This window comes from Athene noctua, chromosome 1 (assembly GCF_965140245.1).
Source record: "Athene noctua chromosome 1, bAthNoc1.hap1.1, whole genome shotgun sequence".
In the NCBI taxonomy this organism is placed as follows: domain Eukaryota; kingdom Metazoa; phylum Chordata; class Aves; order Strigiformes; family Strigidae; genus Athene; species Athene noctua.
In genome coordinates this window covers 232,737,301-232,881,479 of record NC_134037.1, presented here as the reverse complement: position 1 = coordinate 232,881,479, position 144,179 = coordinate 232,737,301, and the positions used below count along the sequence as shown (strand labels likewise).

Sequence of the window (144,179 nt, the reverse complement as noted above, 5' to 3'; positions counted from 1 at the left end):
TGTGGTAGACACATCCTTAGATTAACAGGTTGTATACAGCTAAAATAGCTGTCATGATGCCTATCCCTCAGTCTCAGTAGTCCAGTGCAAATGTGAGGTCTGAGACAAAACCAAAATTGATCTCATTTACACTTCTAAAATTTCAAAAATGCATAGGTTTTCACCTCACATTTTCAAAGGAAATAAAGGGAAAGTTTATTTCACAAGAGGTCATGTATACTATTTCTATCTTTAATCTTAGAGGTAACTAAAATATTCGGTATTTTGCTTTGAGGCAGATAACCAGCATGAACAAACTCTGCATTATAACAACTGTTACAATTTTATTTAATGAGAAGTCTTGGGCAGATGGATCTTTGAGCCTAATGTAATGTAATAGACTATAAATGGCCAGTAAGCATATATTTAAATATCTCCTCTTGGGTGTATTTTAAATCGGCTATTTACATTAATTATAAGTTTAATTGCTAGTGAATTTAATGGGGAATTTAATCTAGTTTGCCATATATGAGAAAAAAGGACAACAGTTATGCAGGTGCAGTGCCCTGCCTGGTGGTTTGAGTGGCCCTCCTTGCCAGTGGAAGGATACCTCTGAGAAGATGCCTGTGCAGAGGATCATCAGAAGGCAATGCTGGGACAACCTGCTTCTTGCCCAGCTCTGGGACGAAATCATCGACAGCATCCTGTGGAGGAGCACTAACATTTCAGTGACCTGATTTACTGCTTGCCTTCACAAAATGCTTGCGCTGGCACAGGTGCAGGACAGTGAATTGCAGTGTGGAAGTGGGAAGGAGCAGTCAGGACAGAAATCATTTAAATCAGCTTTGCTGCATGAGGAAATGAGTGAGATAAGGAGTGATGAGGTGGGAATGTCTCTTGCTGAGGCTGGAGCTTGAAGAGCCCCAGTAGTCCTTCAGCAACTAATTTAACAGTTGTCTTGCATATCAAAAGGACCCACTGACTTTTGGAGTGCACAGAATAAATAATTGATACCTCACAAAGGGAACTATCAGGTCTCAGCCGTGAAGCTGGTGAGAATTAGCCTCGTTCATTGCAGGGGATGTTTGCAAGGCCAGCCCACATACAATAGTGATGCTAAGTGAATTGGCTATGACATAATGCAGAAGTTGTTGACATGTCAATATTTTGTTGTACTATTTTACTCTCTGCTCTTCTTTAAACCCTTTCAGTGTCTGAAAATTGTCATTTCTTCCCAGTCGCCACTGCACCCATTAGAGCCCTCTGTCCCTGGCAGCCTGGTGACAAGGCTCGTTCGCTGAGAGGGTCTCCCTGTTTTCCTGCTGGAACAAATCAGCTCTCTGGAAAGTGTGCATCAAGTAGGACCCAGCAAAGGCCATTTCCACTGTGAAGCTTCTTGGATGTTACAGTGTTTGGGAGAGAAAAGACTGAGATTCTTTTCTTAAAATAAAGGCTAAGGCTTTTAAGGGGTAGGATCCTGCAAATGGCACCTCAGAAACAGGATGGGTTCAGTGGCACCGACTGGTTTGTAAGTAAGGTCACATCTTTGGAGGGGCTGTACAGTCTTGGCTGTAGAGCCGTTGTGGACGAAAGCCTGTATCATAGAGGCTTGATTTGTGTTTGTCTGGGGACAAACGCTTCACCAAAAGAATATCCCACTGTGGACTGTTTGGGCAGAGTCAGTGCCTCGCCGCCTGATTTAGAGACTAGATGAGGTATGTGAAAATAATCCGTGAGTCTAACACAAACTGCAGACAACAGCTGTGAAACAGCGAGGTGTGAGTGAGGCTGGTGTACAAAATGGCTGCATATCTTGCTCTGAGTCTTCACTCCTGTGCTCTGGATCTATCTGCACACACCTAAAATTTAGATGGGAGGTTTTGCAGGACACTTGAGCCAGCAGGAAAATAGAGTCCAGTGGAAGTAAATCCACAGCCCCCTATCTTTATCAGCTAATTCTGTATCAGAAAAAGGAGACAAAACAAAGTTTTAATTGCTTGGGGACAGACTATTAGACCTGGGAGCTCCTGGGTATCACAGGATTACTGCTGAGACCAAAACTTTTAGGGATACAGGGCCAAATTTCCCTCCATTACCAGGTCAGGGGGCTGAAAGCTCATAGCACCTCTTGCTCACATCCCAGCAGTGCAAGTCCAGCTATGGCCCCAGCCTGCAGCTGTTCCCCAAAAAAACCAGCCCAGGTCATGGGCTCCAGGTCACCAGCTCCACCTGGGACTGGCTGGAAACATGCCCCAAAGCCTGTCCCTGCATGCCATGCATGCCTCAAGCCCCCTGCAATCAACGGGGGAGGCAGCTGCAGGGGGAAATGAGGGTCAAGCCTGTCCCATTAACTGCTAATGAACAAGCTGGCAAGGGAGAGGGTTGTTTTTTGGCTTCCTCCCGAGAGGGAGCCTAACGTAACTAGATACAAAGACAAAGGTGACAAGGTCATTCCTGCTTTTGGCGGCCCCGGATCGCAGCTCTTCTGCACTTGCCCAGTGTCAATCAGGGATGGGGCAGGGAAAGGCCAGGCGCACTTGTTCGTGCCATGCCCCGAAGACAGGCCATGCTGCACATCACCTTCATTAACACTTGGGTAGTGTCTGAAGCTTCAGGAAGAGTTTGAAGAAGCTGATGTTTTGGAAATAGGGAGGGCTACTTAAAAATGGTACCATGGCTGGAACCTGGATGTGCTCCACAAGAGTTAAATCTGTGGAAATTGCCACTTTGCCGTTTGAACTGCTTTCAAAATCCTGGAGCTAAGGTCATAGGTGGTGTTAGCGGTGATGTAGATTACCTGATGTTTCGCTGAGATAAACAAATGATTGGGAAATTGCCACTTTATTAATGAGCAAGGCCATTTTACCCACGTTTCTGGGAACCTAAATATGGTCAGTGAATATATCCTCCCAAAACATGTCTGTATTGTTCCCTGTACAGGTGAAGAACTAAAAGAAAGGACACTGGGAGATAAAGTGATTTACCAAAAGTCATAAAAAAGACCCACTGCCTTGCTTTTGGCGTTCAAGCCAGGCAGGCATGTTGGGAGCAGTCTCACCCCACGTTCTTTCTGTCTTCTGAGATGAACATCCTCAGAGGCTAAGCTCTCTGGAGGTGCTTGTCTCTCCCCTTTTACTGCAGAGGGATCTTTATCTCCTGGGAGGAACTGGAGACAACTGAGCCTCTCCTGAGACACTGTCCAATACCCTTATAATGACATTAATCACCATTCCCAACTGTGCTATTCTGTCTGGGATCAGGATTTAGCTTGTGATGGAGGATGTTTGCATTTCGTAATCTGCCTCTGAATTCTAACAATAATCCACCATAACCACTGTAATAGACTCTTCAAATTAAAATGCTGTTTAACAGGAAAATGAAGTTCTAGAAATGTATTGCAAAATTAGAATTACCCACAAAATAAAATAATTTTGACATGACATATCTGGCTGTAAATTTGCCTTGCAACAGAAATATTCATAATTACAGTAATTTGCAGTTCAGCCTCTTACTGCAGTTATATGATCCCGTAATTGCTGAGTTGACTGCAAAGTGCTGGTTGTGCTAGCTAAACCAGTTTGCTGCTTTAAAGGAACAGACTGTGAGCCAGCTCCAGTGCATCCTGAAGCCATGGAAAACTTCCCAGAGACTGCAGTGAGCAGCAGGCTGGACCTTGAGCTGGAAGAAGGCCTCCTGCAGAACAGTGTTTCTGTAACATTTGTTCAGAAGTGTGGAATACTGTGAGGGAGACAGATATTGGTTAAAACTCTGTAAATCAGACTCTACTGTGAATCACTGCATCTTAACTGAGTAGTTCTGAATTTATACCAATGCAAATGGAAAATACTCTGGTCAACATCATGGATGAAACTCTGGCTTGTAGTCAGGATACAGATGTGTTGATTTCCTCAAATTCAGAATTGAATGTTCACTTCCTTGGAGCCAGAATTAGAAGAGGTATAATTCAATAAATACTACTTCTAGCTTAAATGAACATACCCCCCCAAAAACATTGAATATTTGGGCTCTACTGCAACTAATGACCTTGAGAAGATAGACTGTTTCTGCTGATCACATACCAAATGGCACAACCCATGGAGGCATGTTCTTAGTAACACCACCGAGCAAAGAACTTGCATAGGAAAGGAGAACCTGAGGTTCAGATCCTTGATCCTGGGACAGCATCTGCATTTAATTTTGGGTAAATCACAAAAAGAGCCCTAAGATCCTCTGTTTCTAAATCCCGAGCCTTCAAAGCTGAGCCTCTACCTGTCCTATCATTTTTCTTGCTTCCATGAACCTGTATTGCAGAGCGATTTATATTCAGCAAGAACAGACGCTGCACCATCTATGGAGCTATGTTTGTCTCTGGTATGTGGACACTGTGGGTTTGAACTCCTCTAGGTTGAGGTGCAAAGAAGGTCCTCTTACAACCAAGCTGTCAGAGACAAGCTGTGCTGCATGGCCGGACAGTACATAATGCTGGTAGGACCATAAGTAACAGATAGTTTGAGGTGTTTTTATAAAGAATGAAAACCGGGGGGGGGGGTGTGTTTTAATAATGAATAATACTATTATTTAAGCTATTTTTTCTTTCTGGTATGTACAATAAATGTTACACACAATCTCATATTTTATGACATTAGATAGAAAAAGAGAAACTTGGAGCAGATAGGTTTTTATATTTACGCCAATGTTACCCATGCTTGTTCAGTTATCTTTATTGAGAATAGTATTTGAACGATAACTTCCTCTATTATCTAATGCATGTTGGTAATGATCACCCACTTATGAAGTACTTATTGCAGCCAACAGCACGAGATTTCTTCAATAAAATTCTGTGACCAAGGTTGGCGAAGTACCAGCCTAATTCAGCTAAGAGACTTACACAGTAAGAACTTTTTGCTGTGCCTGGGGAAAAAGCAATAACAAGCTATTTTATCTAAGAGCTTAGGAGAGCAAAAAGGCCCAGTGTCATAACGCCTATTAGCAGCCTGAATCCTGCTGCTGATGGGATGTCTACTTGGAAACGCCCCATCTGTCCAGGCTCATAAGTTACAGCATTTCATTATGTTCACTGTAACTTAATACCTCCTACAGCAAGCAGGCTCCTAGCACATAAAAACGTAACCAGCTTGCATGGACTCATCACTATGATGAATCCTGAGTAGTGTGCCACAGTACTTTATACTACAGGTTTTATGGCAGTTGGTTACAAGTACTAGTATTATTAGAGAAATAAAATATGGCTATTCAGTCTGTGTAAATCCTTCCAAAATACTATTTCAGTATGCAACCTCTGGAAAAAGAGTTCAGGTGCACGTACTGCAAATTTTCTCTTGCAGTGGGCCAAGCAGGGAAGCTGCCAGTCAGGCTTTGCCCAACATGTTTTAGAAGTTTGTTCTTCCTTCTAACCTCATCCCACCAGGCTTTTCTCATCATTTGTTGTGTTTAACTAGGTTTACTGTCACTGTAGTTTGAACAACGTTGTACATCGCTGACCTTCCCATCCAGGAAAGAATACAACTTCAGAAGCCAACACAGCTGGACCTGGGGTTTGCGGTTGTACATCCCCACTCTGCAATGAACCCTCTTCCTCCCTGCACCCTCTGCACCCGGAGCTGTGTGCCCTTCTCTTCCCTCATCCCTAGCAAGCCCCCACCTCATCCTCGCCAGCCCCAGGGTTCAGGTCTAGGATGCTACAGGTGGGGAGGAGAAAGATGAGGTGAGATTGTGGTTGCTGCCATGCAAGCAGAAATGGGAGCTACAGGGACTGCTGCTGCTGGGAGGGCCAGCTCCATCCCAGCCAGTCTGTCCTCTGCAACCCAGAGGCAGCTGCATCAGTCCAGCACATGCAGTTGGTCTATGGCAGGCACGGTGCCACTTTCCTTTTAAGAAACAGACCAGGGGAAGGGATCTGCAAGTCTCTTCAACCTGCAAGCCCAGGGGTAAATGCCTGTGAATAAGCCCAATGTTTCTTCTGGAAGTAATGGATTGCAGCACAGGAATATAGGGACCTCAAGTGTTCCTGCAAGCTGCACCAAGCAAAATCGACCCTCCCTCCACCCTGCATACACACCATCCCAAACTAGATGTTCGGGACAACTAAGTGATCAGAGCAGCATGAAAGCTGGACCATGCAAGCATGGACCAGCATCAAGAGATGCATCGCTACCACCTCAAAAGAGAGACCTTTTGGAGTTGGACTTGATTCAGCTCTGTCTTTATTCTCTTTTTTGTTTGTTTGGTTCAGGTAGGTCTTTGGGGTGGCAGGAATCCTAGTGCTTCTTGCATCATAGTTCCTCCATCCTCTCCCTCATCTCTTTTTTATTTGGTAACACCCACCATGCTTGCAGTTTTTAATTGCAAGTACCTTTCTCCCACCTGAAGAGCTGTCCGTACTGATACCTGGTGTCTAACACTGTGTTTCCTATACAGGGAGACATGGGTGCCTGCAGAGATGGAGCCAGAGCCCACAGACAGGCTCTGCAATGGGTCCCACGGTGACCTGCAGCATGTGATACCAAGGATCCGTCTTCTCAGCAGTTTTCTTGGCTATATTCCAAATCCTGGGTCAAGTTTATGCTTCTCCATGGACAACCAACAATCACTGCATTAAGTTATCATCTTGTATCATCTATTTTTTCTCCCTCTCTTTAAAAAAAAAAAGAGAAGAAAAGAAAATCTACATGACAAGAGGGCTGTTACATCAATAAGAAAAGCAATAACAACATTGACTTTATGGAGTCTCCTGCCCTGGGCTGTATGTTTTGTAAAGCACTTTTTTAGTCAGTGCCAGGCTGGGATTACTAAATGTGATAACCAGATGCAGATAATCTGCATGTACAACAAGCTGAATAGCTGGACAGTGCAAATGGCATTGATTTTTTCATACTTACTTAACGAAAGTTATTATTCTGACCTTAACGCTTCCTTAACTTTCAAAGCAGAGCGTAGTGTTTTAGCTTGGTGGCTTCCTGGCCCCACACCTCTCCTGTTCAGGACTTTTATTGTTGATTTCAAAGGGAACAAGCTGAGACCAATGGTGTCAATAGCAGTTGTATCATAAGGCTATTCTATTGAAAAAACGAGTTACCTTATCAGGTTACTTCTCACCACGAAGTACCACGGTACATGTGATGGCACCAAATATTTGCCGTGTGACATCATATGGCTTTGCATGTTTTCTCAGAGTTTTCGCAGCTACTGTGGCAGTGAGAAGATGCACAACTGGGCTCATTTTCAGGTGTCCGTTTCCTCTAGATTGAAGCCAAAGTCCAGATCTGTTGGCAGTGACTCTGCAAAATGTCAGTGGCCAAAGGTAAATCGAGTCATTCTTTTTAATGAAATATTCCTTAATTGCCTTTATTCCTTTGAATAGCACAGTAAATAGAACATACATTTCATAAAGAGATTATAGAAAAGGAGAGTTGCCAATAGATTCATATAATATTGCAAACCCTAAATCTGAAATCGCCTTCTGTTTGCTGTTTTACAGTGCATCTTTTCTTTGTGCCCTCTATAGCTGACAGAATAGTGTTTGTTTAAAAAAATATGTGACAGAAAATACCATGGGAAAAAATGTATTGTTAAATCTCAGCCAACCCGCAGGAAGGCTCAAGCTGGGACTGTCAACACATACAATCCCAATTCAATGTCTGCTCTTTGCAGCAAAAGAAGGCATTGTGGAACTAAGCAAAAATTAATTAGAGGACTGAAAGAAAAGAAGAGAGCAAATTTTATTTCTTTCTAATCCCAACCCAAACCCAGTTGGAAAATACCTGTCTACTGTAAAGGGATATAGTTTCACTTTGTTGTCCCTACCTAGTGAAAGCTATAAACTAGTTTACAGTGAAATTATCTTTTTTTTTTTTTTTTTAAATCCCAAACAAAACTCTTACTGATTTCAGCAGAGCCAGGCTTGCACTCAATAAGCTTATCTTGTGCTATTTCAGCATTTCAAGAAACCAATATTAGTATTTTTTTTCAAATCATGCATTTCTTGGTCTGTGTATTTCAAGTAACTCAACATAAACACTGTGAACATATACTGTGATGATATATATTTTTCAGAGCTGTGGGATGTTATTTTACTGCTTGCCCCTCACCAGAGACACATTACATAAATCAGGCAAAAGACTTCTGTGCACCTCTCCCAGCATAAAGCAAGACCAGCTCTCAAACTGACCTTTCTGCTAGATGTGCCTTGGGATTGCCAAACTGCTCAGGGCTTGAAGGCACCCACAGGCCCTGCCTGCAAATGCTTCTTTGTTTGGCTCAGTTCCGCCAGAGAAAAAAAAATGGTGGCACACCCCATCAGATCCACTCAAATCTATTTTGGATGCTTTGGACACTCTCCAAATGAAATCAGCTAGTTTTGCTATTGCTAAGCAAAGGTTTGCACCTTTGATTATGAGTTGGAAACATTGCTATGGAAGCAAGTATTGAAAAAAAGCACCCAGGAACTTAAACCACGTTTGACAGCTGCCTATGCCCAAGCTGTCACTTAAACTTTCTTTGAAGCATGACGTTAACCACAGGAGTCTAAGCCAGAACTGGTGAGCAGCTGGTTTCTGCTGTGCTGTTCTGCTTGGTACCCCAGACTTCCCAGATTGCCATTGCACCCAACAGTATCAGGGTTTCACTGTGTGCCAACGAACCTTAGAGTTCATAGGATTCTTTCTTCTACTAAGCTACTAAGGAACCCTTCACTAATTTTTCAAGTCTTTACGTATGCTTTAAAAGTGGTCTGGACATGGGATGTACATGGTAAGTATGTAGAATGTAAGTGCCAGCCTTACCCTCCTGCTGCAGAATGAGCCTGCCCTTCCCAGATGGCATGACTTGCACAGAGAACTTCTGATAGTGTCGTAGCAATGTACACACTGCTTATCACACAGAGAATTACATACAGAGCCTTCTGACAGCCTCTGCATTCGTGGGAAGCTAGCACTGGCTTTCCATAGAGACGTTACGATGTTACGGTAGGTGTGGGGCTTGGCGTGTCACCTCCCCACCTATCTTACGTCAGTATTATAAAGTCATCATCACATACTCCATTGTATTAGTAATGGCTGTACAAGCACCCTCCACAGCTGCTGCGGCACACGGTTGCAAGCTGGTCTGCAGCAGGACTAGGACAGCCTGGTTCCCTGTGGCTGTGTGTCTGTGAAATCTGGGAGAGCTACGACTACAGGGGTTTTATGCAATATCTTTAGTTTCTCTATCTTTCTCCTACACTCTTCTCTCCAGCCTCATGTCATATCAGGAGTCAAAGTTGCATTGTAACCTTTCTCCTCTACTTGCACTATGGTTGTACTAAAGGTGTTTGGAACCTCTATCTTTTTGTCAAATATGCTAAAAAGCACTTATTGTTCAGAAATATATATAATTTCTGGGGTTTGGAGAAAGAGATGGGAAAAATATGCACTCACAGGAGTTTCAAATCTTCTGGAAACTAGGTTAAAAAAGTAATACATTAGATGCAGGGCTTTCACTTTCAACCATGCTGCTGAACAAAAGGAGTAAAATGGTCACAGCCCTTTATTTATAGACACAGCACTAGGACAATGCTGCTGGGCACCTTGCTGGCAGGGGCACTTCTGCTCTGTAGAAAAAGCCTTTCATCAGTGGGAAGCTGATCTTCATTGCTTCCCTACAGTAACATTTCCAGCTACTGGGCACACTGGAAACAAGAGGCATAGGATTAAATGCTGTCTGTAGTATATTGCCACCAAAATTTGGGTAGAGTTATAGCCACCTTACTAACTCCCCGAAGGTATTCAAGTGCCTTTCCGAACGATGGGGTTTTGCACAAGACAGAACGGAGTACTGCTGGGACATGATTTCTTTAGATCAGCTGAGGCAGAGGCTCTAAGATGTCTAGTAGTCACACAAAAGTGAATACCCTGGGATTTGTTGCCCACACCCTTTGTTTATTCTGTCTTTTCTACTAACTTCTCAGGTGAGCAGGTAGTCTGCATATCGTCTGGTGTCTTTAAATAGGCAAAATTCCTTTCACAGCAGAGAATAGGGACTGGTGTTGGTTGGGATTTTTTTGCTAAATATGCACTTTTTTTGTCCACCAGCAATTTAACAACTGATTATGTGGCTTTCTAACAAATCACTGGCTTAAAGAATATAGAAAGAAGTAACAACAGAGCAGAGAGACTGTAAGTCCTGTAACTTTTGTGGAGATCTCCGCCAAAGTAGGTCAATGCACTGGCACATCAGTTTTAGCAGAACTGCTGGAAGATTCTGGAGAGGTAAAAATCTGAAATTGCTTTATTTGTTGCTGCCTTCGCAATCTGCTTGGACTTATTTTAAAAAGTGGTTAAAAATATACTGAAACAATTATTATGGCAACTGAGACAACAGCAGTCATGTTGAGAAGAAAAGCAACATGTTCATATAGTTATGCAAGGCTCTAAATGATTCCTTCAGCAGGCTGCAAACATTTCTGATTTAATCCCAGACGTTTCTCATACTTATTATAATTTTTAGCATTAATAATTAACAAATTATGAGAACTTTCAGAAGCCAACAGCAACATTAATAATCTTAGAAAAAAATTAATTTACCTGGGATTTCCTCAAACAGGAGGAGAACAAATAGAAAATTTCTGGGAAATTTAGTGAAAGATGTGCCAGTCCAAATCCTGGTCTGTAGCTAGGAGCCATAGCATTTTCTGCATCCTAAATACACATATGACTGGATGTACAGGTTTGGATAAAATATTATTATACTTATGCTAATATACCATGCATCTTTGGTGTCCTTCTCTCAAACCAGTATGTTTTCTACAAAGATTCCCAGATTTAATTCTCCTTTCCCAGTCTCCTGTAGCTAAATTTAATTCCTGTTTTTTCAGCTTTGCTAAACAGCTACAACTGACAGCCAATTATAATTTTTGATCTGTGTTTTCAGCCAAAGAGCTGGATTTAGGACTTTGGAATGTAAAAACTCAACCAGGGCATTTGCATCACATGCAATTGCAAGCCTTTCCTATAAATAGCTGGGGCAGGAGAGCACCTGTGCTTTTTCCTCCCAGCATTTTGATGGATAGCTTTGTTGGCATCTCTGCAATAGACACTACACTAAATTCAAAAAAGAGGCTGAGTCAGTCCTAAGTAATGGAAAGCATCCAAATTCTCCTTGGCTTTGATTCTAACAGAGAAAGACATCATTTTCTTGTCTCCTTCCAGATTAAACTCCATTCCATTTTCTGCTGCCCTCAATGCGCACTCCTGAAAATCCCACAGATGCATTAACATTCAGTCAATGAGATATTTCTAGCAGCTAGACTACTATAATGTTTAGGTTCTTCTGTAGTTGCAAGGCCTTGATTTTAGCCTACCCTTACAATGCATAAATTGTCTTTAATTTTGACAGCCCTGAACAATACCATCTTGACAGTCTGTAATGTCTTCTACCCTTGCTAGCTGCACTGTCCTGTCTTTAAGGCTGCCACTTTCATCTTCTGTTGTTTCCTGATAGAGAGAAAAAAATTCATAATTACCATGCAAATCATGAAGAACCTGGATTTTCATGAGTCCTCGTGGAAATTCATGAGGAATATTTTCCTTTTCAGCACATATTGTTTGGAAATTGCTCAGAATGTGGGTGAAAAACCAATGTTCACATGTTCTTTCTTCCCCTTGTGCAGGATAAATAAACCACCTCCAGCTGGTAGTGTATCAACAATTCCATGTTCAGGCATTGGGGGAGCAGGATGAAGGGAGGGATAGTATATCAAGGGAAGCATGAGAAACAGGTTCAGACTGTGAACATAAACTATATCTACTGAAGAGACCAGATGTGAACCAGCTAACGTTGTTGACCTCTTAAACCCTCCTCTTGAAGATTTCATGCTACAGACAGGACAAGCTATTTTCTTGCCACTAGCAACCTTTGGTTCAGTTGCTGCAGACTCTGGAAGATTCGCTGCTTAAGTTTATAGTGGATCGTATTTTCAAGGGTTTTTTTGCAACTTCAAAAGGCAGGAGGGTACTTCAGACTGGAAATGGACAGCAACAATAGTAGCACAAGCTTTAGGCTGTGCAGAGTGCTGGGACTGTTTGGGTGCAGGCATTCTTACATACCGTGATATCCTTGACCTAACCCTGTATGAGCCACCCTGCATATGCTAACACATGCATTAGCTCAGAACAAGATCACCAACCCAACAATTTACCCCATCACTCAAGTGATCACTGCAGTCTGTGTCAAGCTTCAGATTACTACACTGCTCAGAGTCCCCAGGCTGGTTTAATGGTAGCTCATGCTCATGTACATCTGTGCACACCCACAGCCATAGATTGCTTGCCACACAATGTAGTCAAATGTGTTCAAAAAGCATGTGTTAGTTCTCAGTGGCCTTTCTTCTCCTTAAAATTCAATTCAATTGAAGTAATTCAAGGGGCCTGAGCAAACATAAAGCTCCAATGGGCTCAGGTTCCCTGAGAAATTACAGCTCATCTTATTTAAACCTCATCAAAACAGCCATGATGATTGGTTACAGAGCATGCTCCACCAAATTTGACTAGTCTGTGTTTGTCCACCATATTTCTAGCCTGATTTCCTTTGGAAAGGTTTGTGATTGCAGCTATTATGCAAGCACATGCACATATGTGTGTATACATTTGCATGTGTTTGAATTCTCTTTCCCATCACTGTGTATCACCTACTAATAACTTTGAACTTCTCTCTGACTTTCAGGCAAATCTAACAGCAGAGCAGAGATTTCTAACATGCCTATTTCCTATGGGTCTGTATAAATAGGCAGTTAGTTAATGGATAAAATTAAATCTATAATACTGATACACTAATAAAATAATCTATTAGTGTATCAGTAGCCCTGAAGAAAGGTTTAACTTCTATTAGATACCAGAGACTATGTCTACGCTCCTACGTTAAATTTTCCAGGACCATTTTCTGCCATTAAGGGCAGCAGGCTGTGAACAGCCCAAGCCATGTACTACTAAATGTTCTTGCCCTCCAAAACAGGGTGGCCAAAAGAAAACTACCTGCTGAAAACAGCCTTGGTCAAAGTTCACTCCCAAACTGTGTTCAGGAGCCTTTTGGGAGACCGCTATGGGCACAGGCCAGCACCGTGCCAAGAACCAAGAAATGTTCCTTGGGACTGTGATTTAGTACAGCCACTGGCAGAGAAACTCCACAGGAGAGGGATTAGGAGTGCCCCATCCACAAAAAAAGCTTGGATCAAGATCCCTACCATATTAGACGATGGAGAATCCACATATGAAGTGCAAACCCCCAGGAAATAGGCCTCATCAAATCTGTTGTTGACAGAACAACTTGTTTGGCTGATGGCACCTTATTCAGAATTCACTCTCACCAGCAACCCATTTCAGATATGATATAGCAACTCTCAGCTCTGGGTACCAGATGCATGAGTTGTTTTTTTTAGCATTCATTTAGCCGTTCATATTTTGTTCTGTCGTTTGTATTAGCTGCAACCGTGATTGTTTTTTTGAGGCACTGTAATTACGTGCACCGTTATCACTTATCATGTGAATCAGATTACCTACCTTATTTGCTATTAGTCGTCATGACTGAGAATTCAGACCATGATCTTCAGAGCTAAAGCACAAAGACGTTAAAATCTTAGAGTACGAAGTAAGTTAACCAGCAGCTGCAAAGTCCCACCTTCCACGGCACAAAGAGAGATAGAAGACAAATATTAAGTATCTGGATACTGGATATCTGGAGACCAGCCTCTTGCAAGAATAAACAGCTGAAAATTGTAGCAATGCTGAGAAGATTAAGACTGAGGAGCTGGAAACTTGAATGCCCAGGAGGACCCTGAAAACTGCAAGCTGTAGGCTCCATTTCTTGGGTACCAAAGAACGAAGTCTAACATTCCTGCTGCAATATTATTAACATCTCCTGTTTATATTTCTGTGGCTCCTATTGACCCAAACCTAAGACTGAGCCACCCAACTGAAAAATGAATACACATGCACTGTGAGTCTATGATGTGCATACACTCTTTCTGAGAAAGACTCCTGTGAAGCACACTCTTTTTGCATGCTTTCTTCTTTGTCATACACTTGTTCGATGAACAACAGCAATAATGAAACTCAGTTGCCTACAGAATTTTGTCCCCCATACAGAGCAGGCCTCCTTCCTTCCCACTTTATTGACGCTCTTCTCCTCACAGAGCATCCCCCCTCGTCAAGCTCTTTGCCCCGGGGAGGGATGCGCAGTGGCTGGCCAGAGCCCGCAGGCTGGACTGTGATGCCGAGGCTCCTGCCATTCCAAATGGCCATGGGGATGGCCTGCTATCCCATGAGTGGTGCATTAGGACTTTGCCCTCTCCCATGCTGCAGAAATGCATGAACTTCAGGGCCAGCATACCTTTGTGATCTCTATCCCAGCCTGAAATCAACCAACAGGTTCAAAGTTATTAAAGAGGCTGACAGACAAGCAGAGGGACAGCCAGGCAGAACACTTGCGTAAGCTTTGTTTCCTTAGGAAAACAGGCTAAAAAAAGAAACAAAATGCAGTATTCGCTCATCATTGTCTACAAAAACACTGAAATCAGCTATTTAACACTTTGTAACAAGCGTAATGGCTCAGCAGAGTTATTTATTCTGCTTGAAAAACCTGTTTCTAGGCCTCAGAGGATTAACTAAGAAGCAGAATAACCTCTCTGTGACCCTATCCGAGGAGAAGCTGGTCTAACTGGAAGTCTGAAAGCAGTCTTTTGAAAGTGGTGGCAGCTATGCATAGATGTGCTAGAGCTGATCTAAGCTAAGGAGAAGTTTTATGAGAAAGAAAATAATCTTAAGCATCAGAAAGGAGAAAGAGTTAAAGGAGAAGTGAAAAGTAGGATGGAAGAAAAATGAAGAAAACCCCCCAGAATCAGCACAGCAACGAATGCATTTCAGTGTGCTGAGGAACATGGTGTATATAATTTAAATGACGGGTTAAAGGTATGTTAGGATGGTCAACAGAAGCTGAACAATAAAGAAATTTGTAGAATACAGATTGGTCGTCTTCTACACTTTTTAAATCAAGATGAAGTACCACTGCCTCCAAATGCAGCAGACACAAGAGCCAAGAAGAGGAAGCAATGTCTGCAACATGAAGCCAGGGCTGAACTCAAATCTGTTTTCATCTACCTGCCAGTTTGGTTTGGGAGGTCATGTTTATGTGGACCGTAGTGAGATGTCCAGTTTTGTGAGAATGAAGACAAGAAACATGGGAAAGAGCTCTTGACTGCCCAGACTAGGCCAAACCTGGCTAAGAGCACCCTCAGCTAATGGTATCTGACAGGGGGATGCAGAAGTGTCAATTAGCAGACACTGAAAGCACCACCAAGCTTCAGTTAGGAAAAAAAAAAAATTACATATATAAGTAATACAATATATATATTCACGTGTAAAACCACTCATAAATATTATATATATGTATATGTTTATATATGTACATATATTTAGCTATATGAAGAATGTGATTTTATTTCCCAGCATAATGTTGAGGAATAAAATCACGTGCTTTCCTGCACTAGATAATCACCTGTCACTTTAATCCTGGTATCAGGTAAGAGCCTTGAATTATAGATTATTGTCCTTTGCCAGATTGATAAAGGTATTGTATATATTAATGGTAGGAATAATTTTACACATTATATGAGCCCTCTCTTGATCAGCATAGGATTACTCTCTACAGGCAATTCTTCAGTATTTTATCCTGGCTAAATTTGAGTGTCCCTGTAACTGATTTTCTATCACTTTCTCATGGACTGTATTTCTGTTAGTGTTCAATGTATCTTTAAAACTGTTTGTTCTGATGTTCAGTCTAAATCTTTTTCTTATGACATTGGCTCACATACTTCCCACCTTACTCTAGGTCCCTACTGAGAGACACGCACGAGACATCTAATTACCCTGGGCTCTCCTAGTAGCCAATGGAGAGAAATGAGCAGCTCCAGAGGATGCAGATGTTGTAGATAAAGGTTCCTGATCTCTATGAGAAATTTTACAGCAATACTTCTAATTCAGGTACTCACTGAAGGTGAGCTGAATCTGGGTCTGAAATATCACTCCTTTAAATAGTCAGAGATTATTATGTTGTGATTTAATGCCTCAACCTGCAGATACTTGCAAAACAAACACACATTATGACTGAAACTCCAGCTTTTTCCAACAACATTTTTGCTGCATTTCTCTGGACTATTTCCAGTTCTCCAATACACTTCTAGTACCCCAGTGTCCTTAAATTATTATAATTCCCAGGGTATACTAGCAACATTTACAAATGTCACCAAACATTAAAAATGTTGTTTTGCATCCATTTTATATTCCAAAATAATATCTAATTTTGTCTCTACTAAGTGTGTGAACTAAGCAAATGTACTTTTTCTGGAAATATTAAGTCCACATGTTATTTCCTGGACCTGTCTGGTTTCCACACCATCTTTGTGTCTGTGAATTTAATTTGTATCTTATTAACTTCTTCCTTTGTGCATGAAGTAAAAAAGTACCATCTCCTGCAGCCCACACTAACAGGGAGTTGTTAGAAGTCCTCTCATCAAGGATTCCCCTTTGCCCATCCTTGCTAGCTGATGAGAAGACACCTATCAATTAAAGAGCAAGTGCTCTGGATGTTTCTGAGCTAGATTTTGCATGCGTGTTGACCATGATTTGTCTCTTGCTTCCTACAGATGGTTTAAAAGAGACAACTGAGTCACTAGGGAGACACAGGACAGGGGGTGTTAGCTGCAGGAAGCAGTTCCTTCACTTAGGGTGTCACTGAATTTTGTCTCACGGGACAGGCACACTGACATACTGCCCCTTATACAAGAAGGAGGGGCTACTTGATCAGCACAGTCTGAGGAATGTTTTGACATAATTTCTGCCCTTCCTCATTTATTATCTAAGAGTTCACTCAGCAGTGAGACATGGCAAGTAACTCCAATGGGTATTCAACTCTCATCAGTGCTTCCATGCCGAATTACTAAGAAAGATATTAAGACTGAACAGAAATAAAGCACCTTCTAATTGATAGAAACATGCTTTTTTATTTGGTGATCTATTTAAAAAAGGCAACAGTCTCTTACTAACAACAGTTAGAATGCCTTAATGAGTGGTAAAACTGGAAATGAGGTAATGATGTGGCTTATCATAAAGCAGTGAAATACTGCAGGGTTTGCTTTTAAACTAAGACACAAAGCTCCTGTCAGACAAAAAGTTATCATATTTCAAAAAATATTGGAGAATACCTGGTCTGGCAGCACATGGAGCAACTTTCTTCTTGATAAGGACTCAACATTGTTACTAACTAAAGGTCAACATAATCCTAAAGCTCCCTAAGACCACACCTTAGCACATACCTCATCTTTTTGCCTTTTGAGCCTACAAATATTTACACATTTAATGTTAAGTTTTTAGAGGTTTAGTGACCAAAAGTTAATAGTCAAAAGGACTATTCACACGACTGAAGTTAAGCCTCTGACTATGCGTTTGAGCCATCAGGACTTTGCTCATCTTTTGTTCTACTGAAATTGATAAAAGTCATTTTTTTCTGGTGCTTGAGTTGCAAATCCTAAACCTGTTTCCCACTGAATTTTGTCACAAGGACATTTATTTGACTTTTCAGGGCTTGCCAGTGTATGTGTGCAGAAACAAAAGTGTCACATACAGTAATTTAAAATGCAGAGATTATCAAAGAGAAGATGCCTGAAAAATAATAAAGTAGGGAAACAAACCAAAAACCTAACAGAAGTGGAGAAATTACATTTACTGTTACTGTGAATAAATTTGTATGTCCTTTAGCAGAGAAATAATATACTATAGATGATTTTTATTATTTGAATTATGGAAAAACATACCAAGTGACTACTCATAAAATTGTGTTTACTTCTGCTGTATTCATGACCGGTCTGTGCTTGCTTCAGTAAGCAGTTCAGTTATACTATGACTAATGCATATAAAAAACAAAGTTTAAGTTTGCTCAAGTACTGTCGAAGAGAAAATTCTGGATTTGTGCAAACAAATATTTGCTTCCATAGAATGTTTTAGATGGGAAGAAATACTGTTGACAAAGCCGAAAGGGAGATGAAAATTAGATACACAAGGTTCAGACAATTAAATGAGTTCAAGAAGGGTTTCTCTGTACTCTTCACAACTAGGACAGCCTATGTGCTTCCAGTTACTACGTGTTAATATAATGACAGAAATTGTGTGCCTGTGCTAAACACTAACTAGCTACACATTCTGCATCAACAAGCCTGGTGCTTCAGGGGAAAAAAAAAAGTATCCAAAAATCTATTTATTTATTCCTAGCCTGAGATTTTAAAGATTTGTGCCTCATCACAACAGACAGATGCACCCCTGATCATTCAAGAAAATCACACATACATTGCAGAACTTTTAGACATCATAGAAATCCCAGGGTAGTCAGGGGACACAAAGTGCGTTCTTAAACAGAGCGTTTTCCAAAGTGCTTTCCTCTATCAGTGTTAGGATCAGTCAAAAGAAAACAATTCCACACAATCTTTTTGACTGAGAACTACAAACTAAGAGCCCACATTTCCAATGCGATTAAATAGTCAATGTGCAAATGTTTATGATCATTCCTAGAAACCAAAACCAATCTAAAAACCTGGTTGACTGGCTACTTTGCTCATAGATTTTCCAGAGGTAAAAAAGGGAGGGTCTATTTAACAACTGGACCAATTTTCAATTATTTGATCATCTATTTTATTTTATCTTCAGCTTAATTATATATACCACTTGGCTGACTAATCAAAGATCAAACATTTAAGAATCTAAGACCTGTACTCTACAATTAAATAAATGATCTCAGACTAGAATGGAACTACATCCATTACAGTTGTAGGTTGAGAGATCCAAGAAATACTTTCCAGAACTTGGCGCTTCTATAAGATGCAGTTTCATCAGTGGGAACACAAGTGGAAATGGAGAAGGAGAGCAAGATGGTAACAGTGACAAAATCATGGTGGTCTTTTGGCTGGTAATGCATCAGTCACCGCCTGGTGGAGGATTTAGTTTTAACCCTTGCTCCTACAATACAGTGCACACAGTCTATACACCTATAGTCTATACACTTTAAAGGGATGATAAAGCTTCTAGAAGTCTTTAATAAAATCTGAATTTGAATGCAATCCCCATAAAAAAAAAAAAAAAGAAAGACTACCTACTTGGCCACATTCCCCGAGTGCAGCTATAATGAATATTTTAAAACAACTTTTCCAGATGATCTAGAAAGATATGATTTTGAGTATATTGGCATTGGAATAGAGCTGACTAGTCTAAAGTAAGCTCATTTTTTTAAAGATTGCTGGAATTGTCGATTTCTGCAAGTATTTATTTAATTAAAACGTGTGAGAAAACTTCCTTCTCCACAAAGTTCAACATTATTTCATAAGAATTAAAATAAGGACTGAAAAATGTCTCAGTAGGCGTTTTGGAATCAGTCAGTAAACCCAATCAACCAACTAATCAGCCAACTAAAAACAAAACAAGAAAGGAAGATCAAGACTTGACTTGAACTTTCTAAGAAAAGGCAGATGCAGAACTACAACTTTTTCAGAGCTGAAAGGTGAGAATTTTCTTATGAGTACTTCTCTAAGGAAGAAAAAAAATGCAAACACCTTTGCAAATTAACTTAGAGACTACAGTCAGCAATATTAATGAACCCAGAAAAGCCTTCTGTCTAAACAATAAATGCAGCTTCATACCATAAAAAATTCTTTTCATTAAAGTTTTAAAGAAATTATTTATGAAGCAGTCACATGGGATTTAAAACACACATCAGACTGATTTGCCATGATTCTGACTGTTTTGAGTAAAAAACCTATAATATTCCCATTTGTTGGCTTTATAATTACTCTGTACAAAGACATAAACTACTGCATATACTATGATGAATGCATACAGCTGTGTCACATAGTTAAGGAGCCAAAGAAAGAAAATATTAAAATACTGCTTCTGGAGAAGATCAATCCTTGGAGAATCTGTGGTGGCAACAAGGCTTGTTGTTTCCTGTCTGAAGAAATATTACATATATGGAAGACAATTCTCTAAATATTTACACTGTGAAGATCTTGCTCTCTTGCACTAACCTGAATGATAAGATTTTAAGGTTGAAATAAGAGTTCTTGCAGACATTCACTCTCCCTACCTGGCAGCAAGGCCTGCATCAAGTCCATCTGTACGTGCTCATTTGGGAAGTATGTATGTAGGAGGTGCAATCCAAGGGGATTCCTCTATACTGGCAACCCTCCAGCAGCCTTCAGTCTCCAGCTGAGCTAATGATGGGATTGTAGGATCATCTGCCCTGTAGTCATGAGCAGTGACCACGGTGAACAAGGTGCTGGATCCATCCAGTGATGACTCAAGCACCTCTGGTTCCAGCTAGTTGATTGAAACAGTTCATTAAAAAACAGCAGGTGAACTTGTTTGAAGTAACTATTGAGTAACTCCAGTTACTGTCCATACGTTAAGGTGGCCAATTGTGTTGCTGAATTTTGAAATACTTGGTGTCTTGTAAATGAGGTATATGATGAAATTTCTCCTCTCACTTTGAACGACAACTAAATAGCACAATTCATAACAATTATCAATTGAAATGGTTTAATTTTAATTTCATAAAACTTAATGGATATGAAAAGTAATTAAAATCTTTCAAAATCCCATTTTCATGCTTAGACTGCGGCTTACAAAAAATGAAAGAAAGGGATGTGTAGGCATATTCCTGATGAAAAGGGATAAAATAAGAAAAAAAAGGTGTAACATGCAAAAGCCCGTATTTACAAACAGCATTCAAAAATGAATTTCAACCATGCCATTTCAGATGTGCTTTGTCTAGTCTAAGTCATCATTTGGATTGTTAATTGACCGGTGACAACATTGTAATTTAACACTTACCTAAATTCCAATTTTTATTCAGTTTCTCTTGTATAAGAGAACTATATGGACCAAATTTAACATGCTGTACTAAGTTTATAGCTCAAAAGACTACCAACTCTTCAAAATGAATAAAAGTTAGTGTGGACAAAAGCAAACATTTAACCAATGACAAAACTACTGCTTTAATTCTCTTTTCAGGCTTGTTGATATCCATTAAGTGCATATAAACTTTAGAGCTCAATCCGTTTTGAGTTACTTTTGGACATATTTTTAATGTTAGAAACAGATTAATTTGTATTCATAGCCTATGTACTTTAAAAGTAGTTGGACTTTATTCAAACATTCAAAAAATCATCTTTGAGCTACGACTAATCATAGACTTAATTCCTCAAGGAAATTGTTCTGGGAAAGTTATAAGCAGACAGAACAGGAATTTATATTGGAGTTGGCTTGCAACCTCGGGCTCTCATCTCAAAAATGTTTACACATTTGAGTATCTCATTAAAGACAAATAGAAGGCCTCAGTGTTGCATCAAGCATCAAGAAGTAGCCAGATTGTGGGCACCTTTGTGATGCTTTCCTGAAATCTGTGAAGGTTACACAAAGGCTTCTTCCTGGCAGGAGCTCATGTTCAGGTAGTATGGTCTTCAAGACCTTCTATGTGATTATCAGTTTTAAAAACTGTTGTCTTGCTCTCAGAAAAAAACCATAACGTTATTTAATTATGTGTCAACCGTTTCACAGTGTCTGTATACAGGCGGTGCCCTAGAGTCACAGAAGGAGCAAGGGTTGCAAGTCTACCTTTCAGGTATCTGGAGACCTGAGCTGAATGGCTGCATTCCAGACATAAAAGGAATTACGTTGCAAAAGGCAGATTTTCTCAAAGCCACCCCTGTCCCCACACTGAGTGAGAGCTAGATAAGCTAGGTTAACAGGGAGACACAAGATGGAAGGGCAAAATTCAGGCACAGGCAGCAAGAGCTCTCACTGTGTGTGTGACCTTGAATCCTCGCCCTTTTCACAAAATGGAGCTTTTTTAGTACCTTGGTGATTAAACGCCACACACTGAACATGGGAGACTCAAATCTCCTCTCTGCCTGAAGGAACTAACATTTACATCTCCCACAAGAACTCTCTAATGACTCAGCTATATGATATAATACCTTGGACTCTCACAACTTTTCTCCCATTAAAGCTCTGCTACTCTTCACAATGTGCTTTAAACATTCACTGCAGCAAACACCAAGCCCTGTTTTTTCCCCTATGCTCTGTTGACTGTCCTAGCCTACGGACTCCACAGTCAGGTTGCAGAATTAACCTGAGCCAGTCAAGTCCTATGAACATTTTGTTATTCCATGCAAACTGGACCAATTTCAAAGCAGTGATTTGAGACACCTCTACCAGCTCACGGATGCCTGTGTCTGGAGACAACGATGTGGTGCCAAGGAGGTGGGAACACGAGCAGCTTTCCAGGCATACCCTACCACCACATTGCTGGAGAAATGGGGGAGAAGGTGCAAACCTGTCCTCCTCTCCGTAGGAAAGGAGGACACCCGATTTATTGCACTCTGAAAGCGCTCCTGGAGAGGGTCCTGCTGAGGGAGGTGGAGCAATGGCAACGGCACAAATCTGTTGGGCTTGTGTGGCCACAAGAAGTACCTGCCTACCTGCTGGGCAGCTCTGTACATGCTAACAGCTGCAAGGACACGACGGAAAATGTCCTGGTGGACACACACCCATTGAGAATCTTCAGAGAATAGATGGTTGTTGCTCCATGACGAGGAGAAGCTCTGTTTGGGACAGGGGAGAGCTGGATCAGCCCCGCCATGACAGGTGCATCAAGCTTTGCCGCCTGGCTCCGAGGAGAGCCACGCAGCCCTTCTTCCCCGGTGGAATGCCGGCACTGAAACAGCGGGAGGAGGTTGGCAGGTTTCACCTCAGTTCCGTTCAATAACTTAAAAACACCTCTGATGGGCATCAATTTTGGAGCAGTGCTTCGGTGCGTTTCTCCTCGAGCTCTCACCAGAAGCTCCTACACGCACACGCGCACACACACACGTCGTTTGTGAATGCAGATGAGCGATTTCACCTGACCCGGCCGCCGTTCCCCCTCGGCACCGGCGCGTCCCCCGGCCCACCGCAGCCGCGACACCGTCTCGCCGGGCTCGCACCTCCCGCCCTGCCAGCGGCGGGTGCCGCGGGGGCAGCACCCGGGGCCTCCGGTCACCGCCCGGTGACACCGTCCGCTCGCCCCGGGGCCTTCCCGCCCGGGCGGCTGAGCGGCGAGAGCGCCTGGGAGGGCGGGCGGCCATTTCGGGGCGTGAGGGGAGTCACCCGCCGCGACCCCCGCCCCGGGGTGAGGGGGGCCTGGGGGGCGAGCCGAGGGCGGCACAAAGGGGAGAGGCGGCCCCGAGCGAGGCGCCTCCGCTTGCCCCGTGCGCGGGGGTAAGGAAGGGTCAGGAATATTCTGGACCGAGGGAGGGGGAAGGAAAAGGTGATGAATAACTTGAATAAATCTGCAACGGAGCTGAGGAGCGGGGGAGGGAGGCGGCGGCGGGTCATGTGAGGCACAGTCATGCTGCGGGCCCGAAGAAGAGGCAGAGAGGGGGCACCCGGGGGGACGAGGCGGCCGCGCAGGGGGGCGGCTGCTGCTGCTCCTGCTCCCCCTCCCGCCACGGCCGCGGCCGCGGCCCTGCCCCCGCCCGGCGCCCCCTCCCCAGCCCGGAGCGCCGCCACGCGGGGACACCCCCCGCCCTTCCCCCTCTGCGGGCTCGGCGCCGCTCGGCAATTTCCGCCACGCGAGCCGAGCCTATTTCCGTCGGCCTCGGCCGCGGCCAGACGGGCTTTATGTCTGCCGGCGGGGCGCGCATGCGCGGCGGCCGCCATCTTACGTTGTCTCTCGCCTGCCCTCCCCTTTGGCGAGCTTTCCCCTCCCCCCTGCAGCCCCGCGCAGCGCCCTCCTCCAGCGCTCCGAGAGGAGACGGGGCCGGGAGGGGGAGAGACCTGCGGCGGCGGCGGGGAAGCCGGGAGAGACCCGGAGGGAAGAAAGGACGGGGTAGACGCGCACGCGGGAGGAGGACTGGTCCCAGGCGCGGTTCTGCGGAGGAAGAGCGGGTGCCGCCTGTTATAAAGGGGGAGGAGGCGGCGGAGGGGGAAGGAAGAGCGTGCGGAGCGGAGCCTCCTCCAGAGACAGCCAGACACAGAGGGAGGAGAGAGAGGCTGCCTGGCTGGCTCCCCCTTTCTCCCTCCCTCCTTTTCATGGACTCTCTTGTCGGGCTGCTGCTGCTTTTTTTCCCTCCTTATTCCGTCTTTTTAATACCCAAAATGATTCAGCTCCATGGCTGCCACTGACGGGGATGTCCCTGCCCGGCTCAGCCTGCCGCTGCCGCCCTGCTGTGCGCCAGTCCTGTACGTATCTGCGCTCTCCTACTACTACTACTACAGCGGCGATGGCGAGGGGCGCCGTCCGCCTCGCCGGGCTGCCCTGAGGGCCCGCCGGCTGCCCTCGCCCCGCCGAGGAGGCGGCGGCCCGGCGGCGGCGCTCGCCGTGGGGAGGGCGGTTCTGCCGGCTGCCGGCGAGCCGCGGCGCCCGGGCGAGCCGCGGGGAGGAAGGGGCTCGCCCCTGGGGCCGGCCGGCTACCGCGGGCATTTCCTCCGCCCGCTGCCCACCCCCCCGGGAGAGGCGCAGTCGGGGGGCGGGGAGGGGGAGGGAGGGCGGCCGAGGAGGAGGGTGGTGGTGGAAATCAAGAAGGGGGGGGGGGGGAGGGAGAAAGAAAGTGAATGGCGGAGGATTGAAAGTGTCACATTCAGAGGCGCTAATCTAGAGGCGACGGAGGACCGGTGCTCGCCCCCTCCCTGTCTCGGCGGGGAGGGGGAGGAGGAGGGGAGGGGAGGGGGGTGGTTAGCGGCGGTGCCGAGGCGCTCAGCCCGTGCTCTGCGGGAGCCGGGGGGGGTTGTGCGTGGTGTCTCTGCCCTGCCGTGAGCGCAAAGCTAACTGTGTGTGTGTGTCTGTCTCTCTCCATACCGGGGGATTGCACTCTTAAAATACACCCGATACAATGCACCAGCCTGACTCAGCCGCAGACATTAGTGCTAGGAAGATGGCGCACCCGGCAATGTTTCCTAGAAGGGGCAGCAGCAGTAGCAGCGGCAGCAGCTGCGTTACTGCTCCCACTGCACCAGGTACCGGCGTTGGGAGCGCTGCCCTCTCCGCCGAGGATTATCAGCCGCCTTTGCTGGTCCAGCCGCCGCCTCCATCTCCTGCAGCATCTTCATCAGCGGGTCCACAGCCGACACCCCCTCCTCCACAAAGCCTGAACCTTCTCTCGCAGTCTCAGCTCCAGCCACAGCCTCTTGCACAGACTGGAGCTCAAATGAAAAAGAAAAGTGGCTTCCAAATTACCAGTGTGACCCCTGCTCAGATATCAGCTAGTATGAGCTCTAACAACAGCATAGCTGAGGATACAGAAAGCTACGATGACCTGGATGAGTCCCACACTGAAGACCTGTCGTCTTCAGAAATCTTGGATGTTTCTCTATCCAGGGCCACTGACTTGGGAGAACCTGAGAGGAGCTCCTCTGAAGAGACTTTGAATAACTTCCAAGAGGCAGAGACTCCTGGGGCTGTTTCTCCAAACCAGCCTCATCTTCCTCAGCAGCATGCTCCTCTGCCTCATCACCCACAGCAGAGTGTTGTGATCAACGGAAGTGTTCACCCCCATCATGTTCATCACCACCACCATCTTCACCACCATCATCACGGACACCATCATCCATCGCATCCTGGGGTGGGCAGTGCCCCAATTTCTGGAGGACCACCACCCAGTCCATCATTTAGAAAACTATCAACAACTGGAAGCTCTGACAATGTTATATCAACTGCACCAGTTTCTGCTGCATCATCCACTGGTTCCCCGGCATCTGTTGTGTCTAATATCCGCACTACAAGTACTCCTGGCAATTTAGGTGTAAGTCCTGCTACTGGAACTAGTACCTTAAATAATATGGGCGGTGGTAGTTCTAATGTGGCAAGCAACGTGCTTGGTACTATAAATCTAAGCAACATCACGAGTACTGGTAATGTAAATGCTTTGTCTGGAACTAGCAGCAATGTTAATGTGAATATCTTGAGTGGTGCTGGCAATGGTACGAGTGCTTCCTCTAGTGTCATTAACAATGTTACTAATCCAACTGCAGGAATGGCAGTGGGATCAAGCCAGCAGCAGCCTGCATCTGGCACGTCAAGGTTTAGGGTTGTAAAATTAGATTCTAGTTCTGAACCTTTCAAAAAAGGTAGATGGACATGCACTGAATTCTATGATAAAGAAAACACTGTTGCAGTTTCAGAAGGAGTAGCAGTAAACAAAGCAGTAGAGACGATAAAACAAAACCCGCTTGAAGTGACTTCTGAAAGGGAGAGCACCAGTGGGAGTTCTGTTAGCAGCAATGTAAGCACACTGAGTCACTATACAGAAAGTGTGGGAAGTGGAGAAATGGGAGCACCTACTGTGGTACAGCAGCAAGCGTTTCAAGGTGTGGGTCCGCAGCAGATGGATTTTAGCAGTGCTGCTCCTCCGGCAATTCCAGCATCTAGTATACCACAGAGTGTTTCTCAATCACAGCTTGCACAAGTCCAGCTGCATTCTCAAGAAGTAAACTATCCACAGCAGAAGCCAGGGGTCCAACCTCCTGCACAGGCCAGTCTAACCACTGTTACTGGGGTTCAGCCAGCCCCAGTTAATATACTAGGTGTATCCCCATCTCTGGGCCACCAGCAACCTGCCATTCAAAGTATGGCTCAACAGCAGCTGCCGTATTCTCAGCCCGCGCAGCCTGTGCAGACTTTACCAGTTGTACAGCAGCAGCAGTTGCAGTATGGACAACAGCAACAACAGCAGCAACAGACAGTTCCTACGCAGATGGCCACAGGTCACGTTAAGCCGGTGAACCAAAACTCGGTTACGGGGGCTATGCCAGACTACATTCAACATCAGCAGATCCTTCAGACTCCAGCCCCTGCCATGCAGCCTAGTTCTACAGGAGTAGGAGCAGGGCAACCGGTTCCCGTTGCCCAGGCACAGGGCATGCAGCCTTCAGTACAAGCACACCCAGCTGCTGCCCCAGCTCCGCCTGTTGCACATGCTCCAGCAGCGATACCAGGTGTAGGTACCAGTGGTCAAATGCTGAACGTTGGGCAGCAGGGAAGCGTAGCCACTGTGGTGCAACCACCATCTGCTGCAAACCAAATTCCACCTCCAGTTATGCCGTCAACGGCTGCTCCTCCATCTTCACAAGTAGTGCAGCCTGTGCAGACAGGAATAATGCAGCAGGGATTACAGGCTAGTGCTTCAGGCCTTCCTCAGCAAATGGTCATTGCTCAGCAAAACACCTTGTTACCTGTACAGCCACAGGCACAAGGAGTGGAATCTGTAGTCCAAGGGATGACTGGCCAGCAGCTGCCTGCAGTTAGCCCTATACCTTCTGCTAGTGCTGTTCCTCCACCAGGTCAAGCTGGTTCAGCTGTGCCTCCTGGCATACCTTCTGCTTCTATAGGTTTGGGACAGCCACAGAATATAGCACAAGCTTCGGCTGTGCAGAACGGGAATCTGGCTCAAAGTGTTAGTCAGCCTCCCTTGATATCAACAAGTATAGGTATGCCAGTGGCACAGAGTGTGCCACAGCAGATACCGCTAAGCTCTACCCAGTTCCCCGCACAATCACTAGCTCAGTCAATTGTAAGCCAAACTGAAGATGGCAGACGCCCTACAGAACCTTCCTTAGTGGGTTTACCTCAAGCTGCCAGTGGCGAGAGTGGTGTTGGAGCATCAGCTGTTTCAGATGGCGGTAGCAGCAACATGCCATCCTCTGCTTCCCTCTTTCCGCTGAAGGTGCTGCCGTTGACAACGCCTCTTGTAGATGGTGAGGATGAGAGGTAAGACTGCCTGTACTTCATCGACAGATACTGTCTGATAGTTTGATTTGCACTAACCTTTAAGTTGTCTTACAGCCATTCTGTGAAATTAAGTGGTGTAGTGTTTTTGTCTAATTAGAAATACCGTTTCTTAGGTCCCAGTGCATGTAGATATTATATTAAAATACTTGTTTCTTTTTCTTGAGGGGGTGGGTTGTATTGATTATGCTCTGAAACTGCTGCGTGGGTAAATTGTGTTTAACAATCTGTGACAGTGTGTATATTCCCATTGTATAGAGGAAGACAAAAGAATACTGTGGAATGTGGGTATGGTAGTGGTGATTGTAGTTTAGATTATTTATTATACTGAAATAATTAATATTTATTCTTAGGTAGATTTTTTTTTTCCACAAGCCTAGACTTCATCCTGCCTCAGCTTCTCTTTTTCAAGTATTGACTTTACTCAGGTTGAACCAGTTGTGAGTCTGTGGTGTATGTAGAAGCCTTCTCTTTGACAGCCAAGAGACGCTTTAAGCAAATAAGTATGGTGGGAAAAAGGAGGTTCAGCAACACCATTGTGGCTCTTTAAACTGAACTTGGGGCGCTTTTGGTCTTGGTGGTTTTGCTTCAAAGCATTAATCCATTGTGAGAGCTGCTCAGGCCTGCGGAGGAGTGATGAGCCTTTGATTCTGGTGCACTGATTCTGTGCAGTCAGAGTAAGAAACTGCACACATTCTCCCACCTTTACCTTTTCAAATAAATTACCACCGACTAATAGCGTGTGCGTGTGAATATTCTAATTTCTTTGACAGTGTGTGCAGAGAAGCTGTGTCAGTTGTGGAAGGCCCTTGCATGGGCAGGCTGAAGCGATCTGAACAGCAGTTTTAAAGTGCAATTATTTGATATTAATTATGGGTGGAAATTCCTCACTGTATTGAGGACCTTTTGTGATGTGCATTTACGAATGGACAGGAAGACTGATGGTTCTCCCAAAGATGAACTTGTCTAAGAAGCTACATTAATGGGAGAAGTAACTTTAAGATAAATAACCTGCCTTGAAAATGTGGCAGCGGACAGAAAAGGACACTAGAAAAGAAAAAGACTCAAGTGAAGAGACAAAACTAAGTGCTAAACACTTACGGGGTGGGAAAAATGTCATGGCAATGGGAGGTGAAGTACTTCTTAAATATCTTTTTGGTGCCATAACTTAAATCAGGAGTAGTATCAGTGCCATACTTTAATTAAAAATAAAAGGGTTGCTGGGAGAGGCTAGATTCTTAATATTGAAAATACTGACTCTATCAGCAGTTTCTGATTATGTTGATCGTGAGGTGTTGACTGCCTTAGTGGCTTTCATCATGTCTTTCTAAGATGCCAGAGAGCTATAATGAGTAGCAGCTTGTCTTCCAGGAGTGCTGGAAGACAAGTTCCAACATCGTTTCATTCTGATTATGTTTTTTAGTCAATAAGTATGTGAAGGTGGTAGAAGACAGACTGAGGTGTTAAAGCCCACAGTGTCACCGTTTATGCTACTAGCAGTCAATTTTCTCAAATGTTCTTTGGTTTTCATTCCTTCGATCTTTCTAAACCAGAATACCAATATACTAATCTTTCTCTTCATGGGTTCTGTTTGTGTTTGGTGGTGTGGTGGTTTTGGTTCTTTACCCAACCGAAAAAGCCCCTTAAGCTTTCAGGGGATCCTACCTGAGTAAGACAATTATAAATTAAGTGATCCTCAGTGTTTTGGAAAATAACATCTAGCATGTGACTGTACCCTGATTTTAAGAGCATATGTTAGCTGTTTGTCATGATCAGTAGTCTTTCCAGAATGTTTAAATCCCTCAGGGTAACAATAGCCAGAAATACCTTCTTCCTCTCTTATTCGGCTAGCCAAAGATCATATCCTTTCTTCTCCCATGCACGTTGCGTCTTTGTTCAATCTGCCATCTCCAGGTAGACTACACTTTTGTTTAGCTGCAGTTGGAAAATCATTTAGATTATTTATGCAGAGCAGGATATGACTCTATTAAATGGAGACCAAAAATAATTGTGTTTTTTTGCATGACAGTAGTGGTCAGGTCACTTTTGTGTATAATTAGATAATTTAGAGCAGCACTGCTCCCTGTATATCTGTAAGAATTTAGTGAGATTGCTCATTTCCACGTTCAGAGGATCTCAGGGCAAGGTACCATTTGTCATCTTGACTGGAATTTGGTCTGGAGCTTAGACTTCATCACATGTAGTGCAAGATAGGCTATTACTCTACTCCGCTCCTCACTTCTCTGGCCATCGGATGTCTCCAGCTAGCACTCTCTTGAGAGCTTTTTGCATGTATGTTGGATTATTCCTTCTACACAAGGTCAAGGGTAAACATTTAAGAAGCAGGTATGCTGTAAATATATATGTAGAAAGTCCCCATTTCTCTCTTTCATGTGCACACATGCTTATATCACTGAAGATTTGTATCAATACATTTCAAGCGATTCTAAATCTGGCAAGGGAAAAGGTAGGAGAAAGAAGTAAGTGATGACATAATTGGGCCAGTGAAGAAGCTGTAAAATTCCATTTGTGTGCCTTTGAAAAAACATCTGACCCATGTAATACCTCGTTTAGATTAACTCCCAGCTTTCCTTAAACCTGTATATAATTGCATTTAAAGATGTGCCAGTATCTTTAAGTCTTTAGCCCTGTTCAGTTTTTAGAGCACCATTTGCAGCTCTTTCTATACCTGTTATCAGGGCACTGTCTTTTAAATACAGACTGTGGAGTGCATCTAGTTTGAAAACTGTAATCTTTGTTTCCCCAGTACGAATGATTGTAAAAAAAAAAAAAATCTTCACTGTGACTGGAAATAAGAGATCTTAAAAATGAACTGCTTGACAGAATGCTGTATGGAAAATTATTTGCAAACTTTAATAAAGAGAGGATACAAATAATACTGTTACAGCAACACACCAACAAACCCCCCCAAAATCCCACCACCCCTATTTCTTGGACTCGTCTCTCTTCAGCCTGTTGGATATGCCATAGATGTTTGTATGTCACCTCTTTTAATATTTCAGTCTACATAAATGCAGGTCAGTTTTTTTGGATGTTAAGTATCTTTTTGTCTTAGCTTGAATCATGATATGGACTTATTTTAGTGCATGATTCTCATAGTTCCTGGATTTGGAGCAGTTACCTTGATTTATTCAGTTCAGTTATTAAATCCTGTCAATTTCAAACACAGTTTTTTGGCTTAGTGTTTCATCTCTAGAACTGTAGAAGAGGGATTTCTTTTATGTTTTTGAAACTTAAGAATGGAAAAGTACATATTTATATTGCAGTGAATTCTTTTATATATTTATACTTAGTGTTGCAAAATCGGTTTTACATCTTCCTAGACAGTGCTTTATTATGCTATATATGCTTGCAATAAGATTTTGTGTAGTCTTGTGTAATTCTTAAATTATCTATAAAGTGAAAACTTTAAAAAAATCAGTGCATTTTACAGCATTTCTAAAGGCTGCTGTAAGTGAATTTAAAAACAACTTAATCTGAAACATTGTTTACCATTACTCAAAAGCAGATTTTGTGAATGAAGGATAAGAGAACTAACAACTGTCTCCCTGTCCTTGACAGCATTTCCTGTAGAGTTGCTTTCATTCTTTAGTCTGATGCAAGTTGTTTTCACCTGTTTGCATTTCATCCAACAGTGAAGCAAAAGAGAAAGGAAGAAAATGTGATAAACACATAAAATTGACGTAGAGATTTGAGGTATTCTTTAATATCTGACAATCTATCATAATTTTCTTTTTGAAGATAAATTTTTATTTAAAGATCCCTTTACAGCTGGACAGAGGGAGGAAAAAAAGTGGAGGAAATGTTTTCTGTATAGGATTTATGTTTTGGCTAGTCATAAGTTGGTGGTGAAACTGGAAGATTAAAGCCGAATGTGAGAATTGAAAGATTATCAACAACCTCTGAGAATCTCCAGTAGTAGTAACTAATACTAGCTTGTAATGTAAGAGTACAGTGAGGAAATTGGATGAATTTTCATCATGTATGCAAGTATGTAGTAGGAAGGTTGATCAGGTATAAATGAGATTTTTAGAGATGTAGTTGAATACTTGTTAAAGATGTTGGTAAGCAGTAGTGAATGAACATACTAAAGTAGAACTGGAAGTTTCAGTTAAACATTATTTTTGATGTGGTAACTATTTTGCATACTTATTTTTTTGTAAGCTGTTTTAGAGTTTATATGGGCTTTTTTATTTGATATAAATTACTTCTCTGAATTTGAAAAAGGGAGAGGGTACTTTTAGAAGATACTTCACAACAAAAGATTTATTGTGGTTTAGCATAGATTTATGGTGGTATTTTTTTTTTTAGTTGCATCCTAGGGGCAGTGTTATTTTCTGTTTTTCAGTTTTTAAACTTGCTTCAGAATCTTGTTACCAACTTGAAAATAACTTGCATTGAGTTCTAGGAGATTGACTTTTAAAAAAGTATCTTCATATTTTCAATTTGGCTATTTATGGAACTTGAAAAAATAGTTACCCTTAGTAATGGCAGGTCACATGAGGAAAAAGAGCACTTTGGCAAAGAAAATGTGGCTGCTGTTGTGTCATGCTGACCAGTCCAGCTTCTTATTTCATCTGATGAAATAAAATACCTACTGTTGGCTGAATTGACTTTATAGCTCAATGCTCTAAGAACAGTGAAAAATTTAGGGTCTGCACTTTGTATGTCTGTTGGCCAGCTGTAGGTGGCAATACCTGTTTGGATGGATCTTTTTTTGGTGTTTTATAGATGCATTTTCTGCATGCCATGATATGCTTTGAACTAAGGATCACTACAGTGCTTGGTATTGCATTGTCTTTCAAGACAGGAAGAACCAACAGATTGCAGGGGGTTGTAAAAGCAGTAATTTAGCACTTAAGATAAGGTGGATTGTTGGAGATGCTGAGAAATATATCTCCAACTGATAACGAACATGTCTTAGCACTACAGTTTTGGCTGATCTTTGGAAATTGCCAGTGTTTAAGCAGACTAAATTGTCTGTGTATGTGTATATAAAACAAAACAAACAGAAGGTTTTAAGATATTTAATGCTGAAAAGCAATCTTTGATACTGTCTCAGGATTTGTGTTGTTTGTTACAGGCTAATCTGGACACTAGAATTACCCATTTGTCAGTCTGTGTATTGGTAGTGAAGTCTTTCAGCCTTTACAAGTTACTGGGATCTAGATAATGCCACAATAGAGTAATGACTCTAACAGTCAGTGGTAAACTAGCAAAGTTAGGAGGCTGGTAGGGGAAAATAATTAACACCCGCCTACCCCAACCACTCCACAACACGCCGCCCCCCCCCCCCCCCCCCCCCCCCCCCCCCAAAAAAAAAAGCCACCAAAACCCAAAACAAGCCACAAAAAAAGTGTGAATGTATCTTGCTTAAGCATAAGTAAAAAGACAATGGATAGCACACCTGTGCTACAAAAAAAACCCTGTAATGATGCTCATTTTACAGAAGGTAATAAAGTAAATAAGCCTTTTCAGACGTGTTTAACAGCTTAGGAGGTAGATCAAGTTGTAAATGGTAGTGTTGCTAGTACAGGTGGTTTTTTAGAAGAAGAAACTATGTACACTTGAATATCAGTGTAATAATAACGAATGTAGTCTTGGTATGGCCTTCTGGGGGATAATTTGTGATCTGGGTTTGCAGGTTGGTGTAAGTGAAATAAAGAATAGAAAAGAATAGTGTGTCTTTTCTCATTGATTTAATGCAGTGGTTCTTTTCTTGATTAATTAATGAGACTAAAATGTGCTGTGTTACTTGTTTTCAGGTATTTGTTAAAGTATAAAACTTTTTTTAAAAGTGGACCTATGCCTTTCATTTACTGCATTTAGGCCACCAAAGGCAATGCTATTAAGCAAAAGCATGCTTTAACAACATACTAAGCAGGGACTAAGGGTAAGATTATTCAGTAAATTATTTCATGGTAATGATCACTGTAAATAAAGAACTAGTTTATTCTCAGTGTGATTGTACAAGAAACCATAGCCTAAAGCTAAGATGGAAGGAGCTCTTGAGTGACTGGAGATACCACTTTATTTTAACCTGTTCTAAAGCATTCACAGAGTTATGAGTTGCATGATGGAAGTGTAGCATAATTATGGTATCAAACTGGAGTACCTGATCATCCTTCTGGTTTTAATCTCTTGCAACACTTTAACTCTTTGTCTGCCTTTGGAATTTTCATACAAAGATGGTAATTGTGCTACAGTCAGTAGTGTTGTGTAAACCCTTACCAGCTCATTTTGTACAAGCCTCCAAACACTTACTGCACATTATCAGTGTTTGAAGCAGGATTTGGTTTGTGGTTACAGTTATATGCAAGAGTCTCCATCTTCCACTGAAGCTGGATAGACTTTCCTGAGAGACATTTAGAGGTTATGAATGTTTGGCAGGCGGGGATTGTAATGCTCGCATATATGCAAATGCTAGGGTATTATTGCCTGTGATAGTGTAGATATTTTATCACTGTTGGTTACCTTACGGGCTAAATGACTTTCTAGTACCTACTAAACGAGGACTTCTGTCTTTAGCGTTGTGCAGAGAATGAGTTGAGACTCATCATAGTTCAAATAGAACATTATGCTTTAATAGCTGTACATGTTCAATTTAATGAAATTTTCTTGCAGTTGCAAAGTAAGATCTTGGACACTTGTTTTGGTAGAGTTGAAAAGACACAGTAAACTTGTTCACCATTTTTCTTTGAGCAAGCAGTTAATTTGAGATTACATTTTCTTTAGCATTGTTTTTTGTATATCAGAAATGACTCAGTTTTTTTCTAGTCCACAGTCTTAACTTAAAGTTGTGGGTCTTGACTTCATCTAAGTTGCTTTAACTGTTTTTAATTCAGTTAGTAATTTTCCAGAAATTTGCTAATCTTTTTATCATAATATTTAAAATCAGAGAAAGTTTACATTGAGCCTAACATTACTACTGTAAGCTTAAAATAATGTTACATGAATTATTCAAAAACATTTAAACTGGGGTATATAAACACAGGAATATGTTTCTGTCTAAGCATTGCTCCGTATGTGCTTCATGTTTGAATTCAAGCTTTCACCACTGTGCTAAGTGAGAAAAATTCATCTCTGTATTTGCACACTTATGCCAGTGTGTGTTGTCATGTATTTTTTATGTTTCTTGTTCATATTCAGGTGTTTATTATACTGCCTGTGAGGTGCTTAGTGTTGGTGGAGCTTCATATATTGAGTACCTTTTGACAATTAGGATATGTATTTAAGTATTGTAGGCATTTAGACTTGAAGTTCTTGTCCCCGTTTACATTTCTGCTTGTAGTGAAGGGTTAATGATGGTCCCGAACAGGAGAATGGCTACCTAAACAGACTACTCTTTATAATTAGCCTTCCTTGCTGAGGTTGTAGGTATAGTACCTTCAAAATTCTGTACATTAGAAGAACAGAGTAGGGGTAGGTAAAGGGTTTGAGGTTTTGTTTATCATTAAGGATTAGAAATTTAACATTTTTTGAAGCTGACTGTAATCCTTGAAGAGCAGTAAATGCAGGTACCGCTGATGTTTGTTTTTTCTCAAGGAAACTTTCAGAAAATGGTGCTTCATATTTATTTTAATAAAACTTAAGGGGTACCTTGATCGTCTGTTTATATACTTTTGAATACCCATTCTTTTGGGTATAAGGGAGGAATACAGTTTTATAAATTGCTAGAACAGGCAGCAGAAGATCTTAAGTTTAGACTTAACAGAAAGATATGAATGGACCTGCATTAACCCCTGTTAAAAAACGTAGACGGTATCTCTAGTAAGGTACAGTTTGATAGCAACTGGAAGGTGGTTGTAGAGCGTTTTATAACATGCTGCTTAAGTGTGCTAAACCGCTTGGCCAGACAAATTGAGCTTGTGTGTGACTTAAGTACTTGTTCAGCCTTCTGTTTGTATGTCTGGTGTTTGGGGTTTTTTTTGGTTTTGTTTTAATTAGCATGGATATCCAGCAGAAACTTTTCAGGGCTCTGATTTCTTCATGTGTAATCAAGATTTGAACTTCTCCAGCAGTTGTTTAAACAACAGTATCAAAGTACTGTGCTAAGTATTAGGGACAGTACTGAAAGCTGCTGAAAATGTGGATACGTATTCCAACAATAGTCTTAGTGTCTTAAGGCATTTAATAATAGTGGGGTTTTATTACTACTATATTGCAGTGTAGCTTTTTAAAGATGAGTTATTCAGATAAGGTGATCTCAGTACCCAGTGCTATTAGTGTACGCTTATTTCTGTATCCTCAGTGTTACACTTGGTTCATTCCTGTAAGATTGGAAGGTGCAAATCAAATGTAAGTTATACCATTTTTTTTCCCAGACATTGTTGATCTTTTATTTGTAATCCATTGTCTCATGGGTCAGTAAGAGTCCTAGTTATTGGTAACCAAGTGTTAATCTTCTTCAGAGCTTACATATATAGTTAACAGTCCTCTTTATTGCATGAAGTGTTAAGTTTTTGAAATTGGCTGTTGTGAATTGTTTGTGCTTGGTTTAGAAGTGGTATTTTCCTTTAAATCGTTGTAAACAAATGTATGGTATAGAAATAACTTTATATGTTTTTCCCGGAACTTTGAACTCTTTGTGCAATGTATAGGGATAAAATCCTTGTCAACATGAGAGTAAATTTAAATGCCTTTTAAGCTTCCTCTGACCTTCACTTCACCCAACTCTGACACAGTTGTGTGTTGAAAGAGAGAAATGATGAGTGGCAGTCATAACTTACATATAAGAAACTGTAGAAGTCAAAGAATTCAAAACGTAACCATACTAAAAATGTGTTTCTATATATTTAGTGCTGTTATTGCTAATAAGGAAGACTATGATTAAAAATAAACCCAATAACTCATGTATGATTACTTTGACTTCTGTTGTGACTGCAGTTTTGAATTGTTTCCCTTTTTAAAGAAGAGCAAGCAAAAACATCTCAGGCGGAATCTGAATAGTGACTGACTTGTTTGGCATATATTGCTACTGAGTTGGGATAAGTATAGTCAAAAAAATGTATGTAGATTTCCTGGAAGATTATTTTCAGTTTGGTAATTTTACTGGATGTACGTATATGTCTTAAGGTATCATAATGTGTTTTTGTACCACGTGAAAAGATTCTGTACCATGTGAAAAGGAAATCTGTAGACTATAAACAGAATTTTAATTTTTTCAGGTTGAGCCTGACAGAAGAGGAATGCTTTTGTTTCCTCTAGGATTTTGTGAGGGTTCATGCAGCAATGCTTGCCCTGTAGAAGAGCATGTAAGGGGAAGCCGAACAACTCAGGATTGTCCTTTGATGTCACTTGCAGTACAGGATTCTCAAACTCTTGAGTGTCTTTTGAAAGCTGTCAAGGAAGGATTTTGTTGTAATAATTAGTTTATATTCATCATTACGGTTTGTTTATGTTTTAAGATGGTAAGTGAAAATTGACCTGGCTTCAACTTGAAATGCCTACTGAATGTGTTGATTAATTTTTTTTTTAAATTCTTTGGTCTAAAATTCTGAATACTGTGTATCTGTATACATGTATATGAGAAAATACAAAGCTTAATTCTTTTTTAAAAGGAAAAAACACCCCTAAACAAACCTGCAAGTGAGAAAGGAGCAATTGCTGCTCTTACAGTTTCGTTTCTTGCATTCTTACAAAATAAGACCAAGTGAAAATAAAATAAAAAGAACCATGAGTTAATGACTGCCTATTTTAAGTACTTGTTAAATAATTTACTGTAGCACTGAAATGAATTCAAAGTATAATATACCTCTTTTAATCTGTTGAATGAGGTTATGTTAAGAATGGATCAGCATATTTCACTGCCAATTGTTTCTTTAGTCGGCCTAATATCCTAAACTGGGTGAAATGGCAAGTTATGCATAAATGGTTAGGGATTGGTGCAGGATGTGCATCTGCTTCCATGTTCTTCTTTTTCTTTCCAAGTTTGAGAGACTCTTTCCAATTCTGTAATTGCTTGTGAGAGGCGTTTCCAAGCACGTATTTGATTGGAGAGAGAGGAGGGAGGAAAAACGGTGTGAAATGTTTGGTGGTTTTAGTTTTCTTCTTTCTTTTTTATGGTGGGAAAAGGGATTTTAATTTTTGAAATGGTATTGGGCATGCATGTGTTAGAGCCAAGTATGTGCAGTTGTGAGTTGGGGCGCTGCTTTGCTGGCTGGTTTATCAGAAAGAGCAAAGATGATGATCCTAAAAAACTTGCTGTCTGAAGTCCGTATTATTTCTGAATTGATTTTAAGACAGGATGCTTTAAAGTAGGCAACTCTTAACTGTTTTTAGTGGTTTATGAAAAAAAAAAGAGCAGCAAAACAGGACAGTAATCTCTGTATTCCTGTACAGATGTACCCCGTTAATAACGAAGTACAGCGTCACTGGAATACTGCTGCATTGAAAATTGTCACCATTTTGTCATGAAAGCATAGTTTAGCCTGTTTTGTATGATTTCACTGACTCTGCTGTTAGGATTCTTAGTGCTGCTTGCTTATGTGAGAGCATGGTGAAGTAATTATGCAGTCTTTTTCTTTCATTGGACATTAACATGTAAGTGGAAGATAATTATTTGCATGAAGATATTTTCAGCTTCTAGAGAGTACTGTGATCTGTGGAAGGGGAAAAACAACTATTAACACATTATAGCAGACAGTTGTGGCTAGCAGTAGTTATCTTCACTTTTTGCATTTGCTAGACAATCTTAATCCAGTCTTTAGGAATCTTTAATGTGTGTATGTAGTGTCCAAACACTTAAAATATTTAGAATTTGCTTTTTTGGTGCCTGTGAAGTTACTGGATAAAAGTGTTTTCTCCTGGAAGTATCACAAAGAGTCCTCCAAAAAATTCTGTAAAGGATGTTGAAATTGTGTGAAGTGTTTATACAAATTTACAAATAGAGGATTGTCTTGATATTAACTGGCCTAAAAAGTGTTCAAACAAGCCATGCAACCCTCCCTCTTTTTTTTTTTTTTTTAATTGGAGAGATGTTTAAGGAAGCCTGCTTTTTAAAAAAGTTTTTCAAAGAGTTCCTTCTACTCCAACCTCCAAACATGATAGACTAAACCATTCTTAATGTACAGGAACATGAACATTTTATAAATATCTAAAATGTTCTATTAATTTCTGTGTTGCAAGAACAAACCAAACAAATCCAATATATTGGGATCTCTTTTTTTTGTTAAATGATGGAGTTTTCATGTTACGTTAGATGGAATATCAAGTCAGATCAATATAAGATCCATGCAGTTATCCAAAAACCCAAACACCCTTCTTTTCTTTTTCTTTCTTTCTTTCTTTGGTTTTAAAAATCCTGTAATTCAGTGAATTTACTGGTAGTCTTTGGAATTTATCAGAGTTGCAGTCAGATAGCTCTGGAACAGGAGTACTTTATAATGGGCGCTAGACCTGCTGTTTGTGATTTTTAAGAGGAAAGTTGGTATTGTCTGGCTTAAATCTATAGCCTTTGTGTAGGCAGACAAACCTTCTCATGCTTTTGTTACTGTGATCACTAGAACAGTAACACAGATTGCATTAATTGAATAATATTCCCATGTACCTTTGCACAATTTGGCATAGGCAGCTTGGCACTGTGAGGTCTGTGTTCAGAAATGTTCAAGTGTAAATTTTAGTTTTCTATCGTAAAGTGTAGTATGTGTATGTAGAGCTTCCCTAAATTGTATGCTAGAATTGTTAAACAATGCCTCTTCTAAAAAATTCAACTTTCTTGGACACCATTCTTAAAAATGTAACTATAATTTAAAAGATCATATAGTATAAAACTATTATCTTCTGCAGCATTTTGTATACTGAATATATGCTCTACCTTAAGGTATACATTTCTAATGAAGTTATTAAAATAATTTGTCCCTGTGCAGAATGCTTTGAGCATGATGGGTGAATGCTAGCCATTTAAATTTTTGCTTGTCATTTGCATGTTTTCAGTCACTGATTTATGTTGTCTTCTTCTAAGGAAAAGGTAAAATTTAGAAACAAAGACCCTTCAGAAAGCATGAGGTTGCTGGAAAGGTCAGCATTTTGCTTTGGAAATGAGTTAAAAGAAGTGACTATCAGTAGTAGTCTCATCTGCCTTGAGTGACCACAGAAGAAATGTACCAAACATAATTGCTGGGAAAAGTAGTAATTTTTTCTTTATGAAAGAAGATCCATCCATGTTTGAATACTATTTAATTATAGTGTCTGTCAGTGAATGTGACTAGTTTCTGTGAGATTATCCTTAAGTGATAAACAAAAGTGGTTTGTAATTTCAAACTGGTAAGAAATGGTTTCAAATGCAGTATCTGAAAAGAGATTTGCATTTTTTTTCTGGTGAAGTTAGCAGTTCTTCTCTAAGTATATGGATGTTAGTGGGTTAAGATTACACAGACATAAACCATGAAAAATTAAGACTCTCCTCAGTTCTGACTTTTCTGAAAATTAAAACTAAATAAAAAATGTTTCAAATGTGCCAGTGAACACCTAAAATGCCAGGATGGCTGCTGTTGACTTGGCAGCTTAATCTTCTTGAAGGAAATACTTGTGTTAATTCATCTATTCAATTAATTGATACCAGTAATAGAAGAAAGAGCTGCTGAAGAAGGAATCTGAATAGAACCCAAATCCTGAGTTGAGGTTTGCCTTTTGGAACAGTTTGTAATGGAGATTCTGAACCTTTAGCCTTCTACAAGGAAGGTACCTAGAAATATATGTTCTTCTCTTACCTTCAGTATAACTCCTTGGGAAGGGAAGGAAGAATTCCTCTCCCTCTTGATGGCTCATGGCCACATGCCCACTGCCATAGGAGGAATTGACTATTTGAGAAGTTTTTTGGCCAGCTGGAGTGGGTTTTGTAGAGCCTGGCTAATATGACCAAGAGTGGGAGTGCCATATATCCTTCGAAGTGAATGTTTTAATTGATGCTTAACTGTAGAGAAGCAATTAGTTGATGTTAGTTGTAGATTTACCAGGTTAGCACATCTTATGTGCATGTGAGTTGCATTTTAAGATTTGCTAGTGTATTTGCTTTTCTTGATGCGAACTGTTTGTACTGTAGCTTCACTGTATTGCTCTGTTTACATACCTAAGTACAGACTTCAAGACTTTGTTCTGCTCCTTTCCTGATAATGTTGGCAAAATGCAACACTTGCAGAGCTAGCTTATGCCGCTTGAACTAAGGCATCCTGTTTCTAAGCCTGGAATGGTGTCTTACAGTTCTGCTTCAACAGTGTGTTCTGTGCTTCTTCCATTTGTCCAGTTTGGTTCAGCATCTGCTGTTCTTTGCTTGACAACTCTTGATGAATGGTAAATTGGTTCAGGAAAATGAAGCTGTCTGGTGAGTCTTGACAGAAGAAGCAATGAAAGGGGGTAAGGAAAATGATGGTATGAGTGATTTAATTAGTTTGCACACTGCTATTTCCTTTTGTCAGACTATGGGAAGACCTCAGTTTGTGGTGTTCTCCCTTCTTTGTTTTCCTAGAGTCACGCTTACTTAACCAGAAGCCCTTTGTGGTGGTGTTCTAGGGTAGGTTTGCTTGCTCCTAATGTTTGGTCCTAGCAGGAAATGGAGCCGGTGTTAAGGGCAGTAGCTTTCCTTTTCATGCATTCTCCAGATACAATAGACTGTCTTATCTGGTCACTTTTGCCTTCCTAAGGATTTTCCACTCTTACCCACTATTACTGTGGTGAATTAATAATTTAAGAGTTCTGAATCTGTTGCCAAGTATGCCAAATTGGTAATTTGATTTTGGTGTGGACAGTTATGAAGCCCAGAATGCCCATATAAATTGAGTACTTTAACCTCAGCCTTTGAAAACAAAAAGCTAATTAATGAGTTAAGGCTTGCTGTGTTGCTGGATCCTGTCCTACAACATCTCAATTCAGTTGTGGTGTGTATTTTTTAAAATGACTAAATATGATCTATGGAAATTAGAAGGAATTCAAAATGAACTGACAAATATAAACTAAGAAATAAATCTCTAAAGCTGAATGGTAAACGTACATCAGACTTCTGATTCTGACAATGACTCATAAGGAGCCTAAAGCTGTGATAACATACCTACTTTTTTTGTACTTCAAATTACGAGAACTAGTTTAGAACAAGATCTGGAACTTACGTGCCCTCAAATAATTTGGGAACAAGAGGACATGGGTAAACTTGCTTTGGCTAATTTTAAGAAAGGTTTCTGTCTGTGGGGGTCATTGCCACAAGATTCTCTGGAGGACTAGAAATTATCAGCACTTAAAGGAAAAAATATATGTACGTGTGTATGTATGCTTACATAGGAAACAATACAGAATTATAATAGTACATGGAAATTTAAATGACGTTTGGCTTCAGCTTCTAGGACTACTTCTAGATAATGCAGGGGAAGCAAAAGTATGTCTGAGATAGATCTGCTGTAGCTGCTGCTTTCACATTCTTCAGTGACTTCTGGCGTACTTGGCTGGCAACTGTTAAAGACAGGATACTGCTCCATACCTTCTTATTCCAAACTAGAAATAAACTAAAACGAAATTCTTTTTACTTCAACTTTATTGAAAACAGTAGGGAGGTATAAAGGCAAGAGAGAACTGAGTCAGCTGGAGAACAGAGGTACAGAAGGTGGCCATACATAGCCTTGATTGTTGTTCATAGAAATGTGAATGATTACATTTGATCCCATGGCTGTTGAAAACTAGCTGGGATGCAGTGACTTCATGGAATAGCAGAAGTTCAGAGGTTGTTGCACCTTTAAAGTAGGGAAAGTTGTAACAACTGCCCTGCTTGTATCAAAGCATAGGTCAGAAATTGTCATACAAAAAGCAAGATATTTATGGTTTCATTAACAACAAAAACACTTAGAATCGTTATTTTTCAGGAAGCTGTTCTCGTGCTTGAAAAATGTGATGGTCAGCAAAGCAATGGCTTAAAATAGCATTTTAGATGCTATAGCACTGGCATTAGAGCCCCACTGGCAAACATCCAGGAAGCCTGTAAAAGAAGAAAAATGCTTTAAATGTTAAAACAGCTTCAGAAGGCAGATTCTGCTGTTTAAATTTTCTGAAATTTTAAAATGATGTGCCTATTTAACAAAATATTTTAAAAGCAACCTTAAAATCCTGTGAAGACACACTAGATAGCAACAATTCTTATTGGCAACAAAATAACTAAATGTATTATAGGAATGCACATAGAGTAGCTAGCTATGAAGAATTGCTGAAGTTGTACAGAGTAAAGTGGTAGCTGCACCAGTGAGGTAAAAAGAAATAAATTTCAGCAGTTGGATTTTTCTGTTCTCCCTGCTTGCATACTTCTCAAATGACTGGTTGTATGTGAGGATACACTGGTAGGCCTTTCTAGGCTAGTAGTTCTTTATAAACATATAAATATATTTAGTGGTTATGTGATGGAATTGAAATATGTTTGTCCTTTTGCAGGACACTGCAAGTACCAAGGGGAGGGATGGCCTTTAGCAGCCTCCTTCCCTGCTTCTCCCAGAGTCATCTTTGGTAGTTACATCCTGCCTCAGAGGAGGAAAGATGCCTTCTGTTGTGATAACCCCTCTTAGAGTGTGGGTAACTCCTTTAGCTGTTGCTGATGAATAAATAGACAAGTAGTAAGCATTTAAAACTATCAGATTATCAATTCTACTGTTGCCTGCAAAGCACTCTGAATAAAAGGTGTGAAATGCTTCCTGTGCTTCCCTGTCCAATTCTGTCAGGTGAATGATGTTACCGAAGTTAATCTGAACTGTCCTCAAAGTAAAAATGTAGAACAGGACAGTTAAACTTGATTTATGCCTTTGGGGTCACATTTGCAACCAGGGCACTGATAGTCATTTTAAAGAGTGTTACAAGGACACATCTGGCATAACTTTTTCAAAACACTCCCTCTTCACAATGCTGTTTTTTCAAATGCTTTAAGTAACTTTGAGGAGTAATTTGTCTTCACGCTACTAATAAGTTGTGGAGCACCTTTTTCAGGACTTCAGGATTTTTAGTGTTGCTGGTGTATTGGATGCTCTGCAGATCAGCAAGCGTGTCAGAGGTCACTAAACCCTAAAGGAGACAAGTAATCTGCTTAGGTTTGTTTTCTGACTTTATTTAGCACTTTAATTTTTAATGTCTTGAATAGCTTTCTTTTCATTGTGTTGTATTGCTGTTTTAATTCAGCAGTAGAATACTTACACAGAATAAAGTGTGTAGATCTTGTCTGCTCTGTAGAAATGAATGTTTTGCTTAATGAGTTTGTGCTTGGACAGGACATGAATATGATCCTCAGAAGAATACTATTGTGGGTAAGACTTAGTTAAAACCTGGGCTAAGACAAGCCCCAGATGCCGTATCTGCCTGTTTCTTTCCTTATCATGCAGCTATTGGCTAAATAAAAGTATTGTATTTGATCTATGGCACCTTCTTTCAGGAATCCTACTTCAGAAGCTGGAGGAGTGTGCAGACTTTTCATGGGTTGTACTTGGTGTTTGGAGAGGATGTTTCAGTTTTAAAGGGGAATGTGATGTGGCTTATACACAGATAATGCAATTACATTGCAAGTTAGCAGTAAAATGAGTAATAAATTTAGAAATGCAGGAAGCCTGTTGATCTTGTTTTAAATATAAACAGTTTGGGAAAACTTACTTTTAAAAAAATAATTGCAGTTACTACAGCCAATAAATTAGCTTATATCTGATATCTAGAAAATGTTATCTCGGATGCTCCTTGTTTGCTTCAACATCATGTAGTACTGGAGGGAATTACTATGTTTGGTTTAAAATACAAAATGCAAAACCCAAGGTAATACATTCCAAGTCATTGCATGGCATATAACTAATGTATGAGACCAGTTACCAAATGTGGTTTTGCTTAGTGTCTTGGTATGAATTTCTATACTTAATGCATTTTTTGTCTATAACCTGTTTTATTATAGAATCATTGTAGAATGTTTTGGGTCGGAAGGGGCCTTAAAGATCATATAGTTCCAACCCCCCTGTCATGGGCAGGGATACCTTCCACTAGATCTGTTATCTTGCTCAAAGCCCCATCCAGTGTAATAAGTTCATCTAGACTATCTTTCTATTGCTGTAACAAAGCATCTTGAATATGAGATTAGAAATTGCTGTATAACACTAAAATAGGATTAGCCAAGTGTTCTATTTACACTTTAACTACTGTTCAGAAAACTCCTCATGCTGGATAGTTTGTGTTTGAAATTTACATCATATTATTGTTTAGATGATACTGTAAAATGCTGTGTTTATGGGAATGCTAAGGTGATGAATTAATTGTTCAGTTAGTTTTGAGTATTTTAAACTTCTCAGGAAGTGGATACAGACTTGTTGGAAGTGGAAGAAAATACCCATAAAGAAATAACAACCATAGTATTTACTCTGTTAGTGCCTGCCATGTGCCATATCTTGCTCATGTCTATTGGAAGAGGGACAGACATGAGCGTCTTACATTCGTGGAAGATGTGTGCTGAAGATTGGAGAGGGGGATGCAACCACATGTGTAAGCTACTTGTGTAGCTTTACTCTTAATAAAATGTACCTCAACCTCTCCAGTATAACTTTGCTGGTATTTCTGTAAAGCATTCTAGGAGAAAGGGGTCTTAAGTTGGTGACTTTATTGATCTGTGTTTTTTGGACTTGATCTGTATCTTGAAAAAGACATCAATGCACAACAGAGGGGCCTTTGAAGATGAGAAATAGAAGCTTGACTGCAGGGGGGGGAAACTATTCTCATGAAGGTGGTTAAGTAGCCAAAATACAGGATAAAGAAGGGTTGCTGATAATCAACACTAAAAAGAGTATGTTCTCACGGAAGGAATCTGATGGAGAATGTTTATAAACATTTGTGGGTAAGGAGGGGCAGGTAGGAAGATAAAGCCAAGTCCATTGACTGTAAATTTATCCTCTTCCTCCAGATAGTACTCTGTAATAGTGTGTTGTTTTAACCCTTTATTTTAAGCTGCCATACTTAGTATGTTTAGATATATCTAATTAGACTGGCTAGCTCCTTTTTCAAAAGCTTTTGCCACATGTAATTCACTAGGGCATTTTTGCTGATCTTAAAAGCATTAATCTTTATCTTCCATATTAATGGTACTGTGGAAACAGTTTTTAAGATGTGCATGTACGAATTGTATATGTATGTGTTGCTTCCCACATACAACAGGATATGCCTGTGATGAACAGTTCAACAGTATAAAGGGCTAAACTGTTCTGAACTAGCCAAATAATTCTGTAGGACACTGACTGCTGGGTTGAATAAGTTTATAAATCTAATTAGTCTTAATAACTTGGTGCCAGTAATTTTAATAGGTGCCTTTTGCAAAATCTTCTATTATGCAATCAGCTACAATTCCAGCAGAAGTGTTTGAAGTGTGCAGTATTGGTTAATAGGCTGTGGGGGATGGATGGAATGTTATTTCTGCTGGATGGTGATTTAAGGTAAGGTGCTCCTGGTACACTTCTTCATTCTAAGTAATTAAAAAGAAGGGTAAGCGTTGACTGTTTTGCCTTTGAAAAGAATTGTCACTGCTGTTTGCATTTTGGAAACAATTATGCTTTTGTAATTAGAGGTTTGAGACTAATGGAAGAAAATGATGAAGGTGATTGCTGAGTTTCTAATATTGCTGAGTATTTAAATACTTTGGTTTGGTTAATTGATGTGGCTTAAATACTCTTTTTAAACTGTATACCAAAATGGTACTGAAATTTTTTTTAAGTAAAAAAAGAAATCATATAAGTAGAGTGAGGATGAAGACAAAGCTCAGAGGAAAAAATAAGGCAGACCATCTCAGTGCATAATTCGTACTGTGTAAATTGCTTTGAAATCAGTGACTCCTGTTGTCAGTGCCCTTAAAAAATGCAAAAGGAAATAAACACTTGCCTGTTATGTAGATCTCTACTGAAGAACTTGTTACTCTTGTTAGTATGTGATTTACTTTAAAATATAAACTGCTAAAATCCAGAAGCTTTAGGAGAGAGCAGATGGAAAAGAATTTCAGTGGTTGTATTTACTAATAAATGCATTATTAATTGGAACGAGACTGAAATGCAAATATTTTTGCATTATTTGAAATTATATGGAAAATATGAACTCTTCTAAGGACTGTGGAACCTGATTCAGACATATCTGTAATGCTGTTTTTCTGGTTTGGTTTGGGTGATCTGATCCACACTATTTAAGCTTTTCATTTGCCACACAAAAGAACCTTACATGTGTTCCAGCACCAAAACAAGCTGTTAAGTTCTCTAGTTTATACTAATACTTTTTATCCTCTAAAGGTTAATATAATCAGTTCAAATAACTAACTGTGTAATAGAAAGCCAATTTAATAATAAAAAAACCCCTCATACCTGAGGTTTAATGCATGGAAGTCCTAGCTGTGAAGGAGATGGACAAACAAATCTTTTTCTTAACTTTAACTGATACTTGATCATTCTTGCAATCCTGCATAGATTTAGGAAAAGGATTCTTAAGGTATTTTAACTTTTATGATGCAGTAGTTGTTTCTGTGCTGTATCTAGGCAGGATTAATTTCAAAGCCTTTGACAAATGCTTATTATTTCTAGATATTTGGAACCCATTTTTCCTGGAGGAAAGAGGGTGATGTAGCCAGGGAAGAATTTTCTATTGGAATTTACTCATAGCTGTCTAAAACTTCATTGATATTTTGTGCTGTAAATTCTGATTTATGTTTTGAGGGTTTTTTTTGCCTGAATGGCTCTCTAAGGGAACATTATCAAGAGCGAGGAAGTGTGAATTGCCATGATCTGAGACACAGTTGATTATATTAGTTCTTTGAACTTCTCATCTATCTTTTGCACCAATAATCCCCGAAAATAGGAATCTGGATACCTTCCACTTGAGGATTTTGATTTTTCACAGTTTTGACATTTGAGTAGTTTCTGAAACTTTTACATCTCTGAGGTTTTTAATAATATAGCTTTAGCTGAAAACATACATGTACTTAGAGATTGAAGCCAGTGGGATTATTCATGAGTTCTTACATCTACTGTGTTTGCAACATAGTGTTTTTTATCGTTAATGTGGGTGATTGTTTATAAAAACTAGAACAGACACCATAGCTTTAAAAATCGCCACAGCTTTGATGTTTAAAACCATGTTTTATAATATATAATATAGAAATGTAATAACAAATGCCTATAATAATTTCAAAGTCAATTGCCCAGTTTAAATAAATCACTGTCTTTAAAGGGTCCCAAGTGGCTATAACTATTTACTTGATAACTAGGGAGAAGCAATTTAGTCTCCTTAAATCTGATTATGGATTTGAGTTAATACAACTCAACACTTAACAAACCCCAACCAAACAAAACCCCCTCCCCAAACAAATAAAACCCAACCAAAAAACTCCATGCTAATATTCGTGCTTCAAGAGGGGTTATGTTATTTGCTTTCTTGCTCTTTTGGTTTATTTAGTAGTCTTGGCATGTTCTCTTTTCAAATGCAGTGGGTCCCAAAGCATCCTGATAAAAATCCCTCGGAAGTCAATAAGATATAGTGTCCCTGAATATTACTTATCTTTGCTCTTTTTGGAACTGGCTCTTTGAAGCTTCTGTTTCTGTTCACACTTTCTTTTTTCATGTCTTTTGGTGTTTCCTGGGTTAAGTCATACAGGCAGATAAAATGAAATTCACACATTTTCTGTAGCTGTCTCTTGGCTCTTCAAAACAAGTAGTTATAAATTAAAAAATGCAGTTACTGAACAGATTCAGGACTCTATCAGTTGGAGAAGAATCTACCATCTTTGCTAAACGTTTTACACTTGAAACGAAAACTTTTGAGATGCAAGCTTTTTATGTGATGTCCTAGTTTTGCTGTATATAGATTTAGTTACGTATCAATAATTGACTGTTCTGTCAGTGAAGGTGTGGTATATTGCCTGGAAGAGGTTCTTGTCAAATAGAGAGGTTTTCCCTAAATTGGGAAATACCAAATTGTGACATGTGTAAACAAGAAAGCTTACTGATTTGATAACATATGTATCATTCTGACACCTCATTAAATATAGTTACTTAATGGCTTTGTGGCAAATTATGCTTCACTGAATGCATGATAGTTCCTGTAAATAAAAAGCCTGCTTTTGCAAAAATTAATATCCAGGTCTCTTAAATGCTGTTTCTGTTTCCCATAACAAAGTATGAGTACAATTGCTACCCACTTGTTAAAAAATGGGCAGGAAGAGGGGAAGGTGGTCTGTTAGTTGTTAGCCCTGCTTACTTCTAGTCTTTGAAGTTGGTAGACTGCAATATCTCACAGCTAACTATTGCTTTTATAGTTTGTTACTCCTTTCTGCTAGTTGACCCTGCTTTGAGCAGTGGGGTTGGACTAGGTGTTCTCCAGAGATCCCTTCCAACCTCAACTAGTCAGTGATCCTGTGAGAAATTCAGTACACTTCTATAAATTGTCCTTTTAAACTATGTTACATATGCAATGAGGAAGCATGATTACTTGCTTGGTGACCCTATTTTTTTTAAAAAAAAGAAAGGAACATAAGAATTGGGACCTATGATGGTAAAACAGGAACTGAAGGTGGTGCTTCACTGTAACAGAGGTAACGTTCTTCCTCCATCACAGAACTGAAACCGAAAACATTAAGTATCTTAGGCTGATGTGTAGACTGCAAGCATGACTTGTATTAGTCCTCCTAAGCATACAGCTAATTCTTGCTTCTCGAACACCTTTAACTTACTCCTACCACATACCTGAATTTTATATATATTTTTTCCCCCTAGAAAAATTTTTCAAGAAACTTGATATAGATACACTGTAAATTCCAATGACTGGCTTGTTTCAAACAGCCTGCTTGCTTCCTAAGGTCTCTTTACCTTTCTCAGTTTACTATCTATCCTTGCCTTCCTTCCTGACCTTTTAGTTTGCTTTATTTGAAGGCTACAGGTGGGATGTTGTGGAAAGTGGAAAGGAGGTGTGGTGAATTCACTGTAGTGTATTATCTTTAACCCTACAGTTCTGGTACTGTTTATTGTCCATATTTAGTTTATTCTAATACATTATATGGTCAGTTTGACTTAAAAGTAGCAAGTTTTAGCAACCTGTAGAATTTGTATACAGTTTTATATCTTAAGTGTTACTATGGTGAATATTTATTTTTAATAAATTGAATTTAATACACTGTAGTTGGAGAGAGAGAGAACATCTAGCTCTCTGTAAAGTAAAATTTCTGGAAGGAGCATAAGGAAATTTACTGTTTCTTCTGCAATCTATAACTAATGCTTGCCTGTTTCGCTCTGTTGGCTTATAGCCATATCATGTCCCCTTTCCTGGCTCCTTCAGTCTTGGAACTCACAGTGCAGTCAGTAAAGCTGCCTTGAGCCTCAACCCTTTGGGACTGAGGGATTTTTGATTTTATTACATGTTTTTTGGGACACCCCTAAGGAAAGAAAAAGTCTTGGTTTTGTTTATGTGTTCCAAATTCCTTTTCACTGATGCTTGTAGAAGCTTGAAGTAAAGGACTGTGAAGTTCTCAGGAGAACCTGCTGACCTGCCATGGTCTGTTTGCCAGCTCTTCAACTTTTCATGGCACACTGTTACCCTGTTGCTTTGGGCAGCAGCCTATAAGCTTCTGGACAGCTGTCAACCTGTGCAGGCTCTGAAACTCCTTCCAGAAGAAGCAGCTGCTAGGTATGTGTAGATCATCACACAAATGGAGAGGCATATCCATCGGACTTGCTGTATGCATCTTAGGTAAGTCTCAAGGGATCACTAGGCCTAACGAGATACTTTAGACCTACTGTTTCCAGATATTCTAGCATTGGAAAGCTTCTGTTCATCACTTTCCTCATTTTGGTCTTGTGAACTAGTAGAGTATGTGGCATAAGTGCATGATGGAGTGAAAATAAAATGCTCAGACTTTCGTTATACTAGTAATTCGGAACTTGTTAGGGTTTTTTGTGGTTTTACTTTGGCTAGTGAGCAGACCAGAGTGGGTGTATTGGAGCCAAGAAAATGGAATATGCTTTTGTATCCTTGTTTGGATTTGTTCAAACTATTTTTTTTCCTGTTGGTTTAATTGCTAAATGGCTTTGGTGGATAACTCAAGGCAAAACAAAGGTGGAGGAATTGGCAACTGTTTGTCCCTTTTCATGAACTTCTGTGAAACTTTCTGAAAAGGCTAGGATGTTAGCTATTAAAAGAGGAGAGAGTAGCTCTCTACATTTGTCTTTATCTTGCCAGGTCCTGTATTTTGGGATCTGATCATATCAGCATGGCGACAGGGGTTTCACAAATGATAAACCCAGTTTCTGGTGATGTTTTATTTAAGATACGTTAGGTGTGGCTGAGAAATTGCCAGTATTTCAATTGTCATCCTGAATGTACCTTCATGACAATGAAAGTAAATTTAGGATAAAGTCAGCGTAAGAAACAAGCCAGTGATTGTAGCCTCCTAATTTATTAAATCACATGACAAATCAGAGTCTACATTTTTTTCTGAGGTTGTAAACTCTCTGAAAGCTGTAGAAAGGTGCTTTTTTAGATGCATAGTGTAGGAACTGGGCAAAGCTCAGCAAGACTGTGTAAAGAATTCTGTTGCGTTTCTGCTGCAGTCTTAAGTTGAGAACTCCCAAATTATTCTTTTCAGCTAGCCTTTCAGCAAAGCTTTTTTTATGTTGAACTAAGAGAGTATGTATTACCTTTCGAAATGTTTTATAAATGTGTTTTTGGTGTCTATGGAAATATTTTGAACTTTGTTTTGTGTTAGGTAAACCAAAAATAAGGTAATATGTAGTGAAGGGCATTTGTTCTTCCCCAACCCCAGAGACTTAGGAAGAAACATTTTTTTCCAGTATAGTTCTTGTGTACTTTTGACTCATCAGTTGCATTCCATTTCATTGCGTTACATTTTATTGTAGCTTCATGTTCTAATAAAACCTTTTTGGTTTTAGTTGATTATTTATTTCATGCTGTCTCTTGGGTGGTATTTATTCTAGCACAGGCTAGTCTCACTTCATATTCTAAAATGTGCTTGTATTGGTGGTCTCAAAGGAAGAATGCTTCTCAAACTGAGCCAAGGATACTTCAAACTGGGCACTCAAAACCAGTTGCAGTTGGAGAACACTTTCAAAACATTCATCGCAGCTTTGATTGGTTAAAGGGAAAGGGATTTCTAAAATTTTGGGTACTTAAAACCTGGGAACTTGATGTTCTTTTCCCCAATACAGGCAATTAAAAGATGTGTGGGGAAGAACAATTATATCTGTTGCAAAATACTCTTGACAGGGCCTAATTTCTTCTAAATACTGGATTGCCACCTCTGGTGAGTGCTAATGTGTGCATTGATCATCCAAGAAAAGTGTGTGTTCAAATCTCAAGTTAAAATTGCATTAGAATTTTGAGCTGTAAATTCAAATGACAAAACTCTTTGAAATATAGCACAAATAAGAATGCGTGCTGGTTGTAAGTTTTGAAGACTGAAAGTTGTCTTTTTGAGAATCTGACCACTTGGATTGTTTAAACCTTGATAACCTGATTTTTTCAAAATTTCCATGGTAAATGGTCATGCTTTTTGTTTAGTGTGTGTGTGTCTGTTACCCTGAAAGCAAAGCTTTTTCTATAGTACCTGTGATGCATTTTAACTTTTTTGCAGTGATGCCGAACATTTTGATACTGTTCTTCATGTAGACTAAAGTAGTAAAATTGGAGTAATAACAAAAAAGTTTTGCTAGCTCTGCATATTATGTAGAAGGATAAATTTTAATATTAGTAGCTCTCTTGTCAAGCGTAGCAATCACTGCTTCTAATAGATGTTCCCACTGGTAGATGTTGTTAGATGATATTAGAAAGGCTCTCAAATATTTTGGCAAATAAGGTGGTGTTGAACAAACTGCATTTGAACAGTGTTTAAAAACAAAATAAAAACCATACAGGCTTGCATCAGATCATGAAAGAGAATCTGAATTATACTTAAAAATAGCATGACTGATGCAATAGTCAGGCTAATGTTGAAGCCCAAGTATTATACCCATAACATTGGCTCCAGTCCTGTCACTGGCTTTGTATATGAGGCATGTTAATGCTGCAGGTGTGTTCAGGTCAGTGGAGATCACTCAAGTCAGTGGTTCTGCTACAGGAGGAGTGTAGGATGTAGGAACCAGCCCTAAAAGGTTTGACTCTCAAGGCTGTCCTGTCATCACCACACACACCACACCACACCCCACACCCCCTCCCCCGTGTTTTTGTTTATTATTTGAGTACCAAACAAAAAGTTCCACAAGTACAGGAGTTTAAAATAAATAAATAAATAAATGGGGGGCTTTGTGTAGGGCTTCTAGGGGTTTCTGTAAGTCTCCTTGACTGTGGCACTGCAGTTATCCTTTTCCTCCCTGTAACTTGGTTTTTTAATCTCTTCTGCCATCTCTGCTGTAGCTTCCCTTTTGCTTTGTGTCTCTTGGCTTGCTGGCTGCCTGCAAAAACAGGCTGGGCTGCTGCTCTCAGTTTGGGATGTTCTGCCGGGATAGCTTGTCGTTGTCCATCTGAATGAGAAGTGTTGGAGGTGCCTCTTGGCATCCCTTGCCTTGGGCTTATGGAGTTAGAAATATGGCTGTGCTTATCTACTCCATTGCTTTCATGACGCTCTCCTATTCTGAGGTGTCAGACTGGATTTTGATTGAACTGTGGCTTCAAAAATGGTTTTGTAGGGAACATGCAGCAGAAATACTTGGTTTGTCATGTTCTCTTGTGTTTTTTTTTTTTTTGTTTTGAATACCCAATCAAAATTGAGATAGAACTAGGGGTATTGGGCTCTAATTTTGTCAAGTCTCGTTTGTCATTGGAAACCATTTAAGTTTAATAACTAGAAATGTGTTAAGTTTATCGAGTTTTAAACTGTGTATGTAAACTACAGAAATTTCTAGTAACTTTCAGTCATTTACTAAACTGAGTAATTCTAATAAAATACAGAGACAAGTTAATTGTGATGATAGCTATGAGCCCTCTTTTCCTATAACTTGTAGGTTTTTGTGTTTAATGTTAGCTGCAGTTCTGAAATAGATTGTTAAGCTTGTGTGAATTTGGCTTCCTTGTAGTAACTGGTTCCTCCCATTGAATTGTGTACTTTATGACTAGGCCATGTGGAAATGGATTACTGATGTCTTTGTCCATAGTGTCATGTTTTTACCTCAGATTAACTTTGTTTACACTATATATTCATGCTCTAAAAAAACATGTATTAGTAGTTTAGATTTGCTGTATGATAGATGGAAAACAGGATAGTCAGATGATACTGACTTCTCTGATTGCTAGCTGCTAAATAGATCTAATTTTTACATTAATTAGAACACTGCTCAGAATAACCATTTGCTCTGGTTTAAGGGATGAGGAAGAGGGAAGAAGTATGTGTTGTGTTAATGCATAATGGGGAATGAGTGGGGAAAGAAGACATGAAGTGGTTGTCTGTAGTGAGAAGAATGTTAAGATTTACATTTTGTCTCTTCACTTTTCTTTTAAAATACTTAGACTTTCTCAATAATATCTTTTACCACTGTTTGTTGAGCTGCAAAGACACATCATATGTTTGCATACTTTTTTAGTCTATACTCAGTGTTATTTTGCTACAGTTGGAGCTCTAGATACTGTAGAACTCAAAAATCTGTGTAGTCCAGTTAATGATTCAGTTCCTTAAAGGCCACTGTTATCATGGTTAAATTACTGGCTCTCTGAGAATGGCCTGCTATTGTACATGCTGCTAACAGGTGTTCAAGTGATTCCGCTGGAGTTGTGGACTATACCCTTCCCCATGTCCTTCTGCCCCACTAGAATGTAGAATATATATTTCATTGCATTTTTTTGTAATGAACTGCAGTAAGTATGAAAACAAACTATTACTTGATTGTAGTAATGAGACTATTGATATTTTTAGAGCCTTTGGTTTTTCTACTGCACCCCTTTTTTCTGTCTACGTATTTTAAATGTGCAAGAGAAAAAAAATTAATGAAAACACTGAATCATAGTATCACAGTACATTGCTGGGAAATCAAACTTTTGATTAGCATTGGCTTGAATATGCCATATTTCTGAAACCTGTGTTCAGTTAGCGTGGAAAAAAAAAGTTTTAATGCTGTATTGCAGTGTGCATTTAGTGCTCACCCAAGTACTTCCTATAGCTTCTCTCTGACAAAATTGTGAAGTTTGTCTATACAGGTAATATTATAAAGCATTTTATTAGGTACTGTATGTGATTCTTCTGTTATGCAGGCTACTTAAATACATATGCATGCTTTATTTTATAAAATAGAATGAAAGAACTTGACTGATAAATGGCAATTCTGTGATGACTTGAAAAAAGGACATTAAAAGATTGTCTGGGTATAGCAGACTGTTTTAGTAAGTTACATCTTGAAGTATGAAGTTGGCAGTTCTGTTTGAAGACTTTTTCTTTTGTATTGAAGCCTACAATAAAAATAGTTAAGAAATAATAGAATAGGAGATTACTTGATGTTCACTTGTAAAATTATATCTGAAGCAATTTTGTCCAGAAAAAAAAAAAAAAAAAGAGGAGAAGCAGTTACACAATATTAAACTCTGGTCTAGCTTGCAAAATGCTTATGGGGATTTCAGTTATGTAGATATTAAACTATAAATTAAGAATAATTTAAAATTTGGGGAAATAGCTATCTGAAAGAGTAATTAAAAAAATACAGACTCATTCTCAGTTGAATTCTACATAATGTAATGCTTAATTCTGCAGCCTCTAGAGAATGGATTTTGAACACATGTCAACAGTGAAGGACTTCTAGGCATCTGTGTTGCAGTTACCTTTGTTGGCTATGTCAAGCTTTGTTACATGAACTATGCTTCCTTTTTGTATGTTTTGGTAAACTAGAAGATGGAAGTTTGACTTAATTTAAGAGCATCTAATACAGTTTTCTGATACAAACTTTTCTGCATGTAGAAATAATGGCAGCATGGAATGCTTGTGAGATTTTCTTTTTTTGATAGCTAAAAAGCCATTAAGTAGAAAATACAATAGTTTGCATATCATAAACAGCTAAAACATGAGAACTTTAATACTGCTATCTCAGTCCTGCTGCAAACTAATTTTAGAATCTTGCCTTAAAAAGGAAATGTGATGGAAAGAAAGGAGCCTTACTGTTTTTTTTATAGGAGAGATGATCTTAGAAACTTACAGGCAGAAGCATTTTATTAAACATAACTGTTTTGAGGAAACACTGCCCTTTACGTTTTTGCACGGAATTGGAGATCAGGCAACTAATCTCATGCTAAGAGTCATGGCAAGAATATCCCTGGTGTATGTTGTTGTCAAACTTGCTTCAAAATAAGCTGTGTCTTGTAGATATTAATCGTATATGGAAGTGCTCAGTAATGATTCAAATTATGTTTTTTTTTTTCAAGAGGGTTCATAGTTTCTTGTGTGTTTGCCTGCGTGCGTGGGAAGCTCTGTTTTATCTGCCCTGGATTGTGTTTATTTTTGTCAATGAAGTCTTGACTCGAAGGAAAGAGGGTCCTGTGAGATTCAGTGTATGGTTAAACAGTCTCCAACCCAGATCAGTCAGTGGGGTAAGTTTCTGTTTCGGTACGGATGTTTGATGTCTGTCTTTTTCCTGTTATGAATAATTTGTGAAAGTGGTAAGTCCAGGCTAGAAATCTTTGCTTTCATATGTTTTTTTTTTTTTTTTAATTTGTGACTTGTTACTGTTTTTTTCTTCTTGCACACAACCTAAACCAAGTGCTAATATTTCAACAGATACAGAATGACAGTCAAACACTGCACACTGGTATGCCTGTGAAGAGGCACTGCCAAAGTTAATTGTGTCTAGTGCAAAAGCTGGGAGTTCTGGCTGATCAAAGCAGGTAGGTGTGAAGGTGCTTGCATGGAGAGAAGATACAGGGACAACTCGATGCAAACAGTTTTACATAAGCAGAGCCAAATGATACATTTCAAATGGCCTTTACCTTAGCTGGCTTATGAACACTTTCATTATAAAACTTGTGGTGGTCTTATTCCAAGTCGTATATGAGAGAATGACACAATTCTAATTTGATATTAAAAGATGAGTGAATTTGAGGCACTAGTTCAATAAGGAAAGTTGTCAGCAAATATTCAGAAAACATTTAATTAGCTAATTAACGACAGCATGTTTTGTGTGGTGGTGGCAGTACAAGATAATTTAGAATGCATTTTTCATGTACTGCTAACATCTACTAGGTAAAAATAAAAATTGTAATTCTAATTCTAATCTAAACCATAACTTACTGCACATGAGGCTTCTTGAATCTTGAACTTAACAGACCATATGTTGCAAAGGTATCATGGTGTGCTTGCACATCGTTTGCAAGTCATGACTACGTTGGTTTCTGTCTCCACTGTCACCAGCTCATGTTAGACAAAAATAAGCCTTAGTTACATCACACACTATTTAGTGCTGGAGAACTAACAGAGTTCACAGTAGCATTTGACATCAGTTTGTGTCTCAGCAGAAACAGTTACTAGAAAACTCAGTCCACTTTTAGCTGTAGAGGTCTTATTGCTACTGAAAAGAAGGACAGGATCAAGCTTGTTGGTCAGGTTGCACGCTAAATTTCTAAGCTCTAGAGTCAGGAAGTTCTTCTAACACAAGATGGAGAAATTGCTATTTGATATGAAAACTAGCATAGTAAGTGCTCAATTCTGAAATGCATGTTTTGAGTAGTTTCCAAAGTAGAACTTCTTAAAACTGATGACTTTGAAAAAGCAACTTGTTTAGCTTGTATTTCCCAGTGCATCCATGTTGCCCTTTAGTAACAGTAATCGAATATATGTATTTGAGTAAATACTGCATGAAAGGGGCATTTTTATTGTATTTGAGTTCTCTACAGATCCCAAACACCAGAGGAAAGTCATGAAGAAGATGATCAAGGGTCAAAACCTACAGAGAAAAGCCTTGAGCTATTCTCACATGAAAATTCAGTTTGGACAATGTCCTGTGTCCCCCCTCCCCCCCCACCAACCAAAAAACCCAAAACCTCAACAAAACCAAACCAAAACACATCGCAAATTACAGGCATCCAGGCCAATGTGTCTGTTGAATGGTACTGGAATCACTCTTAACATTGCTTATGTGTAGTATTTTAGCTTCCAGGTTCTGCAGATAGACTGGCTGAAAGACCCTGACCAGAGAACTGTAGGAATTACATGAAGATTGAGAACTCAGTAAGACATATGCTGTAAAAAAAAAAAAAAAAAAAAATTGTGTAAGAAATTTATATAAGGTAATTGCATGTATATGGAATCGAATTATAAATCAAGCCATGTATTAAACAGCTAAAAAGGAAAGTACAAAGACACTGTTAATATTAAGAAACTACAGATTTTATGTAATTTCTTCAAGTTCAAGATATGTTTACTGTAAACTTTGTTGCTAGAGTTGGCTTTCTTAAGGAGGAAAAAACATGAACATCCTGGCATCATATGATGTCTTAAAAAGACTGGGTTTTTTTTTTAATGTTGGCTTATGCACTGTGCCCAGAAGCATAGAATTTCCCTAAAGCTGAATGAAGGTCTGTCTTTATGACAGAAATGTATATTAGTGCCAGTAAAGTCTGTTAATCTCATTTGAAACATGGTTTATTTAGGGCAGAAAAAGGTTTGCTCTCAACTGTACTTGGCATACAAAGTGGACAAGAAACAAAAACCCATGTTACTAAAGATATTTAGAACCAATGTAAACAGTTTTTAAAATGAAAAATAATTATAACATTGTTTTAAGATACCTGTTTATTTAATTTTATAGAATTGATGCATCTATTAATTGGAATTACTTTTACAAGGTAGTGTTTTCTGTAATCAGCCAATCATTCAATTTTATACCTCTAGCGTTTTCCTGCTGTTACGAATGTGCCAATAAATACTAGCTGTGTTTCCCAGATGTGTGTTGCTGTGACAGCTATATACAATTCTAGAATTCTCTGTCATGCTGAGTTCAGAAAAGCCATAGCTTTTTACCACTCCTAAACTGGCAGTAAGAAAGGTCTTTCAGGGACTGGTACCTGTGCCAGTATCAAGTAGGTATTGTCTGATGCCTTGTCTGATAACCTAGACAATGCTGTGACTCTCTGTTTTTCAGTAGGTCTTTAAAGAAGTTGAGCACAAAACATATTTGGAGAGAGTCCAAATGCTTTAGAATAAATTCTGAAATTCAGAAACTCAATCCCTACCATTCTATTTGCGTGCAAGTTTGGTTTTTAATGATCACAGAGTCACAGATTGGTTTGGGTTGGGAGGGACCTTATATAGATCATCTAGTTCCAACCCCCCTGCCATGGGCAGGGACACCTTCCACTAGACCAGGTTGCTCAAAGCCCCGTCCAACCTGGCCTTGAACATTTCAAGGGAGGGGATATCCACAGCCTCTCCAGGCAACCTGTTTAAGTGCCTTGCCACCCTCACAGTAAAGAATTCCTTCCTTATATCTATTCTAAATCTATGCTCTTTCAGTTTAAAACGATTGGTACTCATGCTATCACTACACTCCCTGATAGAGTCCCTCCTCATCTTCCCTGTAGTACTTCCCTTTAAGTACTGAAAGGCCACTATAAGGTCTGCCTGGGGCATTCTCTTCTCCAGGCTGAACACCCCTAACTCCCTCTGCCAGGCTTCATAGGAGAGGTGCTCCAGCCCTCTCATCATCTTCATGGCCCTCCTCTGGACTTGATAACATTAGCTGATAACATTATCTTGATAAGGTATCATAACATAATGATCGGTTGCATGACACTTATTCTTTTAAAATCAACACTTTAATCAACGGATTTGCTGCCTTTTTCTCCATCTTGGGACTTGGTAACGTTATCTGGTATAGTTGTTGTAATGCTCAATGACTTATTCCCTTCTGTCAAGTCTCCTCCTTCCCCCGAAAATAACCAAATCCAGAAAGTTTTGGGAAACTAGTATTTTTTTCATAGTGTCAGTAGCTTGGAATTTAAACAGTCAGCCTTACATCACTCCTGTTGGTACTTTAATATGCATGTCATGTTGGTGCTAGTTTCCAGGAGAAAGATGCTTTACTAAAATTTGTTGTTCTTGTAATGTTTATTTTGAATAACAGTTCAACTGGATGCTGGTGCATAGATCCTGCAGTGGGTTTGCAGCCTGCACGTATTTCTAGAGGTATGGCTAATGGCAGCAGGGCAGAAACTACTTAACCTAGAACAAGTTTAATTTTTAGAACTGCAAATACTCCATGTGGCTAGTTGCACTTTAAATCTAAAATGATTGCATGATGCTTTAAAATTTCAGTTTGAGAGTTGAGAAATAGTTGTTATAGCTTCAGGTAACTTCAATCAGGTGTGGCAGTCTGCATTTTGTTTCCATGTTCTTTCACTTGGATCCTGCAATTGTTGGAGCTGAGTATTAGAAATTAAAAAAAAGTATTGTTGCATATATTCTATACTACTTACCAAATACATAGATTTATTTTTTTGCATATTTTGCAGATGGTATTCTGTAGAATTTACTCACAGTTGTTTAAACTTTTCTTTACTGGCTATCGAGCTTTTCATCACTGATGCAGAAAAATGGGGATCACTCTCTTCACTGGCTATTGAATTAGTGAGTGGTAGTGAAACCTGCTATGTAGAGAATGAAGATGGAAGAAAATGCTAAAGGATTTTTTCCTCCCAGAATATCTATCAACAGTCAGGTCCCTATGGAAAGATGGTGCAGAGATTCCTTTCTTTTCCCAAAGATGAGAACATGATTATAGGATTCTGTACAGTCTTCTGTGTGCTCACAAATGGAACTACCAGTGCCTTTCCTGACTTCATCTGTATCTGAAGATCATCATATGTTGTTCTTGTGTCATCACAGCCATAATTTCTTTCTGCTCCAACTAGAAGGATCCCATCACAACCTGCACTTGAGGTAAATCAGCAAACTACAGTACAGTGACTGAGAAGAGCTGTTGCATATTCAGCTCCTTAAGCTGTTTTAACATCCCATCTTAGTAGTTCTGAATCTCTTCTGATGATTGGCATGAGGCAACAAAAAGACCTCTTCCAAAATTCCCATAAGAGGGATTCAGGTACTTTGGATGGTCTGTTGTAGGCCTCTTTTCCATTCTTTTAAATCTTTAGAAGAGCAACGATTAGCATTTCTCATCTCAAAATGCAGAAACATGCAGTTGTTTCAGCCTGAAATATATATCTGTATATAGGAATCAATCAGGCTTGTATTTTTGGTAGCTAGAATACAAAAATTACCAATCTCATTTAGTCTAGAGTTCAAGACTAGTTTGTTCAAGGGAAGAAAGATGTCTGAAAGGATAAAAATGAGAAGTAAAGGGCTCTCCCTTTCTTGGAAAAGATGTACTGTGACCTTGATGTAAGGAAACAAATTTAAAACCAAGTTATACCTAACAGCATGTTTCAGATTGATCTTCCAGAAACTGTTTTGTTGTTCACCTGTTTACATGAGGAAAACGCCAATGGACAAAGTTCTCATAAATGCTTTTTTTCCTTAAATTTTACATTGGATCTTTGTTTCTTCTACTAAACTACTTCATGGAGTAAGACCAAGTAATCTACCCCTGAAACTTCAATAGGTGATTTCATACTATGCAGTGTACTGATAGGTGCTCTGGAGTGTGTTTCCAGTGAATAGGATCTTTCCCTGTTGATGAGAGAGGATTTCTCAGAGTTAGCCTTACCTTGATATTACGGAGGCCCTAGGCAGATTCCTGTTTGAAAGGAGCCTGCGATAAGCTGGGTCATGTGGCTTCATCTGGGTTGATTTGCTCTGTAGGCTTCAACTCATCACCTGAAATTAAGCCTATAACACTGTATGTGGTGGTGTAGTTATGAATTGTAAGCATCAAGTATTAGCAATGTGGACAGTTTCTGAGATTGAAAGTGTTGCAAGTTATCTGGTAAAAAAGAACCTTTATTCAGAAAGGAGTCATAAGAAGAAATGTACTTTTAATTACACTGTCCTTCTGTGATAGTTTCTTAGCCAGCAAGTACAGAACACTAAAAAATTACATTGAACATGTTCTGTTCATTACATTCTCTTCTTTTACTTTTGTCTTGTATACTCTACCTTACAGGAAGAGGAGAGTATAAATGTCATCATTCTGGAGACATCTGTTGGACAAGTACATTTATGTGTGTGGTGGTCAGTTACTCTTTTCCAAACAGAATGACCTTTCACAAAAACGTGCATGTGGGATGAAAAGACAACCTGACTCTCTAATCTTTGAATGTTGATCTGAAATAATCAAAAAGGCAGTGTTTTGTCAAATTGAAAGGTATAGGAACACATCTTGGTCTCAGGTTGTTGAGAATTCATGAAATTCCACTGAAAGACAATTAATGTTGTTTCTGTGAAGTAGTCCTGTTATTCAGAGCAAAATGTCTTACCTTGGATTGAGATACCACCACCGTATTCAGTGTCCTCAGAGGAACTAAGAAGCAGAGTATCTTTTTGCATGCCCAAGCAGTTTCTCTGGAAGAAAGTTGCTAATTTTTCTGTTTTAATTACTGTCGGATATCAGATTCTGTCCTTGATGGCTTTATCGGTCACCTGTTTAAAAAAAGGACATTTTTGTGTCTGCTACTCTTAAGTGTAAAAATTAATAGATGCATTTTAAAAACTATATTATTTTTGTGGTTTTAATGACAAAACCTAGCTTTTTTCTCAGTTTCTCCTTGCAGTATTTGGAGCACAATGAAAGAAAATTTCTCTAAGGAAGGGGAAGCATATAATTGGAGGACATGTGAGATACCTAGCCATATAAAGCTATTTTGTTTAAGTGTGTGCTCTAAATGGGAGTATGAAGGAACACCACCAAAATTGCTCCGAAGTGAATTAAGTGAAATTGCATCAAACCTAATGAGTAATATACTTTTTTATTAACTATTGGATCATACTCTGCCTGGCATCTTGAGAGCAATGAAGAGCACCGTGGGTAAAATGATAGTGCCTCATCTGAGGCACACAGCTTAACTACTACCCTATGTGCAAATACCAGACACTGTTGCTGTTGTGCGAAAGGTTTTGCAATGGATAATAACCAGTAAACGCATACATGAGCGGCTATGCATATAACTATGTTTTAAGTCCAGTGACTTCTAGTTCTGTTTTTTTGCATGTTGGCTCCATGCTACTGTTAAAACTTCACAGGAGTCTTAATAGCTTTCAGGACTTGTGACGAAGAAAATTTCAGCGCTCTTGTGCTTTACATTTTATTGTTCAAGTAATGACAGCTCCTAGGACATCTAGGTTTTCAGGAAAAAAGAGGAATGTTCTAGAAATCCAGAAACCTGATCCAGGAGCTTGGGTAGGTTCTTAGCTTTCACAGCAATCATAACGTGCCTAGGTTAAGACAGAGGTTGTCACAAGAGCATTAAACTGCTGTTGGTGCTTGATCGATCTCATTTTGCATAGAGTAAAAGACTTGCGATTGGAGTAAGGCCTTTACCAGAGGAGTTGGGGCTGGGGTTAGGAAGTCATTGGTGAGGGAAGTATTCAGGTAAGTATGTTTGTTGTTTCTTAAAGAGATTATGGGGAGACGTTCACTGCATTGCAACAAACAGATGCCATTTTTAATTGACTTGAGAGAAAGTGAACAGAGGAGAGATTTGGATTTTTTTCCAAGAAATGAGCACTTAAATTCCTTCCCCTCCCATCTACTTTTGAGCAAACTGAGAGAACTTTCTGGACAAAACATCTTATAATTGATCTCATCTATTGGTAGATGTCTTAAAAGTCTTGAAAGTTCACAGCTCAACACTTCAGTGTTTTGGGGATTTTTTTTTTTTGGGCATCAGAGCATGAAAAAACTGCATGTCTAGTACTCATCTCTTGTCATCCTCCCCTACTGCAGTGACTATGTGTATGTCTCTGTGTGGCAGAAAATGAGGGAATGCAGATCATTATTCAAGAAGTTACCAACTAGCACTTTTCCTTCCCCTCCAGTCTTTCTGCCTCCCTATCCTGGAAGTATGGAGTCCCTGCCTCAGCCTACGGCTTCATTCTTTTTCCAGCTGCCCACAAAAGTAAAGAACCAGTGTGAGAGTTTGAAGAAAGAATCCGCTCAGAGGACTGAGTCTCAAGCAAAAGCTCCAGGTTGCAGACTCAGAAAGAAACTTCCTTTGGGGAAGGATCTGCTTTTTCCTTGGGCAGAGTTCTTGAAGCAAACAACAGGGTTGCAGGTAGGTAGGGCCCCTTTGAACTGCCATCCACTCAGCTGTGAAGGATGGACTTTATGCTGTTTCTTTATGCTTTTTTTGTTGATGTTGTCTTCCACTTCTTTAGGTTGAGAGAGAGAAAGAGTGTGAGCAGTTTAAAGAAAAAAATGTGGGGGAGAGAGAGAGGAGAAAAAAAATATCCTGGGCACTTAGAAAGAATGTCTTTTATGCTTCTGTGTAAGCTTCCTGTCCATGGGTCCTATTTGTACTTCAGTTCTTTGAAGCACTAATGACATTCTTTGTCTGACCCTTTTCTAGACAGGAAACCAATTCCAGAGCAGAAACTGGTGGCTGGGGCCAAGATAAGGCCAGTGATTGTATATGGCCCATAGCCACAGAATTTTCATCTCCTCTCTGTCTCTTTACACTAGTGATAGGTTTGAATGCACAGTAAGGTGGAGGCCACCAAATGGGTTTGAAATACAACTTGATTCCCAGCACTGATAAAGTTCCCTGTTCTAAACGTGTGAATACATTCTTCCTTCAGAGGAGCCTGTGGCTGCTGGGTTTAAGTTCTGTTTCTTTGTCCATATGAAGGAAATAAGAGTGGAACATCCTGATTAAGGGGATGTGCTGCTAACCCACATGATCGGCAGTCCCTCAGGCCCACAGAAGGGGAATCGGTAGAATCAAGTTCAGGTAAATTCTGCCTTTCTTGCTTCATGCTGTGCAGAGCAACAGCCTCTTCCTTGCAAACATCAGTAGCCCACAGTCAGACCTTTCTTTCTCCAGCTATGTCATTGCTGGCACAGGAATTTTATTCTAAATTTCCTTTTGATTTTTAGCGAAAGGAATCACTTGAAAACTGGCAATGAAATTCTAAGGAGATTTTACCAGTTCCTCTTTCATGCTGAGTTGAAGTCATTTGGAACTATGTTACGTGGGTTTTTGCTTTGGTGCATCTTGTGACTCTTCTCTCCCTCTTCATTCCCTCCAAATTGCTTCAGGACACCTTCTAACCTTTATACTGCATCACAAGCCTTCAGCAGAAGATCTTGAGAGCCATTTATGTTGCTGGAAGATGACTGGGTTTGGATCTTGGCCTTCCTTAAGCAGGATCTCCTGACAAAAATGGGATTGGGAAAGAAATGACTCCTTTTTCCATCACACAGAGCCACTCTAGAAATGGAGGCCTAGGCAGAAAATTACTTCTAATGCATCATTCTTTAGGAAAATTGTTTGGCCTCCCATGGTCCTTTTGTTACAATGTCATAAAGATGTCATTTTGATAAAACCTAAACCTGGCATCTTCCTATCTGAAGATCAAGTCAATAAACCCAAGTTTAAGAGTTTACAGCTCTAATAATGTGATCGGATCTTGCTGTCCCCTGCATAGGAGATGCCATGTGAATCTGTGAAATAGGGTTCTGTAGTGGTTCAGACTGTTACATTTGTAAAGCCTTTTCTACTTACAGTCCATTTAAATGATTAGAAATAATAAAGCTTCTTGTGAAAATGGTATTTAATTAGGCTCCTACCTCTCCAAGTTTACTTAAAAATAAATTTGAGCCAAAAATGTCACAATGGCAATATGGGAAGTACTGCATTTTTTGAGGTTTCCTGTGGTTTTGTGTCAAGAAAAGATACGTTGGAAGTGTTGAGCTATGAAAGTGGGAAAACATAGATGTTTCTCTAAGAGTGAAAAGTTATTTGGTAGAAAGCTTTTAATTGTTTTTTCCCTAAGGGATTCTATAGTCTAATTAAATGTCTTGCAAGATCTCGAATAAAAACCTTATGTTTGGCAGTACTGAACAACACACACACATGCCCTTGTACTTTTATTCTTTTTCACTATAGGAAATTAGATTTGAAGAACAGGACTTACTTTTAATGTTCAGATTAGGAAAGGGAAAAGCTTTGTTCTGAAGCTGAGTGTATGAGAAGGGGTGGCAGGAGGGTGAACCGGACCCTCTGGCAGTATGTAAAGAGCACTTTTATTTTCCTGTTCTCTGCTTCTGGCAGTTGGAGTAAACTAGTCAGATGCTTGTGTTTGAATCCAATTAATTTCTTAAATCAGTTACCACAAAGCATTGTTTTTTAACTAATGCCTAGATCTTTCATTAAATTCACCAGCATATATAAATTGTTGAACAGTCTTAATGTAGCCCTGGGGCTACTGCTTCATGGCCTTTGTGACTTCTTACTATGCTGGAATGCATTTCAGTCTTAGTACATTCTAAAAATAATTTGTTCAGATGGTGCTGTTGAAGTACATACTTATGTAGTGAGCCATTTTCAGTGGACCTTCTGAAATTTGGCGATCTGTTGGATGGCTTTTAATATCCTTTTTTTGCTGTGCATATCAAACTTCATCTTGATGCTTCTGTGGTTATCAAGTAAAATGCTAAATTTATAACCTGTTATTTTTAGAAAACTGATAGTCAGATGCTAATGTTAAACTATGCAACCACCGTAACACTTGTGAACTTTGAAGTTTAAAGAGAAACCAATTTAATGTATCAAATTCAATACGTTTTCTTTCTAATATATAGAAATACTTATGTGATGACCTTAAAACTAAGTAGCTGTTATAGGTATAGACATGAATTGTGTGCTGAGCAGGAGTAATATTGAGGTTACAAGATGAAGATCTGTGAGTCTTGGAAATAAATACTAACATCTCAGATTCATGCTAGCAGTGCTTTTTGTTGAAAATACCTGTTTTTCTAACTTCTAGTCTATTTAGGGTTTGATATCTTTTGTGCCTTCCTTAATAGGTATACTTGCATCAGCCCCAGTTTTTGGTCAGTTTGTTCTGTAGTATAAGGTGAATTTAAGATTATCAAATACTTATGCACACTGAATACTTATTACAGTAGAGTAATAGGGGCACTGAGAACTGTTTCTAATGTTGTCTCAGTTGTTGAAATTACTCCCTCTCAGTCACAACTGGGAAAACCCAAACCAAAAAACCTGTGGTTGTTCAACAGTCAGTATTTTGATACTTCTTGTCTCTCGGCATTGTGTTAGCATATTACTATCATGCTCTGAGTTTTGCAGCTGCAATCCTGGGTTCTTGATATATCTTTAGAGCAATAACTCCTGCCTTTGTGTTATTAAATAATAAAGATGTCCAAAACAATTTTCTTCTTGTTTATATTGTACTTAATATAATTGTATGAGTATTGAATGACTGCTTCTGACTCCAGAATGCCAGGAGACATGAAAAAACACCATACAATTTCAGAGGTTTTTAATCCCCAGTACTAACAGAATTTCACAAAATTTCACAGAATAGACTCGTGTTCCTATTTCTCTTCTTTCTATTCCCTTTAAGATTCCTTGAGCATTTGAGCTACCTTAACTCACTTTAGGTAATCCTTCACATCATCTTGACCAGATGCCAGCAGGTCCTAATTGTTTCATAGCCAGTCAGTAATATCCTGGCTATTGACAGCTCCTTTTTTCCTGTCCCAGAAGAGCTATCTTTAAATTGAAAGATTTGCTTTCTTCTTTCCACCTTCTATCCACCCTCTCTGGCTTATGTTGCAACTCTTTCTCTGTTATGGGATGCTTTGAGTGAGGACATATTCTGCAAAGATCAGGAAATGTGTGGGAAAATCTTGCTAATGTTGCTACTTCAGCCAGACCTGAACCTGTCATTTGTGTGAAAGATGCTTTGTCAGTTTAGCATAGTTTAAGGAAGGGAGATGTATCAAAAAATGTTCTTTTTGTAAACCAGAAAATTATGTTCATTTTATAAATGAGAAAATGTGAAAAAGAGTGTAGGTTCTGGTGTGTTTATATTCCCTTGCTTTAAGTGAGGGAGATGGGTAACTAACTAGCAGTTTCTGTGAACTTCTGAAAGCCAGACTGGTTCCATCAGCAGTAAGTTGGATTTAATTTCTCCAGTCCTGTTTGCAGATCATGGGGATTTGCACAGGTAGCAGTGACAAAAATCCTTTTTCAACTCATCTATTGAGGAATGTAGATTGATACCTTGGTTTTCCAGACCTCTGTTATTGGTCCCTGAAAGAATAAAGATTTAGCTGTTGGTTTAGAAAAGTGATATTAATTGAAAACTGGGAAAAAAGCATTCTCTGAAAGCAATGGTAACAAACGGTTGAACCCTTCCAGTTTTGTTTCTTGCATGGAGTTTATGAAGAATTGGCGGCTGCACAGCTCCTAAGCCAGGTCCATAAGTTGATATCAGCAACATGAGGTGAGTTGGTGGGTTGTTTCAGGAGTTGTTGGGTTTTGCCACTTAAGCTGGATTGTCTAAATGGCATGGAAGGTATGATGAATTAACTATTCAAACAATGGTTTTGAAGACCATATTAAGTTTGTGTTTCTTTTATTGATGACAGTGATGCTTCCCTGATCACTTGCTATTTTTTTTTTTTTAAATATGAAACTGCTCTTCTAATAAACTGTCTTAGATGACTTCATTTCCTTGATCCACTCACACATGGGTGGCTTTCCTTTTTCTCTCTCCCTAGTGAAAACTGATGTTTCTTGCTTTTTCTATGTACTGATGAAGTGGAGGTCAGGAAAATGCAAGTTTTTAGATTTCTTCACTTACTGTTCTGTAACAGAAGTCTGTCTTGCACAAATGGGTATCACTTTGATGAGGGCAAAATAATTTTATTTATTCTCATGGATGATTGTAAGAGATTGCAGGGGCACACAGCTTGGGGTGGTTTTTGTGTTAGTAACTACTTCAACAATTTCAACCTTACCAGTACCTGACCCCCTCTTGCCAAATTCAGATAAAGATATCATCTGTAATTCTGAAGTAAAGAGCATTTGAATAAATAATAAAACTTTTATGATTATAAATACATTTAAAGTGATCATAATTGACTTTTGAAGGTTAAAATGTGTTTTAGATAGATTTTCCTCACATCTTGGCTTTCTATCAACTTGAACTGAGGCTTATTCGTAGGATGGAGTTACCTCATTTAGAGGCCACATTAAAATCACAGTAATATTAATGCGGAAATGTTGTCAACAAATGCCGCTTAGAAAAGTCACTCTTCAGAAATAAATATCACTTTAAGTGATCTTTAGAATTATTGGCATGGCATATAGAAAAATCAACTGTTTTTCTCTTTGTAGCTTTTCTGGTGAAAAATGAAAAGACTCGTCAAACGACACTGCAGAGAAGCTGCAGGTTAAATGGTAGATCAGCATATATTTTCGTAGTTTTAATACTAGTAAAAATGATGGAATTTTCTGCAGCTTATGCTGGGTTTTTTTTGTATGTTACCTTGATGAAAATTGGTTTAACTGCCTAGACAGCATTAGCTTGCAAACTTTTTGCTTCTTATTGATATGAAACCTTTGTTAAAAACACAAGCTAAAATATACTGTTCTGTATATATCTGCATGGGGCTACAGGAAGAACAGAAAGACTGTTTGGACATGTCATTTTGCAGAAAGTACTGACAAATAACAGTTCTTAGCTATTTTTCCAAAGCTTGGTTCCCTATGGATAGGGGAAGGCTTAAGGAATCTGTCAGGAAATCTCAGCTTCTTAAGGTAGAAGTTTAATTCGGTTCTCATTTGTTAGTTGTCCCACAGTTGTATATCGTGGCATTTACTGGTGAGGGAGGGTATTATGTAAGGCTAGAAAATACTGTTTAATGTGGAGTATAAGTGAAATAACATGTGAATGTGAAAAATGAATCTCTGAGAAACAGTGGAAATTACCTCAAACACATATAAGTCATGACTTGGGAAAGCATCCTTATATGTTCAAGTGTTTCAGGAGAATTTTCACACACCTGCTGCTGGCTTGTGTTTAGAATTTTCAAGAATAGTAAAATTTGAAATGCTTTCTAAAATGTCTTCCTGATCTCTGGTAGTACTTTGCATTTGATGAGAAAGGATGAAAAATTAATTTGCAAAATCTTTATGTATAAACAATGGAGGGATGAAATCAGACTGAAGTATGTAAGAGCAAATGAGGAACAGCTGACTTCAGCACAGTTGCTGTGTACAGATGGGATGTTCCTAGGTGACTTCAGGACTGCAGAGAAGTTGAGTCAGACACTGGAACAGCACAGGAATTGGAAAACAAGCAGTCAGCTAATCTAGAAACTCTCCCTTAACAGGCAGTAGTCTTGACAGAAAATTACTTGCAGGAGCTAAGCTTCCCCCCCCCCCCCCCATAAGCAATGACACTAGTAAAGTCCTATAGATTTGTAGCTTCTGTGGTTAGGTTCTCTGGTTTCTAGTTCAAGCTCTGATTTGAAACTTTATTATGCCTTGGCACTGGTTATGTTTATCACCTTGTGTCTAAAACAGTTGAGTTAATGCTGCAGGGTTTTTTTAAGGGGAAAGTAGGGACAAGTTAGAAGGGCTTCTGGACTTCTCCATTTATTTTTATGTAACTTTTTAAGACATTGTATATCTTTGGAAGCTGTAACTCTGTTGGAACTGGTTGAAATTAGAAATAGGTTAAAAATTGGTAGGGACATGAGAATAGGGACATTCACAGAAAGAACTTATATTAGTTCCTTTTCTAATAAACTAAGAGTAGTTGTAAAAATTGGAATGTGTTATAACAAACTTTCTAGCTTTCATATGTTAATATCTTCAGTTTTACCTCTGTTAGCAGCCTAGAAACAGCTATTATTTTTCATACATTGCTTAGTTGATCTCTGAACTTTTTAAAACAGTATTTACAAAGCACCTGATGAAATTCTTTTCTCTGAGTATTTTAGGGAAAAATAATGCTTTCTTATGTATTATGCTGAGAAGTGTTCAAAGAAGTAATTTCTGTATTGACATTCTTGTTCTCTTTATACTTGTACAGGTGATAGCTTTTAAGTATTTGTTCCCTTGTATTAATGCTAAATTTCATAGAAGTATTTTTAGCTCTTCTTCCCTGCACTTGCATCTGCTTTGGAGACTTCTCCTATCTACACTAGTGAGGTTTCTGTAATACTTTTTAACTAGCTCAGAACTGTTTTAATAAAGCAGTTTTGCAAATTAAAAAGATGAACTGTTTCAGAGAATGTTTAAGAAAAATCGGGGAAACTTGTCCCTGTCTCAGTCCTCACATTGTTTTCCAAAAATACATATTACTTGGAAGACTAGTATCTCCAGGGCTAGTAGTCAAAGCAGTGCTTCCAGTGTGGCAGTACTTCAGCTGCCTTGTGTTTTGCTTGTCTTTTCAGGTAATCTTAACACTCAAATTCCTGTTTGTAGTTAAATTTAAGTTACTGTTTCAGATTAATTTTCTGCCACCTTCAAAGATTTTTTTTTTTTGTAATTGTAATCTTGATGGCAATATAATAATAATACAAAGGGATATGCACCTTGCCCATTCCTTACTACTTAGCAAGGTAAACATTTTTCTGAGGGCTTTAATGCCATGTATGAATGGATGAGATAAATCTAGGATCTTCACTTGCCTTTACACTTAGGCAGTGACTGTTTTATATTGCCACATTTTGTCACTCTGAACTACCATCTGTTTCACGCCCCTCTTGGAGTGCCTACTGTTTCAAAATCCAGCTTGGTCTGTGATGCAGTGTACTTTATAAAGAAAGTCTCTGCCTTTATGTGAATACTTAAGTATGTGCAAGATGTTACGACTTGACTAGCTGTTCGTATTTGTTTCTTTGCGGAGTGCAGAATTATAGATTGGAGATGGTTGAGAACCATGTTGTGTAAGGCCTTAGTTCAGTGAATAGTCTTAGTAGCTTGATTGCCATGTGATGTTCAGTTATTCTCAGGACACCGCTTGGAAAATTTACATGGACTGCACTGGAGTAAATCATGTAGCGACTGGCTTTCTGCAAGGCAGGTGTTCGTGTTGCTTGAAGGAACTTTTTTCTGCTCTCACTAAAAGTAAATACAATAAAACTGCCAGAGTCCCATATTTCTTTCCCTTTTATTTGCTCCTGTGTTTCCTTTTTAATTTCTGGCACAATGAAGAGATTTTTATTTACTTAGCAAACTCCCCCCACCCATTGGAGAATCCTTGCAGGTTAGATAAACCTGGAAGAGTCATTGCTCTCAATATGACCATAACTTAATCTATGAAGTACACTAGTCTTGATACATTAAAAAAAAAAGCCTTGTCCAGTATCAAAATACGGGAATCTACCTTTTAACCTAGAATCCTAGTGACAGTAATGTACTGTGAATACTGTTTCGACATCCCCCCTCAAATCTAAACTTGAATTTAGCCTGTATAAAATAATTCAGCCTATAATTTTTTTCCCTCAATGCCAGGAAGGAGACTTTGCTTATTAAATGAGACGTGGATGGAATTTCAGTTCAAACATTAATTAATATGGTTTATAAGGCAAGGGTTTTTATCTACACCTTCAAGGAGCTTGAATTTCCTCATTTACACCCAAAGTTGAGAATTGTTCCCTCAAAATTCTGTCTTTAAGCATAGGCTGTTACAGAAGCATTTCATTAAGACAAATCCCACTAAGGTGGAGTTTTGAGACCTATAGTGTAAAGTACAATATAATATATTAAATATAATATACATTAAACAATATATTTAATTAAATATATTAAAATATGTTTCTTTTTAACATGACACAAAACCAATTATCTTCAAAGATGGGGAATTCTATGCTGTTTTTTTCTTCCGCACTGCTTGAGGTTTGTTAAAAAGGAATAATGCATACCTGTGAGTGGTGTGAGGCTTCTAGTTTGATTCTACTTTTAATAAGTCCTCTGCCTTTGTTGTCTAGTTACTGTCTTATTTAGCACACTGAACTTATTTTTTTGATTGGGTTTATAGTAGTGTCTTCCTCCTGTAAAGGTGGAAGGTAAGCCTTTAAAGGTGGTGTTTTTTTCTTCTACTGCGCTGTTAGTGACAGCTTCATGTGTGAGTTTGTGTTAACCTTTTGCTAAATTAAAGCATTCTTACAGGTAAGGGAACTAAATGCATTTTTTTAGTGGTCTATAAAAAAATCTTCTTGTAGAAGAAATCAAAATAGTGTCTTTTCAACCCATGAGTATTATCTGTGTGGGGTGTGCATATATATACACAAATAGGTATATATATCAGATTACAATGGGATCTGTAGTTGAATAACACTGCCGTTTATCTTTTTTCTTTTACAATGAAGATTTTTGGAGATGGTACTGTATATTATGTGACACTTATATTGCAGGGTGAAAGAAAAGTGGTAAATTAAGTTCTGATGTCTTAAAGCTATTTAAAGAGTGCTGCATAGCACTAGATGCTCATAGTGACCTTTTAAAATGAAAGCTGAAACCAAAATAAGCTCAAACTAAAGCAACTAACATGATTGCCTACAGAAGGCAGACTAAGAGAATGAGTTCTGAGCGGAATCCAGGGGAAACTACTCCTCTGGTTATAAGGAGGTTGAGTTAAGGATGCAGATAACTATTTTTAAAGTGAGGACAGCTAGTGAGAGAGGATATTGTTTTCTACAGCTTCAAAACCTTTAATCTTGCTATTTTAAGTGCTCAGTAAGTTAAAAACATGAATTTATATCGGCTCCTGCAGCTTGTAAGAGCATGTTGGAGAATCAGGTATATTTTTCTGTGCAAGTGAGATTATATGTCTGTATCTGTCTATATAAATAGATCTATAGATATGTCTATGTATTTCTATAGGTATAGTGTGTTGGTGCAGGATATCACTTTTTTAAACAGCTTTGGGGACTCAGAACTTTAGTTTCTTCCTTTTGACTTTGAAGTCCATCAAACCCAGCATCTACTAATTAAATAGTAAGGGCTTTAAAATAACTTTTCCCTAGCCTTTCAAAACAGTGTTGTTATACTACATTTATCTAGTTATTGAGGATTCTGCACTAATGTGTGTTTTGAGTGCTTTTGTCCCCACAGAGTGGTGATCAGACACTGCAGTGGTGGTGCTTCTCCGTCACCAGATAGGGCTGTAGAAGCTTTTTTTTTTTCCATCTGTTAGTCGTGCATGCTGCTTTTTTGACTTGACCTGAATGCTCTTGCCCTGTAAGGGCAGTGAGATTTAAATGCTGAGCAGAGACTGATTAACAAGGCATTAAGTCAGTTAATTCTTTCATTTTTAAATAAAGTATTAACATGGTTTTGGTGGTCACTGATTTGCATTTTAAGTAAAAGAGATGCCTTATGTAACCAGTATGGATTTTCAAACTATTTGTGGTGTTTGGTTATTGTTCTCGATTCTGAAGTGTGAAGTTCAAAGAGATAAGTTGCTGAATCTGCCTGCTCATGGTAGCTATTGCAGTGATGTACAGATGTTACTAACTTGTTTAAAGATGAAGGCTGTAAATGAATAGGAAGAGTGTGCAAGCCTGGTTCACAACAAGTATTTGTAAATGTGTTTTTTTAGAAGGGATTTCCTTGTGTGGCAAAACACCACCAGATTTACTTACCAAGTAGTGGCTTTGGCTGTTTTAAGGCTTAGTACCTGCGTGCTACCTTAGTGAAACTTGGAAATATGGTGGGCTAGGGCTTGAGGAAGGTGGGAATCATGTCTTCTAGAAATGGTGATGAAATAATGTGACCTGCAACAATTTTTCAGTACTTTCTAAACTTCAGATATGGTAGACTTCAATATTTCTCAGTCATAACCATAGCAGTATATAAGACCAAGATCAAAGGTCCCACTGGAGGGGAAAAAAGTTATTGAAATCCTTTTGCTTACGTTTGTGTTGTATTTACAAGAGCATCAACTCAAGATTTCTATTTTCGGGATATGCTTTTGAGTCCCAAGGCCATATATACAAATTTTTCGTGAAAAGGTACTTTATTCAATAACTCAAGAGGAGTCATTAATAAGGCTTTTTAATTTTTTATTTGGGAGGAAGGTGTAAGAACTCTGTATGACATTAACAAAGGACCTGTTGGTGTAGCGCAGCCTCCCTGAGAGGTGGCTACTGAATTTTCACGCAGATGTTGTGGTCCTTACGGATAGACATGTACTATCTAACAATGTTGCCAACTCATGGTATCTTACCTTTTAAAGATCTTTGTCTCAATTTATGCTCTGTGAGCTTATGTGCCCATGAAGGGCCTGTCAGTATTTCTGGTAGACTTAGTTGCCTGTGTTATTTGTCTTGCAAATTATGCTCTAAACACATGCTTATTTGACATCACTACTGCTTGGAAGGATGGCAGTGCATAGGGCAGTGCTTTTTCCCCAAATGCTGCGTTAAGCAATCCTGCTAGTGCTGTTAAGAGGGTCTGTTCTAACATCCCACCTGGAAATCTGGGGGCATATTAACGGCTTTTGAGTTATAGTAAACCTGTTTGTTACAGCATGTCAGAATAGGTGGTGTAGTTTGGGGCATGTGTAGGAAGAAGCAAGATACATGCTTCCAGGAGAGGCCATTCCTGGGAATTCTTAACAATTGTATAGTACAGTAAACACAAGTACTCCAGGTTTATCTTGGCACCTCCTCCAGCTGTGTATCTTTTGTGTGAAAAGCCATTATCCATGTTCCTGGAGGCCAGAATAGGATAGAGAAGTTTATTGCTTGCAGATGGTGCTTCCCCATGTAGAAATATCTGCTTGTACAGGTACATCTTACACAGCTTGGTTGTAACTGCTTAATTGTCCTAACACAAATCTAAGGCCAGAGTTCCTGTTTTCTACTAATCCTTTTTCTAGAGTTTATTTTGATGTTATGTAGACCAAATAAAAGCTTCTCTTAGCAGATTAGTTGTTACAACAAAGGAACCACAATTTACTGAATTAATTTGCTGAAGTCTTGTTGACTGCCTTTTAAAATAGGACTGAAAGTGTAAGTGAGAGTAGGAAATGGTCTTTGAGTCATAAAGCCTTAATTTTACTTCTGTCATACATGTACTTTGAAATAAGTACCACACTCGTGATTTTACACAGAAGGAGGATCTGCTCAAAGAGTAGTTAAAATAATGCTGATGTAAGTGTAACAGATACTTGGTGATATTAAGTTAGTAATAGAAACCTGAGTGGTGGCACAATAACAGTTTGACTAGGGGGGTTTAAATTCATGTTTCTCTGATCAGCAACATGGAAATTGATGGAATTCTCTTAATTCTTTCTGTAATACTTCCTTCTGAGAATTGTAGGCCATGTGTAACTGTTACATGTATCTAAAGACACCTTCTTGAAAGGCCTCTTTTCATGCCTTCATGTTACCTCTGTGATATCCAAATTTTAGCATAATTGGATGTGCCAGAACCTAGTGTTAAATTTGGTCCAACTTGTTGTTTTGGTAATGGAATTAAACCAGTACAAATTTGACACCATTACATTCTAATACTAAAATTATCCCAGTATATCAGTACGTGAGTAGTTCTTCATTGACACTAATGGTGTGTGCTTTGTTTCCTCTCTCTTTCCTTTATTATGTTGAAAAATAATGTGGGTTTTATGATATGATTAAAAAAACCTATGACTTGATCTGAGTAAGCATATGTCATGTATTTAAAAGGATCTGTCTGTGTTGTACCACTTCCTCCTGTATTCCCTGACTCTCCCTGGAAAAATTCAGATATGTAGTCCCCAGAATACCTTACATTTTACTGTGGAGACAGTTGATGTGTTCTTCATTACCCACAGAGACTTCAGGCTGTATGATGCCAGGTACTGTCATTATATAAATATTAAATGTCAACTGTTTAACCCAAGGAAGTGATTATTTCAATTAGTAGTTCTGCTTGGAACATGTTTTTACTAATGCAGTGCATATTAAGTGAACACTGTAGGGCTGGAGAGGTAGGGAGTTGTGACCTTTCCCCTCAGCCTTACTCTGTCTACTTCTGATTCTTGCTGTTAGGCATATGCTTTATGGAAGTCTTGGAAGTTTTTTTCCTTTTTAAAAGGGCAGCAATATTCTTCTGTTTTGGCTAACCACTTCCACTTGGTGGGTTTGACATTGTTCTTGCCACTTCTTCCTTCCTCTACCTCAGCTGTTGTAATGTTGACTTTACATGCAAACTGAAGCTTCCTCTCTCATGTTCAATACAGAAAAGATATTATCTGCCCTAGAAACTTCGCAAACTATGCTAACAGGTCAGCGTTTGTGCAAAAGTAGCTTAAATCTGTTGTATGTCCTCTTGTGTGTGATTCTTTGCACTTATGTCTTTGTTGAGCTGTAGGCTATGAACAGTGATGCTACAGCTTCCCTGATAGTAGTACAGGTGAGAAATCTATAATGATGAGGGAAGGATCAAACCAAAAAATAAGGCGATTTATGTTGGGAAAGTCTGGTATAACCTAAGCATATGGCTGAGTGGGTGGCCATAGACTTTCTGAAGCTTCATGCTTAGAAAACATGCCTAACTAATATTTGGGTTAATCTCTAGCTAGTAGAGCATTCAGTTCCAGACACTCGGTAATCAGAATTTTTGTAGTCTCACCCACTACTCCAAATTCCTATCATTCATCTGTCTATTTTAAACGTGTCTCTTGTGGAGTAGTTCTAAAATTACTTACGGTTTTGACCTGACAGTAACAGGAATATGTGAGCTCCTCCTGCTGCTGTTCAGCCGGTGTATGGCTGCTTACACCATTCAACTGAGATGATGCTTCTTCATGGAAGAATGCAACATTTAAAATTACATGCTGGCTCTTAGTGTATATTTGACCTTTCCATATAAGTGACCAACATGGTTTCAAAAGTTCATCATTTCAGTGCTGAGAGCACAACTTGGTTTGTTATGTCATATTTTCAGAGCACCTCACTGAAATTCACCCATTACAATCTCATTCTCTGTATAAACCCTTCAAGATCCTGCCTTCCTTGCCCTTAGTGGCGATGCCCAGCCATGCATGCTCAATCAGTTTGTCTGGCCAAGCTCATTGCTCTCTCAGAATATGAATTTCCGTAGAATTGTTTCCACGAGGGAGTGCACCATTTAACAGTGAAACTTGGGAAGGGCATATTAAGAGTATAGTTCAGTAATAGTAGCTGTTTTGCCAGATTGTAAATTATGTCATTGGGATACAGTAATTTGGAAACGCTGCGGTTTTAATCCAAATAAATATAAACCTCTGCTTTTAAGAAAAAATGGAAATGAAGAGGCATCTGAAAGAGCTAGCACACCACATATTAGTAGAGAAGGACACAGTTTGGGTTACTAGAGGAGATAGTATGTGGGAGGCAGTGGCAGAGGGCAGCTTTTCAATTGTAACATAAGAAACACAGCCCTAGTTTCTCTTTGTCTGTTCCTCTTCCATTTTCTGACTATGTTTCTTCTGTGCATGAACAGATTTGCATCTTTGCAGCAGCTGTAACATCTAGTAGGGTACTTCACAGATTCTAGATCATGTATTTAGTTTTGCTTCCTCTACCGTGCAGAGAAACTTCAGCTTTCCTGTCATCTCCCATTCAACCCAAACCTCCTATATATTTTTATCTCTTTACAGTTCCAATCTTTGAAACACTAGTGATGAATGAGTTTTTTGTCATCCCATGATTTGGATAATTTATCAAAAGTTTAAAAGAATGGTTCAGTGTTAGGTGTGTAATTTTGTGAATTGTGAACTGAAAGAGTTCAAAATTATTTGCTGATAGGCAGTTCTGTGCAAATACTGGATGGTAGATAGTCCAGTTGCTTAGCAATAACATTAACAGTCATGAGTGTTTATAAAGCAAATATAATATGATAAGGTCAACAAGGTATGTGGTGCTTTTTGTATTACTTAAGTGTCCTGATAACTGTTGGAAAACGTTTATTAGGATTACACATGAGCAAGCACCTGACATGTAAGAGCAACAACTTGAGTAAGTAAATTTGATAAATAAAGTGCTTGTGGTTTTAAATCTAAAACCTCACAACTTAAAACAAGTGTTGAACATGATGATTTTCCAAACACATTGGCTTTGAACTTTGAAATGTTATTTTCATGGCTTTGATAAATAATCTTAGAATGGCTTTGGATGTTCAGTCTGGAAATACTAAGGGTGGTAGGCTACTACGTGATTAAAAGCCTTGTCTCTGTGTGCACAGCGAAACCCTGAGGCACTGCAGCAGGCAGGGGAACCCTGATAACCTCATCAGAGAAACAAGCCCCCTTACCTAGCTTCTGCCAGGGCTGTCACTGGAGATCTTCAGTCCCCAGGACCTGGGTGACAGACACTTGAGTAAACAGAGAAGCTTTGCAAGGTCAGCTTCGGACTGGGAAGGGGGGTAGGGTCACTGTGGGACTTAAGGGACACAGGGAAGAGTATTTTGCAATTGTATGCAACTCAGCACGGGATGCTTACGGGAGTGACCAAGGTTGGGGAAAGGAGGGATCCAGGCTGATTTTGCAGTAAAGAACAACCAGAGGGGCAAATGGATAAAGTGGGCTGGTTCTGTGTAAGCAGGTGGCTGGACAGTATGTTTGGCCTTTGTTTGGCCATGTCCCATCCTCATAAGCACAGTCTACCCTGTCTCTTCAGTATATTTCCAATTGTTTTATTGGGTAAGGAACTCCCTACTGTGTGTGCCTATGGGAGTGTCTTGGTGTCAGCAGCTAAGATTCAGACCACACATGACAAGGGCCCACATGGCTGGGTCAAGGGTACATTGTCATTGTGTGATTGCTAGGGTCTGTGAAGTGGGACTAGCCAGGGAGTAGTAAAAGAGACTTGGGACTGGCTGTGAAGTCCCAGCAAAACATGTGCATCTGCAGGAGACAGCTGAAGGAGTTGGCTGCTGGAGGAAGGGGGAGCCCATGCCAACTGCTGAGGAGACTCTGGAGTCTGGTTGAGACCCGAGTTTGTGTGTGAGTATCTGCATGAAATAACCAGAGGTAAGGGACTTTGGGGACCAGCTACTAGGTAGACTGAATGTCCAAGGCTGGATCCTAAAGGGATTTGTAGTGAGTGTGTCTACATGTTTGTGAGGGGATCTGAGTACCAGCAACTGGAGTGGGGCCACATGAGCTTGTGTGCCACATGCTGGCAGCGAGGAGAGTGAGGGCCTGGGGATGGACTGAGAGCGAGCCCAAGGCCAGTTACAGGGGTATCCATATTATCTGTGTGTGTGCATGCACGCATACGTACATATTCTCCTAATGGACTTTCACCCTGATCAGAGAGGAGTAGGAAGAGGTTGTTGGTGCTGTTTCTGTTGACGTAAGTGCTGAGTTTGCACTGCCATGTGTGTCCAGCCGTGAATGTATGTGCTGTGCACATGTTTTTGTGTGTGCACCTATGGGGAATGTGTGCTCAGCCTTGCTACTGGGCTGAACCTTGGGGCAGGGACTTGAGGCTGCATTGCTTCTGTTGGGCTGCTGGATTTGGCAGGTACGAATGTGGGGATGTGGGTCTGAAAAGGTGCTCTTTGAAAAATCTCTCCTTCCTAAAGCTCAAACTGAACATTAGATGTCATTTACTTCAGGAGATATTGATTCTGGTTTTCAAATGTACTGTACTGATGAAGAGCATGAGAAACTTAGTAATATAACAGAATAATGGAAAATCAATATAAAGATTTACAGATGCTGTGGCTTACAGAAAATCAGAAGTTTGAGATTACGCCATTTATAACTTTGAACATACATAATTTGGAAGATAAGATTTGGTTTAAAATACAATTCTAAGTGGGCATACTGTGTTTGACAGCATTGTTCCTCTGTTAGACCTCTGAGTGGATTTTCAGACTGTTAATGAAATCTTTTTGGTAGCATATTCTCATTTGTACTTCATTTTTAGACTACTTAGACAAAATTCAGGGTCCTAAATCTGACCTTGAAGTCTTCTCCCAGCATGCATTTCATAAGAAAATTCTAGACAAGTAGCATGTAAATGTCTATAGTTCCTTGAATAGTCCTCTATTTTGATTTAGTGGACATTGCAAATCATATTAAACCTGTAATAAGTTTCTCCATAATGACATAAACATCATTGGAACAGAAGCCATCATTCATAAAACTTTCTAGATACTTACAACATTGGCTGTAAATTGACAGCATTTAAAAATTATTTTGCTTTGGTGAATTCTCTCAGCCACCTATCTGGCTGGAGGAAATAACCACCAGACCAAAACAACCACTTGCAAGTAAGCATGTGAATAAATGTTTGATGTTGTTGTGCTCTACAGAGCCTTGGATATTTACTGCAAGATGTCACAGACACTGTGTAAATAGGTTGCTATTAAGCCATATTCTTGTACACAGTACCGATACACTTGTCACCCTTTTTAAAATTGTGTTTTTAAAATATGGTCATACCTCAGGAGAAGCTCACATTAGACAGTCAGCATCATTCTAAGGCCTCATCTATTTTAAAGCATCTGATGTAGAGGAAAAATGAGGAATGGCTTGCTTCATGCATATGTACTGCTAAAAAATCTGAATGTCTTGTGCTATTTGAGGAATGGTATGCAGCCTAGTAGCTGAAGACCGATGTAACACACTAGAAAAGAGAGTTAAAGGTATCTGATACCTTAATGTGCAATAAATAAGTCAATGCAATATATAAAAGCTAAGGAGTTTACTGAATCTGGAAAGAATTTATTTCAGTTAAAATCTGTGGGGTAGAATGCCTCCTTCCATGAAGGCTGAAGAAAGGGTCCTCCTGCTGAATTTAAGATTAAAAAAAACCCAAAAAAACAAAAACAAAACAAAACAGATTGAGTTTTTGAAACTAGAAAAGAACTGCCTCATCTTTAACAAAAGAAAAAAAAGTATTAATTTCAGCAGAGGAGTCTTTTGGAAAGAATGTGTTATGCAAACCAAGTTTCCAAGGAGTGTGTAGACAAAACAGACTTTTAAGACTTGATATGCAAAGTGATTTGTGTTCTAGTGCAATTACTGAGGTATGTATGTATTATCAATAAACTAGTGTAAAAGATATGAATTTTTGAAAAAAATATGTTTGTGAGTGTTTAGGAAGATTGATGGTCAGCCTTGTGCGACACCAGTGCGTTGGAAACAAGATTTTACAGGTCATCTGAACTACAAAGTTCTGTATCTGGACTTTGAATATGGGTGAGACCTTTGAGAGCTGTGGGAAGGTCTGAATTCTGGATAATAATGTCCTGATAAAGTAATTCTGGTACCTGATTTTGGTTTGTGTGTGTTTGAGGATCTTAGTGGGCATGTGTCCTTTCAATCTTTGTATATTCTTCCACCATGAATACATGTCACTTTTAATTTTTTTCTATTGTTCCCTGGCTTGCTTAACAGGTGACTTTCTGAGATGACTCCTGCTCAGTGTTGGCAATTGAACACTGGGGCTCCATTATAGGATTAAGTCTTTGATTCAGAAGTCATTAGCTTCATCCTCTTTGACCACCAAGTACTGAAATAAATGTTTTCCATTTTATATTGTTAGCTTCTACAAGATAAAACTCGACTTCTAAAGCATGTTAGTATTTAATCATAATAAGAAAGGGTAGGTCCCTTACCTGAATACTAAGATAAGGACTTTTTTTGTCTATGTAGTGTCTGCTTACTGATTACTCACTGTAAAATGCAAAACATTGGAGTATGGGAACAATTGTCTGCAGTGGTTCTGGATTCAGTTTCAGGATAATATTTTCCCTTTTACTTGTTAACATACTTGCATGCCTATTCCTGCCTTCACTGATCGTATAAAAGCTATTGGTTCTTTCCTATTCTTGCTTGCCAAAAAGTCTTGAACTAAATTAGTTGATGAAAATGTCTTTATTCTGCTGATGCTGAGTCAGAGGTGTTTATTTAAAGATGATGAATTTAGTAATCATCAAACCATGTTTAAATCATCAGGAATGCTAATTATAGATAGACTAACCTATATTTCTGAAATACTTAATGACTTGAGGCCCAAATCCTTCTTGCCTAAGTTAATAAATGCATTGGTTTCAGTTGGAAATGGGTGATGCTGTAATTCACAGAAGACAAAAGTGGTAATTAGACAAAACCATGAAACTTGTATCCCATGGGATGGGGGCGAGAAGCTGAATGAGATTCTCACTCTTTTCTTTATTCTTTAGGGTAGCAAAGGAATAAAAATCTTTGAGATTCTTTATGCTGTATAAATAATTCTGACTCTTTTGTTGATGATGCTTTCTTATGTTTTGGTCTATATTGAATAGCTCTGCCTTTCTGACTGCTAACTTTTCCGTAATTCTCATGTTTTCTGTTGGTATGTTATTACCTAGTATTTGAAGTTTGTACTGTTTATGGCTAGTGTGTTTGAGAGTCAGTCTGAGGAAGAAAACAAGTCTTCTGTTTAGCTTAACAATTTATTCAGCACTTTTACTTCCAGTAAGTATTTATAGCTAGAGTAACTTCCCATTGAAAGCTAATTCTGAGATGCAGCTATTTTAGAGAAGAGTGAAAAATCTTCTGTGTGCAGACAGGGAGACAGTTACCGAGGTAAAGATTGAGTCTGAACTGTGGTCATTTAATTTTTGTCCATTACATGTGATGAGGAAATACCTAGATTGTTGTATCTGCTTTTTGTTAATCTGGAAGTTTGGTTTTCTTAATGATTGTGAAATGTAATGACAGTGTAATGGTGTTGTATGTGAAGCAGTGCTATTTTATTGAAAACAGAACCATCTCCTATTTTTAGAGATCAAAATGCAGTTGGTTTTGTTTTTACTTTTAAAATGAATGGAAACCTGGGAACTTCCTAGTAAAAAAATCTATGAAAAAAGTGAAGAAAATGAAAAAAATTTAATGTCTAATTTAGATGAAGAATCTGTCCTGTTGTGCATGATCTGTTTTCAGAAACTGATCACCAATTCTAGGGAAAAGTCCTGTTTAATTACAGTCAGTTGAAAAGGGATTCAGTGCAGCTTTCTAATATGGAAGCATTTGACCTTAGTAGACACTTAATATGTTATGCTAACTGCTCATAAAATTAATGCAGAACAGGCATGTTCAATTACTCTAGTGTGCCTGTATTCAGGGTGTTCAGGGGTGTTGTTACATCAAATTTTAAATAGAAATAATGATTCTGATAGGCTTTACTGGTACAAACAAGGCCTTAAGTATATTTTCTTTTTGAAAGTGGAATGTAAAATTAACAAAATACATGTTTCACTGTAGACAAAAAGAATGTATTTTATGGGCTGAGGGAATTCTATTGGTGCCATGACTTTATTTTCCCAGTAACTATAGGATTACAGTGGCTTCAGGAGAAATGGTGTAGATGATACGTGAGATCAAATAATGCTAAATTTGCAAAATCGATATTTCCCATGAGTGTTATGGGACTTTCTATGCTGTTAACGAAGATAGATTCAATATGGTGCTCTTGCTGATGAAAGGCAGACTTATTTCCATAGATGATTTTATATGCGTTGCTGTGCCTCTCCGTTGCTTGCTAACCTACCCCTCCAAGTTTAGTTTTAATATGGTTGTGTATAAAGGTAAGATTGTCTTAAGATGTTTCAAACTTCTGAGAGCTTTGGAAAAGAAATGATTGTAAATGGTGACTCCCCTGAAAAGAATGGGTTTATCAGAGGTTTTCTTGAAACCCTCCCCAAGATTTAAGGATCAAATATACACTCATTTTCTGATACTGAATGTGAGGTTTCTCTATTTAATGTTGGGGAAAAAAAATAGGATTTTTATCTTGATGATGGGAAAAACTCAACTCCCAGCACCTATTATCTAATTCTCTTCAGCGAGTTCCTGTCGTGTCAAATTACCCATGGGGTTTTTTTTTGCTGTGACCTGAATCACTCAAAACTGACAGCAGGGGATTGTCACCTCATTAAACTTTTGTATGGCTTTGGAGCCGGGACAGTCAGCATTTGAGAACAAATGAGTCTGAGCATCAGAAGAATGTTTTGTGCCTGTGTAGAGTCCCAGTTCATAACTGCCAAGTTTAGGCAACTGCTTATCTTTGGGCTATTCTTAACCTCAGCAAACATGTATTGCAAACATTTCTAGCATGTCTCTAACCTTGCTGTTAGAGCTCAGTCTGCAGCACAACTTTTAGCATAAAGAAAAGGAAAATTCTGTCATAAGTTTGTGACCATCAAATTATTGAAACAGTAGAAACGTCAATGTTTAACTTGTAGAAGCTACGGAAAGACATTAGGTTAAGCATGTGGTTAGTGGTTGACAGGGCAAGCAAGAGTGTTTGGGGTTTAGAAAGTAACTGGCTCTTGTAAGACTTCGAAAATACTTAAAATTGTAGTTGTGTAACACAGACATATTAAGAATAATGCTAGATGGGATGATACAAGGTTATGTCTCCAGTTCATTTATATAGTCTTTCACATACCCCGCTTTCTTCTGTGTTTCTTCTCTGAACTATAGACATCAGCAACATTCGTTTCTGCATCTCTTAATGTCAGTGTTTCTGTTCTCCTTTTCTTATTTTGCCTTTGCGTTCCAGAAGTGACTGTAGAGAGCAGTACCCACTGAGTTATCAAATAGATATCTTTGCACTTTAACAAACTGTTAATGGTAGTTTAATTCAGGCAGCATTCGTCTAAATGCTTGGACTGAAACAGTGGTTCAGAGTGATACATTATGAAGGAAATAGTCCCAAGACATGCAGGTGTTGAACTTTATAACTGGTCATTTGAGTGTTACAGAACAGCACCAAAGTGCAGAGCTTTGTGAGATTTATATTCATAGGCAGGTTTTTAACTAGTTAAGACCAAAGTATTCTAATTTTTTTGCTTGCCTTTTTTTTTAATATTACCTATAGCTTCCTGTTAAACAGACTTGGCATTTTAAAAATGAGATTCTAATTAGTCTTAAGTCTGCAGTCTTTAGAGCATTAACACCTTGGATCAGTCTCTTGGACTGTTTTTTAGATAGGATCTCTCTTGTCAGTTTGGATATAGCCTTCTTTCAATGCTGTCTGCACCCCAGATCATGACATCATACCTAATTACAACATAATTGTTTGTGACCGTTGTTTTTAAATACTTAATTGGATCTTATTAGCATGTTCTGGTAGTACAGTTACACTGTCTTGAGTTCTTGAGGTTTCTGGGTGCTTTGGAGCTAGAACCTAGTGATGTTTGCATTTGCAAGGCAAGTGAGCAGGGTTTAATCTGGGACAGTACTATAAAACCAGTTGCCTTCTATGTGCCTGGTGTATTTGGTTGTCTTTTCACTGTCACTTTTCACTTTCATATTCCCCCCACTGCAGTTCAAATTTAATTTGGGCATTTCTGGAAAAGTTTCATGTACTGAATTTTTTGCTGTCCTTCGCTGCTGCCTTGTTTACCCTTACCAGTGGAAGACTGAAGAAATGTGACTTTCATGCTTAAAAACATCCAGGAGGGAGAAGAGTTATTTATACTTTTTATTTTTTAGGCTAGCGTGATCTCTTAGCTTACACTTTTGCAAGAAAATGTGTGTTTATGACATACTAAAGGCTACTACTATTTGAGGGCAGGCCTCCAACCAGGAGTGCAGAAGCCAAATAGCTGAAGTAATTTTAAAAATATAGCTTAATATAAGGTATGTTCTGAGGAAATTTCTGCTGTATTTTTTGTAACTGTATTTTTGATGAGCCATACAGTTTTTCCTGGTTCTCATATCCTAGAGCTGTAATATTTTGTGAATTGATTGCTAGTTCTTCTGATGCTTCTGTTCTTTTCCTTTCTGCTGTTTCAGAAAATAAATCATGCTGGTTTAGTTGGGGGGGGGGGGGGAAATCACAAACGCGTGTCGTTTGCTGATCTGAATTGCAAGGTCTATGTGAAGTCTGCACCATTTTTGTTTACTGCTCCTCAGCATTCCTAAGGTGCAGTCTTTCAGATGGCACCTTCCAGCTTGTGGTGGTCTGTCAAGGTAGTAGTGCTCATGAACTTTGAGCTCAGTCTGTTCCTGTTCAGTTGCTTCAGAAGGCAACCTGATGTACTTCTGAAGCTAGCCCTCATTTGAGCAGGAGGTTAGTCTAGAAGAAAGCCAAAGAACCCTTTCAATCTAATTTTTTCTTTTATTTGGTGGTTGGTAGCACCTGTATTATACTTACCTAAGTGGTTTTGAAGGTTTCCATTTTAGCTACTTCTCTTGATTGTTTTTTTCTTTTTATTGGATCAACCATGTTATTACTTGTTCCCATACATTGAAGGTATAAACATCAATTATCTAACTTGTAGAACCTATAGCAAAAGACATTCGGTCAATTAAGAATACTTGCCCTTCAGTATTATTCTTCCTGTGCATCCTGGTCAAGATCCATTTTCAGTTTTCTCATAATTTCATGTGAAGCAGACGGCAGAAAACTTGGCTGCTTAAGAAAGAAACCAGGAAGACTAAGGCAATTCACAGAAATAATTGAATAAAACTTTGTTTTGATAATTAAAAGTATAAATACAGTTTTGATCAGATAACTCATGGAGTCTACGTGCAGTATTGAAACTCCAGTAGTAGACAAAACTCGCTTGGCACAGTAACAAAAGATTCAGATTCTTGTGTCAAATCCTGTTATGACAGTTGATTCATTACTAAATTTGGAAGGGTAGACTGCATAAAATGCCTGTTTTTCATTGAGTTCACAGTCTTGCAGGCACATCTTTTTCTGCAAAACACTGTTCCAGTGCATGTGTAGGTAAGTCAGCAAGGGGAAGGTGAGGTGGAAGACTGAAAAAAAAGTCAAGGCTTAATCCTTTTTTTTGTCACCTGTGCCATGTCTTCAGTTGCTCAGATTTCTGAGCATATGGATCTTCAGAAGTAAGTTGGAGTGATTGAGGTGATCCCAGTTCTTTTTTTATGTTGTCTTGTCTTACGAGCTTTCACGCTGCTGGGCTAAGTAAACTAACAATAGTTTCCATTAATGCTTGACCTGGCAATGTGTATGTTCTGCCTCTTCAGAGGGATGGCCAGTGTTACTAACAAAACAGTGCTGACATCACTTTTATACTAGTGATGCTTTTGGCAGTTGAAGAACGAGTCTTTGCCATGTTGGCTGATGCTCTGTTAAAACAAACAAACAGGAAAAACAAGGAAGGGGGGGAAAAAAAAAGCCCAAACAAAAGCCAATACCTTCAAGTGTTTGGGTGTTCATAAAAAGGAAAAACACTGAATTATATATATTCACTAACACTGAAAATTATTGCCTGGTGGAGTACTTAATATTTTTAATCTGTCCGTTTTTCATAAAGAGACATTTTCCAGAAAATCATTAGATCTGATTTTAGAAGTACATTTCAGCAGTAAACAGTCTTGGAAATTAAGACTAAAATCCTTATGTTCTGACATACCAACCCAACTTGTGTTCCTGTGTACATGCACACATTTGTGTATATTTTCTTAAACTAGGTTCAGCAAGGACTTTTTTTTTCCTTGTAGTGCTCCTGGGAATAATGGCAGGATTTGTGTGCACAGCATTTAGCTGCTTTAGTGTTTGCTCAAAGGTAACTGCCAGTGAGCAAAGTTGGACTGGGTTGGGGGGAGAGTGCAATGACCCTTTGGCATCTTCGTCCAAAACAACTCTTTGGATTATTATTTTTTTCCTGTCATGTGCTGTGAGGCTGGCACAAAGGATAAGGGTAATTTCTCAATAAAGCTGCAATGCTGTGGGCATGTGTTTGTTGTGGGTAAGCTAATGACCTCCTAGCAATGGAAAGTAGTAAATTTAGGGGAGTTTTCAGGAAGAGACTGGAGGGAATCTAGTAATCCAATTAATGTGAGGTTTACTTTAATCTGAGAAGTGACATTGGCTTTACAGTGGGAAAAGGAGGCGAATTTTAAAGTATATTGTCAATTCAGTGTTTTGAAAGAAAAAAAAAAAAAAAAGCCTCTTATACATGAAGCCTGCATAAGTTGGAAGGCTCTTTTTTCCTTTTTCATCAACTGTGGATGTTCTGGTGTGACACCAGTAACTTGCTACCCTGGTCTGTGGCTTTGTTGCTGATGACTGAGGGAAGGGAGGGTGTTGTTTTAGCCTGACTTGAGATGGCAAGTGCAGTGTACTGCAGCCTATCTGCTGTGGTGTTTCGGAGGTTAACTCTCCAAGAAAAACATGGTGTGCTCTGAGCACGATTCAGATTGCTGTCTCTTTCTGCCCCCATTCACAACCAGGCTCCAGCAATCAAAGCTGTGCTGGCTTCCTGTACGTGGAACAGGGGGGAGACTTATCTGGCTTCTCCTGCGTGCACATAGCCTTAAATATTTACTCAGAGGGAAAACCAACACAGGTTTTGGCCCTGAGCTCTTTTTAGACTTGAAGTCTTAGTGAGTGACTCTGGGTGCCCTGGGGAAGGGGCCGGTTGGCTGGTGGGGTTGGTACTTCATCCTGGAGGGCACCCCCTTTCTTGGGGCAGCTGATGAGAGGAGATGCTGATGGGAACATGCCCAGGGTAAAGATTTACTTTCTTAGGTTTCTTCTAGGACTCTGGCCCTGTGAGCTTCCCCTCAGCACATCCTTCATGCATTGACTCTGCAGTAAAAGGAAATGACTAGCGGAGGATATAAAAGCAGGTGGGAGGTGCGCGGCCCAGGCCTGCAGGGGATGCACAGCACCTGAGGACAGATGTGCCGAGCAGGTCCCAGTTTCCCATCTCTGGGCTGTGCTCCACCGTCATCTGAGAAACCCACTTTTTGCTCATATTCAGGTTTTGTCTCGGAGTGTTGCTGGGTCGGATGCCGTTATTTATATACCCATATATAAATAATATTTTACACATATATATTTATATGTGTAAAAATGAGATCTTCTGTGTCTGTACTCTTAGCCATAATCAGTGTAAGCGCAGGCAAGATTGGCCTGTTGTGTCTCGGTTTTCAGGGAGATAAGCTCTCCTTCCTTCCTCCAGAGAAGTGTTTTGAACTGCTGCATCCCACTTTGGGTATCTCACGGTCATTTATTTTTTTTTTCTACCAAGTTTTGCGTGGTGGTGCGAGGGGCCCGAAGGTGCCGGCAGCGGGGGCCTCCACGGGGGGGGTGGGATTGCGGCGGGGACACTGGGGACACCGGGCGCCGCCGCCGCGGGGCTGGGGGGGAGCGGCCGCTGCAGCAGCGGGGCCCGCCGCGGCGGCCGGGCCCGCAGCGCCCCCTAGCGGCCTCGGCGGGACCCCGGGCGGAGCCGCCGCCGCCCTCCCCGCGGCCGGGCGGGCGCTCCCGGCAGCTCCGCGCCTCCGCGACGGTTCCGTCCCCTCACCCCGCACCCCCAAATCCGTCGCTGTGCAGAGAATGGGTGGGGGGCGGCCTCCTCCTCCGGGACGGAGGAGTGAGGCGGCGGCTGTGGCGATGGGAAGCGGCGGCTCCTTCTGGCAGCGGCCACCAGGTGGCGGGGTTGAGATACCGCTGCCGCCCGCCGGCTCGGGAGCTCGGGGGGGATGGACTGAAATAAACGGGTTTAGCAGTGAAGGCAGGAGTTTTAGCCTTGAACTTCGTTTCTCTGAATTTTCTCGAGTTAACACGAACGGGATAAATAACCGTGCTTGACAGCAGCAATGATCCTGTGGAAGGAGCATCCTCAGGAATGGTGGGAAACGGTCCATAACTTGAGGTTTTTCTTGGCAGAAGCTTAATCTTGGGAGTGCAGCCGCAACCAAACGTGGTATCGGAGGGAAAGGCTTTGTGAAGGGGAAGAAGGTCAAGTCCTTCCTTCCTTGAAAGATGGTGATGAAGTTCAATTTTAACAGTGTATGGTGAACAAAGTGGGGGGAATATGAGGAATTTGCAGTTTGGGGTCTTCATTTTCCCCATGAGATGTTAATGTTCTGAACTGCTAATCTGAGGTTTATTCTTCAGTAGCTTGTTTCACTAGAAACAGGATTCAGTCTGAATACCATTTGACAGCTGGCAAAAATCGAACAGCTTTGGTCAAGAATAACTTGAGTTTGCATGTACTGGTAGTCAGAAACACAGCTGTATCCACATCTGACCAAGCTAACAGCACTTAGGTTTAGTGGAGAGTGGGTTGGAGGAAGGAGCAGTGACACTCTGCTGTGATCAAGGACACAGACTCTGCTGACATGACAGTTGTGAAACAATACTACGTTAGGCAGAGTTTTCCACTGACCTTATATATGGGCTTCTGTGAGGGAGGTAGCTAGTAGTTATGGTTGCTTTTTCCAACACTGTATCTGGCTAGTTTACATTTACATATGATGGTGATTGTTTCACCTTTTTATAGATTGATTCTGCAAGTCCTGTTTGGGGGTTGCTTATTTAAATTCAAATGTCATTTTAATTCAGCTTTTAACTCAGAAGATGTTTAGAGCTAGACTTCTGGGGAGAGTCATCATTAGGGGCTTGCCCGACTTCTGCAAGCCATCTGTGTGTCTGACTAGAGGAATGGCTGCCTCTCCAAGCCCACAGACCCCAACAGGAGGGAAGCATCAAAGGAAGGAAAGGCAGAAAAAGCTTCAAAACTTCCAGGGTTGGTTCAGCTGAGGCTGTGGTGTCAGTGATGTAGTATATTGGAACAGAGTTTGCTCAGGTATGGGTATCTCAAGGCATCCTTCATTATTGATGTGATGGAATAACTCCCAAATTGTATGATCATAGAATCCTTAATTATAGAATCCCATGATGCCTGGAAGAAAAACAGTGAGTTGTCTATACCGGTACTTACACTTTATATCTTTCTTGTTCACATTCCCAATTGTAAATAGGGAGGCTTTTCTGCCTTAATGTGACTGTAAAAGTTAATTCCACATATGAAGAGCCCTCTGGGGGCAGGGTTGGTGTGGATAATGTTGAGCTTTCCTGCAGTGAGGCTGAGGACTTTCTGGTTACACAAGCATTGTGCAGTTCTGACTTCTATTTTTGTGTGCAGTGTGCTGTATGGGATGTTTAAAAATATGCATGACCTCTTTGGTTTTCCTCAAACATTATGTACATGGTCAAAGGAGAGTTTGGCTTTTTTAAAAAAAAAGCTGCATTGCTATTTTAGGTGCCTGTTTCTAGTGTTGATATTGGTTGCAGCTTCATCTTGCTATAAAATTAAGCTGGTGCAGAAGTAAAGAAAAAGAACAACAGGAAAAAGTTGGTTTTATGCATTTAGAGGAGTGTTTATAGCAAAAATGGATAATTTGTCTTTTATGGTTGTTGTATGGATATGCATGAGTTTTATAGGCAGCTGAGCTATTATACAAATAGGGGCCTTGAAGAAAAAGGCAGCCATCGAACTGGTGGAGTCTCAAGTCAGCATGAGTAACCACTTGCTCTAAAAACCAAAATGTGCTCTGTGGAATACCTTTTAATTCTAGTAAAAAAATGTTAATGCATTTTCTCTTATGTATTTCAGCAATTTGAGAGTGAAAACTAATTTTCTCTTAATTCAGGTTGACAGGAAAATAGTTGAGCAAATGTTAAAACAGAAGTAAGACTGTAATATTCCAATTTCTTCAGATACCTTTTGCTGTGTAACTGAACAAAGGTTCAGGTCTTTAAAAATCATAATCCAGCTATTATTGAGAGTGATGGGAGATGCTAGATTTTGAGCACATTTTTGGAGCTGTTGAGCTGAATGTGAAAATATCTGAATCTAAAATGGTTTTAGTGTTAGTCTGTACAGATAATGTATAATAATTTTTTTCTTGGTTACTTTTTTCCCCTGTTACCTTTGGCTTTCTTAAAGGTGCCAGATTGATCTTTTTTGATGTGTGCTGTGGATCTCTGCTTTCCTTACAGTGTGGTGTGCTAGAAAAAAGTTTTCTCCATTCTCTACAGACACAGCTGTAGCTTAGATGAATTATGCATGCTTGATATCCATTGCCGCCTTCTACCCATCTTATGCTCCCAACTTATGCTTGGAACTTGATTGCTAATTGTGTCTTCTGGCTGGGCAGGAGGGGAACATCTGGAAGGTTTACTATGTGCAAGTTTACTAAACCAAAGGGAAAGTACCAGAAAGGACAGAGAAAAGAATATGGGGGAGGTAGGAAAGAAGTGGATGGGCTCAGAAGCCAGGAGAACGAAGCACAAGAACAGAAAAGGTGCTACTAAGCTCTGCCACAGTAAAGACCTCAGCTTGAGTAACCTTGTGAAGTCAGTGTCATTAGGTGCTGTGCCTAATGGTTTTCAGTTACCAGAATTCTCTTAGTGCCCTGAATTGATTATTTTTTGTGTACGTGTGGTTTGTTTTATGAGTTTGTTTTATGACCTTTTAGAGTTTGGCTTATGCTGGCCACTGGAAAAACTGCTGTATAAGAGGACGAAATATTTGAAAAGACTAACCTTAGTGCAGGAGATTCATTGTGTTGTGCTGCTTCTGTGATTAGAGAAGTGAAAGGTAGGAACAGCGGGCCTTACGATGGGTGCTACCCTCTAGACATCTAACCTTGCCTATGCTAAAGTAAGCTTTGGGAAACACCTCTTGATAGACAATTTGTGAATTACTTTCAGTAAGATAGCAAGCAAACTTTTTTCTTCTGTTGAAAAAACTCTTGTTTTTCTTTTGTCTTGTGCTTATCTTGAAGGTTTCCTTCAAATGGACCAGTGTCATGGTTGACAAATCCATAATTTAACCATATTCTTTTGAATAAAATACTTGGATAATGCCATAGCTGTGTCAATACCTCCTTTGCTCCTAGGCACATGATTCAGTTGCTTCTCAAGTAGCCTTGAAGTAACACATTTAATGTTAATTGTACTTGCTGGTGTGTCTCTCTTAATATGATAGCTTTGATTATAATTTAGTTTCTTTCTTTTTTCTGCTGTCCTTTCTGTCTGCCTGCTTATCATCTTTGGAATGTGGTTCTTCAACTGTTCTGATAAACTTCTGACACAGGTAAATATCAGTCTGTTTGTATCTGTATTTACTGATATGCCCTCTGCTTGGCAGTTTGCAATGAATCTTTAATCAGACATGCCACACACTTAGCTGTAGACTGGGAAAGGGAAATCCTACTGCCGTGATGGGTACCATTAGAAAAGATTAGCCATGAAAATGACCTGAATATTTTCTTCCTTATCTTCTTTTCTTATTCCTCCTCCCCGCCCCCCTCAACACCACCACCACATCCAGATAGATAATAACAACAAAATTTCACCTTGGCTTTTTGGTTGTAGGACTTCGGTGTTTCCTGGGAACACCTTATGCTGATAGTGGAGTGTGCATGTGTGTAGGGAAGGGGAAATGAGCATGGAGTGAAAAAAATATTAACATATTCTTCCCCCTCTGCCAGTCACTCATTTGCCTTCACTTTTATAATTTTTACGTGGTGTAGCAAGTAATAATTTTGGGGGTTTGATCAGATCCAATGTAAAGGAGAAGGTAAGAACATGTGGGCAGGATGAAGTAGGAGGACCTTTCATGGCAATTAGTTGGAGCCCGTTGTGAAATACAATAGTGGAATATGTGTAATGGAGCGAGAGGAAAAGAATGTTATTTAACTTGTCTTGTTAGCTGTGTTCTTGCCTTTTATTAAAACATTTCAAGTTCAGCCTTTGTCAATGGAAAGCCTGTTGCCATGAATGCCTGAGGAGATTACTTACATCTTTGGACTTAGATCAGTATGTATGTACCAGTAGGAATCACTGCAAATGTTTAATGGGATATTGAGCTGTTCACTGAAGGAGAAAGTAATAAACTTTGATTTTATTTTTTTTTTTTCCAGGCACCTCAGAAACAAGAACTCTCAGTTCTTATAACTTGGTAAATTGATATTCAGAAGCCAAAAGTACAGAGGCTTTTTGGAATACACTTAGAACCTGTCATCCTTACTGCTTTTAGTGCATTTTTTTTTTAAGGGAATAATCTGAATTGCTAGCCATTAACTACAGCTGAAATGCAGATAGGTCAAGAAACTAGCTTTGTGTTGTCCATCTGTCCTCCCTCCTCCACTCAAATGCCTGCTCACTCTCTTACTCCCTGTGCTCTGAAGAGGAGCGAAAATTGTGCTGTATTGTTTGGAGCTCACAGAGTGCTGCTCTCTAAAAAAAATCCTCATGCTTGCATTGACCAAATCAGTTGTAATTGTGGAAAGGTGGGTGTAGGCTGGCTTTTTGCTTTTAATTGCTGCACTGTTTAACCCACCTCTACTGAAAGACAGTGGCCATAGTGGTTAAACCAAGGGCTGTACTGAGCTGCAGTGCTCCTGGCAGGAGAATTTGCACGGTGGAGAGACTTCTGTGCATGGCTACAAAGTGCAGGGCAGCACAGTTTGGAGCTGTACCAGTTGTTTTGGAATGAGATACCTCTAGCCTTGCCGCCTTAGCCCTTTCCAGTGGGATAAGCAGAGCCATGTAAAGATCTTGGCAAAGATAACTGTTCTACTTCTGGTACCTTAGGTTAAAGTATTTCTCCAGTACATTGTATTTGGAGCATGGACTTGGGGAAAGAGTCATCACAGGCTGGATGTTTTTGCTCACATACATGGAGAAGAGATTGAGAGTCTGAAACTTCTGATTTTTTTTTTTTTCTCTTTTCCAAAAGCCGTCATTGTAAGACAGTGATGTCGTGATGTCATGGCATTGGGTTATGAATTGAAGTGCTGGTCTGCCAAGGAAAATTGCAGGGCTTAGGTGGCTACTTGCTGTAGATTTAGTTTCTTAATCCTTCCCTTCTTATATTACTTTGTCCAGAAAAGTCTGGCACTTCCAGAAATGCTCTTTTTGTTTTTCAGATGCTGTATTAAATGTACCCCAAAAAATAACATCTGCTGTTACCTTTCTTTTGGATATTTTTAGCCCATTTATCATCTTCATACCTTCATGTGGTCCCTGACCCTTCTGTCTTCAAACACCTTGCTCTTTGCTATTTTCTCTGACTACTTTTTCTCCCTGTTCCCTCCCTGCCTCCACTTGCATTTTTATTTCTATTCTTCTCCTTGTTATATCTTTCTTTAGTTCACTGACTTGTTTTTTCTAGTTTCCAAATCTGTAGATGGTTTTCCTATGATTCTGCTATTTAATTTATCGATAAATACCTGTCTCAGTCTCATTAATAATAGTGTATGTAAAAATAATCTCTTCTCCTCTGAGATGCAGTAACACTCTTCCAGTTCTCTATTTTGGGCTCGCAGATAACCTCCATAGCTTTTACTTATCTGATTAAAACAATTAATTTCAAGAAAATAATGATAATTACTGGTTATGGAACTGAAGTGTCAATTTCTGTTTTAAGAGGGGCATTTCAGCACATCTGCAATGCTGTTACATTCTGTGTTCCTTACTGATAAGGGAAGAAAGAAAACTATAGTCAGAAGGTCTCTGAAGAAAACGCTTTGTCAGAAGCAACTAATTTCAGAATTGCTTGCTGCTGTTACATAGTCAGATAAGAAAATGAAAAGTTTTAACTTTCAGTCTTTTCTGAAATAAACATTGCAGAACACAATCAATTTAGAATACCAAAATAGATACAGCATAAGAGCTGTGTAAAAGTTAAATATTCACAGAAAAAATAATCAAGTATAGGATTAGTGACGTCTTCCAGTGCCTGCTAAAGGCACCTACCGCTTGAACTAATGTGGCTTAATCATTCATGGTGGGTTACTGGTGGGATTTCATTACAGGGAAAAAAAACTTGTATCAGTGGCTCAAAAGGGCAAGCTTTTTCATTTGCTACCTGCAGTGTTATTTTTGTTGCTGCTGTTTTCTTGTCAAACTTTCTCAAGCACTTCTGTATGTTCATAGAAATCAGCATATTTGAGTAGGTTTCACAGCACCAGAGAACAGATTACGCACAGAATACTTGTCAAACCCTGAAGTTTCAGTTTCAGCAGCAAGTTACACCCTTCTTCCTTCAGCATGTGCAGTGCCTGTGAGTGCTGCTGGTGAGAGGTCCTGCTGCAACACTTCCAGTCCTGGTGATCCAGGAGTCTAATGCTGGGGCCTGGTGGAGTGGCCTTTCCATTGGTAGCAATGGGTTCTTGGAGGGCTTTATTCAGGTTTAAACATCAAGAGAAGCACTTTTTAGCTAGATCTCGCCTTGCAGACCGTCTGGCCTAATTGAAAACAAGAGAATTAGGATGGCAAAGTGTTGCTCCCTCCATAGGAGAATGCTGGATGTGGCAGAGAAACCCAGTCTCTCTGGTCTTCCGAGCTTGATTTTGAGCATTGAAGGTTATGTTACAACTGCTGTGCTTGTGATACCAAAAGGGATTGGTTACTCCGATATGAATTTGTGCTTATGTAGCCTCAGAAGTGATACTGCATCATTCTATTACCTGCCTCCTTTTTGCAACCAGTTGACTTCTTAAAAATAAGATGCTAGCCTCACAGAGTCCAGAGGTTCTTTGGGCCTGAACTGCTGCTTGAGTGCAAGCTGCTCTCTGGAATCTGAAAGAAATGAAAAGTTTGGGGGAAGAGAGCAGCAGAGTTAAAAACTCGTCCTATCTTGATAGTGGTTAAAGTACATTATTGTAATTTAACTTACTCCTTTAATGTGGATGTCACCAAATGCCCAAGGAATGTCAGCTGTAATTTAGTCTCATAAAGTTCCTGTATTACTGAGGAGTTTCTGGTATCTGAGAATAGCTGTAGCTGGTTCCTGTTAGCCCACACCTAGTGATGTGTCTCAGTTTGGAGGTTTGGGAAGGATGCAGATTTAGTTTGGAATTGTCCTATGAAGGTTTTTTTCAGTAGGGATGCCTTCTTAATAGGAAAGCTTGAGAGCCCTACTTTGTGTTGCATTTGCCTGTTGAAATTAATTCACCCTTAACTGTGAGGCTCCATTTTGTGGACTAGCAACTTCATAGTTCTCTGAAGTTTTCTCTTGCATGCATAATTTAAAAAAAAAATCCACAACAACACAACCAAATGCATGTGCATGGGTGTTGGGGGTTTCTTCCCCACCAGTCTAGCTGAATGTCTATAAATCCTTCTTTATTAATTTTGTATTCAGCTGATGTAACATGCAAAATAAATTGACAATCCCTTGCAGCAAAAAATGCTGAGCTGCTGTTATTGTGCTGTGTCAGTCCATGTTAATCAGGCTTCTAGTTAATCAGAGATTCTGCTGGTTTGGATTTCACAGGTGCTACAGCAAAGGAGAGGAGCACTTGCTTTAGGCTAGGATAATATAGCATAGTTCAGGGTAAAGAGATGCCTTACCTGTAGAAGTAGATATAATAGGCTTGTCTCCTGTAGGCTTAATCTGATTTTGCTGATTTCCACAATACAAAAAGCAGTAACCAATAAATATTCTAATTGGCAATACATAGTCAGTATCAATGCTCATAATTACTTCTTCCCCCCAAGATATTTTACTCAATTTTTTTTAACATGTTTCTTTGTCCTGATACTAATATAGTTCCACACCTTGAATACACTTCGAGGACATTTGTTCTTCTGTATGATTAAATGCGAGCAGTTCAGTGACTTCCAGTTAGTGGAATGTAAAGCACTTATAGATGGCTTAGCGTGGTTCTTGAAGAAGACATCTCCTTCATACTTGTGGTGTCTTCTAGGTGTTCCTAACGTGTGTTCTTAAATCAGATTGCCTCTAGAGATTCAAGTTCCTATCTCTTTAGCTGCTGGGGTGGTTGAGGCTTCATATTTGGTAGTTTGAACACTCTCTTTTCCCTGGGTAATCACCTCAGAATTAACCAGAGTTTTACAAAGTCTCAGAACTACATGATGTGAGTAATTTACTTAAAAGAAAACAACTGGAACAGTTCTTGGAAAAAAAATATCTCTTGAGTTATTAAACACTAAGTTATTTCTTCTTGTGCAGGAACTCCTCAAGCTGCTGGTTGCTGACAGGTAGGAGGATACTCTAGGAAAGTTGCCTTTATCTGCCTGCCTTTTTGGGTTCTTACCCAGGCCTCTGCCTCTGGCCATACCTAGAGGTGCTCCTGGGCTAGATCGATGTTTCAGACCCAGTAAGATCGTCCCTGTACGTGTTCTTGATCTTTCACACAGGGAAGATTGGCAGTATGTGTACTGGTACCAAGATAAAAGTTAAGTATATAATAGGCTAATTTTGTGAAATGGTAATGCTTAACTTTGTGTAACTGAAAGCCTTGCCTTGTGTATCCCTTAGTGATGGCTATGAAGGATGTAAGAATATTCCTCAGATGTTCAATTAGGATGTTAATAGCTAAAGACACCCTTTTTTTTCTGAGTTGCTTAATGATAGATTGAAATAAATCTATCTTTTCTAACTGCACTTCATTACATCTGTTTGGAATATAAGGATAGCAAAGGTGCAGCAGTGGTTTCTGCTGCTAGCATTTGGGAATGAAATACTTCCCAACTTGGCATCCATGCACTTGCCTTTCACTTCAACGCTTTGGTTTTCATTATGGTGCAGATGTCTTTGTACAGTGCTTTGTGCTTTTTACCTTTTCTCATTGACAGTTTTATGTCCTTTGACAATCCAGCAGGCATTGCTTCACCAATGAGTTCTAATGAATATTTTCTGAAATCAGATTTGGTTTTTCTGTGCTGCTGTCACTGACTAGCAGCCTTGCAAAACACTTTCTGTCAAAGTGCTCCATAAAAATTGATTTATGATGGGAGGGAGGGGGGAATAAAGCATTTTAAAAACAGTGTTACGATGCAAATTATATCTGGGACATTTCCTGTAACAATAAGCACTGCAACTTATATAAATATATTTGCTCTTTTTGAACCCCTAAAGTAGTAGTCTTGGAGACTGTGCTGTAATCACAAAAGAAACTTTTGAAATCCAGAGTACTGGTGGCTTGTATCAATCTTGGATCGCTATTTTAGTAATTTTTTTAACCCTTACATATCGATTGCATGTTTGTACCTTTTAAGCATCCAGAAGAGCCTGAATGTTTGTCTGGTGTATTTTCTGCTTTGTCAAGCACTTGTATGCACATCAGAATTCTAAATTTATTCTTAATTTGTTGCATCACATCAAAATTGACATTGCTAATATAGGGCTTTTTATGTCTTTAGTCTATAAAGATTGGCTTGTGCTTTATTTTCTGCTTTTTCCTATGGTAAAGTCTGGAGTATTCAAGCTGTCTCTGAAGTCCTCTATAGTACACAGAAAATGAACCTGCTAAATGTTTACTCCGTGAAGGCATGGCAGCTAATTCAGTGATGTGTGACTTGCTCAGGAATTTGTGCTCAAGTGTTGCACTTCATTCAGACTGACATAAACAGTAAATTCTGTTGGCTGAATGCCAAATTCATTTATTTACCAGGTTAAATCTAAACTTGGGCTGATGTTGTGGGGTGTTTTTTAAAAAGCAAAACTGCCAAGGAGTACTGCAAGTTAAGTATCTTGAAATACTCTCCCTCCCCCCCTTTGGGCATAAGAGCTATGGGGGCTGGGGTGAAACTGGGTACCCTGATGCTATCGAGCATGAAATCTTGGGTTTTTTTGTTTCATTAAATGCTAAAACTTACCCATATCTGACATCCTAGTGTACCCACAGTGATAATTCATCTGTGTGCAATCTGTCACTTTATATAACAGCCAGAATGGTTCAGGACAAAGGAAGGAAAGCATAGCTTGGTGCTGAATTCTTGAATGTGACAGGAGAAGAAAGATCCTTGTACTTCAGGCGTTTTTCGGTTGCAGCTAGCGGCTATTTTTCAAAGCAGTAAAAATGTTCCATCGCTTAGTTAATCCACTTGACTTACAATTTCTTTGTGGCTTCTGTTACCTGTAAGTTGTTGACCTACACATAACTGAGCAATACTTTTAATTACTTGAATGCACTGTAACCAGAATTGTCAAATTTATGGGAATGTTTATGAGAAATCATATAGTTACTGGAATACCTGCCTCTGAACTGTTTGTTTTAACATTTAATTTGGTTTCAAACCGGTAATTGACAAAGTAAATCCTTTGCTGCTTTTCATGAAGGTGATAAATGGAACTGATAAGACTTCTCTGGGGCACAAAACCCCCAAATGAAAAGGCGATGAGTTGGAATTAGGTGCTTTTAGATCAGTGGTATAGAAACCATTTTACTTGGCATAACTGGAGAATTAGCATCAAGTGAAGCCTGTGAGTGTTGCCTTACTGTAAAGTCATCACTAGAATTGGGGCAGGAAAGGTGATTAGTGTTACCAGAGATGGAGCTACCTATGGCTTCTCTTTGTGGGCCTGGCAGTGTACTTGCTTCTCTGCAGAATGAAGCAGCTGAATATATTCAGTAGTCCTGCATCATGCGTGCGTGTGTGTATATATATTTGTCTTTAATTTTCAAGCTGACTCTGTCACGACTTCTTTTAATAAGCAGAACAAATTGCAAGGATTTTAGTGTAAGCTCATGAGGAGGATGCTGGAAAGATAACTTTTTCCAGTGTCTTTTTATTTGTGTGTGGGCATGAGTTGATGGTACAGTTGGTTATTTATCTTTCATAAATTATATTTAGTGCTGAGATTTGTGTCTGTTAAAAAATTGATATTTTTTTTTTTTCCCCCAATGTATTCTTAACATTTAACAATCCTTCTGGCTATAAAGGAAACCCATATTTGAGTCAGAGCAGCCTTGGACGTGAGCAGTGTATTGGTCAGAAATGCACAACTTGCTGGACCTTGGTTTTAACTGTCTTAGCACGGCCCCTAGCATGATGGAGCTTCTGTTCAGAGGGCATCAGGGAATAGGAAAGGAGAAAGTAAAGACTGTCCATGAGAAAGGTTAATGTCACTGCTTTCATACCTTTCCTACTCCAACATACTTCAGTGTGTATTCATTGTTGTAGGCATCCTGGAAAACACCTGTGATTGGTGCATGTACTATTTGCACAATAGTTCTGGAGAAAGATTGTCTTCCTAGCTGATGTCAAATGTGCGCTTTACAGAGGGGAATACAGGCGACAGAGATGGCAAGAAGGTTGTTAAAAGAGCACTAAGGGAAAGGCAGCTTAAAATCCGAAGCTATTGGCTATGTTGGTGCAGTTCTGTGAGATACAGACTCAGCTGCACCTGACTGCTACGGGTCAGCTGTGCAGTTTATAGAAGGGCCAAGGGAGGTTGTAGGATATGTGATATATAAGGTAATGTAATCAGTAGGATTCAATAGAGATTATTATTGTATTAAGTCTCTGACTATGAAAAGATATGTAAGGATGCCACTCAAAGTATAATTTCTGTCTTGGTCCAGCTTTCTGGAATTTATTTTTGAGCATTTCTCTAGTCAGCTTGATGCTTTTGCTCTTTAAAATAAGCAAGACTCCCTGCAGCAATTAAGTATTTAATCTTGAGTATTGAAATTATTCAGTAATACTGAGTCAGATTTTCTCATCTTAATAACTGACTGCTAAAATTGTTGATCTCTTTGTTCCTATCTTACTGTTCTTTGAAAGCCTGTTAAAAGTCCACTTTCTTACACCAGTCATCCCCCCCCTTTCATATGTGGTTGTACCATGTTAGTCTCAACATGAAGCTTTTAAGAGTAGCTCTGCTTTCAGAGCAAGCATCCTCTCATAGGGCTGTTATACCCGTCTGCCTCTCCTCCAAGGATCCAGACCCTGGAGTACAACTGCTTTGCCATCTGAGTGGTCCCACATCCATGGCTTTTTGGTGGGAGTGAGAGAAGAATGCTCAAATGAGCCATGACTTTTACCCATTTCCATGCTGTGCTGAGGGGGGTGGACTTGATGTAATGAGAGAAACCTTTATTGTAAAATAACTTGTCTGCTTCCATCTCTCTGGTGTGTTTTAAAAGGAACACGATGCTCTGTCATGACAAGCCAGGCATACCAGTCTCTGAGAAGACCACTTAGAAATATTCTTCACTGCTTCACGGTTGTATCTCTGCTGAGTTTAAAGTATCTGAATTGCCTCTTGGCTCTGGGAATGGGGAACTAATCCCACTGTTCCACTCATCCCCAGGAAAAAAAGCATTATTTTCGTTTGCTTCTTTTCTGCCTCCTAACTGAAACTTTCCCTTTGTGTGATGTTAAACTTGTTGATTCTAATAAATAGGGTTGGGTTTATTCCTCCCTCCCCCAAGCCAGACTCTTTATCATGTAATACCTGCTTCTGTCACCTCTTCTGTGCCTTGGCAAGGTACAACAGAAATGCAGCTAAATAGTAGATAGCCATGCTTTGAGCCAACTTGTTTGGCACTTCTGTTTTTTTCCTGTATAATCTTACAGTGCAAATCTGCTTGAGGAAACACATCTGACATTACTTTAGCAGTCATCAGTAAGCCCAAGTAACATTTGCGAGGTTTGGTTTCTGGTTTTGTCTCTGCATTTTTGTGGTCTTGGTCTGATGGAAAAGTGCAATAATCAGTGCCCATGCTCTCTTGTGTGGTGGGGGTTCCTGCACACATGCTGCAAATAGCCAGCTATTTCCATGGTGAGGGGTTATCTGTGGCTCTCCGGCTTCTGTGTAGTCTCGGAAGGTGGATCCTGTTCACTTCTCCACAGTGTACTGTGCGCAGTCAACCTTTGCTCACGCTGAAAAGCGTTCATCATGATAGACGAAGGAATATGTTTACATTGAAGCAATGTTAGATAGTGGTACCTGTGCAAGTAGGCTCATAGTTATATGGTGTAGATATACTACAGTGCAACAAAAATTCCTTAGTGATTGGTGTTTTTATGAGGAAGAATATTCAATATTTGATTGAATTTTGGCTTCATACATGATGAGTTTTTAAGTGGTCTGCAGAGGACTCTATAACCAGATGCATTTACAGATAACTCTTGTCACGGGTTCTTGTTATAATAGCAGTTGGGTAGGATTTGCCTGTGTAAAATATTTTTCAGCAAACCTGCTACTGTTGGTTCTGTGTCTAATTACAGTTGCCATTAAGCAGTGAAACTTTGTTTTGTGGAACACTACAGCTCAGCTGCCTTTCAGCAGAAGCTACCTGTGGTGATCAACATGTACTTTACAAATAGTGGGAGCAGGCTGAATCAGCTTGAGGGTTGGTGAATTTGGCATTGCTAAAAGAAGATGCATTTGTTTGAGATTTAAAAACATAATCGTGAAGATTTTAATCTCTCTTGATGCTTTATGTAACAACACCATGTGATCACAGAATCTGTAGTGCCGTCACTGTTCACCCTTCTTGTTTTTGTTTATCATGACCAACCACTATTAAACTCTGCAAACTTTGAATAGAAGCAAGTGGATAATCTTTAACGGGCGAGGCTTTGTGATTCTTGAAAGTGCTGCAGAGTTCAGGACCCGTGGTTAATAATGGAATGCTAATGCTAATCTTACGGCTGCCAAGGACTGAGAGGTATTTCTTCTGACCCTCCATCTGGGGGAAACTAACCAGCAGGTACTAAACAGATACATCAATGAAAGTGAGACTTCTCCAGAAACAAGGCTCTGACCAAATAACCATGAAAGTGTTATTCTTGGAACTGGAACAGCATCTAAAGAGGTATTTATGAAGTTTTAATTTTTAGATGCTTGATTTACTTCTCTTCCTCTCTTTTTTAATGGTTTCTTCAACTATTTTGTTTGAGCAAGTACTTTAAAATGCTTCTCCTAAACCAAGGTGCTAGGCACTTGTTAAAACTATTTCAAGCTAGGAATACCATTACTGGTTGAAAGTACTATGTGTCACAGTGGTTTGCTTATTCACTGCAAATCTATATGTCTTTAAAAATCTTCACTGCAATATTTAAAACAGTTCATATTATAAAATGTTTGTCATTACAGTACTTTCATCTTTAAAAAAAAAAGTTACTCCAGTTATTCTAGATCTTAAGTGTTGTAATGCTAAACCCGAAATGAGAATTTTAACAGGATTTGAAACTTATTATCAAACAAGTTCATATTCATTCAAATACTTTTCATGCATAATATATATACTATCTTCTGTCTTGTTATATGTTCAAAGAGAAGTTTAGTCACTCTTGTTAAATACTTGGAAAGGCATTGAAATACAGCTTAGTCTTCTGCAAGTTACATTTTTTAACCTCGTTTTCCATATAAACAGTGAAATATGAAGTGCATGGTTTTGATCTAGTTTCCTTCTAGTGTCTAAAAGGAATACTAAGTAACTTAGTGAATGGGAAGAATTACTTTCTTGACTTAAATATATGACAGTGGGGGGAAGAATGCCCTGACTCTTCATATTGCAGTTATTGTTCTGTGTGCAGAAGGCAAATAAATTTATGTGGGGGAGAGAGCAGAATGTGTTCTTCATAACTTCTGATCTCTGAACTGGTGTTTTTGTTATGCCACACCCTTAAAATCCAACAACCTTGCTCTTACATAAATTTTGAGAAATACTGATTAATACGTTTCCCCTTCATATTCTTGTCATATTTGTGGTAATGCCTGTGGAGCTTTCCTCCATGAATGGTGCCTCTTTAAAGAATATAATTTATACATTGGAAAACTTTTTTTAAACCTCACTTTTAATTTCTTCAGTGATGAACAGTTTCTGAAAACATGCTTGAACTTTCAAATGGATGTTGAAATTTATACTAAATTCATTAATCTGAATACCTAAGGAACCAGTGTATTGATATCTCTTATAATAGTACTTGAAGTATAACGACAACAGGTATGTTATGTTTGAGCAGTGTGTGTATACAGCAATTACCTGTGTCATTACGTATTACTGAACAAGAGGTAGCATTGAAAAGATTGTTTCCTACCACCAACCAACCTATTCCACAAAATAATAATGAAAAAAGTGTGATGAAGTAGATGTGTGATTTTCTTTAAACTTTCTTCATTATTAAGAGGTTTTGCTATAACTGATTTTTTAGTGATAAACATAGCAGCACAGTGTGGTACCTCTAAGCATAAACCAAAACCTGTATCTGTTAACTTATACAGAAAATTTGGATTATTTCTTCTGTACTCCTATTCAGCAAGCTACTTCCTGTTTATTTCTCATTTACTTTTGTTTTCTCTAGGTCCTCTTGCAGAGATGCTGGTTTTGCTCTAGTTGTTTTTCTGTGAATTAAGGCTGACTGACTGTCATGTCACCATAAATTGCAAATGAAGGAGAAACTTTAACCTCTGTTGCAGCTGTGCTTGGTTAATGTTGCATATGGTTGTTGTTTTTCTTCTCCAAAACTGACTGTACTGAACGTGAGGGCCAAATTCAAAGAAGCGTTTGGCTTTCCCTGGGTTAGACACAGAACTTCTTCTGCGAGAAAGCAATTTGTGTGTGGCTTTTTGGAGGAAAAAGGAGCGATTCGCATGTCAGACATCTCATTTAAAACTTCCAGGATACTGACACAGGCGATAAATCTTTTCCCACTTGCAGTCATTGGTCAAGGGCAGTTTACAGCATGCTGAGAATGGCTTTTACTCTTAAGAAAATGAAATACTTTATGCTTTTTCATTTTAAGTTTGGTTGCCAGAATGAAGTCCAAGATGTAGAGCTCAGGCACTAGAGCTCCACCAAGGTGCTTTCGAAAAGTGATCCCTAATGTCTTGTGCTACTGGGAAGCCATCTAGCAATAAGTGTCTGGAAATGGTGATTATACGGATGTGTAGGAGCTCCTCCTTCTCTTGTAGTGGAGACTGCAGGCAGGTGGCTGGGTCCGCTTGTCTCCGTACTCGTACTGAACAAATGGTGCTGTGATGTCCTCCATATTTCTTTTTGAAACTTGGTTGGAAATGCAGAAGATGGGAGCTTGGGGGATAAAGTAGTCAGAAGATGCTTCAGCCTCTGGTTATGGTATCAGCTGGAAGAAGGGAGTGCTGGATACATGTGCTGACTCTTGGGATGGTTAAGGTAGGCTGTAGTTGGTTAAAATCCATGAACAATACTGAAGGCAGAGACAAAAACTTCTGTGTCTTGTGACCTAAATTATATTTAGGTCATTTCTATCTAACCTTCAGTAACTTCAGTTTAAAGTATACATTAGTGAAGGGCATCTGGTCTTTATCTGATGATATCAAGGGATAAAACCCCCACTATAATTGAGCTAGTCCTTCTTGCTGTTTTTAAGGCAGCCTTTAATTCATCATTAAGTAAATATTAAATAGATGTACTCTGATATGAAAAAAAATAAACAAAAATCTGATAGCCCCAGAAATCTAGTATTTTATCCATTTAATGGTAATTGTTCACTCTAGTTAAATGAGGTCTCGGTCCTTCCAAGGATTTCAAGGATCCTTTCAAGTACCCTTGACATCTTTCAGTCTATCAGTATAAGTAAATTCCCCCAACACCCATCTCTGAATTGCCTCAATCGTTCTTTTCTACCTGTTTCAGTTTGTCAGCAGCAGGTTTCAAAATGCTGAGCTCTTCAGAAATGGGGCTGAAAAACAGGTTTGGGCGAACTAATTCAAGGCAGGAGTCTATCTCACTTGCAGAAGTGCTACCCTGTGACTCAAAACATTCACTTAGAGATATTTTTGTTTATAGCTGTCATGATTGCTTGTACTTGAACTGCTGATTGATGTTATTGTCTACCTAGCCAGGGCCTCTAGCAATTAGTAGTGGCCGGGAAGAGTCAGAGAGGAATTCCCCTTTTCTGTACCTTGTGTGGGACCAGGCAATGCCTCCGGGGATGAGTGACTTCCAAGGGTGAGTTTGGAAGAGGTGATTTGTCCTCTGGGCTTGTGATTCGTGGAAAAAAAAGACTCTACAACTCGAATAGAGTTATAAAGCAGGTATGTTTACTCCGGCCGGGGTGCAAGGGGATTTCTCCACAGAGCTTTGTATCAGTGGGACACTGCAGCAGTGGTTCCCTGGCTCCACCACTGAAGCTGGAAGAGGGCCTTTAAACCCTGTGTCGCAGTAGGGGTTTTCTCTCCTTTGTGTATCTTGACAGCAGTGGGGCAGCTCATCATGTTGATGCTGTAGAAGAGTGGCCGCTGGGCTTCTGCTGCTAACACCCCGTGTGAGAATGAGGAAACGTACCTGGGAGCTGTTTTGGACTCCCATGCGTTACTAAGTGGGTTACTCATCTCAAGACTTCTGATACTGGTGTTAGCTGGGTATTGTTTTTGTATGGGTCTTGTTTTGTTTTGAGGGTTTTTTTAAGCTGCAGAGGTTTAAGGTGTCATCTTAATGACAGTGGTTTCTGGAGTGTGAGGTAATTGCTTTCAAGAAGTGTTAGGGGCCTTACACACTGCATATAGATGAGCTCAGTCCTTGTTTTGTACAAAAGACTAATGGAACAGCTAATGAAACATATTTTAGGTGAACATCCACCAGAAAACAGGTATCAGCAGTATTAAGGAGTTGATAGGACTGCTTCATAAACAGGATGCCACTCATAAATTTAACCAACTCTGCATAAACATGATTACCCAGGTATGAATAGGTATGAAATAATATACTGGAGAAGAGAAGGCTCTGGGGAGACCTTATAGCAGCCTTCCAGTACTGAAAGAGGGCCTACAGGAAAAATGGGGAGAGATTCTTTATCAGGGAGTGTAGTGATAGGATGAGGGGTAATGGTTTTAAAGTGAAAGAGGATAGATTTAAATTAGATACAAGAAATTCTTTACTGTGAGGTTGGTGAAGCCCTGGCACAGGTTGCCCAGAGAAGCTGTGGCTGCCCCCTCCCTGGCAGTGTTCAAGGCCAGGCTGGACGGGGCTTTGAGCAACCTGGTCTAGTGGAAGGTGTCCCTGCCCATGGCAGGGGGGTTGGAACTGGGTGATCTTTAGAGTCCCTTCCAACCCAAACCATTCTATGATTCTATGAAAATACACTGAGCCGGCACATCTGTGTTCTGACTGTTCTCTTTGGTTTTTGCAGTGTGGCAGGATTACAGGAACGTAGTGTGCTAAAGTGAGTAATACATCTCTAGAGTTGTAAGGCACAGTCAGGTCAGATTAAATTATCAATTTATCTGTCTTTAGGTAATTTTTAAGTAATTTTTAAGCACACCTCACTTCATAGTCTTATGGACTTTCCCAGGTATCTTGCATTTTATTTCAAACCAGTATTGCTTTACAATTTCTTCCTTCAGCAAGGAAAGCTTAAATGTTTTTTACATGGAGATACTTACTCTGGGATTTCTGTGATTGTGAGTCAGCAGGATTTGTGTCTCTTAAATCGCTGAAGCTATGCCTGGATTAAGAAGCCTTGGGAGTACTTTCCCATTCTAGGGTCTAGCTATTCCTGTTTCTCAGCACTGTACTGCGTTGAAGCAGAGGCATACATCAGATTCCTCTCATATCCTCGTTTCTACAGGAAGCGGGGTGGTGGGGTGGGGGTGGAAAGCACAGGCTGGGCAGGAAATCGTCCAGCGTATGCCTAATTTAGTGGTTGATAAAGGGGAGCAAGACTTCTGGATGCCACACTGTGCAGTAAATCTAGTAAATCAGGTCACATTATTACATTTTTCTGGAAATTCCCCTTACACTTCCTGAATGGATTGGAGATAAGTGGAGTTTGATTTATACAAATGAAAGTTTCTGTTCAGGTATAAAAATACCTTCAAATACATTAGAGTGAATTCACCTTTTAAAAGTGCACTTCTGCATGGATGGAACAGTAGGTCTTGAATTCTCTCTAAATTTTTTAGGAAGTCGCCAAAATATGATAAACTGTGCGTTCAGGCATGACTGAAGTAGAGTGTTTTGACTATTCAGAAATTAAGAAATATGGTACTACAATTTTGTGTAATATACACACATTAGAGCAAGGGGAGTTAATCTGAAAGCTGTTCACCTACTTGTTAATTGATATTGCTAATAGATTTGAAGCTATTTTCCAGTGATTGCAGAGTGACTGAAATTTTAAGAGTGTAAATGGGCAATTGGATAGAGGTCTGTTGTTTTAGCGTATTTGCCAAAGAAGAAAAGTAGCATTGAACTCTCACCTTACTGTCATTATTCTAGTACATGTGTAACCTAGCTGTGGTGTTCGAGGTTTATTATTATTTAACAGAATGGCATTAAAAATGGTTCTGCACAATGGGGTGATACTGAGTGATCTGCCATGTCAAAAACTGAGCAGTGGCAGACCTTCATCCTTGTTCACAGCAGATTGGATTCCATGTCCTGGGTCCTCCATTCCCACACTGCGGTCTTAACCTTACATTTTGTTTCTGTACTTTTCTCCTTTGATCGTCACTGACTATTTTTAATAATTTCCATAGAAGCTGGTGTAGGGAACTTCCTTCCAAACTTCCTGAGGACCACAGGACAGTGCTGGTTAGTTGCAGGAGTCTTGTCTTTGTTCCTAGCAACTTGGAGTTGGCTTCTAGAGTGATATACTTCTGTGGGAAATACAGGCTTAATTTCAAGTGTTGAATTAAAGTGGCTATCAAAGGGAAAATGATACTCACTGAGAAGTGTAGGCCAGCTGTTATGCCATATAAATAATTTCTTAATAAGCGTGACTAAATTACTATCTGATCCAAGATTTTCAATATAGTGTCAAGGGGTACAATTAGAAAAAGGGGAGGAGGTGAGAAAAGAGAAAGGAAGGGTTTAAGTGGTTAAAAAAACCACACCAAAAAACCCTAGCAAAAACTGTAAGTGGTGTAAGTTTTACAGGGGACAGGGGAAATGGAGGGACTTGAGGTCCTCCATCCCCCCTTCCACAATTAGCACCAGTCAGTAGGATGTCGTACTCCCACTTCATGTGCCTTGGTGTGACTTTTCTATAGCCTTGAGAAAATAGAAGATATTAAGATCTTAAAAAATAATAAAAGATGACCCTTTTCAGTTACAGGTTAAATTCATTGGTTTTTAATATGATGACTAATCCCACTGTGTGTTATCAAAGTAGGGGGGGGTGGGGGGGTGTCAGCCACTGTCCTGGATTCCCTTCTGGGCCCTCAGGGTCAGAGATGCTGTTTAATATAGAGAAACTTGAGCTTTCCAAATGCTCATCGTGTCACTGTGCCAAACCACTTCCTGTATTTGCTGTGTTTCTTTTGTTACGTTAGGTGTAACTTGAAATGCTCCAGTGACTCTCTTTCCTCCCCTCTTCATTTAATTTTGGAATATGTGGTTGAAAAATCTGTTGTTGTAGAGTTAGAACAAGTGGGATTAAATGCTAGGGTAAGTAGTTTTTACTCTGAGATGGTGTTCTTGGCTTTGAGAAAAGCATCATACATGAAAGCTATGCATAAGACCAGAGAATTGAATGTTCTTTTTATGAGTTAAATCTAAAATTATTTAAACCAAATGTCACAGAAAGGAAACATGAATTTCAGCTCCATGCTTCCGGTAGTGAAACTTGTAACGTTTTATCACTTTTCTACATATGCTGCTTTATGACACTAAACGTTTTTTTCCCCTTCCATCCTGGGGACAGTGACAGCATGCGGAGTGATGCTGTGTGCAGCTTTCTGGAGGAAAGAAAATCAATTGCTGGCTCAGATGTCTCACTTAAAACTTTCAGGATGCAAACACGCTTGGTGGATCTTTTCCCACTTTGCAGTCCTTGGTCAAGGGCAGTTTATGAGATACTGAGGGGGACTTTCACTTTTAATGAAGTTATGTATTTTATACTTGCTCATTTTAAGCTTGGATATGAAATTAGGAAAGCCTGTGGTTCCCAGAATAGATGTTACTGCAAATGTGTAACTCTAAATTTAGATGGTATAGCATCTGGATGCAGTTTCAGGTTTTGAGTTATGATAGACCTCACTTGACTGTGTGAGGAGACTTTGAAACTCAATGGATGTGCATAGAACAGGGTCCTTCATCCCAGCCTCATTGCTAGATGGTCATCTATGGATGATCTTAGGAAGGAGAATGCCATACACATCCCTCTCCAAGCACCAAAATTGCTTTAAGATGGCTCATGTTTCCTTGCAGAGTGCTCTCTGACCAGTGAAGAGTGGATTATCTCTGTGTTTATCTATATCCAGGTACTCGATACAGACTTATGTTTTATTTTGTCGTGATTGGTAGAATCATTATAACTCTCATTAAAAACAACTGGGGTTGATTTAGCAATTAGTTGACTATAAAAGAGAAAGAATATCCTCAGAGGAGCCAGTGAGAATTGCTCCTTGTTTGTCTTTTGATCTTACATGGTTATCTTCTTGCTTTTAAATGCAGCCTTCTGTCTCCTGTGCAGAGCATACAGCATGATACTTCTGTGTATGCGTTGCTATTCGAGATACTGTCAGGTTATTTCCAGAACCCCAGTAGGGTGTATGTATTCTTTCCACGAATATTTATTTAGTTATGCTTGCACATCTGGAAAAAAAAAATTACAAATATAGCACTTCATTACACTGTCATCTTGCATAGTTTTCCCTTTATCTGTTTTTCATGGAACTACAAACCAATTCCTACCAAACCAAATTATAGATGCAAATAACTTCACTGTGGGGGAGGAAAAGCACACATTTAGGAAAACTGATAGAGTAATATCTGGTAGCAAGAGGTTCTTCAATTTAGCAGAGAACTGAGATCTTCAGAATTCAAACTAGAAATAAAATACATGTTAGCCTTTGAAGCTGAGCAGTAAGTTCTCAGTGTTTTGTTATATCAAGATCCTAGCTACAAGTTTGGGGCTGGAAAAGGAAGTTGGCTGAGACTGTGATCTTTATTTAGACTATCTGAATGTTGTGGGTTTTTTCCTTTCGTCCTTAGTCTGTTAAAAAAGTATCATACGCTGTGGGGAAAAAAATTCAATTGGGCAGCTTCTCTAGCCTGTCTTGTACCTTTGCTGAGATGAAGAAAAAAAAAATCACGGCCTATTGAAATACATAATCCTTTAGTCCTTGTTGTCAACTGCAGCCAGATTTACCTTTTTAGATTATTAGCTTTGGAGCAATTTTGCATAAATTTTGATGCTGTAGGGGTTGCTGTCAATACACAAATAGTCTTGAATTTATGAATTCTAAGGAGGAATTGTACTTTGCCATTTATTGACCATTTTTAGATGACAAGTGAAATGTAAAGCCAGATGTCATGTAGAATCTAATTACTGTAGTATTCAGTAATTAACATTTTTTTTAACCTCTTCAGTACTTTTATTTTGTAGTTGAAAACCGTAATTGAAGCCCACAGGATCTGTGCCTGTCTGTAGGGTAAGATGAACGTGTGCTGTGACAGAAATTGCTGTTTGCTAATACGGTTTCTGGTGTGGTCTCTTTGCAACAGTCAAAAGACGAAATTTATTTTAGTTCAGGAGATGCTTGTCTAGGTAGGGCTTTTAATGTTGGCATCTAAAGGGAGCATAAGTTGACAAGGTACTTGAAAGATAGTTGCGTTTTTGGTTTTGTTTATGGTTTTTTCCCAGTGAAAAAATCTTTTAACATACTCAGAAATATGCCAAACCAGACTTGCATAGAGGTAAAATGATTCTGTGCTACAGCTTACCTCATTATGTGCTTAAGATGAAAAGCACTTTTTTCAAGTACTTGATTAAATTTAGACAAGAGGAAATTATTTAGTGGGAGAAGCAGTATTTAAGAACTGAAACAATACAAAAGGTGAAGCGTGCTAAAATGTCTTTGACTACCTGTTAAGTTTCAATTTAAGCAGATAATTTATTTGAGGATCAAAGATACCGATGAGCTACTTGTTTATAAGTATCTTGTATTGTGTGGTTTCTCAGTAATCCATCTCGAGTCTTTTCCTATTACATTATGCAGTTTTGTGAACACCTGGGGTGCTCCACAGACACGCAGGCTTCCAAAGCCTGTGGTCCTCGGTGTGAGGGGACTTTCAACAAATGTCCCTTGTCGCCTAACCAGGGCTAACAGGGGTATGAACTGGTGCAGCCCAGTGCACACCCAGAGTGGCTTTACAGAAATGACTTCTGCAGCCCTTCTCACCTCTGCTCCCAGGAATGTAAAATTGTAAGCCTTTGCCGGAGTCTAATACATGTAGTCTCTGTTAATGAGGTGTTAAAAGAGATAGTTAGGAGGTTTTGAGTAACACAGTAGTCATCTTGACTCCCTTCTAGTGCTGTAAAGGAGAGTGAGTCAAAATAGCCTAATCTGAATGAAGTGCTTGTTGAATGTCATCGTGGAGGCAGGAGGGGAAACAAAGCAATGAGCAAGCAAGAGGAAAGGGAATTTGGAGGATTATTTTCCTTACATCTTCCGTAGATTGTTTTATTTTATAAATTATACATTTTTTTTAAAAAAGCAACAGCAAAACCACAACCTTTAAATATGGAGCTCAAGTCTCTGCCCTTGTTGGGTAGATGAGGGGGTGTTCAGGCGAGAACATCGGAGATTAGTGGTGCCCTCTGCCCCCCTCCATTTTGGGGATGAAAGTAGTACATGTCGTATGTTTTATTTCCTAGACGATCTGAGAACTCGGAGCTTTTTTAGCCATAAAGGGACACTTATGGTTTGCTTTTTTACAGGGTGGGCAAAGCAGAACATGCATATTAATATGCAGTCCTACTTACGCAGCTGACAGCTTTGTGTTGAATCACAACTCAGCTTGTAGGCATCTAAAAATAAACGAAGGAATTTGCTAAAAGCCCACTGAAGTTAATGGAAGATGGTTGATGAGTTTAGTGAGAATTGGGTTTAGGATCATATCTGTATCTCTTCTTCATGATGATATATATAATACAAAGAGGGCAATGATATTTATTGTTAATTAAGTCTGAGAATTTTTCTGTCATAAGTGGAATGATGGCATTTAATAATTATTATGGCAGTAGCAACAATCGTCTTGGAATGCATCCATGACTTTATTTTTACATGTACAAATGAAAATACATACAAAGGTCTGCTGTCTACCCTGCAACAGCAAAGGAGGAATTTCTAAGGATATGTCTGTTCAGGCATGTGAGTTTGCTATCTTCAAGAGAGTTGTTTTGTAAGGACCTAATTAGCAGAGGTAGTTCCATGTTTTTACACCTGCTCTGCCCTTTTCTGATTAAGAGCTTCAGGGGACAGATTGCCACTGAGTTTGTGTCCAGCTGTTAAGTCTGACATCCTGAGTAACTGCCACTGCGAGGAGTCATTTGAGACATTACTGATTTTCAAGCCCAACCCTTCATAAAACATTAATTTAGATGAAGTCTAGGACAGGAGTTGATACAGATTCCAGTACAGATGATGTGCTTTTGGAGCCGTTTATTAAACGGCTCACCTGATCCCTGAATACAAGTGTACCATCGTGTGCAGCAAGTAATATCTGCAAAGTAAGTGGTTAGTTGAAGTGTACGTACAATGTATGGCTACTGGTGTTTGTCAGGAGGAGGGAAGCTGGAGCCTGATGCGTTTGTTTTAATGTGTTGCTTCTAATTTACTTGCTATTAAATTTGCAAGTCAATACAGGCAAGGTTTTTTAAAAAAACTTCATTTAATTTTCAGCCTGTTAAGCACTACGCTATACAGCTTCCCCAGATACCTGAAGGGCGAGATCAGAGCTGTGCCCTTGTGGGATGAGCATCGTCTGTGGTACTGGGAAAGCGGTGATGAGGAACTCTTACTCTTAAATGTGACCTCTCTCGTGAATACGATTAGTTTGTACTACTCTGCTGGCATTATTGAATGAAGGAATAGTAGACTAGGACAACATAAGTAAACTAAGAAGGATGATGCAGATACGCAAATGCTAAATTTAGCTTTAAGATGATTATTTTGTGCCTCCTGGCTTTCCTGCTTCTCTGGGAGCAACACCTGTGACAGTTGTTGACTTTATTTTTGTGCCTTTAAGTCATGTAATGCCTGATGAAAGCCCAGGTCTAGAAAATAGTGTCTTTAGAGGTCAGCTGTTTCTTGTGGCAGTATTTTGCTGTGGTCTGTTTCAGCCTTGAGTCTACTAAACTTACTGGTAGAGAGGATAACTTGGACTGACTGTGACTGACACAAGGGAGCACACCGTTTGTTCAGCAATATACCACAGTTAGGTGGGAGAAGAATTTTTCCTAAATTATTAATGAACGTGCTTCAACTTTTAAGACCGTAAGTGCTGTTATGGTACAATCTGAAAATTATTGAATAGGCGTTTTCCCTGTTACTGTAGCAGAATATGAGCTGGCTTGCTAGAAATCCGCAGGTTTGCGCTGTGTGTGTGTTTTGTGGATGATCTGATAGCTGAATATTATTTTTTTCATAAACGGTTTTACGGGCTAAAAGGCCTGTGTCAGGGATGAAGAGGGATTGGTGCTGCTGGAGCAGTTCCGTAGGAACCCGAAAGGGTTTTTTACCTGTCCGTGCATCGGTGTCCGTGTCTCCCGCTTTTACCGCCTTGCCCCGGCGAAACGGGCAGGGCTGTCGGTGCGGGTTCCATCCGCCGGGCCCGGGGCGGAGGTGCGGATCTCGCCGCGGGGGTGGGTGCGGGGGGGCCGGCTCGGCCGTGGGAGCCGCCCGGCGGGGGCCGCTCCGCCGCCTGCCAATAGGTGGCGGTGTCTGCGCGGCGACGGGCGCCCCTCGGCGGGGCGGCCGCGCTCCCGCCGGGCCGCGCTGGGCCGGGGCCCGCCGCTCCCCCGCTCCGGCCACCACCACTAGTATTTACCATTAGTATAGCTATTATTATTATTATTATTATTTTTAAATTCTCTTTCCGTTCTTGCGGGTGGAAGTCGGTACGGTGAGCCGCGCTGCGGGGCCGTCCCGCGTGGGCGCTGCGGGGCGGGCAGGGCGCTGCCGGCCGGGGGGGGCTGGGGGGGGGCGGCGGGGGGAGGAACGGAACGCTCCTAATGAGATGCGGAGGGAGCCGGGGGCGGGGCTCAGGCGTCGGCGCAGCCAATGGGCGTCGGCGCCGCCGCATAAATTATGGGGGGGGCCGGGATGGCCAGGTTTTGTGCGGCGCGGCGGAGCGCTGACCTCGGAGCTGGCCGAGCGCAGCCCCGCGCCCCGCAGGGTCCCGCCGCCCGGCCCCGCCGCCGCCGCCCGGCGGAGCTGCCCTGCCCTGCCCTGCCCCGCCGCCCGGCGCTCGCACACGCGCCCGCGTCCGGAGAGAGGGAGACCTGATTTCTCCGGGGAGCGTTTCTGGCCGCGATTGCATGAATGCCCAATGTTGTAGACCAGTGGCAATGGATCTAGGAGTTTATCAACTAAGACACTTCTCAATTTCTTTCTTATCATCCTTGCTGGGCACCGACAACTCCTCCCTGAGGCTCGACAGTAGGTAAATAAGTGTTGTGTCCGAGCGGCTCTGCCGGCGCGGCAGTAGCGGGGCAGGTGAACGCCGGGCTGGCTCCTTTGTCCGGGGGAGCCGCAGCGGCGGCACTGGGCGCTCGCCTCGCCTCGCCTCCCCGGAGGGGGCTGCCCGCCGCGGCGCGGAGCGCTTCTGCCGCAGCCGACAGTGAAGCTCCGTCTTTGTGGTCTGCTGGGGGGGCGAAATGTCGGGATATTTGATCCGGTTGCGGGCGGGGGGCTCGGGGCGGCTTCACAGGTTGCTTTGCTGCATTGGAGCATCCCGGTGAGGCGGCGGCGGCAGGGCAGCGGGAGGATGACTTTCGCAGCCAACTGGCTACTGATGCCCGCGTCTCTTAAATAATTCAGCCGCTGCTAATGTATGTCTTTTTTTTTTTTTCTCTCTCTCTTTCTTTCTCTTGCAGCTCCTCTGGTGCAAGCGTGGTAGCTATCGACAACAAAATCGAGCAAGCGATGGTACGTACCGATTGGAGCATAAAACCTTGTTCATGTTTAAAGCAGTAAACAATATGGGGATGCGGCGGGCGATGGTTAACCCGTGCGCGGACGTGTTTTCATAGCGGGGGGGGGGGGGGGGGGCGCACGGCTTTGGTTTAGGAGCGCTTTTTTTTTCCCCCTTTTTTTTTTTTTGGTGGTGGTTGTCGTTTTATTGATCAAAGGCTTCCTGCGGGGAGGAATGCGCACGTTTCGCTATCGATGCCGGGGAGGGAGTGACGGCATTGCTTTTGGCTCCTGCCTCCCGAAACGATTGATCCCGGCTCCGTGCGGCGGGGGAGGGGCGCTGCTGGGGCAGAAAGCGGCATTTGTTTGAGGGGTTCCCCTCCCCCCAAAAGAGGGGGGGGGGGTGTTTTGGGGTGAGGCTTTTTCTTAACGGCCCTCCTAGCGCATCCAGCTCCGGGCACCCCTGCCACACGAGCTCATCCCCCGCGGGCAGCACCCGGGGCATCCTCCGCCGCTGAGCCCTTCTCCCGGCGGCTGGCGCGGGCGTCGCGGTGCCCGGAGCCGGCGGCTCCCCCTCGGGGGCTCCGCGGCCGCCGGGCCGGTCCCCGCCCTGCCCCCGGCGCGGTCCCGCCGCGCTGCGCCTGGGGCCCGGCCGCCCTTTGTTACTGGAGCGGTGCCTGGAGCCGTTCTCACGGGAGCCTCTGCCGACTGTTGCTAGGCAAACTCCGAGCCTTTAACTCCCGGCTATAAATAACTCGGCCGCTCATTGGCCGGGGTGCGCTCTGACGTCACCCGCGGCCGCGCACGGCCGGCGGGAGGGAGGGAAATGCGGCAACCTGCGCCCAGAACTGGCTGCAGCCGGTGCGCGGGGGGCGGGGCCCGGCGCGGGGGGCGGGGCCCGGCGCGGGGGGTGGGGCCGCTGCCTGCCCAGGGCCGCACGTGTGCGGCGGGGCCGGAGGCAGCGGGTTGTGACACCCCGCGGGGGTGGCCGAGCCCCGGCACGGCATGCCCGCTGCGAGGGGGAGCTTTGCCCGGCCCCACTCCCTCGCCGAAGGACTGCTGGCCGTGGGTCTGACCCTGCAGGCACGAGCAGGGTGCTGGTGGCTCTCCCTGGGGTGCTCCTCTGTGCCCCGGCAGAGCTGGGCTCCCGCCGGTCCTCTGCGAAGGTGGGTCCGCTGCATCTCAGCCAGCTTGAGCTGGTTGGGAGCCCGGGCCTGGCACCGGGCTGCTTTCCTAACGCACACGCTCTCTTCTGCGTTTCAGGATCTGGTAAAGAGTCACTTGATGTATGCGGTAAGGGAGGAAGTGGAGGTCCTTAAAGAGCAAATCAAAGAGCTGATAGAGAAGAACTCCCAGCTGGAGCAAGAAAACACGCTGCTAAAAACACTCGCCAGCCCAGAGCAGCTTGCCCAGTTCCAAGCACAGCTGCAGACTGGATCCCCGCCTTCCTCTTCCCAGTCACAAGGGACAACACAGCAGCCTGCTCAGCCGGCATCACAGGGGTCAGGGCCTTCAGCGTAGTTCAAGATGTCATTGCCATCGTGATTGCTGGCCTCTGGACTGCCCAGAGCAAAAAGGACTAGCGGGAATCCGCCACAGCCACCCTTCATCCATTTCAATGCACATTGCAACCCAGACTGAGGACTCCATGCCCTGCACACATCAGGAGAGGCTTCTCCCCTCCACCCCCCCACCCCATGTTACGCACTCATCTGTCTCTCTCTTCCCTCCCTTCCCCCTTTGGCTTGAAGGAGTCTTTGTTCTTAGGTTGATTGAATAAAATAAACTTCTTCCAGAGAATTAGCACAAGTACACTGGGGACTTGAGCAGCTTCTGCAAATGCCTGAGAAACGAAGCTGCATGCCTGAATTTTTTTGGTTTGTTTTTAAATCTTCCACTCATCCAGTGATATAACTGATACAAGTGCTTTTCGAGATTGGAAATATGAAGAAGTAGACTGGAGTAAAAAGTGATGGCTCAATCCCCCATAGTGCACTGGGGTTCCAAAGAGAGGACTGGTGCATAGGATCTGAGGAAGAGGGAGAAAGGTAAATTCAGTGTTTAACACTTAATTGTCACCTGAAACCTTAAGTGCAAATATTTGCACCGTTTTCTGAAGCAGTGGACAGGTGCATAAATCTGTATTATATATAGAAAGCAGGTAGGTGACATACAGTTGGGTCATAGGATAATTACAATGAAGGTTATTTGCCTACTGTATATTTGTGTATTTAGTGTAATTACTTTGTAAAATAGAAAACTGTAACTATTTAGGTTGTACAGATTGAAGTTTAGTTGTTTCATTGGCTGATCTGAAGAAGTTTGGAACGTCTGGTTTTTTTTTTTAATGCTACATAAATAAGAATGCACCTACGCAACTGTTCAGAATTTGGCAGATTTATGCTGTTTGTGTAACTTCTGAAGTTCCCTGGCTGCTGATTATCTTGAAGTAAATCTTTGTTCATTGTAGTTTGATTAAAGACAGGAAAAACCACTCCAGAAATTATCGAACCCTGCTAGTAAAGAATTTAAAAAAATATTGGATTTCCCAGTATGGATTTTTTGCATATGATCTGTATAGTAGTATGCATATGTTTTTGTGCATGTTCTCCTAAACAGTTGTAACACGTCAATGTATTTAACTGTTGCACTTGTCAACTTTCAATAAAGCATACAATGTTGATAAATCACTGTTTGTATATTGTTCTAATGTTAACTTCAGTCACTTCCAACATGTTGCAGTGCAGTTCTACATGAGCAGTGAGGTCAGGAAGCATAAGTCTGGGTGTGAGATCCTGCCTGTCAGCTTCAGAGCTTTAGTTTCAGCTAAAAATGCAGCTTCTGCTTTCCACAGTTTCTTAAAAACACAGTGAGCATGGAGTCAAAGGAAGGAGCGAGGAGTCAGGGACCTGACTAAGTGAAGCTCCTTGTTTTGGCCTAGTCCTGTTCAGTCAGGACTGTTGGGTGCCTTCTATACATTAAATGTAGTGGATAAACAGGAGCACAGACATCTGTATGATCAGCTGTGAATGTGTAAATCTCGTGCAACAGTTGTTCCTTAGCAGCAAACTGCACCCTTGCCTGGGCATGGGTCACCCCATGCTGGCAGCAGTTCCAACACCCTTAATTCAGGGTGACAACAGCAGTAAGCATTACAGCTTGCCCAGCAGGTCAGCCGTAACACCACCACTTCTGAAAAACTAGTGGTGAGAGCAGGCTGAAATCTCAGTGTCCAAGAACTCACTTTCACGCCCACAGCTCTCGATTATTTCATATTGTGAGTTGAAACCGTGTGAACTTGGCACGTAGTATTAATTCTGCCTTCTGAAATTGTTGAGAAGAATTTCTACTTCTGTGTGAAGATAAAAATTCAGTCTGAAGAAAAATATCTTCCCTCTTTAGTAGTGATTACAACTAAATCTCAACTTACATATTTCTAGGTGAATGATTAGATATGGTGTGATCGATAGCCTGCAACCAAGGGAGCGAAGGAATTTGCAGTTTTATGGTGGATTGTGTTTGCTGGTGGCAAGGATGTGAATCTTGGATAATTATTCACAGTTAATGAGATAAAATGGTCAGTACTTCAAGTAGTAGGACACTAGTTTGAGCTTGAAAGCCTTGTCCTAAAATTTGAATACAATAATTTGACTTAAAATGTAAGGGTTAATGACACAGTTTTTTATAAGGTCTTATATGACTGGTTACTCCATATAAAGAAAATCTTAGGAGATACTATGCTTGTGCAACTTAATGTTGTTGAGAGTAGTCAGGTGTAGCAGAGGAAAGCAGAAGGCTGAGAGTTCAAAGGCAGGACAAATCACCTTTTTGTGTGATGTACAGCTAAACTGTTGCTTTTGGGTACTCATGCAGCAGTGCAGGCACTGCTTAGCTGTATCACAGCACAAGTAGTTGCATTACCTTTATTGGGATTAGTATATCAAAGTGCATGCGTGAGTGTGTCTTTGTGGGAGTGTGAACTTTAATTTGTAGTTTGTTCTTGAGATTTCAGTATATAATTTAAGAGTGCTCTTAAAGAGGAAACGCCAGAGAGAAATGCAAGATGCTTTTTTTCATGGATTAAGCTAAAATTAGAAATTGATGATAGCCTTTGTGGCAGAACAGCACTTGAATTATTTCGATCCAACAAAAGGAATGCTAATTTTGGTGCTTTTTAAATGGCTTAATTGTCTCCAGTTGCCTTTATATTCTGAATGTCTCTTTAGTACTTCCAGGGCATAACACTGACTATATAAAAAAGTCAATCTTAACATGCAGATCGGCTTTTTCACCCGCTTCACTTAAGAAAATTTGTAAAGAATTATTTTTTGCTTAAAAAAAAGAAATTGACCTCTGGGTTTATTTCTTTTACTTTGTTTGAAGAACAGCCTGAGCATACTATAAACCCCAAGGTTGTTTTTTTAACTGTTCTGTAATACAGTATCTGGAAGTCTGAATGTTTTTGGTTAGGTAATACATTAGTAATTATAGTACACCGTGCTTCAATGTTGGCAAATCTTGATCATTTACACTTAAGTACTAAATAGTTTTAAAACTATGGAGCCAGTTTTTGGAGCTGTTTATTAATTGCTAAAGTTAGGCAGAGAAATGTTTTGTTGCTGAGATGATTTTAGCAATAGCTCTGTCAAAACTGCAACCTCTCTTCATGAAATGGATTCAAATGGACTAAAATTGCACTTGAGACCCAAACAAAGAGTAGATGTTTCAGTCAGCTGTGTTGTAATACTTCTGGAATGGATTGTTTTGATTTCTGCTTTTGTTCTAGAACAAATAATTTTTCAGAGCGCTTTAAATCAAATGTTATCAATAGACAAGAGTGTCATCTTTTTCCACCAGGATTTTTCTTTGTACAAACTCTGAGAATCTAAGATTTCCATTCACAGTGAGAATCAAATGAAATGTAATCTCTTCTATATGTCAGCTTCTTTATTCTCTGCATATCTCCAATTCAGTAACTCTTCAGGCTATATTCAAGCTGTTTGTCACTTAACTTCTTGTTGACAATTAGCTGCACACTTGCTTTATTTTTAATAGCAATATGATAAACTGATCTAAGCAAATTATCATGGAGACTCAGTTGCTATCCTTTTCCACGTAGACCAATAACTTTTGGCAAATAATTCTAAGGCAAGTCAAGATTGTTCAGATTGTGGGGACTCTGTAAATGCTCGGGGAAGAGCAATATGTTTAAATAACATGCCTGAAAACTGTCCCAAGAGCACCCAGACAAAACCTCCTAGCAGCAGTAGAGTAAATGCAGCGCCTTAGAGATGCCTCTCCCTAATTCTCATGGAATAAATCAATGCCTGGGAGGCAGCTTCCAGTCTTTCAACTGGAGAAAGAACCCAGTGAGGCTATTTGGGAATTACCACTCTTGATGTCTGTAGCTACAGTGAATGTATTTATCTCAATACAAAAGATTTTAATTATTATTTATTCCTTGTAGGGTGAAATAGCAGTACTCAAGCTCGCTGACTGAAGGCATACTTGTTTAGCTTAATGTATGCTATTTGCAAAACCTCTCGTTAAGCATCTTGAGTACTTTAGTAACAGTTCACGTCTTACAGACATTGCATTATTTCTCGCTTTTCTCCTCTCTCTTTGGAATTATGCATTTTTAACTTCCTGTATAGTTTCAAACTGAAGCAAGTTACAAATCCAAGGCTTTGCCTAAGATGGAAATTAGCCCAATTCCAACCATGGTCCATGTAACTTCAGATGTATGAAACTAAAGGGAGGACAGTTGCTGGAGGGAGCTCCTGGGAAGTTTGGAATGAGCTTAGGCATTTGAAATGCTTGTCTGAGGATACTCACACCTGCCACTGGCCCGATCCTTTTCCTTCAGTGAGTAAGCAGACTCTTCTGACTGCATTTAGTATGTGCTGAGCTAGGCCAACAAACAGTGTATTTGAAAATTGCATGGCAAGGAGTTTCCAGCAGACACTGGCAACTGCCCTCCTGAATCGGGGTCTGATTTCCAACAGGAGTGAAGCCAAGCTCAACAATGAAGTTTAAAGCCAAACCATGAATAAACTACCTACCTTACATTGTAAATACCTTGGAAAAGGGCAGCAGTTCAAAAGGAAAAAATGAGCAAAACTGTGGCAACTTTCCTTGAAACTATCCCAGGTGGTAGTTGTTCATTGAGGTGTCCCCAGGAGAATTGTGCTGTGCCAAGAGGCAAGAGAGTTTGGGTAGGATATGGCCAACAGGCCCCCAAAATGTAGCACAACAGGAATTTGGGTACAGTGTAATGGCCAGCTGAGGAAAGGGAAAACAGTTCTCAAAAATCTTGTTCCTGAGCTAAGCCAGGTTCTTAGATCATCTTGAAGCTTAATTTCATCTCTTCAGCTGTGCTGGGTGGGGGTGGTTTTTCAGTGATGTGTATGTGGTAATACATATTGGATGTGGTTCAAGTTGTCATGAGAAAGTGGCTACAGGCAAAAAAGAAAAAAAAAAAAAAAGTCATAACACTCCCAATTTACAGCCTTCTAGTTTGGGTGGACTGAAAGCTGTGTTAAAGTTCTCCCTCTCTGGAGCTCTAAAGACACTGTAAAATGGTGAGATATTGAGATCTGGCAAGTGCAAGCTCAGGGCAAATCCACCTGAATCTTGGAAGTAACAAAAGGGCACCGAATAAAATTTGTCAGCCTTTAAAAAACAAAATCAAGAAGAACAAACCTCTATGGCCTTCAGAAAGGAAAGCAGATCTGTTGTTCATCAGGGAGTATGGGAAGGGAGGGAGATGAGCTTATTTGTGGATTATTTAAATTACTGTCAGCTGCTTTCCAGTCCAACATACATTTAGGATCTCTAGGAGCTGTAAGCTGGGTATCTGTGCTGAGGTCTCAGATCTCCCTCAAAAATCTTGTTCAAAATATCTGCTTGCATTATGCTCCCTGTGGAGGCTGCAGTAAATGGTCATTCTTCCTTCCATTAGTTTTATTACTGAGAACCAGCCTGTTCTGCCTCTCTGCTGCTGCTTTAATCAAAGCTTTGCTACCAGATAGCCATCAGAAAAGACATCTGCAATTCAATTAGATATGTGCTTAAACTCACGATCTCTGTGAAACCGGCTGCTGCCAGAACAGAGTGCCCTCCACACTGTGGGCTCTCTGGGGCTGCAGCCTGCAGGGCTCCGTTCCAGCACTTCAGCCTCCTGCCACTGGTTTGTCCTCCCTCCTGCCCTGCTGGCCTTACTTACAGATGTTTGAAATGAAGACCCATTCCTCATGGGAGGCTGGGTTAGAAGGCCGGAGGTGGAGGTTAATTTCTTCTTCCTTGCAAAGCAGGGGAGAAGCTAGAAACTTGGCATCACACAGGAGCCACAAAATCTGCTTTATAACATATCGAAAGTGGCTGCAGCAGAGTACTGTCCTTCTGCCTTGCGAGGCAGGATGAAGAAGCTCCAAAGGTGCTCCGAGGGTAAATTACTGCACCTTTTGCATGGGCATGAAAGCATGATGAATTGATAGGAGTGTCCATACTAAAAATGTGGGGCTTCTTTATTTTCACCATGTTACTTCAGTCTCCAGTGCTGTAAGTGCATATCCCTTGGTGCCAACTGCTCCAGGGCCACTATTCTTGCTTGCAGTAACACTATGAGGTGATGGACGTGAGGTCTAAACACCTGGGCAGGCCAAACCACTGAGCCTCTGTAAGGAAACAGCTCTTTGGAAATATTCCCATGACCCTAGAGGTAAAGATGACCTCTGAGTGATGTCAGGCTCATCTCTAACCACAACCTTGTTTAAAATGCTCCAGAAGGATGTTATGAAGTGATTTAGTGGTCTTGATTAAAGCATTTCTAAGGACTGATTATAAAGCCTCTCAAACTCACAAGTGAAAGCAGTCAGAAGGGTTTGTTTGAGCTTCTTTGTAGAAAAGACAAAACCCCAAACCTGAAGAGAAATCAAAAGCAAAGGTGAGCGTGAGGAGTGTATGTGGCTTGCAGCTCACTCTAAGCTTTCCTGCCTTCAGGGAGCAGCAGCCTCCAGTTGATAGAGAAACAGGTTTAATGCTTACCTGGGATGTGAGAAAAAGAAGCGGGGATCAAGACATACAAGCAGCTGAGTATAGCCCCAACAGGTTGGGGTGCTGTACCTGTCCATACCCCCTGGGTGTAGGATTTAGCAAAATCTTGGTAAGTACCCTGCAGCTGTGGGCTTTCTTCATCTGCCATTCACAATGGATCCACTATCAACGGTGACAATGAAAGTGCTTCAGGTCTGTCAGGGGGAGGTAAGAAGAGGATGGAAGTGTAAGTACTCCTAGGTGGTGCAGGAAAAAGTCCCCTAGCCCATCACCCCATCTTTATCAGCTTTAACATTAAATCAAGTGAGCAGTGGTGGAGGATCAAGTTCAGTCATGCTCTTAATGAACAGCAGTTCCCCATTTAATGGGTTCATGTAGAGGATCTGAGCCAGGACAGCCTGTTTGCTCGGAAGGCAATTAGTCCTATTTACTACTTAAGTGCCATAAATGCACTCAGGCTTTCTAAGGAACAGCAGTAGCTGTATTTCCAGGGCATGTGGAGAAAACTGAAGCAGCTCCAAATGATGATAGGACACAAATAATTCAGGCCTGGGTATGCTCAGGTAGATCTAGGATAGACTGAGATGATGGGAGAGGCCATATTTTCATGTGACCTGTTGGATGCCAGTACCAGTGTTGGAAATGTCAGAGCTAGGCAGTGATTTTACTCCAGCTCTGTGTTGCTTTGGTGGCCTTGGTAGCCAGAGAGGTCTGGGAGCAGATACCAGGGCCAAGCTGCCATGATGAACCGTGTAAAGCAGGGGAAATTTGAAAAGCCTTGAAGAGAGAGCCCCTTTTTTTTCCTCTCTCACAATACTCATGTTCTTAATGTATTTTTTAATAAGTGAAATCTTACAGGGGAAGAGAAGTCTAGCATGGGCCACTATCTATTCTAAAGGGTTGCCAGTGAGGAGGTTTGGGGCTATTTTTTTCTATTGGAGCATCTTCAGCACCTCCAGTGCTTAAACTTGCTCCTGGACACTCTGGGTTTTGCAGATATATGTGCCCAGAGTCCCCAGGCCATTCACACTGAGCCTATTGGTTCAGGAGGTGGAGAGCCTGTAAGGCCAGGTGACATCAGATGGGGGCTTTCAGCTGGCCGCTGCCCACCAACCCTTCCCCTGAGGAGCTGTGGTGCTCCTTGTGAGGGTTAATGCCCCCAGCAAGTACTGAGGCACCTAGGGAAAGGAGAGGGCTGCACCTTTGCACCCTGTAGCCCAGGGAAAAACACTCTGGTTTTCCACAGCACTCCTATTTAATTTCAGGGTGGCTGCTCACAGTCAGCCCAGAGGTAAAGTCAACCTGCACCACTATTCTTTGCATTTCACTGTGCTGCTTCAGTGGCAAACACCCATTTCATTAAAAAAATTTCCTTTTGGGATGGAATGGAAAATACAGGTGTCAGTTATTAGTAATTTAGAGAGGAAAAAACTCTCATATATACAGTCTGTTGTTTACAGAAAGGTTATATCCTTTGCTTTTTTGCAAAATAAATTTAAAGTGGGCATTAAAATTACTCAAGAAGAATAAGCAATGCAAAAAAGCCCCAACCCAGCTAATGTAAACAAAAAGCACCCTGCAGAAGGCCAGGACAATTCTGCACATGGTGATTTTTGGTGGTTTTGGTCACGAAAATCTTACTCCGGTCCATCCCAGGAGGAAGAAAGAGTCTGTCCAGCACAGCCTGGCAGTTTATCACCATTCCAGCTCCCGCCCAACCAGGTGCATGCTGCGGAAGACATGAGCGGAAAACACACCGCTTAGTGAAGTGCCTGGCATAGAAATACTGCACCCAGATACTGGAACACTGCCTGCCAACTCATCCCTTAAAAGCCATTGCCAAAGTACTGCCCAAACAGATGTGGTCATGTTCTTAAAGGTGGGGGTTTCTGTTAGAGATCAAGCCCATTGCTGGGGTCCTGGGACCTCTAGTGTGAGTGTGATTGTATTTTAGCAGTGGCTACTCCTACTAATCTATCCAGGGTAAGTACTGTGATACTGATGTTGCTACACTTAAAGTGATGCTTTCTGCTCAGTGTAAGTTGAGCAACTCAGTGTGTTATCCATCCATTAAGGGCCTTGCCTGGGCTATTGGTGAGGACTGGCCCAGCCTGCCTAGACCAGCACCTCTGACTGGCCATGGCCAGCAGCAGACACACAAGGGCAGGCATGGACCTGTACTTGTCCCCATGCATCTTCTCACCTTCCAGCAGCCAACAATTTAGGGACTTCCCAAACTGGAGACTGCAGCTGGATACCCACATTTTAGAGTTGTGTTTGGATGTGTTCTCCAGGCATGTGTTTAAATTAATTTCCATCCTTTTGCTCACTCTGCAAGGCTCCCTAGTGCTTCTGCTTGTCACCCAGTGTAGCAGCATGCCTGGAGCACAGCACTGGCCTCAATCTGTGCTGTGAGCCCATGGGCATCACTTCAGACGCAGGGTTTTCCATTCTGGATATGTTGCCTGGCACTTGTGTGAGCTCTTCTGCAAGTCCCTTGAAGTTTCAGGTAGGCTCGCATGGCTAACATGGTGTCCTCTGCAGACTTTGTCTCCTCACCTTCACCACCCTCACCTGCTATTTGGATACTTAAAAGAAGTAATTCTCCGCTTTCAGAAAAGCAGAGGACTTTGGGTATTGGCATGCCTTATTAGCATTGATTTTATCTGCTTTTTATTAGAGATTACATGGTTAAATGGCTCACTTTTGGTTTTGTGCAAAGTTTTGCTTTCTCCTTCTCTGACAAGGATGTCATCCTGTCAGGGCCGAGGCCAACCCAGCCAGCGGCAGGTTTAAACGAAAGCTTGTCCACCCTTTTGAGATGCTGCATATGAAAATTCACAGACACCAATTTCCTTTTCTTTTTAAAGAGTGAAAAGAAAAGCAACTTTACTTTTGGTCTAAATTTTCACAATACTTCATTTCTAGCTATACTTAACTCCAAAGTTTGTCAGTGAGGCTACCTGGCAACATCAGTACAGACATATATATATCAGCTATGTCTGTGTTAGAAGCAAACCCAGGATACACTTTCAGTACTGCTAATTTCTGATGACTTTATCATGATGCCAGATAGATTTGATATTCCCATTAAAATCTGAGCTCCTGCAATCATGTTGCTCCTATGAGACTCGTAGCTTCTATTAAGAATGTGTAAGCTTCTAACCTTCAGGTTCTGAGGAAAAGAGCTGAAAATATCAATGAGCTGCAATACACAGAGCTAGAAATCAGAAAAAAGAGAAAAAAAGATACCAAATTATTTCTTAATATTAAAGGACATGTTTGGGCCTGACTTACAAGGTTTTTGGATTTTGACAGCTCTGAAATTGTGTTGGAACAAACTTTTTCTTGTGCTCTGACAGTATCACAAGTTGCCTTTGGTGTTACAGTGCCCTGATCCTGCAACAAATTAATTAAGGGTTTGGGGTTAAATAGAAACACAGGATCAATCTTCCCAGTTCACAAAGTGGAGCTGAATTTTTTTTCTTGATGTGTGACAGTTTCATGATAGTTAAACATATGTTGGATCTTTAATCTTAAATACCTTTTATGGATTTATCTATGAAGGAGCATATACCCATAGTATTTTGTCTGGTGACTCATATGCAAATAATCAAGCTGAAATACTAATTGCTTTTGGAGAGGGAATAAATGATGACACTGTTCTGGATCATCAAAAGCAATTCAATCTGTTCCTTAAGACAGGAATAAAGGTTGCAACCTTGTTTACAAAAATGGAGAAGGCAAATGGCCACTCCCTTTTAGCTGTGCAAACAGGTGAGGAGAAGCAACATTCAAGCTGGGGTTGCACAAGGCTGCAGCTCTACCGAGCCTCTCAGAATCAGAGTTTGCTCCAGAAGTAATGGCGTTCATTTGTTCACCCCAAAAGGCTCTCTGGAGTGCTTTTATTACAGTATCTACAAACTGGGCACTGTGCAGCACCAACTGCTCTGTAGTAGAGAGCTTCCTTGGAGAAGAGGCTCTCCCAGACAGTGCCCAGCAGCCAGGGCTAGTGGCCTTCAGTGCCTGGTGGGACAGCCACCCTACAGCCCTTGGATTTTCTCACAGTGGTCCCAGTGGCGAGGGCAGGTCCCAGGAATGGGAACACTCTGCCAACAAGTTTCTTAAAGCTCAGGTTGCATTTTGCAATGAAGAGTTGAGAGAAAGCACTGACTTTTTTCTTCTCCGGAAACCGCTGGCTAAATCAGCCAGACTGAAAAATAGCAAAGGGCTGTTTCCAACAAAAATAACCAGCTGGAGTAACGATCCCATCTCCAGTCCCCTTTGTGCACTATCACCTTTGCAGAACTACAGCAGGAACATAGAAAAGGAAAAGAGAGATAATCTCTTAAAAAATAGAAGTTAGACCCTTTTCTCTCCCACCCCCTATGAAACTGTAGCTGGCTATTGTGAGCCTGTTAGGAGATTTAGTTTATCTTGCCTGTCCTACAGTGTGTGGACAGGGAGGTTTCCAAGGGGGCAATTTCTTTGACAGCTGTATTCTACCATCAGCCAGATGATTAAGCTAAACATTGCAGCCCTATAATTACACGTAAGGCGTTTCTCACGTACTGTGTAAGTCTGGCAACTGTTAACAAAGGTCTGGATGTGCATGGGACCACTCCATCTGGAAGATGGTTGTGTAGGCAGCCTGTTTCTTTGACCCATGCAAATAGAGAGACAGAACATACAGTACGTTGCCGCTCTGGCAGATGCATCCTGACAAGGTTAAACCAAAGGGCTTTCTAGAGTGGGTAAATATGAAGGGTTTCCTGCACTGTTTACTTAATGGGGGGCAAGGCACTTCAAAGAGGGGAGCAGGATAATAGATCAGTCCTTCTGGAGATGTCTTTAGTGCTGGGAGAGGCATGAACATCTTACAAAAATGTGTTTAAATGACACATTTGGGACCTGGGCTATTAATGTATAGTGCACCTCAGCGTGGTACACTGGCAATCTTCAAATTCTTCCTGTTGGCAAAGGATGAGGTATTTGCTGCCTGCTGTACGAGCAGTACTGACACGGTGGTAGCTGCCAAGCACAGGCAAGTGAGCTGTCAAACACTGTGATTGAAGGCTATGCTGCACTTCTCCAAGGATATCTGCTGTGGCCCAAGATCTCTGTTTATCCTGGTGTGCATCACTCCTACCCACTATGCTAGCCCAAATCAAAGTCCTTCTTCACTGAGACAAACGGGCATGGCTCATGGGAGCCTCCTGCAACAGGACAGATTCATGGTGCCACGTGGTGTTCATCTGCTCCTGGGCAACCAGGTGGTCCTTACGCTGGGTCAGAGCGGAGACTTTTGTAGATGTTTCTGACTTGTTGGCAAACAACAGTTGTATTTAGGCCACAGCTCCATAATATTTTCATCTGGGAAGAGATGGGCTCTTTGGGAGTTGTGGTTGTCACTTCCCAGGGGTTTACCTCTCTTGGTGAGGAGGGAAGCCCTTGGGCGTGCTGGGCCCTGTGGTCAGCTGGGTCATCCAGCGTGGAGGAACGGCACAAGCTAATTGCTAACTCTGTGAAGTACTAAAGTGTCACAGGTGGTAAGAAAGGCTTTGATTTTTGTCTGGAGAGGGTGAGGGAGGGGAAGAGGTGCTAACAGACAACCAGTAATAAAAACAAACAACCTGTGGAAAGCAGGTCCTCTTCTCATAGGGGAGAAAATACCAAATTCTCAGCTTTCCAGGATAAAACAACTTTGCCTTGTGCTGATGCACCCTGAATAGTCTTTCAGGAAGAAAAGCATGAAAGCTCTGAATTTTGGGGGAGCCTCAGGGAATAAAACACCTGACTTTAATTCCTGTTGGTTGGTTTGCAATGCCCAGCGCACCCCTCTAGCTTCCCAGGCTCTGGATTTCTGACCTTTTCTCTCAATAATATTTTCTTTTCAAACTACCGCTGGGTTGAAACGACAAATGTACACAATCCTACAGCTTTTGTTTCTAAACAACCTGCGTTTAAAAGGGGAGAAGATGAGCTAAGGCTCAGCTGTTTCTTGAGCAGCCTTTGCTCCACCAATGTTGGAAAGTTATTCTCAGGACAGTGACACCCGCTGACCCGGAGCATCAGGGGAGGAAGGCAGACCTAAAAGTGAAGTGGCCCACGCTTGGTGTCTGTTTGTACTATGCATACTGACACAAAACCCTGGTGTGTGGTTGCCTGTGCTGTGCTTGGACGTGCTCCACATGTTGACGCTGCACCAGCATGTGGTTTTATTGCTACAAACAACTCCCCGTGCCGAAACACCCGCAGACCGGCGCTGCCTGGGGTTTCCTCCTGACCTTGGGTGATGTGATACAAGTCCTTCAACCCCAGGCTGGTTCAAATGCAAGTTTTGAAATGAAGCTATCTGGGAAGCCAAGAACTTTCTCTTGGAAGGGTAGGGTGCTGTGCCTCCAGTGGTACATGCCCAGCATGGGAGACAATGATCTGCACCACCACCACCACAGCAATGTCATTGCTGCAGCAGGCTGCAGGTAAGGATACAAGACCACGCTCAGGCAAACTTGAGGCCTGTTGTCTCCTGAGCTGGGGTTTAACCCACATAATTGTAGGAATGGTGTAACATGGATGTAGAATGACTGAACCTTTAAGGGACCCGTGGAGGTCATCTGATCCAACTCCTCACTCAAAGAACGGTTAAGTTTAGCATAAGAGCAGGTCACTCAGGGCCATGTCCAGCTGAGTTTTGGAAACCTCCAAGGACTAAAGTCCCACAGCCCCTCTGGGCAACCTCTGCCAGTTTTTGCGATGTTTTATTCCGTAATACCCAATTAGACTTTTCTTTGCTGTAACTTTTGTCTGTTTTCTACAACAGAACAGAGTTATCCTTGATTCCTTTATAATCATTGGAGAGAACCAAATTTTTGGCCTCTGAAGTTTCTCACCTCTTTTAGGGTGAGATAAATTGCAAGTTTCAAATGAGGAGTGCCCATCTTTCCCTGCTGGTGAGACAGGCTCCCCTTGTGCATGCTGCTGACATTCTGCTACCAGTTTTTCTGGGCTGTGGATACCCCCTCCAGCTGGCGTGCCCATTGCAGACAACTAACCATTTCTTGCTGTGGTTGTCCGTGTGGAAAGTTAGAATAGCTTTTCTCAACAAAGCAGGAGTAGACCCACTTGTAGGGGGAGGAAGTGGGGCTGGTTGCCTTCACCTGCTTCACCTACAGCTCCCATGTTCAGGGGCTTCACATGCATGCCCAGCCCCTCTTTTGTGCCTGGGCACTTGGCATAGATGACTATGGAAGACACCTTAATCCCTTCAGCATGCAAATTAAGACAGAAATGACAATGTGCATGTTTTGGTTTTTTTTTTTTTTGTTTTTTTGTTTTTTCCCCCCAGTGTGTAGCTGCAGTATTTGTATTATTGGAAAGCTGGGGGCTCTCTGTGGAGTCATCCTGCATCCCAGGATAAAAGGCAAACATGTGTACAGTGGGCTGGGGGGAGTGGTGAGGAGCGGTGCATTTGAGAAACATGGATCTTCAAGCAATTAATTTATTTAGGAATGACAAAAAAGCCAGCAGGTGATTCTTTTGTTCTCTGACAGGGACAATAATCCTTTGTATATAAAAAAGGCTTTCAAGAAAAGCTTTTTAAGTCAACTCCATCAGAATTTTTTCAATGGAGTGTTTCTGACAGAAGATACTGATTTGTTGAAATGAAAAGGATTACAAAAAGAGTCAAAAAACACTACAAAAAGGTCACAGTTCTGCAGAGGAAAAATATAAAAGGAATGCTTTCAATTCATAAATTGTTCATTTTTTTTTTAAATCTGGAATTTCACACTGATATATTTAATGTTATATGTTCTGCAGGGATTTTTTAACATTACGTCTGACATGTCGTGAAATCATCACAGCACATAATAACATCTTATCATTTCTAGCTCAGAGTGTTGCCTGTTTGTTGTAGTGAAACAGTTTGGCACCTGATCAAAGTGTCTCCTGCCTGTCTTGTAAAAAAAATAATGTCAAACTTCCATTACAACACAGACAGGAGACACTTTGATCTAGAAAAGAAAATATGTTAGTGTTTACTAAGTGGCAGATGGTTTTAATAGTTTTAAAATGAAACAGAATAAAAAAATAGTAAGATATTCTTATACAATATGCAGCACTAATGAAATACCATGAAATGATAAGAAAGAAGAAACAACACAGAGAAAAAGTGAAGCCAAAGTAGGAAAGAGCATTTCTAGAGAGTAAATTGGTTTTGGGGAGGATGTCTTTCCTTTGCCATTTGCTTTTGACCAGTCTGGGTTTGCCGGGCACTGAGCCTCTCCTGCATGGTGCCACTAGGATGGGGGTGCAGAGTTGGCAGGGCTGTGAGCTGGGAGTGCCTGGCTTGTGCAAAAACAGAGACAAGGTTGACCAGTCCAACAAGGATGACTCTTGGGTTATTGCCATTGGCTTGTTTAATGTCCAAAAAAAATTCCAGATGGGCAAGAGTGTATTTTTGGTGAATACATTTCTTAAACAAAAACGAAACCCTAAAGAGCTGCCTGGTCTGGAGCATAAACTGGAGATGATTAACTCCGGTACCTGGGGATCTGTTCCAGGAATCAGCATGCTGAGTGCCATGTCTGACTCAAACCATCAGGCACCGGCTATTTGGGAAGTGGGTGCCAACGTCACACTATTGTGCGTAGCCATTCGTTCGTAATAATAATAATAATAACAATATTTTAAAAAGTTCCATCATCAAACAGAATTGTATGATACTATACAGACAGCACATGGTGTCCAGAAACAAGCACACACATAGTCATCACACAAATAAGGCACCTTGGCAAGAGCAGAGGGAAATCAGCAGACCAGCTCCAAGCCAGCTTACCAGTATGGTTAAATTCAGTATAAAGGCAAAAATGTCCTTTTCTGTTGCAGCTCCTTGCCATTAGGTAGTTGGCAAAAGCCCAGTGAGGGTTCCCATTCCTCTCCAATAATTAATTCTATCCTGTTTTAACTGTTACCTAGTAACATGAAACCATCACCCCTGATACAGCGACAGCTGAGACGGCGGGTCCCTCTGTCCTGCAAGCACTGGATGTGTATGGGCAGCTGCCAGCAGCGTGGCTGGCTGGTGGTAGGGCATCATACTGGAGTCCCAGTACAGGCTCCCAGCTGCAAAGGCATCTGCCAAATGGAAAAGCAGCTGTCTGCTGGTCTTCCTGGATCAGACTATGGCGAGTCCCCAAAAGACACAAGATGGCCAGAAATGCGTTTGCGTTTATGCCATCAAAACTGGGGGTGTCCAAGACTGAGGCACGGCTACTTTATCGGGAGAGGCAGCTGTGACATGGAGTGGCTGTGCTCCCCGACTGTCCCTAAGGGCCTGATCCTGCAGCCCTCCTGCGTGCCAAGATGCTGGGCACCCACCCACCTTGCCCATCTGCAGGATGGAGCCAGCACAGCTTGCAGTGTGCCCTAAAAAGTTTTCACTGTGGGATTCCTTATATGTGGCTTTGTTGGGTGTTACCTGTAATACTAGGAAAAAGCTAAACAGAGAAAGGAGGGGGACAGTGGGGCATTGAAAGGGAATGATATTCAGCTGGGGCATCAGTCTTATTTCTTCACGAGTGGCTTCAGAGATTTACCATCACTCAGAGCAGGTGCCAGTAACTTCATGACAAATCCTAAAAACACGAGAAGGGCTGGGGGTGCAGGCAGACCCCATGTTCCAGTGGCTCTGATGCAGCGATCACAACCACTATATCTTGGAAAAAAACATGAGAGGGTGAGGACCTGCATAGATGCTGCAGGCACATCACCCCTGTGTTCTTCCCTTGTGTGTCTGCATCTGTGGGGTGAAGCAGCTTATGCCCCCACCACCTTTTGGAGGTTAAGGGGGTAATTTGGGAGTGGCGGGAGCCCTCCTACTGAAATAGCAGCATCTTTCCACTGTGCGTTTCATAACACACATCCATGTACTTGCAGAAAGCAAGCCCGTGGCACATGAAGGGTTATTGCAGGAGGAAACACTGGGGAAGAGGAAAGACAGATTTCAAGCCCGGAGTCAGACAAAAAGCTGAAATTGTAGGAAGCTGCACTGGAAAGAAAAAAAAAAAAGAAAAAGAAAGGAAGATTTGAATAGATCCAAGCCTGCTGAGAGGGATAAAGAAGGAGAAAAACACTGCAGACATGAAACCCTTCCAGCTGCTTTCCACAGACCCAGCATGGCAAATTTGTCACAGGAAATAAAGCGCAGAAAGGGAGTGAGAGGCGCCAAGGCAAGGAAGGCACATGGAGGGATGCTTTCAGCCTCCAGCAAGGCCAGAGGGCTGAGCTCACCTCTGCATGCAGGCCTGTGGCTGTGCCAGATTTCGGGTGCTCTCAGAGACACATGTTGGGGATGTGGATGGGGTTGGATGGGGAAATATTCCATAAGGATCGGCAAAAGCAATTGCATCATCAGCTCTGTACCTGACCTGCTAAGGGTGAAACGGGGAGAAGCTGTGAGAGGAGTGGATGGTGGCGATTTGTCTGCCTCCTGCAACACCCAAATGTGCTGCACCTTCTGCAAGCACCTGGAGGAAGGATGCTCTCAACCTGTGATTCTGAACAGGCTGCAAGACCTGTTAACCCCTCCCTTTGTGAAACAGATGAATTAGCCATAAAAAATATGAAAAGAGAGAAGTCACCGGGTTCCTCAATCAGCTCCAGTACATGGAAATATGCTTCACTCTCCCACCACTGTGCAGGCAGATGAGGACACCTTCAGCAGCAGTGACATTGTACATCCACAGGATGCCTTTCACTCCCGAGCACTTTGCGGACCTTAATTTAACCCCGGGATGGTTATATACGTTTAATTGTAGATATTAACAATTAGCTAGAGCTGAGCAGGTCATCCCACTTCCTCGACAGCAAGTGGGTAAGAGGAGACACCTCCCTCCAGACCTGGACTGTGTTGCCTGTGGATGGGACATGCTGCCCTCACACTGACCCGCAGCAGTGCCTGGGCTGGCGCTCAGGCAGGGATGCTGCACATCGGGATGCCTCAGAAGAGGAACACCTCCAGTCTGCTCACGCCATTGCAGCGAGGTGCCATTCGGTCTCCCATCACCTCTGCAGCTCCAGCCACCAGGTAGCCCCAGCCAAGCAGCACCCGCCCTGGGTGCTGGCAGCTTCTACTGGCTCTAGAAGCAAATCAGTGAAGAAGGAAGGGAACAATGATACTGCATCCTCATGTCCAAGAGATATCAGGCCTTGCTCTGTCTAGAAGATGGAGCAGCTATTGAGAAGTTGTGCTTTCCAATGTGACATAGCACGTCAGGAATCTCCATTTGGAGAGGTTACCAATCACGCGTGGTGGGAAAGCAATGCATTCACATCTTGCAATCACCCCCCTGGATGGGACCCTAAAGCTGTGAAACCAAACCCCTGCCAAGCCCCTGGGGATGGGATGGGGAGCAATTACCATCAAGGCAAATGTTAGGTTAAATGCTACAGCATTTCAAAGAAAAACATTGGGAAGTGAAATGACGGCTGGTCCTGTAGGAAAAAGTGTTTATGGGCGAAAGGTATGAGGTTAATGAAGCTGTAGATGCCAGCCTGAGATACAGTTTGTGGTTTTTACTTCTAGTGTTTAAGAAAGGTGCATGAAAACTAGCTCAAATACACAGAAGACAGACACAGACCTGTGCAAGTATTATAACTTCTGGGGTTGATAAGGGTCCTTCCTGGGAAAAAGTGAGCGGGGAGAGGACAGGAACAGCTTTGGAGACAGGTACCAACAGAAACAAAAGCAGGGAGTTACTTTGAGGAGCAATGGCCTGAATCTGAAGGGGCAGCAGGGTTCGGGTTAGACTTTGAGACAAGGGCCAAGCAGTGGGGAGAAGTCACCCACCTGCCGAGGAGAAGCCATCTGGGCTTACACGGAGTTGAACAAATGATTCAGAAACACCTTCTGCCAGCAGGAAATGTTTGCTTAAACACAGCCCTCCTGGCTGTCTTATTCAAGAACAAAATTTGAGTTTCTGAGAGACAGCACTAAACCCAGGTCATTGTCAGCACTTTGTTTTCAAAATGGGTCTCCAGATAATGAAACAAATTTGGGTTCTCAGACAAAATTTCCTTGTAATTTGTTGATGGCTGAGCACAAATAATGTACGCTGCTTGGGGTTCAATACTAAAAATGTTTTCACTCAGAAATCAATCCATCGATCAAGGCAATCATTTACTGCTAGAAAAATCATGTCATCTCCCAAATACAGCCATGAACTTTAGAAGATGAGGCTACCTAGTCAGCTGTGCACTGTTGACTTGCTCTTGGTCACAACATGCTTCAGCTCCCGTGCTCACTGCCTTCTCTTCCTTCTCCTCTCCCTCCTCCTCAGCCTTATGGTGCTCCAGGTGCTCTGGGGCAGATTGTGTGCCATTTGTTCCTACGAGGCTGGTTCAATGTGACAAACGTGTGGGGAGGGAGCGCCAGAGGCAGCATTTCTGCTCTCTGTCTGAGGATACTTGAAGTGGCTGGATACCTTGTCACAGCAAGGAGATAATGATAACATATCAGATATGTCTAAGAAGTTATTTATCTTCTTTTTTTTTGTTTTTTTCCCAATCTTTTCCCTTTTAGTTAAGTTAAGTTATAGTGTCTAAAAACCACAGAAGCCCAGCTATGGCTGTTGTTAAAGATCAGGACTAAGTGCCAAACCCAGCTTGGCCAGACTTGTTGGACCTGTGCAATTCTGGGAGACTGGAAGGAGATAGACTTAGAGAATTATTTGCACCAGCATGCTTGTCCTGATATAAAAACATCATGTTGGGATGTATTGAGCATGACCGCTGGAGCGTGTGAAAAACAAAATGCACTTCAAGGCTTGTGAAAGCTTAGCAGGTTTGAAAGGCCTCTAAGTACCAACACTACCCCCCTGTGCAGTGCTCCCCCAGGAGCTCCATCCCTGCTGGGGAAGGTGGCCCAGTTCATCCCAGTTAGAAGTCTCTAATAAGCTTGTAACCTAAAATCAAACCACTAGAGCAGATTTTGTCACCTGGGTCCTCTCTTGTGGCTTACTAAAGCTATTTTGAGTGGCAGCAGAGGCAGTTACCCTCCCACACCAGATGCCAACCTGCAGCCCATGAGAAGACTCCAACCAGCATCTCCACCCTGCCCAGTGCACCAGGTACTGAGCAAGATTCCCACCAGCTTTAGACACTATTGAGCAATACTCAGCAGCAGATAAATATAAGCTGAAAGTTTGAGGAGGAAATATAGCAAAATGAGCTTTTTTGCATTTTTCAGAGCTTTTTTCTAAGTGACAAAGACAGGTTTCAGGGAGAACCACACGAGGCTGGTAACTGCTTTCCACCTTCCAGCTCAGACCCATGCCTCCCCTCCCTGCCCACCCTTTGGAAACACGTTCATACCTTGTGTGCAGACAACAAAACCAAAAAGAGCCAGCAGCTGGGTCCTACGGGGAACTTCTCCTGTGGCCTCGAAAATATGGGTGGGGAGCAAGGAAAAAGATTTTGGTTGTTAGCGACTTGCTCTTTTGCCCTGCCAGCTCATGTAAAAACAGTCACAGAAAGACAAGATAAGGAACTCTGTGGTTTCAACTTTTAACCTCAAACAGCAAACGCTCCTCAAAAACAGTTTACTATGTGGTCACGTTGCTTTGAAGAAAGGATAAGGAGCCCAACTGACAAAAAACACAATGTAGTAATTAGAAAATAATATTTAGTCACAGAAGAGCTGTAAATAAAATAGAGGATGCTCCAAGATCTGAAAACTTCAACAGCCCCACAGCATTTCTCCCAGGAGGTTTTTTTCTTCTTTTTCTCTTGTTGAAATGTCTCAGTTGCTATTGATACAAGCACTTCCTCCCAACAACCAGCTAAATTGTTACCCCCCTCCCTGAAATCCCATTAAAATGGGATTCAGCCTGTGCCAGGAATATCGTTATGTGAAAAGTGCTAAGATATTGCAACTTCTATTCAGTTTATTTCTAGTCAGTACAATGAAGCAGGGTGAGACAAGGCTCTGGGGCTGTGGAAGAACATGGAAAGGAGAAGTTCATTAATTTATAGTAATTTTGGACTGCTGAGTTTCATTTTTATGTGTACTGCTAGCACAGTACTCACAGAACAGGTTGAAGACTTCAAAAAAAAAAAAAGAATTAAATATTGATATGTTAACTATAGCACTTACAGCTTCACAGAAAAAACAGATGTTCTCTGAATGCAGATGTTGCCAGGACTGAAATAATAGCTGACATATACTGATAATTGTTCAGACTTGTTCAGTGGGTAGAGTTTAGCAGTGTAAGAGCTTGACTCCTTACGCCCAGCTCTGAAGAGTAACTGAATTTCTACTTTGGCTTCCCTTTTTTCTTCCATTTCCTTTCCATTTTTAATTTCAGTGCCGTTAGTGTTTTCTGACAGCCCTCTGTTCCTCCTCCTGCTCTGGGTACCCACGTCGTGGAGGCAAGTCCTGGGGCAGGTCCTCGCTGGCACAGGGGGGACTTTCAGCACATCCTGATGGCTGCGCCCCATCCCTGAGGCAGCCGCTGAGCAGAGAAGGGAGGTTCAGAGCAATCAACTCGAGGGGTCTCATGCACATAGGTCCCCCTCCCACCCGCGGCAACGCCCCTGCTCAGTGCTGAGCAAGACAACCCAGCTTCAAAGGCAATTTTGGGGCAGAAAGTGCAAAATCCCACTAGCTGGCACAATGCAACCCAGCGGGAGCATCCCCTTGACCCGGAGCCGCATGGGGCTGCGGGCAAAGGAGGCAGCAGAGCAGCAACCAAGAATCCCAGGCGGTTTGTGCCGTGAGCGGTAACTCCTGCCATTGGTCATGGGTGCTCCAAGCACAAGCGCTGCTTCAAACATCAACAAGTGGCAGGAGCAAAAGAGAAAAACAGATTGAATTGATTTAAAATAAACATGAAAAAAAAAATCCAGCCAAGCCCTCACTTCTTGTTATCAGAAAGGCACTGGGCTGTAGAAATGCTGCTTTTAAAATTAGCTTGTACTAGTTGACTTTGAGTTGCATTTTTTTTGAAGAAAAGCAAAGTACCAATTTTTCCTAAGGACTGGAAAACATCAAGAGCCATAACATATTTTCTTTTAAAGTTCATCTTCAGAGACATGAGAATAATTCAACAGTACAGCTGGATTGTGGCGAGACGTAGCTGAAGAGGAGTCCCACTCCCAAGGTGGAGTGAATTGCTCCGCTCCCAGCCACCCAAAAATCCCGGCTCTGGCTGCCCCTCACCCCCGTTAGGACACCAGGAAATCACCCCCTTCCTTCCTAGGGAAGCTGCACTGCTCAGGTGGAGGCAAGGGAAAGGAGTACATCTGCACTTTACTTTCCACCTATCACCTTTTGTTGTTGAATTTAGACCAAGCAAGAGCTGTAAATGAGTTTTAAATAAAGGCATGCTAGGCTTAAATTAAAAGCCCTCCTTCGTAAGCCAGCTTTTGCCTGCTGTCGCTTCAGCAGTCCAAGTGCTGTTGGGTGGCATTGGTGGCTGGGTGGGCCCGCTGCCGGTGGAGTGGTGCCGGAGTCAGAGCCCAGGCACAGCTGCCGTGGCTGTGAAGGGGAGATTTCAGCGCCCTTTGGCCACAAAGACACCACTCCCCTGAGACATCTGCACATAGAGACATATGTACACACGCACACACACACATGGACTTTTTTTTGCAGGGTGGGGTCTGATGCTTCCTCTACTGGTTTCACTGGGGCAGATGCATGCTTTGCAATGAACAGGCAGTTGTTTTTTTTTTTTCCCCTCCCTTTTGAAGAGGATGCCAGGGAAAAAAAGATCCTGACTGCTCTGGGCTCTGGGGGACCATACCTGAGGTGTCCCCTCTACCACCCCCACTCCATGCCATCATCACGTTACCAGGGTTTAGCTACATTTTCTCTCCAGTGGGTGGGAGTTTCAGTGTGTTTTTTTTCTTGCCATCTGGATCCGCTGTTTGGGTATCGTTGCTCTCTTATTTCATGTATCAATTAATTGTAAGTATATAAACACATATCATTATATATATTTGATTGTGTATGATTCTGTCACATGTGCTTTGGGGGGGGGGGGGGGGGAAGAGGGTTGGTGCAGCTGGAGCTGCTGCTGCCCACTCCTCTGGCCCCAAAGTGTACGCATCCCCCTGAATCCCCTTGCCCACCACTGGCTGTGGCACTGGGAGACATGTGGGGCCCCATGGGAGGTGGACACTCCTGCCCAGTGAAGCCTTGCATGTCCCCCCTTGATCCCCAGTGTGTCCCCACTGTGTGGCCCCCATGTGTCCTGTCCCCTGTATCACACCATGCCCCACCATAACTGGCCCCCACACCCCTACATCTCACCCCACACGCCCACATACTCTCCCCATGCGCCCATGTGTCCCACCATGTCCCCACATCTTGCTGCCTCCCCACCTATCTCCTGCTGTCCTCCCACACCTGTCCCTCTGTGCTTTTCCGAAGGTTCTGCTGTGCTCCCATGTGTCCCACATGTCCCTCTGGACCTTCACAAGTGTCCCTGTTTGCCATGCATGCCCCCATACCCTCCACATGTCCCACCGACCCTGCATGTCCCACAGTTGGACAACTGCTTTTCCCCAGTGCATGTCTGTTAGGTATTGGAAATTAGGTATTGTAAAATTTGGTGTAGGAAGCACAAGGAAGGCAAAAGAGCAAGATGGTGGGAGGTCTGCGAAGCATACATTTTCCTTGACACTGAGTGCCCAGAATAAACACAGCACCAGATGGTGGTCCAGTGGTTTGTGTTTGATGTGGAGCCAAGGAAGAATGCAAGGTGGGGTGCAGGTCGCGCAGTCCCATTCTTTCTCTTCAAGGACAGACTTATCTCCTGTTCTGCTTGATTCGCTTGAAATATGATTTTTTGTAGGAACCTGCCAACTCTTTGCTTCATCCTCCCTTCCTTCCTATACAATGCAGATGCACCTATCATACCAAGTCGACCTTGCTTCCCATCCTCCCTCTTTTTTCCCCCAAAACCCAGCTGTACCCCTTGGCACCATGAAACTAATTGTGTATTAATGATAGAATAACGATTTGACTACAGTCCCACCCACTCACCATACCTACTACAATAAATAGTACCCCAAGTTTGCACCTAACTTGGAGGGACAATAATCTGACACCAAAACGAAGGGACAGATCGACGGGTTTGTGCTTTCGCCCCCCCCGAAGGGATGCCTTTTGGTAAGTCTTCCTCGTTTATGCCGAGTGTATACCCGGGAATTGTGTGTGTGTGGTTGCAATCCTTTTTTTTGTATAGTGCTATATAGCCAACCTGCAGTTTGTGCATTTATCATAGGCAATCTTAAAGTATCTGTAAATGTTGCACGCAGAATAAACCATACTATTCGTGAATCTGATGGCTTCTCTTGAATGCATCCAGACTTACAGTATATGGGCTGTTTGGGCTGGGTCAGACTTATAGTCACGGTCTCAACTGGCATGCCTATTAAGGGATAAGTCCAGCCGCCCATAGCCCCTCTGATCTCTGATCCGATTTATCTCTTACCAAATTTATCTCTTACCCTAAATGCAACAATGTCCCACTTTGTGTCCCCCATCAACTCTCCCTGCTGCCCCATCCCTTGCTGTCCCTGGGGCAGTGGAGGCTGCTGACACCTTGGTACAAAGTGCTGCCAAACTGTCAGGTGGCACTTTATGATTTTGGGAGAAGCAGCTCCACAGCAGCAAGGATGCCATCCGAGATGAAAGCGAAGACCTCTTTTCCTCTTACGATGCACGTTATCACCCTCTGATGAGCGCTGCTTATTTCAAGCCTGTATGAATATAGTCTTTCCTTCAGGGAGAAATCTGGGACTTGAAACATGAGTGTTTTGGTGTAACTTCCCTGCTTGTGACACACCAACCGGTTTCTGAAATGAGAGTGCAGGCGTCTCTCCGGCTCCTCTGGTCTGGGGCTGTCTCAGCTTTCAGGATATAACACGTCCCCAGGAATTATTTCAAGCTGTAGCAATGAAAACACGTGGCAAACTGTCCAGCTGCCCTGCAACAAGACCTGTATCATAAAAGTACGACTACATGTGGCAAGAGAGATTGTGCCCCACAGCATAGCTGCATGACTCCTGCCATAACCAACGCAGGTTGTTATTAACAACCAGAAAGCAATAAACCTATTGCTACATGCTTTTAAAGCCAACTTTCATCTGACAAACAAACAATGTGATGGACCTTCCCAGGGTCGGTATTCTGGTGTTTGCTTTGGGTATTGACATTTCATACCCCATTGTTAAGGGCTGGGAAGAAATTCAGTCGTTGATTGAGAATATGCTATCTTTGTAGAAAGGTGTAGGAGCCTCATTTTCATATTATTTGCATATCTTTTCATTTTATGGGGCATGGAGAGAGAAATGCCGTGTCTGTGACACTGTGTGGTGCAGAGACTTCCTGCCTTGGATGTGTACCGAGGTTACACCGTGACGGACAGAGAAAGATTGGCTGTGTGGGTTAGACTGGTTTTGCATCGAGCCCAGCATCCATCTCCAGCTGTGACCTGATGTTTAGGGAGGAGGGAGGACAGGGCTTGTGATGCTTCCCCTGCCAGCCTCTGAGATTGCCGTTTTGTTCCTTCAGGTTCCTAGTGCTTGACTTGCTTTCTCGACAGCTGCCAAGGGCTGAGCTCCTGCTTTGGTGGACACTAAACACGGGGCCTGGCTCTTGACTGGCAGTGGTCTGTGCAGAGCCTGCATGAGGCTAGGACTCTCTTCTCCCTCTCAAAATATCTAGTTTTGCAGTTATATGTGTTGAGTTTCATCTGACCTTTGACCACTCACCCTGTTTGCAGTTTTCACAGCATGTCCTTGTCCTCAGATAACTTCTTATCAGTGGTAAACTCTCTCACCTCTCACCTCACCCCTTTTCCAGGCCATTTATGAAGATACTGAGCAGCTGAGGTTGCAGCACAGACCCCTGTGGAAGGTCACTGCTATCACGCTGCCGTTGTGAGAACTGTCTACTCCTGATCTCCATTTCCTGTTTTTCAGCTCGTTATCTATAGATAGCAGGACCCGCTCGCTTATGCCTGAATGGCTGTGTTTCCTGA

The 144,179-nt window shown here is 41.0% G+C and overlaps 1 protein-coding gene across 8 annotated transcripts; it reads left to right on the top strand.

The window, feature by feature from the left end:
• Window positions 1–23,829: 23,829 nt before the first annotated feature.
• On the top strand, window positions 23,830–119,762 carry TSC22D1 (TSC22 domain family member 1). Of its 8 annotated transcripts, XM_074912722.1 has the most exons (4): window positions 23,830–24,287; window positions 24,947–27,810; window positions 117,039–117,090; window positions 118,339–119,762. In XM_074912722.1, exons 2-4 carry the CDS (start codon window positions 24,980–24,982, stop codon window positions 118,594–118,596), a joined length of 3,141 nt encoding a protein of 1,046 aa, XP_074768823.1. In that variant the 5' UTR covers window positions 23,830–24,287; window positions 24,947–24,979; the 3' UTR covers window positions 118,597–119,762. The 8 variants fall into 8 exon arrangements, 7 of the variants coding, with proteins under 7 accessions (XP_074768823.1, XP_074768812.1, XP_074768843.1 ...); XR_012634097.1 differs by lacking the exons at window positions 23,830–24,287; window positions 117,039–117,090; window positions 118,339–119,762 and adding exons at window positions 63,773–64,008; window positions 64,992–67,099 and having other exon boundaries at window positions 24,814–27,810; XM_074912711.1 differs by lacking the exon at window positions 23,830–24,287 and having other exon boundaries at window positions 24,832–27,810.
• Window positions 119,763–144,179: the final 24,417 nt, after the last annotated feature.

Coding starts and splice junctions, on each gene's coding strand:
- TSC22D1 (XM_074912711.1), top strand. CDS start 24,938: ATGCACCAGCCTGACTCAGCCGCAGACATTAGTGCTAGGAAGATGGCG. Junction 27,811..117,038: donor GTAGATGGTGAGGATGAGAG/GTAAGACTGCCT, acceptor TTTCTCTTGCAG/CTCCTCTGGTGCAAGCGTGG. Junction 117,091..118,338: donor ACAAAATCGAGCAAGCGATG/GTACGTACCGAT, acceptor TCTGCGTTTCAG/GATCTGGTAAAGAGTCACTT.